The sequence below is a fragment of the Artibeus jamaicensis genome, unplaced genomic scaffold (genome assembly GCF_021234435.1).
Source record: "Artibeus jamaicensis isolate MK-2021 breed Jamaican fruit bat unplaced genomic scaffold, CSHL_Jam_final contig_387, whole genome shotgun sequence".
In the NCBI taxonomy this organism is placed as follows: Eukaryota; Metazoa; Chordata; class Mammalia; order Chiroptera; family Phyllostomidae; genus Artibeus; species Artibeus jamaicensis.
In genome coordinates this window covers 6,327,455-6,471,633 of record NW_026521812.1, presented here as the reverse complement: position 1 = coordinate 6,471,633, position 144,179 = coordinate 6,327,455, and the positions used below count along the sequence as shown (strand labels likewise).

General features: G+C 40.1%; 2 protein-coding genes and 1 pseudogene across 2 annotated transcripts; all 3 read left to right on the top strand.

Annotated features, from left to right (window-relative positions):
- Positions 1-31,533: 31,533 nt before the first annotated feature.
- On the top strand, positions 31,534-31,961 carry LOC119051233 (mediator of RNA polymerase II transcription subunit 21-like; annotated as a pseudogene).
- A 23,667-nt stretch (positions 31,962-55,628) lies between these two features.
- On the top strand, positions 55,629-57,812 carry LOC119051229 (uncharacterized). Its single transcript, XM_053664883.1, has 3 exons — positions 55,629-55,747; positions 56,841-57,207; positions 57,555-57,812. The coding sequence occupies exons 1-3, from the start codon at positions 55,629-55,631 to the stop codon at positions 57,771-57,773; spliced, it is 705 nt and encodes a 234-aa protein (XP_053520858.1). The 3' UTR covers positions 57,774-57,812.
- A 10-nt stretch (positions 57,813-57,822) lies between these two features.
- TMEM200A (transmembrane protein 200A) lies at positions 57,823-128,102 on the top strand. Its single transcript, XM_037147916.2, has 2 exons — positions 57,823-58,050; positions 125,804-128,102. Exon 2 carries the CDS (start codon positions 125,820-125,822, stop codon positions 127,293-127,295), a length of 1,476 nt encoding a protein of 491 aa, XP_037003811.2. The 5' UTR covers positions 57,823-58,050; positions 125,804-125,819; the 3' UTR covers positions 127,296-128,102.
- The last annotated feature ends 16,077 nt before the right edge of the window (positions 128,103-144,179 follow it).

Genomic DNA, 144,179 nt, shown 5'->3' with positions numbered 1-144,179 from the left:
AGAAAGAAAGAAAGAAAGAAAGAAAGAAAGAAAGAAAGAAAGAAAGAAAGAAAGAAAGAAGGAAAGAAAGGAAGGAAGGAAGGAAGGAAGGAAGAAAGAAAGAAAGAAAGAGAAAGAGAGAGAAAACAAGGAAGAGAGAAAGAAATGTACTTACTGGTGTAGCAAGAAGATGAGAAACCTGGAAGAAAAGAGAATTTTTTGAGAATTCAAACCCCAAATTTGTATTTCATGTAGGGTTAGGCTTCAAAAGAATACCCCTTATAAAGCCTGGAAATCTTGAAGGAAAGAAGTTTTCATAAAAATTGGACCCAACAAGGTGATAACTTTTGGGCATCTGTAAGAAATAAATGCTAAACTGCCGTACAAAGGCAAACCTCAACCCAGGCTATAGAGAAACAGTTTACATGAGCAAAAGTCAGTAGATATCACAATGAGGAAGACCGGAATTCCAAGAATTTCTGCTCCTGGAACACTATGGAACCTATTGAAACAGGAGATGGTCAGGAGTGAGGAAGCTCCAGAGGAGCCCCAGGACTGAGACAAGGGAGATGGATACAGAGCAGAGACCCTGTTCTAAGACTGGTTGTCCTTGCTTCTCAGAAAAGCGTTGAATCATGATGAATCATAGTGAATCATGAATGCACCCGAGCAGAAGATGCTACATGACCCCTGCTTCACTGTAATAGCATTATAATAAATTCGAATTGTGAGTCCCTGCTCACCCTGGTGGGCAATCAAGGAAAATCATGGGAGACTGCATACATGTTAGCTTAAACATAATATAACTATACCTACATGCACACATATAGCCAGGAAATATCCGCCCTATAAAAATAGAATCCTTCCAGCCACTGAGGGTCGGTCTCTGCTCGGAGTTGGCCTGCTCCTCTCTTCTGTGGAGTGCACTCTGGCTTAATAAATCTGCTCTCTCTCTCTGCTCTAAACTCTGTGTGCTCCGTTCATTCCTTGTTCATGATCAGCAAGAACCCGGTTCTGTGCCCTCCTGTGACACTGGAAGTTTGTTCAAAATGAATAAAGCATTCAGGGTGGAATTTAAATGACAGAAAAATAACCAGGCCCTATGAAAAATTATACATTTGAAATAGATTTTTAGAAATAAAATGCCAATGGGTATGCTAAAGAGAAAATAAGATACAACTAAAGAAAAAAATGAGAAATAGAGAGTTAGATTGGAAAGTTAGATTACCAGAATATGGCACTAAGAGATAAAAAATTTCAAAACAGAAAGGAGAAATTAATAAATATGGAGATTAGAAGGAGAATATCAGTCTGGTGGGAGCTGGAGAAGGAAGTGATTGAGAGAAAAAGAGAGAAACCGTATTTGTTGATGCAATGACTGAAAATTTTCCAGAATTTGGTGAAAGATATAAATCCTTAAAGAAACACTATGAGTCATGGTGTTTTCAGGCTAAATTAAACAAGTCACACCTAGAATATTATTATAAAACTATAGAAAGCTAAGAACAAAGAGAAGAAATGAAAGCAACCCAAGAGAAAATGTCAATTACCTAAAAAGAAACAAAAATGCTGCTGCCACAAACTTCCAAGACTGAGAATGGAGGCTAAAGGGCAATGCCATCTTTTACTGTCCTTCTTCAAAATTATTTGAGAAAGTGACTGTTCATCTAGAGGAAATTAGTCAAAATGTCATTTGCAGAGGGGGGTTTAATGATACATTTTTAGACCAAATTCAGAGGATTTACCCTTTGCACATGCATGATGAATAAGAGCCTTTTATTCAGGCTCTTATGTAATTAAGATGTAAAAAAGATGTAATTAAGGAAACAGCCTGAAAGAAATACAAACCTCAAGTAACAATTTATACTTTTTATAAAAAAATTACTAAGTATGTGGCTCTATAAATATAAAGAAGCATTTCTTATAGAATGAAAACATGCTCCATTTCAATGGTTATTAATTTGGATAATATAAAAACAAGATGTAATAATACTCTAAATACCTACCACATTTATAAGAAAAGGGGATAATTATTATCTAGAAGAATTATTGATTAATTTTAGTCCATTTCCTCAGGTATATATGTTAAGAATTTTAGCACTCATTTAATTCACTCATATATAAATAGATTATATAACAGCTAATTAATTAGATGATAAATGGAAATAAAGATACCTTTGCTAATACTATAGAAGGCAGAGAAACATAATAACATTTTAAGAAAAAGCAAAAAAGGAGAGAGATAAATCCAAAAATTTCAGCAATTACAAGAAATGTCAATAGACAATTTTCTCTAGCTGAAGAACAGAGGCCATAAATTGAGTTTTAAATACCCAATAAAATTCCTTTTGTATGGAACATAAATATAATAATTTTATGTAAAGAAGTGATTAAAAGTAGACCAGGCAAATAATCATAAATAAGCTAGTGTAGCTATATTAATATGAAAAAATAGTCTTTGAGAGGAAAAGCATTAGTAAGGATAAAATGGTTAGTCATTCCACATTGATATGAGATTCAATTCACAACTAAATAATAACATTTCAAGTTGATAAGACTCGAACAACATAGAGCATTTTACAAAATGAGAATGACAAATAGACAAATCCACAATTAAATTAGGAAGTAAATGCTCCTTATTCAATAATAGTAGATCAGGCAGACATGTCAAAATTATTTATTTGCAACTCTGTAATAGCAAAATGTAGAGGACATACATTAGATATTAGCATTCAATCGTTGAAAATGGACTAGAGTTCATGGATAACATGGACAGTTCTCAAAAACATGATGCAATTTATGATAAAAAACACTTAGCAAAGTGGGAATAGAGGGAGCATTCCTCAACATAATAAAGGCCATATATGAGAGACCTATAGCCAACATCATACTAAATGGGCAAAACTAAAAGCTTTTCCACTAAGATCAGGAACAAAGTTGTCCACTTTCACCACTTCTATTCAATATAGTATTGGAAGTTTTGGCCACAGTGATCAGACATGAAAAGGAAATAAAAGGCATCCAAATCAGAAAGGAGGAAACAAAACTGTCACTGTTTGCAGATGACATGATAGTGTACATAGAAAATCCTATAGACTTGGTAAGAAAACCGCTCGTCCTAATAAATAAATTTGACAAAACAGTGGGATACAAAGTCAATATCCAGAAATCAAAGGCATTTATGTATACCAACATTGAAACAGCAGAAGCAGAAATCAAGGGAAAAAAAACCATTCGATATAGAAAAAAAACCCCAAAACCCTAGGAATAAATCTAACCAAAAAGGTAACAGACCTATATTCAGAAAACTATACAACACTGAAGAAAGAAATCAAGGGAGACACAAACAAATGGAAACATATACCACATACATAGATTGAAAGAATTAACATCGTCAAAATGTCCATATTGCCCAAAGCAATGTACAGATTCAATGCAATACCTATTAAAACACCAATGGCATATTTCACAGACATAGAACAAACACTTCAAAAATTTATATGGAACCATAAATGACCCCGAATAGCAGCTGCAATTTTAAGAAAGAAGGGCAAAGTAGGAGGGATCACAATACCTGATACCAAACTGTATTACAAGGCCACTGTAACTAAAACAGCCTGGTACTGGTATAAAAACAGGCACATGGACCAATGGAACAGAACAGAGAGCCCAGAAATTAACCCAAGTCTCTACAGTCAATTAATATTTGACAAAGGGGGCAGCAACATAAAATATAGTAAAGATAGCCACTTCAACAAATGATGTTGGGAGAACTGGACAGCTATGTGCAAAAAAAAAAAAAAGAAGAAACTTGAACGCCAACTTGCACTATACACCAAAATAAATTCAAGGTGGATAAAAGACTTAAATATAAATCATGACACCATTGAAGTCCTAGAGAAGAACATAGGTAGGAAAATCTCAGATATTTCATGCAGCAACATTTTTACTGATATATCTCCTAGAACAAGGGACATAAAGAAAAGAATAAACAAATGGGATCTCATCAAGATAAAAAGCTTCTGCACAGCTAAAGCTTTTTAAAATAAAAAGAGAACCAACCATATGGGAAAACATATTTGCCAATGATACCTCAGATAAGGATTTAATCTCCAAAATATATAAAGAACTTACACGACTCCACTCTAAGACAAGCAACCCAATTTAAAAAATGGGCAAAGGACCTGAAATTTCTCCAAGTAGGACATACAGAGGATCCAGAGACACATGAAAAGATGCTCAGTGGCTAGCTATTGAGCTATTGAGCATATGGCTAGCTATTAGAGAGATGCAAATTAAAACTACAATGAGATACCACTTCACACCAGTCAGAATGGCCATCATGAACCAATAAACAACAAGTGTTGGAGAGGATGTGGAGAAAAGGGAACCCTAGTTCACTGTTGGTGGGATTGCAGACTGCTACAATCACTATGGGAAACAGTATGGAATTTTCTCAGAAAACTAAAAATGGATCTGCCTTTGACCCAGCAATTTCACTGCTAGGATTATATCCTAAGAACCCTGAAACACCAATCCAAAAGAACCTATGCACCCCAATGTTCATAGCAGCACAATTTACAATAGCCAAGTGCTGGAAGCAACCTAGGTGCCCATCAGTAAATGAATGGATCCAAAAACTATGGTACATTTACACAATGGAATTCTATGCAACAGAAAGAAAGAAGGAGCTTCTACCCTTTGTGACAACATAGATGGAACTGGAAAACATTATGCTAAGCGAAATGAGCCAGGCAGTGAAAGACAAATACCATATGATCTCACCTTTAACAGGAACCTAAACAACAAAACAAACAAACAAAATATAACCAAAGACACTGAAATAGAGAACAGGCTGACAGTGAACAGAGGGGAGAGGGGAGGGAATTTCAGGGGAAACGGGATAGTGTTTACAGGAACAAATATAAAGAACACATGGACAAAAACTAGGTGGGGTGGAAAGGGGAGGGAGGTGGGGAGGGATGGGTGGGTGGGCTGGAATGGGAGTAAAAGAAAACTGTACTTGAGCAACAATTAATATAAAATTTAAAAAATAATCAAAATCTTTTCAGAAAATGTTAAAAAAACGTGACACAAAATGATAAAAGAAAGTTTCAAGATTTATGTACATAGTGCTGCCAAGTAGAGACATGAATTGGATATATGAACATGGAGCTTGGAAATGAGATTTAGGCTGAAATATGGAGCTGGCCGTTGTCTGCACATTATTTTCGTAAAGCAGGAGAATGCCTAAAGTCATCAAGGAGATGAGGTCAGGAAGAAAGCCCTTAGTGAGCTGGGGTTCTCCAGCACTTACAGAGACAACTGAGGGAAAGGGAATCAAGCAAATAAATCCAGAAAGTCAGCCTCACAGATAAGGTAAACAGAAAGACAAAGAAGGAAGGCTTTCTTGTTGCTTGTCCCAACTGCTTCCTGCTTTGAAAGTGATCATGTGAGGTGAGACGATGCCCAAAGCTCCAGGAGCCATTTGGAAGCATGGGGGAGGAAGCGAGCTCAAGGATGAAAGGCCAACATGCTGAGGATGGTGGAATAGGAGGGAGAGGACTTGATATCATGGAGTCACTCGACTCAGGTGGAAACTCACTGCTTCTCCTATGTTGTTATATGGGATAAATATCTGTTTTGTACAGTCGCTACTAACTATAGTTCCCCCTGTTTGAGGCCAAACACATCTCATTCTATCCTAGTGGCAATTTAACAAGTCCATCTTTTTCTGGGTAAGGGAAGAAATGGATTAGGCTGCTCACTGGGGTTGCAAAGATGACTAAGACAGGTCCCTGGCCCAGGAGATTGCAGCCTAGGAGAGAGGGATTTACATTTAAAGTGGCGAGAAGCTGGGCCTTAAAGCTTTTAGTCACGGATCTAAAATAATAAGGGCAGTGTTTTAGGAACATTAGTCTGGGGTCGTAATAAAAATGATTGAACACCTTGTGTGCATATAGCTGTCTGTATAATAGATTTTATTTCATTCAAACCTCATAACAAGCCAATAAGAAAGGCAGTGTCTGTATTTTATGGATGAGAAAGCTGCAGCCTATGGAATTTAAATCATGCCCTCAAGATCAGACAGCAAGAAGATTAAAGCCAGAGTTGTTCACCTCCACAGGCCAGGCTCTTACCCACCTATTTTCATGCTACACTGTCCCTCCTGTGCCACCTGCTGCCTTTGTCCTCATTTCATCATTCACTGGGGATGGCCAGGAGGGAGGAAGAGTGGGAGTCAAGGAGACAAAGTAAAGGACAGCAGCAGGCGTGGGAAGGAAAAGGAAAGAATCAAGATGACAGGCATTTGCAAGAGGAGTAGTGAGCCTTAGTGATAGACAGACGTGGGATGGAGGCTACTGAAGCAGCACCAGAATATTAAAGGTCTTGACTGGTTCCCTTGTTTTTGGAAGAAGACTTAGTATTTATTGCTTCCCTTCTTTCACCTTTTCCTTAACACATAATCTAGCCTCTGCCTCAACTATTTTTTTGAAACTGTTCTCTATGCATTCACCTTTGGCCTATTAATTAAAAATATATACATATATATTTCTTCTTTTTAGTTTTTCTATTTTCCTTGACCCCGCTTTCCTTTCTTTAAAATTTCTCCCTCATATGCCACTCCAAACTGAATTTATCCCTGGACAAACTCATTGTCTGTTTTAAAAATCTCTCCCTTCCTCCATCTTTTTCCAGAATTATTTGTGGATGTCTCATTTCTCTTTCCACTTGGCTCCAATTCTTTTCTTCTGGCTGCTAAACAAGCTCTTGGGCATGTCTTTTATTACTATGATCTTTATCAAAGTTTTGTCTAAGCCTAGCAATCTTCTGAACAGACCCAGCCCCTTTGACGTCCCATCTCTATACCTCTTTGCTTGCAACTAACACCTCTTTGCTTATAACTACCACGTGGCATTGTGTGTGCACTTATTTCATCAACACATGCCTTGTTTAAGGAGTACTTTTTTATTTTTCAATAGTCTCCATAGTGCTTAACATTCTTACATCTAGTAGACTCTTCATTCTTTTATTTCTTCATTCATTCAACAAACATATGAATGGCAGGCATAGAAAAAAAAAGCAAAAGAATAAATAACTGTAAAAGTACAAAGTAGAGATTTTAAGGGGTAGGCTCACACAGTTGTGGAATTGTGGGGGCTGGAAAGTCTGAAACTCACAGGGCGGGTGTCAGGTTGGAAATTCTGATGAGATTTGATGTTCTAGCGTTGAGTCAGGAGGCAGAATTACTTCCTCATTTGGGGACTTAAGTCTCTTTTCTTAAGGCCTTCAACTTCAATTAGACAAGGCTCACTGTGCTGTGGAAGGGAATCTATTTTTACTCAAAGCCTACTGATTTAAATGCTAATTGCTTCTTTACAATGCTTTCAGAGCAACATGAAGACTGGTGTTTGTCAAAAACTGGATACTTTAGATTAGCCAAATTGACATACAAGATTCATCACCACAGGACGGAAGCCAGAGAACCAGATAAATTTAGAGGAGAGGAGAGTCAACATTTCCAATTGGGAAATGCAGAGGATGTACCAATGTGACTGGAGAGGGAGTTCCCATCACATGGCTTCTGTTTCTCTGTGAGGTAGGGGAGATTTTCCAGGATAGGGGAAGAGATGGAAGGTTTGAAGACTGTAGATAATATTTGTAAAATTCACTGAACAGAGAGGGAAAAGGAGTTGCCAAGTGAAACAGGGCCCAAATAACATGCAGAGCTAAGGGCTGCTTATCACACTCTTATGAGCCTTACAGTCTCCTTGATAAATACTCATTGCACAGGTACTTCACTTAAGTTCATATCTTTACAAGAGTTTACACAGTAATAATCTGCACTTTCTGCTGGCAAACACCCCTCTTCAGTCAACCGATAAAAACCCTACTATAATCTCTTACTCTGGCTATTAGCCCTAAGTAATGTCAAAGGTTGTCTGCTCACTTGAAGATGCAATTATTGTTTGCCTGCGTAACACTATGCATATAATAAGTATTAAAATGTAAAGTGATACACAGGTGACATGCTGTATCAGCTTAAGGAGAAAAATATGACTGTCAAGGAGAAAAATCTGAGCTTTTTGGGGACTACTTTAAATGCTAGAAGTACTTTATAGGCTTCCAGCACAGACCCATTGCTCTGTGACTTGATATTAACCCACTCCATCTGCCCTCTTTCAGAGGACAAGCTTGCACACTGTGCAATAGCCCTCCAAATAAATATGAGCAAACAAATGAAGATGTTGATTCCTTGATTCTATTTCCACATCTTCACCTCTTTGCATATCATGCCTCAGAAAGTGGCTAGGTGGCAGAAATTATCTAAAGCTTTTGATTCAGTGTCCTTCTCTTGCTGTGTTTGTTTGAATTATTTGATGAATGTACTCATTGCTTGAGAGCTAGTATAAGGTAGAAGATGTATTTTTAAACCATGGAGTTAGAAAATCTAGGTAGATGGTGGCAAATTCAAATCTCTACAAAAATACATCTGCTGTAACCAAAGATAACATCTGCTGGCAGATCTTACATTCTTTGTCTTACATTTAGTTCAGGCTTCATTACTTACCAGTGCTGTGATTTAGATAAATAATCCAACCTCTTGTGGCTTCATTTTCTTTATCTGTAACATATTAATAAGACTTCTGTTTCTTGGGGCATAAGGTTATAATGGGGACTAGATTAAATAATGTTCTATGACAGAACAGGTCATACCAACATACGGGAAGATTCTCCATTAAGGTTCTCCATAAAAACACAACAAATAGGATGCATACCTATCCACATACAATTCTATGGGAGAGATTTCTTTTAAGGAATTGGCTCATGCAGTTATGAGGGCTGATAACTCTGAAACCTGTAGGGCAGGCAGCAGCCTGGAAATTGAAGGAAGAGCTGGTGCTGCGGCCTTAAGTCCCATCCCCGCAGGCAGGCTTTCTGTGTTGCTGTCTGGAGGTAGAATTGCTTTTCCTTGGGAAAACCTCAGTCTCTGATGTTAAGGCCCACCCACACCATGGCAGGTAATCTGCTTTGCTCAGAGTCTACTGATACAAATGTTATTCATATATAAAAAATACCTTCACAGCAGCATGAAGACTGAAGCTTGACCAAACAACTGTGTATGTGAAATAACCTAGCCAGCTGACACATAAAATTAACCATCACACTATAGCATCGTGATGAATACTTGGCTCTTGAGTTAAGCTGACTAATTTTAACTTTGCCTTTTGGGAGCTGAGCGCCCTTGAACGAATATTGCACCTTGTCTGTGATTCAGTGTTCTCACCTGTTAAAGCATTTTGTGGAGTTGTTACAAAATTATATGATACATGTAATATGTTCAGAATAGGGTTAACACAGTAAACATGCAGAGATTATGCTTATTATTATTAAATATACATAATTATTATCATGGCTTTAAAATCTGGAAATATGATATACATTTTTTTAATGGAAAAAGTTTTTATTTTTTAGTTCTTTTGTTTCTCCTTCCCCTCAGGTTTAGGGACAAATATAGTAACCAGTTATTCTGGATGCCACACTTTCAGTATTCTGCCCCAAGATCACCATTAATACATTCTGTTTTTCCGAACTTTCATTTTGATATTTGGTTCACAGAATATTCATGCACAAATATGGAAGATGATTAACCTTTTAAAGATGGTAGTGAAAAGCTTCACTATTCAGGTTTATTCCTTAGTTTAATAAAAAACCAGCAAATATAAGTCAGCCATCTGTCAGCTAAAAACCCTTGCTGCTTCATAGGCAGTACCTTGGTGATGGGTTCTTAATATCATGCAGAATTATTCATTATCTTTTCCACTATGAGGGGTTGTAGTTTATTTACTTTTCTGCATCTGAACATACCATCATCATCTAAATCAGTTTGTTGATTTTATTGCTAATACTCGTGTGTTTTACCATTTCCAACTTTTATTGGTTTTTCAGAGTTACTTAATTAACTGCGGGCTTCCCTTCAGTCACATAAGTGTATATTTAATAAGTTCCCATTCCAGCAGAGTAATTGTGGGCGGGCAGGTCTGAGGGTTCTTCCTATGTCTCTACAGCATATCTTTTTAACTAAAAAATAAGTCAGTCTAGAAAAAGAAAATAGAAATTAAAAAGGAATTGAAATTCTACAAAGTCAGTTAGGTGATCTTTATTATTAGAGCAGATCTAAAACCTAGTCTGCTTTTGAGACAAAATGTTAACACGGATTTATCAAGCTGTGAGTAAGTAGGAAGTAAATTTTGTTGCGCTCACAGAGAGGAGATGAAGAGCCGGCTACCCAGCAGGCTCTCTCCGGTTGGCAGAGAGCAGCCAGGGCCACTCCGACCCAGGGCCCCGATCTTAGCATTTTACATCTAGAAGCTTAACTTCAGCAGGTCCTTTAACGACCTGGTTCTCAGGAACAACTTGGAAGAATGAAACTCCTGAACGATAGTTGTATAATTCAGAATGTTGGTTGGTTCATTTACACTGAAGGCTGTTTCTATCTAAAGATTAATCCTGAGATACTGCCCCACCATGAAATTCCTAAAAACCCTAATTAGTATTTAAAGTTTTGTTTAGAGAGCCCTCAGTTATGGTCAAGGAAGCTGGACAGCTGAATCTATGCTGGAGGAGCAATTAGGTTTTATGTTACAGGCCAACTCTAGTACTCGGGGTGCCTGGTTCAAAAGTATTTTGAGATGGCAGTTTAGGCCAGTAAAAGAAAGAATGCTATGGTTGAATAACAGCATTCTGACAGCTGTCCAAATTTCCGGCAGGAGTCGAGCATGTCATGTATCTGCCAACTTTCATCAAAGTTATTAAAAAAAAACCTCACTGTTATTCTTGGCCCTAAATGTATTGCACTCCAGTCACTTCACTCTGGTCATTAAAATACAGATGTCTCCAGATACATTGCTCGTTTCCTATAGACAAAGGTTGAAAAAAATAGTACCCAACTAATTACCCTTTCACAGATAACCATAGGGCCATAGTTTTCTGGCAGGTGACACTATTCTTAAGTGGGATATAGTTTTCTTTACTTTACAGTCCTCAGAATAACCCAGGATGTGGTGTTACCATGTTCTCCATAAACAACACTTCAAAAAACTGTCCCCCAAAAATATATGCGTGATACATGTTATTGACATGTTATTAATGTAATGACGACTGACTCTGTTTTTATTGTCAGAGAATATCTGGGCTGTGACGACAAGTTTACTTTATGCGAAACCCTTTTTCTAGTGCTTCATACTACCAGAGACCTCAGAGTCTGTCTCTGAAGTTTCTGGATTTTTCTAGCTAAGGATTGGATTTGTTTTCCACAATTCTTATTTAAGTGGGCAAAAAGAGAAACCCACAGCTCAGGCTTTGTGCATAGAAGGCTTATAGCAGTGGGAGCCGAGATTGGTTGGCCTCAAGAGTGACCAGAGCGGGGGCAGACAGCCTCCCGGGTCACCTTATGTCGAGGGGTCACCCTTGTCCTGCAAAGAACACAGATTTCACTGTGGAGACATTTCTTCCAGAGCAGCACTGGAGACTGAGGGACATGGTTTGAACATCTGGTAAGCAAGTTACTACTGATTTTTAAGAGCAGAGAGTTTCATATTTGTTTAAGAAAACTGCTTACTCAAGAGAATTTTTTGTATTTCAATTGAGATTAGCCTAAGGATGTCATGTAACACATATACTAGACTTCAAAAGGCTTTAAACAATCTACACAACTCTGAAAAATTACCTCACAGAGATTTAAATAAGCTTCTCTTCAGGGTATTTCCAACTAATTTATCTAAGAAAAATTTTACCCCGAAATGTATATATTTTAGAAAGTGTATATATTTTAGAAAGAATTCTACTTAGTATCCAGTTATTAGTGTTTATCTTAATTAATATGATGCTCTTTAAACTCTTCAGAAAGAAGGATAGCGATCCATTTCATTCTTGCATTCTATTCAACTTCATACTGTATTAATCATCATTATTGTTTATTAATGTTTCTAATTCCAAAGATTTATTTTTGTTTTTCCAATAATTTGTTTTTTAAAGTGAGTGTTAGGATGATCTCAAAATTATATAACTCACTGATCTTTTATTCTGAAGAATTTTGTACACTGTTGGAATTGTCCCAGGTGTCCCCAAGTCCTACACTTTCAAGATCAATTTTTTCCTCAATATCCAACAACCACAGTCCAATGATTCATGTAGAATTTCTGCAGGTAGTTCATTTCCTGTTATTAGAATTTCTTCCTGTAATGTGTTTGAATGCCAGGAATGTTTAACTTTCCATAAATCCTTCTCGTTATTGTGTACCATGTTTGTATGAGTTAAAATATTTTCAGCTTCAAAAACCGTGAAATCTGAATCAAATGGACCTACAGAAAAAAAAAAGAAACGTATTGAGTCACATCAGAGCAGCTCCAGGGGTGAGGTAAGCCTCAGAGTCGGTTATTCGATGGGGAGGATCGGGTTCTTCCCGTCTTTCCTCACCACTTGCACTGGATTAATTTCATCCCGAATTTCCTGTGTGGACATAGGATGGTTCACAGAGGCAGCCAGAAAAACAGATCTATTTGCAAGTCTAGGGAGAAGGAGATTGACTTTTTATAACTTTCTCTTAAGACCCAAGACTCTTCTATCACAGAAAACTCTAAAAAACTCCTCTCTGTATACTCACTGGTGTAAACTATCTGAGGCATTTCCACCAAGACCCTCCTGCAAGGGAGATGGAATTAGCATAATTGGCCCATATTAATCAGTAATTCCTCTCCCTTCCAACAGCCCCTGCCTCAGATAGGGTGGAAACTGGGTATTGGGCAGCCAATCATTCCATAACATGCTGCTGTGGGCTTTCCTACTGGTCGCCCCTTACTGCGCTATACCTTTATCTTCAGGGTTAAGTTACTCTTCTCTCTGCTTGGCTCTAGCCTAGACAAAACAGCACGCTTAATTATTCCCCACACAGGCATGTCAATGAAGATGTTGGGAGACTACAACTTGGGCAATAAAATTTAATACTGACCAGCACACATCACTGTTCCTGGAGGTGATCCTCAGTGCCTTCCGTGGGGGACCCTGCTGGACATGCTGTCTTTAGTACCTTCCCTGCCTCCATCATCCAGGGCAGCGTGTCTCCTCCAACTAGGGGTCCTCTTCCCTTTGGATTTCTTCCCCAGAGTCAGAGGTCACAACCTGTATCAGAGTGAAAGATAGGCACCTTCACACCGCATGTGGCCAATGACCTCCAAATCAATATTCCTAGCTGGATCTCTCTGTGGCGTTCTGAGCTAAGGCAACCAGTGTATATTTCCATGGAGCCCCAATCCCCATTTCGCTGTCTAACAGACAAATTTAACAGGACTGACAGGGAACTCTTTTTTTCAGGTAAACGCAAATTTATTCTTTAATTTTTTATTGTATTTTTCCATTACCATTTATACCTCTCCCCGCTGCAGACACCACTCTGTTGTCCATGTCCATGAGTCCATTTTCCCTTTTGCTCCATCCCTCCACTTCCTAACTCCCCTCCCCAGTAGCTGTCAGCCTGCTCTCCATCTATGAGTCTGTCTCCATTTTGCTTGTTAGTTCGGTTTGCTCATTATTTTTCACATGAGTGGAATCATATGGTATTTGTCTTTCTCTGACTGGCTTATTTTACTTAGCATAATGTTCTCCAGGCCCATCCATGCTGTCACAAAGAGTAAAATTTTCTTCTTTTTTATGGCCAAGTAATATTCCATTGTGTAAATGTCCCACAGTTGTTTTATCCACTCATCTATTGATGGACACTTGGACTGCTTCCATATCTTGATGATTGTAAATAATGCTGCAATGAACGTAGGGGTGCTTATATGCTTTTGAATTAGTGTTTTGGGTTTCTTTGTATGTAGTCCCAGAAGTGGAATTGTTGGGTCAAAAGGCAAATTCATTTTTAATTTTTTGAGGTATCTCCATACTGCTTTCCACAGTAGCTGCACCAGTCTGCATTCACACTAATAGTGCAAAAGGATTGCCTTTTCTTTACATCCTCAACAGCACTTGTAGTGTGTTTATTTATTGATGATAGCCATTCTGACAGGACCAAAAATTATCTCTTGATTCCTCCTCAACTCTAAACATTTCTTCCCCCAAGTCTTCTCCATAAATAGAAACAATGTGTTTATTTATAAAACTCCATTTACTCATCTGATCAAGCCATACACTTTGAAATCAAATAAGAACTTTTTCTATTTCTTCAAAACACACAACCTGTCAGCAAGTTCTGTTGGCCACAGGTGCAGAAGTAAATCTGGAATGTGTCTACTTCTCTTTTCTCCACTGCTACTCTATCATCCTAAAATTCCATCACTTTCCGCCCAACTTGCCTCTTCACTCCTCTCCAGTTTTCACTTAAACCTATTCAATTTACTGGGCAAACAGTGGCCTTCTGAACTTTAAAACTATATGTAAAATCTTGTACTTCTCTCTTGCATATATCCAGACTTTAATTCTTATTATTTACATATGTTGCAAGTGTATTCTCCAAGTTTCTCTCTGTTTTTTCATTCTTTAGAAATGTTTGATTTAACAAAAGTGTTTAATTTTAAAGCAGTTGAATATATCAATCTTTTTCTTTAAAGTTTGTCATCTCTGTTTTTCTTTAGTAAATTCTAACTCTAGTGTCTATACATATTTCTCCTGAATTATTTAGTGTTTTCCATTTTAAAGTAAAAATTTTAAACCTCCTGGGATGGATTTTTTTGTATCATGTGAAGTACATTTTAATTTTCTTTTTTTCCAATGTGGCCAAGCAATTTTTCTGTCAGTATTACTGAGTACACCCTCATTTCTTCAGTGATCTGAAATGCCAGGTTTGTTCATAAATCAAGTTTCCATAATATGTGGATTAGCTTGCGGGCCAAATTCCTTATTTCTATGTTAATATCACAATTATATCATAACTAGTAAGCTTCATAACTTTTTACTGCTGTTAGAGCAAAACTCCCTGATGTATTCTTTTGCTTTTTAATAATTTTGGCTCTTTTGAGGACTATGATTTTTCAGTGTATAAAGTCGCCTGGCCAAGTTTTACACACACAAAAATAATCATGCTGAAGTTTTAATTAGAATTCTATTTGACTTAAAGTTAATGAGATTGAAGTTGATATATACATTTTATTATATTGAATCTTTCCAGGAATATGGTAAATTGCTCTATTAATTTAGGTATTTAAAATAACTTCCCCCAAATTTTATAATTTTTCTATAAAGTGCTTGTACATCTTTATGAGGTTTATATTGGTTGTCATTATAAAAAGTAAAGTTGTATTATCTATTTGTTGCTGATGTAAAGAAATAAAATTTATTTATTTATATCAAATTTTTTCTGAGAAGGTCTGCTAAAATTTTATTAATCCTAATAATTTTTCTGTAGGTTTTTTGGGTTTTCTGTGTAGATAACCAACTATATTATCTATGACATCTAAATAATTACTGTAATCACTCTTAATTTTCAGCACTCTATTCTTTTACCTCCTATTTGTTATTGCTTGTTTCCCCGGCTATTATCTTCAGAAAAATGCTGAATAGAAATTATAATAGTGAAAATCACTGTATTTTTTTTCTTGATTTTAGAGAGAATATAACATTTCAACACTAAGAAAAATGAAAGTTATAAGGTTTTTGTAGAGTTCCTTTATCGGATTATGGATATTGCCTTCTATTCCTAGACAGATTAGAAATTTAATCATTAATGGATAGTAAATTATGTTAAATGTTTTTCCTGAATCTATAAAAATGATTATATAATTTTTCTCTTTTTAAATATTATTGGTGTATAATGTGTTGATCGATTTACCAATATTCAATCGCCCTAGAAATTTTGGAATAAATACAACTTGGTAATCAAATATTATATTTTTAATGCTTTGTTAGGTTGATTTGCTAATATTTTTGGGACTTTTTCACTTACCCCAAAAACACTTAATTTTTCCTCAAAGTACATTTGGATGATTTAAGAACCAAATAAATCACTATCCGAGTACAAAACTATAGGACTATTAGAGAAAGTGCTGGAAGAAGAAACTTAATTTAGGAACTTAAATTTGCTACGAAGTTGTAAGAAGGGAAAACTGGTTACCCGATGAAGATAAAAGAACGCTAAAGAAGCAAATGTAAAAAGAGCCTTAGCCCGCACCTAAGCCCGCGGTGCTTCCGAGGCTGCTGCGGTCTGAAGGACAGAGACCGAGCCATTACCCGGCTCTCTCCCGCACAGGTGGTGGGCGGCCCCCGCCCACTTGAAGCAGACGGTGCTGGACGAGCTGCCAGAATGAGAAATATCATTTTTCCATTCTTTTCATTTTTCAATTGCCTGTCAGAGTTTCCCATTAGCAGAAACTAGCGCGGAGCAGGAGGACAAAGGAGACTGGGAAATACGGTTTGCAGGCTTCCAGCCCCAAAGGTGTAGAAAAAAATACAAAGGAGAAGGGCAGAGGAGAGGGAGAACTTTACCCGCCTCAGGTGCGAAGATTTATACTAACCTCATCAGAAAATGGGCCAGGGAACGTTCTTCTTTCTTCTATTTTCTGGGAGAGTTTATGAACATGGAACTCTGTGTTCCTTGACTATTTGGTAGAACCAGCTGACAAATCATCTGGGCCTGCTGTTTTCTATTTGTAAAAAATTTAAACTATTGATCAAAGTTTTACTATAGATTAACTACCGAGGTTCTATTTCTATAGTGTGATAAAGGGTATCAGTGGTATAGCTCTTGTTCTGACTTATTTTCTATCTTGCTCTGTCTCTTAACTTAAAAAAAATATTTCAACCTATTTTCCCCTGTGTTTTTTGTGCTTGTGACTACCCTTTTATGTCTCTAAAATATTCTGTAATATTTGTGGATTCACCAAGCTCAGATTTAATACAGATATCTAAACGTTCACGTACACTGGGAAAGGAGGCACTCATTCGATGCGAGAAACCGTGGGTGGGGTGGATACAGCCGTGCGCTGGGCTGGCTTCGCGCTCAGGTTGTGCAGTTGCGCAGCAGCCCGGCTTGGAAGCACCCACTCTTGGACGGTTGCTTTTCTTTTCTTTCACACCTTTGAAATTCTTAATGATTTTTGAAAAAGGGGCTCCCGTTTAAATTTTTCATTGGGCCCTGAAAATTATATACCCGATCTGATTGTACTGAAGGATAGGTTTGGAATTAAACTTTTAAAAAAAGTAATTGCTAAAAAGTATTCATTTGCTGTGAAAAAAAATGTTGAGGGTTTATGAAAAATAGAATTCAAATATTCTGTAAGAGAGGAATTAGACTATTGATTTAGGGAATGCAGGTTTAAAATTTAATAAAGGAGAAATGAGCTTAATATTTACCTAGATTGTTCCACAAACTGAGGGAGAAACAGAAAATTTACTTTTGAAGCTTGAGTGACTGTAATCTTCAGTATATTTTTTACAAGATTTACAGAAATAATTGATGTTAACTGGGTGCCAATGACTAAGTCCACATATTAGAAGTTTTAAATTACTCTGGTTACAAAATGTGGTAAACCAGTACTTAATTAATTTGGTCGTTCTAATCAGTTTTTATGTGAGTAAATAGATACTTCTCTAAAGAGCTTATCATTGGTCAAATATCAGAGATGTAGTTGTTTTAGAACTACAGATTTGTAGAAAGCCACCTTCCACATTTCCAGTGGAAACCTGGGCTTTCATAATGTCTTTTGACATTGACCTTAAGTGGTTGCCCATGATGAGGCAGGGGAGTCCCTTTTCACAGGTGTCCCAAGGGTCTCCTCTCCGATGTTTTAAGTGTGAGTGTTTAGAGAACATAAAAGATCTAATGGGGTTATATATGATGAATTCCTGGGAGGGTTTTTTTTGTTGTTGTTATATTCTGCTCCACACTTGGCCCCTCTGAAGAAACAAGGTTTGGTTTGGATTTTGCTTTGTTTGCTTGGGTTTGCTTGGCTTAGCTCTGTGTTAGTCTTGATCAAACCAGAAACAGGAGCACATGACCACAGATTTGGCAGGGAATCTCTCTCAGAAAGTCAAGGTACATTCTTGAAGATTTTAGGTTTTTAGATGTCTTTAAATCCTGCAGAAGACTAAGATACCCTCACTCCATCTCAACCTGTATGATTTGGCAAGTTTAAAGTTTCATGGTACTTTACATTCTTTTTTTTTTTGGTAGGAAAGGTGGTCTTGGGGAGAAATGTCATCTGTAAAACAACCTGGAAAGGTTCCAAGACCCCAGTTTTGATGGTGTCTGATGAGCCTTTATAGAAGATACAGGTGGAAACATTTGGGGGCTGCTGGGTAAGTTCTAGTTAATTAGATTGACTCCAGAACAAAAGAATGAGAAAGATGGCCTCAAATCGAGGCAAAGATTCTTCTGAGAAATGAAGTTACTCCGATATAGAAGCAGATCAAGGTGCTAAAAATGCCTAAATACTGATTCACAGTGGGCATTTGACTTAGCTCCCTGAAAAGATATCCCGATGTACTTGGGAGAAAGATTTACAAAGCCACCTTTTAGGTGAAAAAAATATAATATTAATATTAGGATAGCCAACATTTATTGAGAGAATAATATGAGACATGCCATTTTTTATATAATTCTTAATTCTTTTAATAACTAATGAAATAGATACAAATGTTATCTTTATTTTAACAATAAAAATTATAGGTTTAGAGAGTTTAAATAACTTTACAATGTTAGTGAGCTACAGAATTAGGACATTCTTATCCCTGGTGTTGTGACTTGGTTACTATTTCAACAGTCTTTTTACATAATTTTTACCTTAATGGGAAAAAGCCTTTTCCAAGTTCACTGAGGTAGGGTCAGAGAACTTCAAACAATGTGGTCATTAATGGGAAGATGAATCCAGAGTAGGAGAGTACTTGATGTCATGCCCAGCATGTTGTACACAGTCAGAATATGTTATTTCTTATGGTGTGGGAAACTAGAAAGCAAGGAGTAAAACCTTAGGTGTTATTAAGTCCTAAAATTAACATATGTAACTCAGTTCTGGCTTGTGTATGACTTTCAGAAAGTTTTACTTTCCTTCTCTGCAGAATGGACAACATAATATTCTCTAGTTTGTACAACTGTTTTGGTAATCAGATAAGAAGATGCTGGTGTTGGCGCTATGCTGACACACAAAAAGATGCTCAAGAAATGGCAACTATGGTTGTTGAATTGCATTAGAAGCTACAGACCAAGCAAATCAGACCAAGAGGCACAGTGACATTCTCTAAAGTAGCTAAGCCATAACTCACATGGCCACCAAGCAGTGGAATTGAACAAGAGCAGCAAGAGGCCTAAAAGTCACTGCGAGGGAGACTTGTGGGATTTGGGGCACCAAGTATTGTGTGGAGAAGGAAGTCGGAATCCAGACCATTCCCACTGCTGGTGCGTTTGCTAATTGAGGTTGTGGATAGTCTTTCTTTAAGCCCTTAAGTAGGGAAGTGAAAGTTCCCTACTTAACTCCTTTTTAATTTTTATTTTATTTATTTATTTTTAGAGAGGGGAAGGAAGGGAGAAAGAGAAAGAGAAACATCAGTGTGTTGTTGCCTCTCATGTGACCCCCGCTGGGGACCTGGCCCACGACCCAGGCATGTGCCCTGACTGGGAATTGAACCTGTGACCCTTTGGTTCACAGCCCCCGCTCAATCCACTGAGCTACACCAGCTAGGCTCCTCTTTAATTTGTAATTGTACACTTCAGCCTTCCCAGTTTTCTCCTTCTAGCTCAGAAATCAATCACCTAATAATATCAAATGAAAGAAAAAAACCTTTCTCCAATTTACAAAATTGCAGGTAATTCTGTTACTCAGTTAAGATGATACCTTTTTCTGAGCATAACCTCCTGTCTTAATTAAAACCCTACGTGGGCTCTGGATACATAGCAAAATTAGAGATGAAAAGTGTAGCCATGGTTTCACTATTCTTGTATTAGAAAATAATATTCTTCCCGAATGTTTTGACATGCATACCCATTTCAGTCACAGAATCAGTGTCAGTTGTTTCAAAGACTGTAAAATGTCATCAACACAATTGCCTCCATAACTCTATAAATATTGCAATTATCTGTAATGGGAATATAACCTAATAAAACCTATATTGTCTTTTGAGAATAATCCATGGACAGAATTTGCATTAACAGAAATACTTTACATATTTTATTTTATCATTGACCAGAGGAATCATTTGCTCTCCAAGGTTAATTATCTCTGTCTTCTAAAAATACTTGCTATTAAAAATATTTAAATTCTTTTTGTTTAAAAAGCAAGGCACGGCATACCATATTATAACAATTTTAATACATTGTGCATATATATAATTCTGGTTATGAGCTAGGGAACACAATTTCCTTGAACATTATAGTTTTTCTACTCCATTTTAGTGCCAAAATTTTTACTAGCAATAAATAATGTACTTTTACTGAATTCAAAATTATAGTAAATGTGCCCTGTGCAGATAATTGAACACCTGTAAATTTCCAAGCCCTATAATTGTAGATTGCATATCTCAGAGGCTTAAGAAATCTAATTTACATTGCAAAAATAGTGAGCTGAAGACTGATTGCAAATGTATATGTATTAACATAGTCACTAATTTTTCTACTGCGTTGTATACATACATCTTAGTGTAAGGCATTTAATTACCACAGCAATATGTTGTATTTAGCAGGCTCAGACACTTAGAAAAATAAACTAAAACATAGCTAATATTCTTTCCCTGGGATTGGGAAGGCAGAGCCCGTCACTGCAGACCCCAGTCACTGCAGACCCCAGTGCTCGGTACTAGCGGGTGGTACTCTGGGTGTACACCCAGGCCCGGAGATGCTGGGAGGGGTGAGGAGAGACTGAAGCTCAGCCAGGGGGCCCTTCTGAAGGACCACCCTTCCTCTCCAAATCCGGTAGCTATGGGGAGGGAAAGCTGTATTTAAATGCAGTTTTAGAAAACTCATAAAATATGCAAACAAAATCAACCGCCTCCCCATTTCTTAATTTTCTCTACTTTTAAAAGTGATGGTAGAATGAATTCTATTTAATTGAATTTGAATCAATTTCAAATTTGAATCCTTATTTTATGATTTGAATTCATCTTTTTTATACTTGAGTCCTTTCTGCTGTGACTATTAATTTTATTCATCCAGCTACCATAACAGTGGTTTATTGATATGGCCAGAATCACAACGTATTGGAGCTAGAAGGAACTGAGACCTGGGGAAGCTGCGTGCCCTGCGGAGGCTGAAGCGCCAGGGCTTCGTCATCCCGCCCACCATCCTGTCCGGGGCGTGGCTACAGGCATTCCCTGCTACTACGTGAGCACAGAGCAGTATTCAGACGCTTTTTAAAGGAGTGAGGGGGATCTTCCAGGAGCTGGCCACTCTACTCTTAAATTGGCGGCAACTTGGAGCAAGAGGAACACCTAAGGTGTTGAAATAAAATCTGTGGCAACATCTATGGGATTGTTTTCTTTTAGCATCTATCCTGATTCATCTCTTAGGTCCTGCTCTGGGAATATCCCTTTGAGGGGAGATCAAATATACTTAAAAGGAAATGCTTTGATGAATTCACATTCCTTATCCTAAGATCTGTGTTCAGTCACAGACTGGCTGGGCTGACTCAGTTTACGGGGCATCCAGCCCCAGGTCATTTTTCTCCTCTAACCATGACTGGGCGTTTGTAAGAGGCCTGCAGCCAAGGAAACTGTGGGTAGTGGAGGGGATTATTTTTTTCACTTATTTTTGGGAGCTGACTTGCCATACACTTCTCTGTTTGCATCAACCAGTTCCTTCCGTATGTATAATTGTATAAAGCATTTAGGATAGGATTTATCCTGCTTCATTGTCAACTGAGGCATCAACAAAATAGATGCTAGATATCAAAATGACTGAGGCAAATATTCATGTGCAGAATTTGCTGAAAAAATATTTGACGACTATTTTAAATTCTCTAACAACTTCTTTTGTAGAAGGGTTGGGAGCAGAAAAGTTGAGAAATTTTTTCAGAGAGCTGTTATACTACTGTGAGTGGCCCCATTTCTACCCAAAACAGAGGGAGGAGGGGGAGCTGACCTCCAACCCTCACTCGGTGAGTGAGGAGACCACCCAGAGTGCTTGGGGTGGTTCCAGAGTCAACCTGGGCAAGTTTAAGAGGCCTGTGCAGCAGAATGGAGCTGGCTGCACTGAGATCACCTAGAACACCCGAGTTTATCAGGACAAATGCTATGTAAGGCTTTTCTGTGGCCAGGTGACAGGCATGTTGGAAAGAGAGGAGGAGCAGCCCAAACTGCCCGTCTGGAGCAGTTTACAATCCTGTCTGTGGAAAGAAGGGGAAAGGTTATCAAGGACCATATATAAAGGACCCACGGACTTAGCCAAAAGTGGGTAGGATTGAGGGTGGGGGTGGGGCCGGGGAAAAGTGGGGGTGGGAAAATGGAAACAATTGTACTTGAACAACAGTAAAAATAAAAAATAGAAAAGGAGCTTCTGAAGGATAGCATATCTTACTTGGACAAACAGAGAACCAAGAATCAAGGGCAGAGTGGTAAACAGGGGAATAGATTCTGTCCCCAAGCACGAGAAGGGCCTTTGATGAACCCAAAGAGGTGCCCAGTGAGGAAGAAGCCCTCTTGGTAACTCTGACAAGCCCTTCCTCTCACCTCCTGGATCTGTGGGACTACAACACAGTCATCAATGATGGCAGAAGCAGAGTAAGAAAAAGAGAAGCCACAGCTAGCAAACACCTCTCTCCAATGAACAGGTTCTTATGTTGTAGCTGAAAGAGGGGGAAGGTGAGCTTCACCTCAAATAAATATGGAAGTGTCGATGGATATATCAGGCTGGGCATTTTTAGTGTATAAATTGAGACTGTATTTTGTAACTTTAAGTGATGGTGGACTGTTCTGCTACTTTAAGACTGAGAAGTCGTGAAACGGCCATAGGTTTTACCCCAACACTGGGGAAGACAACTTTTATTGAACAAATGTGAAGTGATACTGGGGAACAAAATAGAAAGTATTGCATGGATTCCTGAGTCATACATTTTACCATACAGTTGCAAAGTGCTCTTTCCTTGTCAGGGAAGACCTTCCTGTCTCTGAGTTTGGTGGCCCCTCACCCAGGGCTGGGATCTGTCATTTGAGCCACATGTGAGTCCAGGATCAACCCGGTGCTTAGGCTGATGGGGAAGTAGCTTTACTCCACTCGCCCCGGGACTAAGTGTCAAGTTATTCTTAGTGTCATTTGGGCCTTAATTTCAAGTCCCTTGTTCTGATTCTGTGCTTTGATTTTTGAAACTCACCTTATTTTTTTGAGATATGATTGCCTAAAAACAAAAGGCCTTTCAAAGTGAGAAGCAACAAGGATTTATCTGAAATCAATTGCCATAGCCATTCAGGGCGCACTGATCCACACAGAAGCCGGAGTCGTGTTCTGATCAAGAAATGAAGGGAGCGGTGTTGATGAGACCGGGAATGGTTTGTGAAACAGTGTTGCCCTCCGCCCAGTCCAAAAGTTAGTCTGCCCTTTTTAACCTCCCAAGGGTGTGAGACACAGTATGTGCAAGGCAGTTCCTCTGGCCTGTCAGTTCTGGTTCCATTTTAAAGGGGCTCTGTTTGTATTATTTGACAGTTTCCCCCTTTTGATTAGGATCTTTCCTTGAAAGCATCCCCAATAAGTCATTAGAAAACAGCACCATCCTTTGTTAAAAGTGTCATTGGCCACATGCTGTCTGGTGCCTCATTAGGGGTATGTTGTGCCATTGTGGGTTCCTCGTCAAGGGAAGGCTCATTCCTGCCTGCTGTGTCTTGTCTCATGTAGCAGGGAAAGTGGTTTGCTTTTTCTATAGAAGCCTTAGGTCACAGTTGAGCCACAAGAGCCCCAGAACAGAAGAAAGCTTTACTGACATGTTTCTTCAACATCCTCAGTCTCTTGAGATTTCTCACAGGAGGTCTGATAGGCCTTAGTGATCATCTCAAAACATTGAGTAACCATGATCCCAGTGATGCCCTTATAACATGGAGTTGGGCAAAACTGGTAAAGATTTGTAACAGCTAAGATTTTTGTAATAACAAATAGTCCAATTTGAAGAATAGATCTGAACTAGAAGTCAATACCTGAAGGCAGTCAGCTGAAGATATTAAAGAACTATGAACTATCAGTTCAAATACTTAAACTTAAGTATTTGACATGTGTCCAAATTTTATCTAGATCTATATATTACTGGGGGTGTATTACCCCCAAACAATAAGAGGTATTAACAACAAAGCCAACCCCACCTTGCTTAGCTAGGAGATGGCCAAGTGCAATTCTATCATCTGATAGAACTTGTGCGAGGAAATTTAAGGGGTGGGTTTAGCCTGGGATGAGGATGCTGAGGTGGTAGCAGGCTTTTGCCTGAGGGATCGCCAGCTCTCAGCACCTGAAGGACTTCTCTCCTGGGTTGCACTTTCCTCCAAGCAGAGGCTTACTGGCAGTTCTTAAACTACAGCTGCATCAGAATCACTTGGAGGATCTGTTAAAACAGAAGGCTGAGCCTTATTACCCCCTTCTCTTAAAGTTTGTGATTCAGTAGGTCTCAAGAGAGACTATGAGGAATTTTTCTTCTAACAAGTTCTCAGGTGATGCAGAGGTTGTTGGGCTTGGACAACACTTTGAACATTGCTACCTTAGCGCGGAGTTTCTCAAACTCAGCACTAGTGACTTTTTGTGCCACATAATTCTTTGCTGTGCAGGGCTGGCCTGTGCATTTGGAGGATGCTTAATAACATTGCCTCTACCCAATAGATGCCAGTACCAGACACGTCTCTAGGCATTGCCAAGGGTCCACTAGGGGCCAAATCGCTGGACTGAGAACCACTGGCTACTTTAAGGTGTTTTTCCATCTCCTGCCTAAGAAATAAGGACCCAGCTGCAGGCAAGCTAGGAGGCAATGAAGGCCTTGAGAGTCTTGCTATTCAGTTAAAAGGTTCTATGCCATTTTCTTACCTGCAGTACTGCCTTTCTCCAATATTATCTCATTCTCCATTGCAAGTTGTAAATTTCTGGAAAGTTAAATCACTTCAATAGACTTAGAGGGAATCTGGAGATTGAACTGACCCTCCCATAAACTTGCAACCTGTCCTCCAGTTTGCTCTGAAGTTCTGCTTTCGGAAATATCTATTGTCTCTCAGATTGGAGTCTTTCCGAGGTTCAGCAGAGCTGCGCAGTTTTGTCTCTGGCAAGTGCCATTTTCTCTGATCTGCTAAATCATTTACTATTCTCCCAAGTGCTTTACTGAGTCCAAAGTTTTGTTTATATCTTTCATCTGCTTTTACCTGTTCTCCCATTCTCTTCGTTTTTGTAGAATAATGCCTTTTTATGCAATTATTTTTATTTTGGAGTATTACAGAGGAGCAACATAAATATGTGTATTTAATCTAGCTGTGTATAACCAGAATTTCCAGCAGTTTTGTTTTGTTTTTTTCATGAGATTTTGGTAAGAGAGAGGGTGGAACTAGCATAAACATATGTGAGTTGGGGACGTGTTATTAATGATTTTGGTTAATGATGAAGAAAAGAATTAAAAAAAATACAGGATACGTTCTTTTCGCCCTGGCTGGTGTAGCTCAGTGGATTGAGTGCGAGCCTGCGAACTCAGGGATTGTGGTTCAATTCCCAGTCAGGGCACATGCCTGGGTTGCAGGCCAGTTCCCAGCAGGGGGCGCACGAGAGGCAACCATACATTGACGTTTCTCTCCCTCTCTCCTTCCCTTCCCCTCTAAATATAAATGAATAAAATCTTTTCAAAAAGTTATTTAAAAATTATAAATTTTTTCATATTTAAGTTTTTTCTGAAGCCCTGATTGTTATATTTTGTTATCATCTGTTCAATAAAAACACTTGAAGTGAAAAATACATCCTGTAAGAGACTCAAATGAAGAAACCCTAAAGCAGATGTCTTTGAGAAAAATTATATTTATTAAAACTTTCTATAAATTTCAAAGTTATATTTATAGAATGCTGGGTTATGATTTCTCACTAAAATGTAAAGAAAACAAGTCCTAAATTTGTCCATTAAGTCAAAGCTATACATTCTTACAGCAGTCTTGCCCTTGACTTTGAAACTCTGGCTCTAGTCCAAGCAGCTTTCAAGTGAGTTTAAAGTCCCCTGAAGAATTTAGAGATTTTTGTTTGTTTATTGTTATTAACAGCCTAGTCGGTGGAATCACTTGGCTGTTTCTCCCAAGTACTAATAATCTGAAATCTGAAAGCAATCTCAAGGTGTTATTTAAGCATTAGTCATATTTGTTCATGCGTAACTCCTCTTGTGGCTTCTGGGGATCAGGTGGGATTTGGCCCAAAGAAGTTAACAAAGAGGATATTGAGTGCAAATTCAATCATTAACGAAATGATAGGTGGAAAAAATTTCACAGGTAAACATCTGACTCTAGAAATACTGTGAGATCACTCAGAAGTATATCTCTCTCAGTAGGGAAATTATAAAACCATCACAGCTGACATGTGCCATGTGAATAAACCCTCGACCTGGCCTCTGAGTCCCTTGGAGCACTCTGCAGGTGCGGCTAGCTACCTGAAGCACAACCCCTCCGGGAACTTCTAGGAAAGGTCAGTGCTTTTTGAATACTAGCATTTTAAAGATGTCTGGTTAGCACATATTTATCAAATACAAATTAATATTTCCATGGCGTTATGATTTATTTGAATCCCAGTATCTGGACAGACCACAAGTTTCCTACTAAAACTGTATAGAATATTGTGCTTTTAAGCTAACCAGTGTTGAGTAAAAGTATGCTGCTCTCGTCCTGGTTTTTCACATCAGCTGACTTTTACAAAGGCATGTTGTGTAACCTGGGTGGGCTAAGGTGGAAAGTCAACAAGAAATGTGGGAGGGGACAGAAGTGGTCATAGCCATCCTATATAGTGTGTCAGAACATGCATTCATTTGTTCATTTATGTATAAATATGTATTAGAAGAATATGTGGAATATATGTTCTCTATAAATTATAACTGAATATAATATATAAATTGAATATAATTATATGCAGGGTGAACAAAAGTAGGTTTACAGTTGTGAGTACCTAAAACATGGAGCTTATTCTTCTGTTATTATTTGCTCTTGTATTATATATTTTTCCATATGAACAACTGTAAACCTACTTTTGCTCAACCCTGTCTATGAAAAAGAAGCCCAGTGCAGATGTGGTACAGGGTGTCAATGAAAACTTGAATGGAGAAGGTATACATGGGACTAATTGTCGTAAGGGCCAGTAAAGTATGGTTTTATAATCATTAGATGACACCTTTAGAGATTTAATTATAACCTCAGATATAAATCATCTGGCTTCTCTGAGACAACATTTTTTCCAGCTGTTGAATGAAGATAATATCTGTCCAAACTCTCTGAGGATTTATTGAGATAATATGTGTGAATTCACTTCACAAGCTATGCATTATATGCATGTAAATTTTTGACAAGAATAGAATCATAGACAAATAGAACTGATAATGTTTGTAAAGAGTGTCCATTCAGGAAAGCAACTTCTCTCTTTACTCCTTCTATTTCTTTTTTGATTGTATTTCAAATTTGTCCAACCATTATGAAATCATATCTATTAAAACTGGGAACTGTATTTTTAGTATGAGAGCATTTTGAAAATAAGTTTAGATTATTTAAAATAGCAACCGACCATGTGACTGGGACTCTGGGGACTTTGGCCCCCCGAACGTGTGTGTATGTGCTAAGGAGTGAGTTCCTGGGAACATCCACATCGCTCATCACATTCACAGCGATGGGGAACATGAGATATTAGAGAAGAGGAAAGGGGGAGAAAAAAATGTCAGAGTACATTGTAAAGAAGAGCAAGTGACTACAGGTTGTTTGTGCCCCTCCAGAGCAACTGAGAAAATGTCTTGGGTTTAGAGGTAAAAGAGGTTAACATTTTAAAATAATAATATATGCACTGAGGACTTATATCCAGGCCCTGTGAGCTTTCATTCATGCTACCTCACAACCATCTCATCAGGTATGAAAAGACGCAAAGTCCCTTTTAGGAATTGCTTAGTCCCAAGTGTCCTCTATTAAGGTGTATATATCAAAGGCAGATTTTTGCATTCTAAATTTTTACAGTTTTAGAAAGATAAGCTTATGCCTTTACCACACATTATACAAAACACCCAAAATGTGCTGAGAGAAGACCTCATAATCTTAATGGGATAAATAAAAGTTTTAAAGAGCCTCCCTTTAGTTCATTCCACATAGGCCAGATTTTTATGATGTTTGGAATTGAAGCTAAGAGATTGTAAATTTGTAATATTATCATCCCCATTTAATAAATGAGAAAATGGCTTCAGGAAGCTAGTTCATTGCCCTGGTTTGCACAGCGAGTGGGTAACAGTGCAGACTGTACATCCAAGCCTTCTGACTCCTGGTCTATGATATTTTAAGGCGATGCAGATGCACTAATGGGAAACCCTAAGACACACCGTGGGGTTTCACTTCACAGCTACCACCGGCCATATGCCTTACTGCTCTGATGGTCTCTATGGGTTGTCATTTTCCCCAGCTGCTAGATGACAAGGGAGTGGGCAAAGGAGGACAGTGGCACAGTCCAATCCCTTCTCGGAATCTTGAAATGTTGGTGGGAAGACTGACTGTCCGGATTTAGATAAATTGGTAGCATGCCCATGAGCACCTTTCCAAGAAGAGTCAGGGACAGCTCCATAAACATTCATAAAAGTATATTTGGAAGACCTACTATGTATTAGGTACGATTCTAGGCACTGGCAATGTAATATAGCCTATGAAAGCCTTTACCATAGTAATAATACAAGTAACCAAATAATTAGAATACATTTTAACAACATGTTTGACACCTTTACATAGAAGTTGAACAAAAGTCCAGGTTACAAGGCAGATTCTCCTTAGCTAATATTCTCATATATATATGAGACTATTGGTATATATATACCAATTCAAGGGGAGAAGGCTTTCACAGGAAACCAGAAGAATGAGAAATTCCCTACACTACTGTGTTCCTTTTTCTCTGTGATGAGGCAACCAAGGTATTAATTCGTCATGCACTCAAAATGCTTGGAAAGAAGCAATACGTAGGGAAGAAAACACTCCTGTCCAGAGGGGCCACAGGGCAGAGTGAGGATCACTGATAGGAGGTCATCAGGGAGGGTTCAACAGAGCCTTCAGCAAGGCAAGTCTGGAGAGGGAAGTCGGAGTGGACTAGGCCAGGGGAGAGAGGAGGAGATTCACAGCAGGCTGGCCCGAGCTGAACCGGGGGCAGGGGACAAAGGCTGGGCTCGCCTGGTATCTGAGTCACAGCATCAAGAACCAGAAGTAGGCTCAAAGAAAGGCCGACTCCCGTGATGTTTGTTTTCTTCCCAAGGCCAGAGACATCACGGCTGTGAAAAGCAGAAGGAACACAGGACAGAATGGAAGACGACTCCATGAAACTGTGACTACAGTGAACATAACTGGAAAGTATTCATTCAAAACACACCATGGGATAAATGATTTTGTGAACAAGTTGGAAACCTAACAATCACTCATAATATCATTTATATATTAAAATGAATTGTGGATTCCAAGCAACAAATGTAAAAGCAGATATCCCTAAAAATAGAAATTTTGCAAAACTGTGGGCTGAAGATATTTGAATTACAATTTCTTTTTTTCTTTTGATTTAATCTTTATTGTATTATTTCCATTACTATTTACCCCCTTATACCTCCTCCCCCCAGCAATCACCACACTATTGTCCAAGTCCCTGGGTCCTTTTTCTTTTTTACTAAATCTCTCCACTCCTTAACTTCCCCCATCCCACTAGCTGTCATCTGCTCTCCATCTATGAGTTTGTCTCTGTTTTGCTTGTTAGCTCAGTTTATTCATTAGATTCCACATATGGGTGAAATCTTATGGTATTTGTCTTCCTTTGGGTTATTTCACTTGCCATAATGTTCTCCAGGTCCATCCACCCTGTTGCAAAGAGTAAAGTTTTCTTCCTTTTTATGGCCAAGTAGAATTCTATTGTATAAATTCCCCATAGTCATTTTATCCATTCATCTATTGATGGACATTTGGACTGTTTCCATATCTTGACGATTGTAAATAATGCTGCAATGAACATAGGGGTGCTTATGTTCTTTCAAATTAGGGTTTTCAGTTCCTTTGGCTATATTCCCAGAACTGGGATCACTAGGTCAGAAGGCAGATCCATTTTTAGTTTTTCGAGGTATCCCCATACTGCTTTCCACAGTCTATGTACCAGTCTGCATTCCCACCAACAGTGCAATAGGGTTCCTTCCCCTTTCTCTATATCCTCACCAGCATTAGTTGTTTGCTGATTTATTGATAATAGGACATACAGATGGCCAACAGACATATGAAAAGATGCTCAACATCACTAGTCATCAGAGAAATGCAAATTAAAACCACACTGAGATACCATCTCACACCTGTCAGAAAGGCTTGAATTACAATTTCTGTCACTCATGGAGGCTGCTGCTAAAGTCCACTAGGTGGCAGTGTGGTCGTGATTTCCTGGTAAACAGAAAAGAGGGTTGAATCTCGAATTAACAGGTTTTATTTTATTTTATTTTTTTCTCTGACATTTAGAAGTTTACAGTAGAAAATATTTGTGAAATAATAGCTGGCAAGCCAAACAATGACTATTGTGTGAAAAACCATTGACATATAAAATAAAACTTTTATAAGTAAGTAGTTAATGAATCATTTTATAAAAGTCAAAACAGCAAAAATGTCTGCTATGTTCCTCACTGATTCTTCTGATAGATGAAAGACATATCCAAAATATAGACAGGAGAACGAATAGGACAATCAATACCTCTTTTCCGACCCTTCCAAAACCCGGCTCGTTAGTTGTACCTAGCAGGCTCTCTCTGTTCCCAGGCTTCTCTTCTTTCTTGCCATCGAATCCACGGTCCCCTTTTCCTTTTGAAATGTTCTTAAGACAAATCCCTGACGAGTCGCCTCATGTAACTTTCACACTCTCTTCATTTGCCTTTCTTTGAAATTATGTGTAGAAACACCCTAACATTTTGCCGTTTAAAATTTCTCCGTTCTTTCTTACTCTGACAACACAACTTACTAGCTGTGTGATATTAGATAAGTTACTTAACTCCTCTGTACTACATTTTCTTTATCTGTAAAATGGGATGACAGTAGGACTAGCCTCTTAGGGTTACTGCAGGGTTTGCCTGAGTTAGCATAAGACCAGTGCTCCAGCTGGTCTTTGTGGGGCACAGGGTAAACACCACATAATAGTTTGCTCAGCAACCAGAGTGTAAGGGAAAGGGTAAGAAACTGTGCATTCTGGTTCCTTCACTTCTATTAGTGCCTTGTTAGTGCTGGGTGTGGAGCACATGCTCATTAAAATTTTAAATTAATGAATAAATACATGAATGGCTAAAGTATGATAGAGCACATGAGATGCATAAAGGGTGCTTTAAATACAATATGATATTTAACATTTGGAACATTTATGAACATATTGTTTTGCATGATTAATAAACAGGACATTTTGATGAGAGAAACATGGCAGATCTGCCCATGCAGCAGCAGGACATGGTGATCTCACCTGCAGAGCAGTTTTGGTTCATTCCATTGGAGTGTTGCAGCAACAGGGTGCTCCTGCCTCTTTTAGTAATATTCAGGCAGCAGTTCACAGATCAGCCAGCTAATCCTACAGCAGAATATGCCCACTTTTTTACAGCACTGATTGCAAAAACAGCAAAAAACATTGATGCTCAGATAGATTCCTAGCCAAGTGAAGAAGCTACAGCTGCTTTATAGGGTCCTAGCTCGTATCAGCTAGAAGAAGAAACCCACCACGCTGGATACACCTGGGCGATGTTGTTTATCGAGGGGATATGGAAAACACACAAAGCATACTTGCTGATATTGTGCAGTCACGGCTGAAGACAAGAGGTCGTACCCACAGCCAGTCTCTCCCAGACTCATAGTACCCGTACACACCATGTGGCTGAGAAAGAAACAATTTCGGTGTCACTAAGAATTCTGAATCAGATTTAGATGTAAGCCTTACAAACAGTTATAGAAACACTGAGCACTATAACACGTGCTATCTTTTTAGCTATTTTTAATAGTCTTCTATTTTCACTCTCAAAAATTAGCTTGTAAATTGCTATTGAACCAGGTTTATACCATCATTTTTTATTATCTGAATGAAATTGAGGCATCTATTGCAATAATGGTTATAATATAGTTAAATAAAAGTACTGTAAAATAGAATGTTTTATATAAATAAATCTCTAAAACTTTTAAAAATTTTATATTGATCAGATATTCTTAAACATTGAAGTAATAGTTAAGAACAGTTAGTTGAATCCCAAAATATTGATTTAGAGTAGTATACCTACTTAATTAGAAATTACCTTTGAGATCATTAACTTTCTTGCTTTCAGACCAGAAGCCAGGCCATTAAATTCAAGGATTATTTATTTTCTTTTTAAACTTACTGTTGCCACATTTTGGCAAAAGCCATTAGTATGATAAGTATGTTAAGTGTGGTTGATTTGGCTGTTAAAAATGTATGTGAGGAATACTCTTGACATTTTGTATTTTTGTATGGTTGTATCAATTTACACAATAATTTTTGGAACTGGCCTCTTTACTATCAAAATATAAACTTTTATTTTTAGAGCTGTACTTAGCCTTTTTCGCATTATGAGGCACTTTCTAAATGATCTGTATCAATTTACTGTGTACTTTCTTCCCCCTGGAAATGGTTTGTCTTCTTTTGAAGAAAGTATGCTAATACTCTCCTTCTTCCACCATAGCATAATGTTCTCCAGGTTCATCCGTAGTGTCTGTCACAAAGGGTAAAATTTTCTTCCTTTTTCCCTGGCTGGTGTGGCTTAGTGCATTGAGCACCGGCCTGAGAACCAAAAAGTTGCCAGTTTGATTCCCAGTCAGAGCAAATGCCTGGGTTGCCAGCCAGCAGCTTATCCCTTTTGTTCTCCTTCCCTTCTCCTCTCTCTAAAGACAAATAAATAAAATCTTTTAATTTTTTCTTCTTTTTTATGGCTAAGTGATATTTCATTGTGTAAATGCCCCATAGTTTTATCCACTCACCTACTGATGGACACTTGGGCTGCTTCCACGTCTTGGCAATTGTAAATAACGCTGCGATGAACATAGGGGTGCTTATGTTCTTTCAAAGTGTTTTGAAAGACAAATACCGTATGATTTTACTCATATGTGCAATCTAGTGAACAAAGTGAACTAACAATGAAAATGGGGACATACTCACAGATTGAGAGCAGGATGACAGCTATGGTGGGGGAGGTTAGGGGTGGAAAGATTGAGCAAAAAGGAGAAAGAACTCATGGACATGGTGGGCATGGACAGCAGAGTGGTGATTGCTGGGGGGCATATTAGGAGACTAAATGGTAAAGGGAAAAAATACAATAATCATCAATTAAAAAAATACTCTTTACCGGAAAAATTAGGCTTGGAGGAAGACAAATTGATCTTTCATATATATGGAGTAAATTTCTAAACTCAAAGGGTCTGAACATCCCTGGAAATAGCTGGAACTAAAATAACAGAAATCATTTTGGGGAGGGAATTTCTTGGAACAGAGAAAATGTTACTGAACACACAAGATCGCGGAGGCGCAGTCACCGGCCCGGGCTCGGCGCAGCCCACGCACAAGGGATCAGCCTGCTCTCCTGTCGCTCTGGGCCGTTGCCTCGCAGGCTCGCCAAGATGTCGGGGGCTTGCTTTTATGTTTTAAATCATAATCTTGGCCTTTTAAAGTAAACTACCTTTTTATTGCCATCAATACCAGTGCAACCTTCCATGAAATACTGCAGGTGCGATTCGGCCCGGAAAGTTGTACGTACTCACAAACAAGAGCTGTACCCAGCAGACTTTTAGTTGAACAGAAACCTCATTGCTATTCACTTAGGATTTACATATTTCTCGGTACTTTTGGCACAGTTCGGTGCTGAGATCATTTTTTTAATGTCATGATGTAAGGGCCTCTGATGCAGTGTGTTCATCACCGAGCTCGTTGTTGTCCTCTCCGCTTTCCCAGCGTTACTGCTCTCAGAGAACAGACGTCTATCCAGTTGCCCATCCAACTTCCATTTATCAGACACCTAATTGTGGACTTCAGCAGTTGCCGTGGGGGCAGGGACTTGCTCTATAAATTCTAGGGTATCCCGGTCCCTGGTGCTCAATAAATATTTGAGGAATAAATGAATGACAAATAATAATTATCTAATCTACATCCTCCTCTCCACTTTTGCTTTTGAGTCTAGTTTCATGACTCACCATGGTCTTACCTGGCTATAGTAACAGATTCCAATTTGGGCCCTTTGACTCTTTCATTTCTCACTGCACCTGCCTTTAAATCTGGCCTCACTGTTCTTAACCTCTGACCTTATACTTTACGCTTAAACAGTATTGATCTGGTTACAGCTCCTGGCATATATAATTTGATTTCTTGCCTCCATGGCTTTACCCATGATGCTTCTCTCTCTAGAAAGACCGGTTGTTTGTCTTTAATTGCAAACTCCAGCTCCTTCTCAGTGCTCAGTCAGGGTGACACATGTCCCAGTAAGTCTTTTCTGCAGTTCCGGGTTGTATTAAACACCTCTCTTCTTTTGTCCTGTTGTACCCTGTGCATCCCAACTGAATTCATATGTCATGTTTTATTTCACAGTTCTTCAGCCTGGCTTCCTTCTACGCTCCCGCTGGGTAGAACGTCTTTCTTAGGCATTATAATAATGGCACACAAAAGGCAGGCCATAAATATTTGTTCATTTCACATGTGGATCCTTGTATTTTTCTTTTTGTGAAATGAACACACAGGAATTTAATATTGTCTACAATTATAAATGTATCTAACATGTCTAAAAGAAATGAGAAATTCATGGACAACAAAACAGACGACTCTTTAAAAAAAATGAAGCTAGTAAAAATAGCCATTAGATTTGTGTGTCAAAAAGTTATCACATAAAAACTGGGTAGTCAAGTGGGCAAAAAGCCCAGTGAAGACTTATTAAATTGACAGCTGGTATTCATAATCTGCAATGGAACTGACAGTGATATTAATAGCCACATATTGCGAGTTATGTATCAGGTACTATACTAAATGTTAAGTACTTTTAACATTTGGTCATTTTAATTCTCAAAAGAATTTATAAGATGAAAATGATTAGAATGCCCATATTATGATTGACGAAACACATGTGGAGAGGTAAATAAAGAAAATAAGGGAGAAGTTAAGGGAGAAGTGAATGAAAAAAAATCAAAAGTTAAATATTCTCAAATCAACAGGGAACATGAACCAGACCATTACTGTACAATCCTAGAAATGGGTTTAAGTGTTGACCCACCCAGGAGGCTGTCACACTGTGTGAAGGGGCTGTCACACAGTGTCACACAGCTCCTGTCAGTCCCTGCCCTGTCTTCCACATGCTCTGAGTTTTCCCCAGAAACTGAGGTCTAAAATCCAACTCCACAACTCTGCTGCTCTACCCGGAAGATGTGGTGTGTGTCCCTGGAAGTAAACGCCCATGCCAGTTGACCGCTAGCCTGTCCTCACTTGGTACTGCTAGTCCCTATTGTGTGATGGGACTTGTGCCTCAATTCTGATGAGGGTGGAGTCTGCACCCTGGGCTCCGACTGCAGCCACATACCTGCCCAGCCCCTGCTGAGGCTTGCTTCCGGGTGAGATTAACTCTGTCTCCTAGTTAAAGGCGTGGGCTGGGGTTCTACTCCAATCCCAAATTCTCTCGTCTCTCACTTTACATGACGTGACAGAGTATGTCCTCTTTTAGGAGTTATTTGTGACCAGACTTGGACATCAAGGTGAAGTGGTCCTAGAATGATTAGGGGCCAATCATACCAGGTGGGCAAAATAGTAAGAGCAAAGAGCTACAGGTAGGAAAAGCTTAGTATGATCAAGAAATAGAAAACAAAACACCACCAAACAGGGAAGAGTGGTTGGGGGTGGGGGTGCAGAGATGGTCAGGAATGGCTCAGAGGGCCTTGCTAGTAACGGAAGTGATGTGATATAAATTGTGCTGAAAAGTATCTCTGACTGTGATGTGGAGGGTGGCTTATGAGGATGTAAAATGAAAGCAAGAGACCAGTTTAGCTCCTGCTACTGCAGGGGCTAAAACGAAATATGATGATGTTCGGCTTAGGACGAGAGAGGTAGTAATAGAGTTGAGTTGATAGGCTTGGGGTATTTTTTAGGGTGCAGAATTTGTCAGAACCTGAGAATTTGGATATGAAGGTAGAAGGAGAAAAGAGTAAAGTATGGTTCTTCAGCCTCTGTTTTGAGTGACTGAGGTTGTAGAAGGTGGTGCTAATTGCTGAGAAGGAAAAAACCAGATAGAGAACCATCTGGAGCAAAGGGAAAGCAGAACTCATATTTTAGACATGTTCAGTTGGACAGATACATGAATCTGAAGCAAAAGTGGAGAGGTCAGATGTGGAGTTACATATCTGGGAGTCATCAGAAACAGATACTATTAAATCTGAGATGATGATTGTTTAGGGAAGGATTACAGAGAAAAATGGGGCCTAAAAAGATCCCTGGGCAGTTTGACATGTAGGATTAGCCAGAGAAATGGTCAGGAGAGGGCACTGAAGAAGGTGCCTGTTGAGGTGGTTGGAAATGAAATTGATATGAGTGGTTTCCATGGAGACAGGGAGCTGAGTGCGCCAAGGGGAAACTAGGAGATGAGGAAATGGAGGCTGTGAGGATAGACAGGACTTTAGAAGGAAGTTTGGCTGAGAAGAAAAAAAAATTAGCTTAGGGGGACCTGAGGTCATGGGAGGCTGTTTGAGGTTGTTTTATCAGGAGTTGAGATACTAGAGTGTTCTTGGGGCTTGAAATGGGGGAAGCATTTGGTGTGCCTAAGGAGACAGAATTCCAACACTGCTATAGGTTTCCCATTGTAGCAGAAGAGAGGGGAGAAATAAAGGTCAGATGCAAGCAGTTTGGGAGATTTAGTGATTGGAACACAATCGTTGTGCTGACTTCCTCAATGTCCAAGGGTGCCCCAGTTTGCGTGTGTGCACAGGCGTGCGTGCGTGTTGTAAGGAGGTGGCAGGTTTGAGGAGAGATGAGAAGGGGCGAAACAGCCTTCTGGTAGAGTGGGAAAACAAACCTGGTGGAGACTGGTATTAGAACTATCACCCGGGCCTTGCTAGAGGTTTGCAGCTTTCAAAATCCTGTCATGCAGGTTTGCTACAGGCAAAAGAGTATGTGTCATGCATGTGTAAGTTATGAAGTATGCACAATAAAGGGAAGCCTCATGCTCCTACCCCTACTTAAGATCTAGACTTTAGAACTTGGTAATTCGCTCCTGACCTTGTGAGCTCCTCTCTGATCCTACTGCTCTGCCTCCTTCCAGAAGTAACCAAGATTCTGAAATGAGTGTTGTAACTAAGTATGAACTAGCAGCATGGTGCATCTTCACTCCTTCCTACATGATCATTACATGGCTGACGACTAGCAATATATTGATGAACGAACTTGGATCAGTTAGCAGTTCTAATGCAAGCTGAGTAGCACTGAATATAGAATGTTGAGTAGCTTATAGTTAATTCCTTTAAAATTAAACCATAAAAAGGGTGGCTTATGAGACATTATTAAAAAGAGAAAAGGAAGAAAGATTTAAATAAAACTTCCCCATGCACTCAGCTTACGTCTGAGTCACATTTAATATCATAGAGCAGGTGTGATTCCGGCTGTAAACTCTTGTGGCAGAAAAATATCACATTTATATATTATTTTAAATTCACATAAAATCTGCCCTAAGCACTCATATTGTCAGGCAAGTGAGAAATCCAGTATTAGTTTTTAAGACTGCACGAGAATCAGATGTGGGACTGACTAATTGAGGGAAGATTGTCTCATCCTTGGTTCACCGAAGTCATCTGTTCTCATGCTTTTCAGCCCATGCCTTCTCTGCTGTCCTGCCACAAGGACACTGCAAACCTTTTGCTGAAGACCCAGCCTCCATACAACCAGAGGACAGCGAGAGCACTCTGCAGAGCTTCTGCCTCTCCAGGGCTCTGTCCCGAACCTCTGCTTGGGTTCCTGCACACAGAACTCCTTTCTTTTCCTTTTCTGTTGAAATCTTTCCACATCCCTCTGTTGACTTCAAAAGTACTGTTTTTTTCTTTCCTCTTCCTCTGAAACACTTATCACAGTTCAGGCCTTTACAAAAACTAAGAAAATCATCTGATTTCACATGGCTCCTGTGTTCCATTCTGCCGCAAATATTCTTCGAGTCAGAGAGCATAGCCCTGCCTACTGCTGGAAATTGGCAGTGGGAGGAGGTGGGGGGAGGGAAGCACATTTAAACGAATGACTGTCTCAGTGAATAATCCTAGGACATTTCTGCATGAGGCATGGGCATGTTATTTAAAAAAATATTTTAGAAAGAAAAGAAACAGAAAAAAGAGAAAGACTGTGGCCTTCATGGCATTGGAATTTAATCTTGTGTGGTTCTCTACTGAGAAAATGTGGTTGCCCCATCTAGTTCACCTCCTTCCTTTTATGTGTGAAAAAACTGAGTTCCAGAGGCAATACGGTGTAGCAAACCACAAAGGCTCTGCAATGAGCAGAACCAATTGCAACATTGTTCACAACAGCCAAAATACAGAAACAACCTATGTGGCGCATGTCAGTGGTAAAGAAGATGTGGTGTACACATATGTACATGCTAAATGGAATATTATTTAGCTACAAGAAAAAGAAGGGACTCCTGTGGTTTGCAACAACATGCATGAAACTTGAGGGTACTGTGCTAAGTGAGATAAACCAGACAGAGCAAAATACTGTCTGATCTCTATTATATGTGGAATCTAAAAAATCCAAACTCATAATAACAGAATAAAACAGTGCTTACTAGGGGCTGGGGGTGGGACTAGGAGAGATGTTGTTTAAGAGTATGAAGTTGCAACTAGTAGACAAATGCACAGTATAGTGAATACAGACAATATTGTGTTATAATAATTAAATTTGCTAAGAGACTTAAAAATGATAACTATGTGACATGGTAGAGGTGCTAATTATCATTACAATGGCAATCATATTACTATATACAATTGTATCGAATCAACACATTGTATAACTTTATCTACACAATGTTATATACGTTAAATATATTTCAATTTAAAAAAAGAACTATGTTACCCTACCAATTCTATTACTTTTTAGTTCATTGAGCTTGAGCAAGTTATACAGTCTTTCTGAGATTCAACGTCATCCCTAAAATGGGGATCATTCTATTTACCTTCCAGGGTGGATGGAAGATTTAAAGAGCTTACATGCATCCCTGACATCCTACCCAGAGACTGGTACACAGAAGATATTCAACCATGCTAGTCCCTTTCCCCTCGCTCAAAACCGTATGTGCAATGTATGGCAGATCCAGAGCGAACGCCCAGGGCTCCCTGCTCCCATTGGCGTTCTTCGCACAGTGCACCATCAGTGCGGTTACCTGAGAAAGGCAGTGAAAAATGGACAACCAGGCCGTGTTAACAGTACACAGATCTGTTACCAGCAGACAGGAGGTATGCATGCCCAGTGTGAAAAGGGCAACATATGATTTACCAATAATGCTTTTCATTTAAAAGGCTTATAGTATTTGCATAAACACTTGACAACATCAATCACCTTTGTCTCTGAGCTGCAGGGGACTGGCCGGGGCCAGACAGGCTCCCAGCTGCTGTTTTTCTCAAGTTGGCTTTCCTCATCCCAAAGACAAGCCAAATGGTCAGCAGGCAGTTGATTAGCAGTGTTTGTCATGCTCCAGGGTGAACAGAAATGAGGCCAAGGTTGTGAGTTCTCTCCCACTATGGCAGGTACATGTCCTAAAGAGAGCACAACATGCCAAAGCCAATGAGTCTGGCCCTGATCGTGTCCATTGGAAATGTGACCTGTCCCCAGAACAAACACATCAAAGAATTTCACAGCTCAGCCTAAGACAATCACTACCAAGGAGACAATCCCACTAGTGAATCTTCCGGGTAAGTGAAGAACTGTGCACTCATTCTTATTACATGTTACAGACTTAAGCAAAACAGATACACATTCATTAATTCATTTATTCACTTACCCAACATTATCAAACCTGGCTGGGGTTTTGTGAACCATCATTGTTAAACACATAACCTGTGTTAGTAGATTCCTGGGCCTCAGCAATTAAAATGAAGGCTAATATTAATACAATGTTTTAAGGACTTCACATAAATTATCTCTTTAGTGATCAAAAAACACCTATGAGATATTTTCTAAAACCCCTGCTTTACAGATGAGGAATGAAGGTCAGATCGCTAGGGGAACACACAGCATTAGAGCTGGGATTTGAATGCTGATTTCTTTGTGTTTAATTACTGTATAATGCTGCCTTTAAGGGCTCCAACCTAGTTCATGGGGTTATGTGTAGCAAATTTACATCCTAACACAGAAAGGAGGAATACTAATGAGCATGAAGAGGATATACTGGGTGAGTGGAAGTAATATCTTTGATAACTGATTTTGTACTTGTGCATTTCCCATAAATACAATAGGCATTTCATAGTGATTTCTATTCAGAAATGATGGAAAAATTCATCATATTTTCCTACATGCTGCAAAGTAGTAGTCTTGTGGGAACACATATTATAACATAGGAATTTTCTACCTGAAGCCGGAATAATCAATCTTGCTATAGTAGGTAAAGTGTTCTATAAGTGGTCAAAATGCAAGTGTATTCCCTCCTAAACTGGAAAACTCATCTAAAATGCTGATCATTGTCGAGTTAGAGTAGCACCAAAAATTTTAGCTGTTCACATGAATAATTGGGAGACACTCACCACCACTGTTCCTCACATCTGCTCATTGTGCCCACATACCTGACAGAAAGCTCTTCGATGATTCTTTGCATCTCTGTGCCTGAAGGGCACAATACTTGCTATAAATTGTGACCCTTTGAGGGGGAGGTGGTGCTTCCTTGTACTCATGTCAAAATCTGGATGTGTAATGTGCTCTTCTTCAAATCCCAACCCCTCCATGCATGATGTGGAATTCGCACCTTGCTGGACAACCCTCTGATGCACTTTGCACAGGCCTGGTTTCCAGCCACTCCACACGTGAGAAAATGTTTATATTCATGGAGGGCTTATAAAAAGTGTTATGGCTCACAATAAAGTCCTGAATGTAAGTCATCATCAGACTTGACCATCATATGCTTAACACCACCAGCAAAGACTAAGAATCCTGAAGCAAACCTGGCATTGGGGCTTGTTGACCCTCAGTGCATCCAACATTCACCACCTGCTGCTGCACGGAGGACACTCGGGCACCTAAATCCACAATTACACTTTCTCCTCTACAGACCCTGCTTTCAAAAACCAGGACGGCTAAGAATTCATTCCCACTGTTACCTTCTTCAGCTAGCGCTTGGGTGTAGAAGGAAGAACATCGGTAGTCTGTATATCAGGTTACCAGCCCTGAGACAATATAAGATGTTGGCCTTTACAACTCAAATATTCTACATAAATTTCTAAGTCTATTTCTCTCAGTTAATATTGTTAACTTTATCCTTCTAATGTAGCCCCTCAAAAGCCAATGGACTCATACAAAATAATATTGAATATAAGCTACAATTGAAAAAAAAGTCAGGGGACTCTTAATGTCATAAAAGTTCCCCTATAGGACACACTATATGATATGCAGAGAGGATATTTTGTAAACATAATCTCATCTTTCAGTAAACTTTTTGAGGGTGAGAAACATGACTTATACCTCAACATATACCCAATCTATAATGCATAGATAGTCACACAATATGTGCTCAGTAACACACACTAGTTTTCTATTGCTGCCAAAACAAATTACCCAACCCTTAGTTTAAACAACGTGAATTTATCATTTTGTAATTCTGGAAGTGTAGAGTTCAAAATGAGTCTCACTCTACAGCTGAAATCAAGATGGCAATGGGGTTAGTTCTCTGGGTGTTCTTGCCTTGTCCAGCCTTCTTTGGCTTGTGGTCCCTTCCTCCATCTTCAAAGTCAGCAGAGGGACTTCTTCAAATTTCTATCTGACTCTGACTCTCCCACCTCCATCCTTCACCTATAAGAATGCTGGCAATTACGCTGGGCACACCTAAATAGTCTCCCCATCTCAGGACCAGCAAGCTTGATGGCATCCACAACCTTAATTCCCATTGCCACAGAATGTAACATATTCACAATTTCTGGGGAGTAGGGCATGGACATCTTTGGGGAATCATTATTATGCCTACTACAAATACTAATTAAGGAAAAATAAAAAGAGTTAAGGTGAAGTTATTGTGGATTTACACAATCATCTTTTTAATTCTGCAAAAAAATGTTGGAAACTCTGAAAAAAGAAAACACTAGATCTGATTTAATTCAATATTATGATCATATTGATACTTATATAATTTTGAGACATTTTCCATAACACTTTAGTGTAAGGTTTCCTCTATTGTAGCCAGCAATCTGGAATGCTGTATGACAAAGGTCGAAGTCATGCTGCTTCAAATTGTGTTTCAGTCTCTTTCTGTGCCTTTTTTTTCTGATGATGTTTAATTTCCCTGGTGCAATTGGGTCTCTGGAAAACATGTGCCATCTTGAATGAAATCTGTTTGGAAGCAAAGAGAGATGCTTGAGGCATTAAAGGATTTCTAATACCATTTGGGTCACACAAAGTTTTAGGGGCCTGCAGTGATTGCGTCTTACTGACATTAAATTCCACAAACTCTCAGTGGTAGTGTACATTTGTGTATTGTTTGACAGTTTGCTGGAAAGAAAGGAGAGCTAAGTCATAATAACCAATATGGTCTGTCACTCCACCTTGCTTTAACACCACACACGAATCAGAATTCTTCAGCTTACCGACAACTTAGACTATTCTACGAACTGTTCTGTTCTATGAACTATTCTATTCTAATAGACTATTCTACGAGCAATGCAAGATGGTCAAACATTAGTGACTCTTAGAATAAAGATGCAATAGGAATGCTCATTCTTATTTTTTGTTTTTAATTCCTGTTTTAGTTTTGTTTGTTGTTTTCTCTCACTTGAGAACCTACTAAGGTTTGTTGTCTGAGAAATAAAATGAGACCAGGCATCACTTGCTTCAAAATTAATAAGGCCCACTCTAGTAGTTGGAGCACAGTCTGGCTGAAAAATTCCAATAACATTTAAATTAGAGACAGGTATATTAGAGAAGGCATTCTGGGGCAGTAGGCTCTGTGGCCCATGTGATAGGGTTGCATCTTTAGTGAGAACTTTGTGCTGGCGAGGAGTAACTTTCATCTGCCAGCGAGGGAAGATTTGGGCAGCATCTTGGAACTGGTGCCCTGGGAGAGGTGTGCATGGCAGCCCTTCTGTGTTTGACAACTCGCTGCTCTTGTAGCAAGTTGTTGAGCCCATTGAAACATGTACTTTGGGAAACTTTCAGGAAACGGTTCATGAAAGGATGACAATTCACCGTGTTTTCTCTGCTTTCTCCAGGCCTGCTGATGGGCTAATACATTAAAATGTGCAATTATGTGCTTTCCACACCCAAACGCCTTTGTAAATCAGCTCAGTACATGTCAAATATTCATAAACTATTCATGCTTGTTATTCTAGCAGTGAACTAAACTCGGAAGGGAAATACAGGCTTACTGTACAGCTATAACAGAGGCCTGTCTCTTGGCCATAACATAGAACATTGACTTGTCTTTTCAGTGGGGGTTCTTGACCTCGGGTCACAGGTGACTGCATGGTCCAGATGGAGGTCGGGATGACAGGGCTTCTCTGTAACCTCAGGAAAAACTGTGGGTGCGGCTGCACCTTCTGTTTCTGGAATGAGGAGCCCTAACCTTCACCAGATCCTCCCACAACACTATCTAATTATTTAATATATCTAACTATTTATTATATCTAATAAATAATAGCAAAGAAAATAAAATGGTTAGAGACCAGAGATTTAGAATTTTTTAAAACAAGATGCTGCTTATAAACCTCAGGAAAAAAATTGTTTGGAATCATAACGAGCTGATTTTGGCTATCATGCATAAACTAAGAAGCAGCTTTGGAAAATTAATATGAAAGCATAAAAATGTAATTGCTAAGCAACCTGTGCATTAGGCATAATTTTCAATTAATTTTAGCTAAGAATTGGGTTATTAATTTTAATATCTTACAATTATATTTAGAATTAATTAAAGTTAATTGCTTGTTTTAGGGGCTCTGCAACCATAGTGTTTTTTGTTCTTTCAAGGAATTCTTTTAAAAAATATGAAACACCATCTCATTTTGACAAAATCCCATAACAATTGCAAATGTACACATCTTTCTCTTTAATCACAGCTTAAAAATGTGAAAATCTAATGTTAAAAAAAGATTTAACCCAATTAACTATTTAACCCAATAGTTAATTATATATTAAGTTTTATATGTAACTCAGTATTATAATTGATTTTAACTGTTCTTCACTTACATTAAGAAGCTTTCTTAAAATATTGCAGCAACAACTATTATCAAAATTTCTATTAAATTATCAAAAGCTTTGTCTATAAAGAAAAGAAAATGTTCCATGCTTTGATAAGCAGCGTAGCTGTTGCACCCAGAAAATTCAGACCATATCAAGGCGGTCTCACTTCAAAACTACTAGTAACAAAACTTGACTTTTTTAGAATGGAGACAAGTAAGTAATTTTATAAAACTTCTGAAAAAAGACCTAATTTTTAAGAAATGACAATAAAATGTAATTACTTCTGGGATTAATTTTTATGGATTTTTATCTACTTTTCTTGAATTTGGTATAAAAGGCAATTTCAGGCATGCTCTCAGAATTTAAAAAAATAACCTTTTAACTTAGAAAAGACTTTGTTTAACTGAAAATTCGGATAGTCCCCCTGCCGTCCCTCCAGGTGACCCCAAATCTCCACACCTGGGAATCTGAAGCAAACTGCCCATTTTATAGGTCATGACCAGGAGAATGAAAATGTTTGCTAGTCGCACAGGATTTTACCAGAAACTTCTGTGTACGGGCAAAGAAATGACTAAATAATAAAAGGCGTGTCATGGGGCTTGGGGGACGGGGTGAAAAAGGTGAAGGGGCTAAGCAAAAAGACAACAACTCATAGACAACATACTAGTGGTTGTCAAAGGGAAAGGGGGATGGGGAGAGGTAGGAGAGGGTAGAGGGGGTGAAGTGGTGATGGAAGGAGACTTGGCCTGGCGTGGTGAGCACAGAAGGCGCTAAACAGATGAGGTACTATAGACTTGTACACCTGGGACCTCTAGAATTTAACTGGACAATGTCACCTCAATACATTCCATAAAAATAAAATAAATAAGAAGCACAGTAAGAGGCAGGTTTCTGTAATATTTAGCAAAACTAAACGTGTTCTCTAGCCCCAGTTCTCTGGTATTGTTCTGATTTAGAGATTGTCCACATTTTCCTCTCCTCAGAGGTAGGGTTGACTCGCTATGGGAAGCGCTCAGTCCCCAGTGTAGGAGCTTTGCCGGTTGGAGGCTCACGATACTGAGGGAAATGGCAGGAGAGAAAGTGCAGGTGCAAAAGGAACTCACTGACAGAAATATGGCATCTCTTCTCCCCTCCTAGGTCCACTGAGAGCAGGTCCTGAGGGACTCCCTAAAGCACAGGGGGCAAAGACAAGGCCCACAGGCCGAATCCAGCCCTCCACCTTGTTTTATCTTGTCCGGCACCTTGTTTCTACCCGGAGGCAGTGCCAAGCTCTCGCTTAACTGTTAAAAGAGTAGTTACGTTTATACAGTCCTAAAATTACATTCAGCCCTTTGAAGGCAACCGCTAGGCTGATGTGGCCCCCGGTGAACATGAGTTTGACACCCCTGCCCTAAAGCAACGAACAATGCTCAGGAAGGAACATATTTCTGGCTTTTGTTTTTCTTCTCTTATTAACCACTTATTTGTCTTATTATAGAGTGACAAGTATTTATTGTAGAAAATTGGCCAAACTCATGCTTAATCAACTTAGTAAGAACAATGATCAATTCAATTATTTTTCCTCCCAGTGTTTGTCTCACATGTATATCTCTATAAATTTGTCCTCTGAGAAAATCCTGGAACCTAACTGAGAATCCAACTTTATTCTCTTTACATATTATGCTTACATATTTCTTTAGCCATGCTTACTTCTGACTTACCCTCACCCTGATGGACAATCCTTCCCTATTGTCATCAACGCTTCCCCCATTCCGTGTCCCCCTCTGTACACATTCTCATGGAAGGAAGGAAAGTAGGAAGGGAGGAGGGAGGAGACAGAGGGAGGGACTTAGGGAGAGAGATTGATTTTTTGAACGAGGAAACTTGCCTTCTGCCATTTGAGGACACTGGCCACCACATTGCCCACTCACCCTCTCCGTCACCTCTCTCAGAATTTACCTACAACTTGTTTATAACCGAAAAACAGAATGATATACAGATAAGGGAAAGGGGTGCTTCAATGACCTAAAACTGCTCTTTGAATAAATTTCTGTCAAATTGATGTCAGTTGGCTCTAAACCTCTTAAGGTAGGACAATGATCATATGGCCCAGTAGTTAATAAACACTTAATAATGAGCACTGGATTGAGTTGAATTTAGTTTTTTCTTTCTCTCGTTTCTTTTTTGTTGGTGTGGAGGTGGGAGGTGGAGGAAGAAGTCTGAAGACAACATCAGGTGCGCACACGGAGGCGCAGGTGGGAAGCCCAGGCCTCACTGAGGGAGAGAAATTTGAAAAAGGAGGCTGGGGATGAAAACAAGTTTCAAAATCTCACTGTTTCTTTTTTTCAGTCAGACAGAAATGAGCAGATGCCTTCCCTGTGAGATGCAGAAGCAGCGACTGGGCTTCTCCTGCCCATGAGGGTGTTGCTCACCCTGCAGGAGCGCTTTGGACCAAAGAGAGGCACTGCGCCAGTCCAGACAGAACTGTGTTCATGTTGGTCAGTGAGAATCCCGAGGCTAAGACAAGCTTTTGGCAAAATTATGACTGAGACTGGTGTGGGGCAGGTGAGGATAGGGAGGATGGAGAGCACCAAAATCTCCAGAAGCACCCCCTACACACATCCCCCCCCAAGACAGCAGCATTCAGGACACTTGTATAGTCCATAGATTAAAATGGACTTTCAGAAACCAAACCCCAGTTTCTACCTTTGCAGGATACAACGTAAAATGATGTCATTTGCAATCATCTTTCAGGAACAAATTAGGGTGTCAGCTGTGATGCCCTGTCCCTCCTTTTGTCCAGATTTTAGAACCCTGAAATACATTACAAAATAAAATCAATTACCCAAAGTGACGCTTGACTACTTATGTCAGTCACCTCACATGCTATTTTAAACACAACAAAGGGGTAAAGAAAGATAAGGAAACAAGGCCAGAAAAGAGATCGAAATAGCCATCCCACAAGCCTGAGACTCATGGAGGAACACACAATCCCCTCACACAAATGTGCTCACAGGCTGTCAGTTCTCTCTCAGATATCAGTTCCCCTGCAAAGTATGGTATTCCAACGCTATCCTTCCCTGGGTGATAGGGGATTAAACTGCTTAGGAAAAGCCCAGGAACCTACGTTTAGACTCTGACCTCCTCATCAGTCAGTCAGGCGTAGATTTCCCCGATAGGTTGCATTGCAGAACTCTGCACCCTGCACTCCATCAACTGCAGATGGGCATTTCTGCAAAGAGAATGCAGCCCACATTGGTGTGCCTCCTTTTCTAAACTTGGATGATGTGCACAGGATTCTGGCCCAAGTTTTCCTGGTTTGCCCAAGTGCTTTCAAAGACATCGAAAAACTGTGGAAAGACATAAACTCTTCTCAGTAGAGAAAGCTTGTCATCACTTGATATTGTTAATGTTGATGAATTCCACATTTGAAAAGAGAAATGTTGAGCTCACCAGGCAGTGAAAGGAGACTCCTTCGATGGGACAGCCCAAGCACCTGTCCCTAGTAGGACAGATGATATGACAGATGTGCAGAAAGGAGTAGCATGAGCCAGAGGGGTCGGAAGCAAGTGGACAACAGCAGAAGGGCCATGAGAAGCATGGCAACTTCAGCCTGGTGGCCCTTAGAAAATATCTCATACAAGGTATGGAGCAGCATGGGGCGCTGAATATTTGGAGAAACCACAAAAGATTTATGCCAGTTGAGTTTCTGCTATGTCTTCTTCACTCCAGGCTTCCCCCATCTATCCCATCTTTCTTACCACAGGCTCCCAGAGATGCAGTCTATTTCTGTTCTTTGTTGTTCAGCTTCTATTATTGTTTGAAAATCTTCCTAAATTCTCAGAGTCTTGGTGATGTAAAATCAGGTTGTGTAAAATGTAGATCACTTCACTGTCTTACAATCTGCACTGATTTCCCATCATACCTAGAATGAAAACTTGGCCCTGGCTCCTCCTTCTTACAGGCCCTGGAAGTCTGGGCCCCTGGCTCCTCCTTCTCACTCATCATTTACCACCCACCCTCTTTCATCTCTTCTACCATACTGGCCTTTGGGCTGGTACCAAAACATGCCCAGAATGTTCTACCTCAGTCTTTGTGCATTTGCTCTTCCCTCAGCCTGCTCTGCCCCCACTGTAGATATTCCCACATACCCTCCCTGCCTCATCTCATTGAATTATCTGCTCAAACATCAGTTCCTACAGAGGACTACGCTGGCACCCCTGCAGATCCACACCCAACCCCAGAATCACACTCTAGCTCCTTTCCCTGCTTTGTTTTATCACAGCACTTATCATTTCCTGGCACATATTTTGCATGTAATGATTTCCTCCCCCTTTGGGATCCAAGTCATTAAAGGTGGTGATGTGGAGAACAGGGCCTGCCACTAGTAGTAGGAACTCATAAAATGTATTGAATAAAGGAATGAATAGTGTTATCACAAGTTTATAGTTTCTGATCTTCTAGAAGATGGTACCAGAGACCTCAACAGCCTTCCTCATCTTCTTTTTTCCTCCTGAGGATGGAGTTCATCAGTATGTGCTTGGCCCTCAATCCTTTGTCTTTTCCTCTATCTTGTAGGTTCATTTCCTCTGGGGGAACTACTCACCTGTCAAAACTATAGGGAAGAGATAAGAGGATAATCAAGGTACCCACTGGTGCGCAGTAATTAACATGATTGACTCATCTCAGTGTTGATGAGCTTCTCATTTTTCAAGTGATTTATACTTTCATCAAAATATTCCTTTTGTTGAGGAAGACAGCCTTTTACCTTTGTATTTACTATGCCATGATCTGGAGCCATAGGTCAAATCATTAGACAGGAATGCAGAGCTTCTTTGATATATTGTGTTTTGTCTTTAAAAATCCATGTGATTTTCAAAATTCTCTCACAGGTCATCTTTTCATTTTAATACAAAAACTCCTCCCTCAGTCATCCAGCAATATTGCTGATTCCACATTAGTATAATGTCCCACACTAATCTCTTGATTTGCCCAGGGCCAATGAGCTGTACTCTTACTGTGACCATCTTCCAGAAGATAGTATTTTGCACAGGAAAGTATTAGGCAGCAGGGTAAGAGATCTGAATTCTTCCCTTAGCCCTGACATTTATCAGGGGCCAGATCTTGGGCAAGCTGAACTCTCTGAACTCCGACATTCTAATTTGTATCTTCTTTCTCAAAGTTAAAAAAAAGAAATTTCAGATCCTCTATAGAGCAATTGATCATGTTGTGAAAGAACACCTGCTTTCACACTGTAGACTTTTACAAAACACTATAAAAGGGCATAATTCATGAGTATGCTTGGCCGTGAAAGCACCATTCTCCAATTTTTTTTTTTGTTTGCATGTCAAGAGTTTTGTTTAAGTAATTATTGAGGAAGTTGACAGGAAGAAAAAAATTAATTTAACATGAGTTTTAGAAACAGAGATTTATCTTAGTTGGAAAAGAAATGCTAAATTAGTGATATGGTTGTAGTGTATATGTCAAGTTTGGAGAAAAGCTCTAAAAATATGGTGAACTTCCTAAATCTGTCATTTATCAGTAAGATCCATCCTGTTGCTAGGTCTATAATTATAGATGAGAGAAAGGTGTTAATGGTTGTAATTGTTGTTATTTTAAAAATGTTCATTATAAAAGTGATACAATGTCACTATAAAACATTAAAAAACAAAATAGTATAAAATAAAAATTAAAAGAATTTCCTCACTAATTTCATCCTCTAATGGTAACCTCTGTTAATACTTTGGTACCTATACTTTCATGCCTTAGAACCCCATACACAGATGTACTTTTTAACAAAGATGGGTTCACACTATACAAGGTAGTCTACAACTTCTTTTCTCACTTAACAGTGTCTCTTTGACATTTGCCCATATCACTGGACATAGATCTTTTCTGTTTAATGTAGCATAATGTTCCACTGTATTAACACAACATAATTTAGTTATTCTCCTATTGTCGAGCACAAAAGTGATTTCCAGTTTTCCCCGAAAGACAGCTTAGATTTTGAGAACCACACTTTGACACCAGACTGCATATGCTCATAAACCCACTTACTAGTTTATGTAAGTTACTTAATCTCTCTAGTTTTCAGTTGTTTCAGCTGTAAAATGGGGGGCTATTGGTACTTTAGATTATTGTGAAGAATTTATGGATAAAAATGCTTAGAAAAGTGCTAGTAAGTATCATGTGAAGTTCTGCTATGATATTTTTGTTACTGAAATGTAGTTCTGCTATATTTTTGTAGCAGTATGAACAATAGTGCAATCCATTGCTCTTGTGTGTACCTGAATTTTAACTCTTGAATGAATCTGATGTTTCTGAGGGCACAGAATTAGGCTGTGGTGAACACAGCCAATGAACTCTTAGACTTCATTTCTCATTTAGCAGAAATAGAACAAATGGAAAAGACAGTGTATTGCTCTGCTCATTAAACACTAGGGCTAGAAACTGTACATAAAGATGCTTATTTTATGAATTTCTTTGTTTTCACATGAATTGTGGTATTTCTGTCATTTGATTCACTTTCAAGATTACATTAAAATGGTATGTAGGGGTTCGTTTTGCACCTGAAGTATGACAAATGTGCAAATTTTTTGGCCATCCATAAGTAAAACAAAATAGCTAAGGTAAATGATTAGGACTCTATGGAATTGATTTGAAAATACGGAATTGTCTAACTTTACCATTTGTTTGGGTATCATGATTGATTTTAGAGAGAGAGAAAGAAAGAGGGGGGAGACAGAGAGAGGTGAGAGAGAAACATTGATTGGTTGCCTCCTGTATGTGCCTAACTGGTGACTGAACCTACAACCTAGGTACGTTCCCCAGCCAGGAATTGAGTCTGCAACCTTTCAGTGCATTAGACAATACTCCAACCAACTGAGTCACATGGCCAGGGCAAACCTAAACTCTTAACCTGGAAGGCAAGGCCTTAGGTGAGCTGGTCCTCACCTCTCTCTCCAATCTCCTTTTTAAAGCTTCTACTTCCACACTCTCCCTGTGCTGGCTTTACCTACACTCTTCTGAATGTACCACTATTCTTTCATCTGAAAATCATGTGCACACACACACACACACACACTTCTCTCTCTCTCTTTGAATTCCATTTGCTCACCTTTTTGAAGCCTCCTTGTTTTTCAAGGAAGATCTTGCATCTCCATGTTTTTGAAATCCCCTTTGAACTATAGATCCCTAAAGACTTTTAATGATACCTACTTAAGATCAGCATTTTGTTCTCCTATCAGGGCGAACATATAACTTTTCATACTCTAGTTATATGCTTATAAAAGTACCAAACACTCCAGACCACAGTAAATATGAGGCAAAGGGCTCTGACTCTCTCACTTTTATGTGGCCTGAAGTGAATACAATCCAATATATTATGTGAGTGCTTTCTGAATTAATGAATGAGCATTCTAAAATTGAAGTTCTTCCCTTATTTTTACCATAAGACTATTTCCTTAGGTGTGAAGATGTGGTAAGGTTGGGGAAATGCAAATACTTCTAGCGATATGCAAAAATCCCTCAAACAATCACCTAGAGGCTTTAAATCAGCCTACTATGGGTCATATTTTATGAGTGTCCAATGAGCACTGAACTAGGAATAAGGAGATCTGTATTCTCCTCATGGCCTTAGCACTCGGTAGTTATATGATCCTGAGACAGGCACTTAACTCATGTACATAAAAAAAATGAGGGAGGTGAAAGAAATGACATATATGAGATTTTAAGATTATTTCCAGGAACTTATAAAACTGAATGTAGTACTTGAAAGAAAATTTGACTTATTCAAGTTCATTATAACTCATTCCCTTAAAGAAACAAATGTTTCCAGAGCAAACGTGCTGTAATGAGCAATGATTCTAGTGTCAACTCTGGCCAGATAGCTGAGTTGGTTGGAGCATCGATCTGATAAGCCAGGTTTGCAGGTTCAATCCCCAGTCAGGGCACATATAAGAATCAGCCAATGAATGACTAAATAAGTGGAACAGAAAATCGATATTTCTCTCTCTCCCCCCTTTTTCTGTCTCTCTCTCCCTACTTCTCTTTCTCTAAAATCAATATAAATTTCACCATGGCTTTAAATAAATGCATTAAATGACTGTTGTAATAGAACAGATGATCAAATTTGATGTTCCTTTTGAAAAATGAAGGTATCAGTTTTCATCATCTTCTAAAATAAATATGTGGAATAGTATTGCCAGGGCCCCTCAATAGCACAACTTAAACTGTATTATATTCTACCAACATTGTGGTTTAATTAGGGTCTATACCTAAGTATAAATAACTATTGTTTACAAAGTCAGCTGTACATGGGTATAGATTTCTCTTGGTAGTAGAATTAAAGCATGCATTCAGATATTTATAAACATTTTACAGTTCAAAATACCAAGTCACCTATATAAATATTTTACAGTTCAAAATACAAGTCACCTAATTCTAACTTAATAAAAAAAAGATCTAATACAATTTTAAAGAAAGGCCTTATCTTTTTGTACTTCAGAACACCAAACTGAAAGATTTGGTGGATTTAAGGTTTTATTGTGTTAATTAATTTAATGTGAATGTACTATTGACTAGATTGAGCATATAATTGGAGATCAAATTCTTTTAAGTGTTAGGTTGAGAGGGCCCTTCTCCTTGGTAGAGGATGTTAACACTCACACAGTGGTTGAGAGATATATTCAACATCTGCTATGTGTCAGGTTAGGTGCTTTACAAATACTGTCTTATTATCACTGGATCCATAAACAGCATTGCATTATAAAGGTGTATACTAATATTGACATTTATGAATGAGGACAATGAAGCTCAGAGTGGTCAGTACAAGTTGAAATTTTACCCTAGTTGTTTGATTCAAAGGCTATGTTCTCTTAACAGCGCACTGACACCAGCAAATTAAATGTAGCTAAAAAGGCAGCATTGGGCCTGTGCCTCCAGAGGGAGCTGGTATGAGGGGTGATGTAAGCAGAGCACCAGAAAGGTGCAGGGCAACATGAACTGCATCCTAGTGCAGTACTTCTCAAATTTTAACAAGCAGATAAGTCATATGAGGATGCCGTTGATTGCAGAGTGTGGTACAGGTCTAGGCCGAGGTCTGAGATCCTGCTATTCTAACAACTCCCCAGTGATGGCAATGTTGCCCATCCAGGGACCACGAGTCTACTAATCAAGAGCTAAAGCCAGTGACCAATTCAGCACCACGGACAGCGGACCAGGTACGCTGTCACCATCACCTTCTCTGACATTTCTTTCAAATTTCTTAATATCTTCTGCTGCTGGATTACGGTAACAAAACACACAGATAACATTTTTTAAAGTTACTTCGTGAATTTCTATCAGCCCTCTGGTGACCTCCCCCCCCATTCATATAGGTACAAATCTGTCCTGAGAAGAGAACTGGGGCTTCAGAAAGTGTGCCCCTTTTGTATTTTTAAAACGTATGTTGCCAGTGCTCCTAGGGTAAAAAAAAATTAATCAAGTTTATTATCAAGTAAGGAAGTTAATACAGAATTCATAAAATATTTAAGTAATATTACCAGCCTCAATATTATAAAATATTTACTTGAGAGGGGTAGCACTCTTACACATTTGATGAACAGAAATTAGCAACAAATTTTTGCTGCTAAATCTACTGAACTATTAGTCAATTGTATATGATAAGAGAGAAAAATTTAAACTATGTCAAAGTGCTAATCAAAGACAGAGTAAAAAGTGATTTTAATATTTTAAAATGTGTTTCCGCTCCCTTTTCCTTTCAGTGTATTTGTTCCACCAAATTCTGTATTATAAGGATAGAATCAGACAGATCACTTTCCTTGATTGACATTGTTTTCATTTATACCCTGCTTTGAAACAGCAACTATGGCTGCCAGCAGCAATACCCCTGGGACTTTAAGACTATCAATCTATTTCACAGCTGGAGCAAAATAATTCAGATAACAGTTTGGAAAACAATTCAACTTCTTTTCCTTTGAAGATATTTTTGTTTTCTGGTTGAGGACTGCCTTCTCAAGTCTGGACATACGATGGGCTACACTTATGGCAAAATAAAATGGGTATAATTTCATGTAAGTTTTCTAATAAGCCCTTCCTTAACTGTGTTACACAATCTACTTGAGAATACTTACTGTTTTTCATTCCACTGTATGTTCAAAATTAATACATTAAAATTTTATGTAAACCCATTAGGTTTACATTTGTATTGTACCAAGAGTGAAAGTGTTGATCTTCCTATTTCAACATTTTTCTCAAATTAATTCTTGATTCCAGAGGAAGAGCCTTCCGTTTTGTTTTTACTATGTAACTAGAATTAAAACAAGTGTGTGTGTGTCTAACTGCATGTTAAGGAGCTATGTCACTGGTAAAGAGTCTTACATGTATTATTTCATTCAATTTGCACAAAAGTACCTTGCAATGGTACTTAGTTCTGACTTAAGGGATGGAAGAAATAATGTTTGAAATCCCTTTGTAAGTAGCTAATTGAGCCTGAATCACAGGGAGGACTGCTCTCTTCCACTATGCACTCTTGTAAGATGGGCTTGTTCTAATGGAAATTTACACATCTCAGAAGGATACGCAAAAAGTATTATGTGTGAAGTACAGTGCAGCTTGATGGTAAGAGGTCCCATCTATTACTTTAAAAGTGGGTATGGAGCTAAATTCAAATTTTATTGCTGGTACGGTATAGTCACTGGGATTTTCTCAGTTGAGGAGATACCAGCCATTAGCAGAGATTAAGTAATTTCCCTGAGTTTGTCTTCAACACCAGGGAAGAATTTATAACTAATATTTCAGGAGTTGCTAGGTCTACTCAATTGTAGATAATCCTCTATTTAGAAGACATGTTACCCTAGTCTTTTCTGAGACTGAGAGTCATTATTTTTAAAATAAATGTAAATAATTCCCTTTTGGTTGTCTTATGTATGTAGTTCATCTTTCTGCTACTTGGGCTGAGTCATTGAAATTTAACTAATGGCTGAGTCATTGAAATTTAAAGTTAATTTAATTTAACATAGTTAAATTTGAGGAATCATCAATATCTGTGGCCACTAGCATGTGCTAACTCTTTAATCAGTCTCCCTTTGAGGAAAGCTCAGTTATTCAATGTCTAAGATGGTTAGATGACCATTTTTAAATTTCACTGCTTGTCTTAGATAAGATGTCTTGCTTAATGATTTCTAAGGACAATCTGAGCCTGTTCCTCATTCCCTGGGAAGCTAGTGACCATAACCTGGAGGTATCCACTACCAGGAGCTTTGTAGAAAAGGTGGCTTCAAGGTATTGCTTTATAAAATGTACAGGTTGCAACTAGAAGCAAGGCCCAGTAGAATCACACACCTTTGATGAGGTGCCTGGACGAATGTGTAAGAGAACCTAACAGAGTGAGCAGGTGGTTGTGGGCTAAAATGTGCTATATGCAGGTAAAAATAAAACTACAGATGCTTTATAGCCATGACTCATTCTCCACATCCTCCCAACCCCTTTAGTTAGTTTTTTTTTTTAAATTTTGATTGTGAACTTTTTACTAAAAGTGCCAAATCTCCAAATACTGGTAGTCAAGATAGAAAGATTGTACCACAAGCAATCAAATTCTACAGCCTCTTACCTGATTTCCAAGATTTTTTTTTTAATGTGGAAAGTTTTGCATGGAATTCTCCTACCCCCTCTCTCCCTTCCCCACTCACACATTTTCTACCTCCAGAAACAAACTCCTCTTGAAAAGGGAGTTCGGCAGACCACACATTGAAATGCACCATGCACCACAATGATACACTTGCCTTCTAATCTAGCGATTGTCAACTTTTTCCACCTCGTGACACATAAACTAATTACTAAAATTCTGTGACAAAAAAATTGATTCATCTACACCAGATGGCTATCATGTTGGCTGTTGTCATTTTTTGAAATCTGACAGTCTAAGGGAAAAGAAGTCAGCGTGCCTGACTAAAGAGTCAGGTATCACATGTCTTAAATTCTTATGGCACATCAGTTGAAAACCGCTGTTCTAGTCCGTCACCTAAAATACATCCAGGAGACACACGGGCTCACCCCACTCCCAAGAGCTGGGAGCTGGGAGCCCTTGTGCTCTGACGTGCTCTGGGCTGTGGTTGGAATAGCAGGTATTCCAGTTTTACACGAAACTTTATTTGCTGAATTGACTTGCTATCATCACTTCTGCCTCTGCCCACTTGGAGGTAACTGTCATATTGGTTTACCTTGTGAACAAGGCACAGCCTCCACTCACTGAATGGTGTCGGGAGGGAGGAGTAGTATTTCTCGTTGGCTTTGATGTTTGGAGTTGAACCTCAGCACTGTTCTTCGTGGCTTTCCACGATCCACTTCATCCTCCTCGTCCCTGTCGCTTTCCCAGAGCCCCTTTCCGGCCAGACCCGTGGTTTACCAGTCGGACGCTCCAGAGCGCCGTGGACAGTGCGGGCGTGTGCGGTGTCGCTCGGAGCCGGTGTGGCTCCGCTCGCGCAGCGCCCGCGCAGCCCGCCAGGGGGACCCCGGCCCGCCCGGCGGCGTCTGATGAGAAAAGAGTCCGAGGGGCGTGGAGCCGAGGCGCCGGCTCCAGGAAACGCGGATTCGGCAGGGACTCTGCTACTGCCCTGCAGACCGGGGGTCCGGATCTCCGGCTCCGCGAGCCGGGTTCCACCCCAGAGAGCCCGCGCCCTGCCGTGGGTGTGTCCCTTTCCATCCTCCGGCCTTCCAGGCCCGAGAAGACCTCCTGCAAGCGGGTATTTTGTTTCCCAATACAGGTCTGGTCTGGGTGACCCTCGCTCTGCAAGTGCAACTTTGCGGCTGGGCGCAGGTCTGGGGGTGGGGGTCCCGGAGTGGGGAAGATCAGATCGCGTCTGCACGGGTCACTGGGAGGCGGGACCGAGAGTGGAGGCGGTAGGGCCGGGGGAGTTCCCCGGGGTCGTGGGCGGTTGGGAGATTGGCTGCGGGCGGCTGTCGTGCGGCTACGCTCCTGGAAGCCAGCCTCGAACCCGCACCCAGCCCCCCATCTGCCTCGTAGGTACTTAGGGCGGGAGGTTTCGCTGGGGTACGTCTGGAGCCGAGCGGAAAACTTTTCCCTTCCCAGTCCCAAGGTCTCTTTTGTCTTTCTTGGCGGTGGCGACGCCTGAGCTGTGATTCCCTGACCCCGGCCCCGCGCGCCCCGCCTGCTGACCACCGAGGGCCGGAGCGCGGGGATTCCTTGCGCCCTATGGCTGCGGCCAGTGGGCCCCCGACTGGTGGGGGTCACAGGCAGTCGCGCGCCCTCCCCTCGGAGGCCGACGCCGATCCGAAGGTGCGGGAGTAGGGGCGTCCCTGTCCCCCCTCCACGGTCCTGCACCCGTCGCCACCCTCCCCCCCTCCTGACTCATCCGCCCCCGGTGGCCGCGCGGCATCGCTGCCCGAGCCCCGCCGAGATGGGGAGGAAGACGGAGGCTGCCGGCGGCTGCCGAGATTTCTGCTGACGCCCCCGACCCCAACGCCGCCTCCTCCGCTCGTCTCCGGTGGCGCCAGACGTCCCATCAGCTCTTGGGGTGAGAGCCCGGAGAAGCGACTGTACCTCCAAGTCCCCGTGCTCAGGACAGGTGAGGGGGAAGGAAAGGGTGCTGTCGGCGTGGGGAGATGGGTGGGCAACCCCTGCGGCCGAAACGAGGCTTACCTTCACCGCCCCCTTCCCCCTGCTTCAGCTTCCAGAGTTAGGGTACACAGTCTCCTGAAGTTTGGGAAATAAACTAAGTCCACCATCCTCAGTTCTGGACTCCCGGTCCCTGAGCGCAGGACCAGCGGTGCGGAGCAGCCTCCGAGATCCCGGAGCCCTGGCTGGGTTTCTCTAAGCTGCACCCTCCTTTGTTTCTGTTCCAGAGTCAGCATTCTCTGTAAAGATGTTCACGGCGTTCATTTATAGTAGTTCTTGGCAGGAGCAAAATGTGTTCAGGGGCTCCCGAAGCATCATCTGTATGTGGTAGTAACTAGATAGGCAAAATGGAGAGGCGAAGCAATTATTTGCCAAATTCAGCGTTACTTTTCTTCCTATACAGTCTGTCCTTAAGAGAAAGGGCTGAGGGTTTGCAAGATTTGCCTCATTAATCATTCTTTTGCTCTAATTAATTGTTCAAGCCAGCATTTTATATTGTGTGATTGTAAGCTCTCTACTGTGTATTTTCTGCCCTTAGGTTTACATTGAAAATTGTGTGTGTATGTATTTGTGACAAAAGCAATTCATTGTTCAGTGCCAGGCATTGATAATGTCAGAAAGTCATATGCTTCACATCTATGTAATTTACTGATTGTGGTCAACCCCGGTACACCATAGTCTGGTGTACGTGAGAAGTAAGTACCCTGAACTAGTGTCTCTTACCTACCTTGCTTTTTCTTCCAAAGACCTTCAGAAGTAGTGTGGACAATTGTGTATATTGAAAACATTTCAAGAGTCAACAGCTGTTCTTACTTTTTCAGTAAGAATATTAAACTCTTGGTTTTGCAGTCAAACCAAGGTCTAAGGTACAGTAAAAGCTGTTGACTTTGATGGTTTGTCATGCTTTGCATTGCAGTAATACTTATTACATAAAATGACCTTCAGTTTATTATTTGGCTATTGATACTAGAATATATAACCATTTTGCAAAAAGTAGGCTAAATTTTGAAACTTCTTAGTCTCACGCTATCCTTCTGCTACGTGCTTTCATTCTTTTCAAACAGCTTACGTGAAGAGAAAGTGTCCTTTTAAACAAAATATTTCCACTCTGTGGAAATATAGTTAAAAGCTTTAGCAATTTAATGTTATGGTGGGGTTTTTTTTGTACTCTTAAAAATATATTCTGAGGTGTTAGGAATGACTTTCTCTAAGGAAGTCCTAAATAGAGAGCCCATAACTGTGAGATGATTTAGCCGTAGTGTGTAACCCTGGTTATACATAGCTCGGTGTCCCAGGCTGGGGAAGCTCAGTGACAGACAGTTGTCGCGTGGGCCTGTTCTGTGTGCAGTTTCCAGGCAGTCGGCACAGGCAGGTTTTACCTGTCGCTTCTGTGGCAGGTCCAGGTAAATGCGCGTAGTAGTATCCCAAAGACACCCATAATCGGAACAGGTTCTGAAGGGAAGGTCGTTGTGAAGAAGGGTGGCCGTACTTGTTATTTTAACTCAGAGACACTTTTGGTGAAGATTTTGAGTGCATGAAGAGTTAGATTGTGGTAGCTGGACTGGTGTGCTTTCCACATTTTGACAACAGCTCATTGGGCAGAGAAAAGCAACTACCGATGTGTAGGGGGAGTAAGTCTGAATTGTTTGTTTAAATGTTCTCATTCTCACAGTGACTCTTCTCCTAATGGAAAAGAAATTCGTCTTTACCTAAGGGAAACAGGGAGGAAGAAAGATAAAAGCAGATGTCACTTTTTATATTTCTTAAACTAAATAAGTAGAAGACAAAATATGTCCTCATGGCAATGCATATTGCTTTTCTAGTAGAAAGTAGAGTTTAAAAGAGGAGGTAGTTTAAAAATAAATTTCATTTAATTTTACTCTCCTTAAATGGGAGACAGCATGGGAAGTCTTCATCAACAGAAACACAATTGGAATAGGAACTTGTGTAGGCATGAAAGAGGCAAATCTGCAGTGAGATGGCCCATTAATTTTGTTGAAGAGTATATGAATTGCAGTTTTATCAGGTGTGTCCATTTTCAGGTCTGTTTTGTCTGCAAAGGTGTGACATGTACCCAAGCACCGAGAAAGCTCAAAGGAACACTTGTAGGGTCATGCTCCCTTCTGCAAGGCAAGGTAGCTGCTGCTCCTATGGGAGCTTATGGGCTGCTGAAGAGGGGATGGGAAAACGTGCCCCTGGTCATTAAGGGTCTGGGGTGGTCCTTGAGCATTAGGGGTTGCCAAAGGCATTGGAAAGGGAATTGGAAAAACCAAGTTGTCATCCTGACAAAGCCACTGATCATATGACCCTGAGTACATCCCTTCGGCATTTCTGAGACTTTGCCATCATTGACAGATCAAAGCTTTTGGAATATGACCTTTCCAAAGCTTTTGGACTGTGATCTTTCCATCCTCTTTTTTTTCCAAATTCTTTTTTTAAAGATGGGAAGGAGGGAAGGAGAGAGGGAGAGCAATATCAATGTATATTTGTCTCTCACGAATCCCCTGCTGGAAACTGGCCTGCAACCCAGGCATGCGCCCTCGGAATTGAACTGCGATGTTTTGGTTCGCAGGCCCGAGCTCAATCCACTGAGCTACCCTAGCCAGGGCTCATCCTCTTTTTAAAAACACTGCCTGACAGTCCTAGAGGCACTAAGGAAAGGGAGAAATCTGAATTGAATGGAGAGGTGTTGGTGCCTAGTAGAGTTTGGGTTGGGGACAACCCTGGGTATGGGTATTGTGATGACAACAGGAGGTAAGGAGATCTGACCTGGGGCATCTGACCAGCATTGATTGTCTGTGTTCACAATGCTCAGTCAAGTAAATACCAGCCTTCACTTGGTCCTTGATGTTTTTTAGTGAATTTTCACAAGTAATGGCAAATGATTTTCACCACAACCCAAGAAGCAATTAGAGCGGAAAGGTGATGAAACCAGGACTAATGCTGCAAAGTAGCTTGGAGGTGCAGGCTCCGTTGCCTTTCTGCAGGATTTGTAGAGATAAGAGAAGCTAAATAGGACATGCTTTGGATATCTTGTGGAAATGGGAGAGAGCAATAAGCTTGGTTGAGATTGTAGTGGAGGTTCAAACTTCTGAGTAAAAATTTAGGTTGCATTCTGGAAGGGAAGGGTCTCCAGTTATGAAATAGAGACTTGAAACATCTTGAGTTCTGATCGTTGTTGAAGTTTAGTCTGATGACTCCTGTCTGTGCTTCTTCTCAACTCCCCTCCCTCTCCTTCCCCAGCAGGAATTCTGGGGATTTGATTATTATTACAGAGTCATTGATAAGACTCTTCCAAGAGCTTTTAGAGCAACTGGTAAAAGGAAACCCTCATATAAAGGTGTGGATTCTTGGGCCATTGTGCTGTGAATTAATGGGATATGTTCCAGTAGCAGGTTGTGCTTTGAAAACTTTGTTGCCAGAGGTGAAATTACACAGAAGTCGCAGAAATTACACAGCAAGGTGAAAAGATGTGGAACTGTACATTCCTTCCTGCAGTGCCCTCTTCATCTGCTCAAAGCATTAAGTATATCAAGGGGGACAAGCCCCCCCTCTGTGTTCCTGTGGAAGGGGTTGGTCGGACTTCATCTGGTTATACATACGACGGTTAACTAGGTTAGGCAAAGAGGAAGATTTATTGACTCACGTGCCTGGAAAGTCCAAAGGTGGACTTTGCTTCAGTCATCACTGAATGCCAGAGACACACAGTTCTGTCAGTGTTCTTTCTCTCTCTCCCTGCTTCTCAGCTCCTCTTCTGGGTGAGTTTCATTCTGAGGCCCTTTTCCATGTGCCAGGAAAGATGATTGTCAGTGGTTCCAAGCCTGCATTTCTGAGTGTTAGATCCATAAGAAAGAAGAGGTCCTGTTGCTTCTAGTTCCCATGTATAGAGATCTCCTAGAAGGACTTGGATTGGCTCTGCTTCGATGTCATTAAATGAGTCTTTATGTCTATCAGAGAGGGGCATCATGATAGCCTTAGACTGGACTGTGTGCCCAGAACTGTGTGCATGGGATGCTAGTGGTAGAGTGGGGGTGGCTGTTAGGGGCACCATGACGGACAGTTAGGTCCACTCACATGCAGGTGTGGTTCTCCTAAGCTAACGATGCGGTCAGTCGAAAACAACAGTCTACGGCTGTTAAAGAGAGTTGCCCATCCTTATTTGGGACAGTCACCTGCACTGTGATATCAAGTTTGCGCAGGGAGACAACTCAAATACCATGCGAATTCCAGAAACGGGACCCTTCTCTCAGCTAAGGCAAAGCCTGGTGATGAAATAATGCCCCTTGTGTCTTGACGTTGCCAAAAGAACTGTAGTTCATAGAATAGTATTGAATGAAGAGCTTGCCATTTATCTGTATCTATGTACTTTTAGCAAACACTTTGTGCCTTATCTCCAGCCTAGGAATTTCATTTCCGGAAGCCCTGGTCACCTAGAGATCATGAGATTGGAGATTACTACTTTAAGCATTATAGATCAATGAAAGTTTGAGCAGGGAAGTGAAGCAATGAACACAGAACTGCTTATATAAATTCATTGGGTTTGTGGGAGATTGGACAGAGGGGAAGCAGCAGGCTCAGGTTAAAGTTATCACTTAGGTGCATAAGGGAATAGGTCCCAAATTAGAATACTGGTATATGTGGACAACATTGCGAAAGTCTGGTGGGGTTGTATGACAGGATGAAGGAGCATCTGTATTAACAGGAGCATTTTTGTGATGAGCTGGATCAAGAAGGACTAGGCTAAGTGGATGGGCTGGGCCAGTGGGTGAAATGGATGTGTATTATGGGTAGGTTCATGGCAACCAGACTATGTAGAAAGGATGTCTGTGGTCACTGGAAGTCCTAGGGACAAAACCTTTATATGTGTAGCTTTGACTCTTATTGAAGACCTACATAATAGACTAGGTCCCATGTTATTTCCATTATATTAAACCTCATAATAGTCCTCTGAGGTGAGAAGACTGAAAGTCAGGGAGTAAATAACTTTCTCAAGGTTATGTGGTCATTAAGTGGTGGAGCTGAGATTCACATCCTGGAAGTCTGAAAGATAAAGCTGTGCTTTAAGACCCTGTGCAACATTACCTCTCGTGCTGAAGGACAGAATATGGGGTAGCGGGCCAGATTGAGGGACAGGTGCAATGCTGTGCCTTCTAATAGGCAACCAGAGTGCCAGAAGTTCAGTTCAGACAGAGAGGGTGGAATGGAGATTTTGAGGGTGAACGTGCAGAGCAGCCATGCTCGGAGGCAAACTGGACAGGAATGCCAGGTAAAAATAGATGCTTGGTGTGGGGTTCGGGAGGTAGCAAGGAAAGTGGGTAGGAGTGGTTAGTTCAGTAGAACAACTAGGGCTTAATTGTTGATCTGAGAACAAGAACTCTACCATCTGCTCTGACGTCAAAAATTCATCCTACTATAATCCACTAAGAATATGGAATGGGCGACTGACCCTTCTTGGGGAGACTGGGTTCTATTAGCAGTCAATATTATTAAGGAAAAAATAGCTAGCAATTGTAGAGTATCTTTCATGTACCTTAGATACACGGTCTCACTAAATCTTCGTAAGAGTCCTGGGAGGGGAAATATTAGGGTGTTTTTTTAAAACCCAGGAAATAGTGGGGGCTTAGAGAGGTTAAGTTGCTTGCTCAGGCTTCTGGAGCTAGACCAGAAGATAACGGAGCAGTCATGGATACCCATCTCAGTCTGAATCTAGATCTCTGGGATCCCTGGGTCTTCAGGGGGTCATCCCAGTCCTCGCAGGGCAAGGTCAGTTTCAAATTGGGCCATAGAAGTACGGAAGGCAGGAAGGGCATATGTTTGTACAGGGAGACCATGAACTAACTTTCAGACATCCAGATATGATACACGGTGAGAGCAGGTGATCTGAAGACAATTGTCTGGCAGGGTTATATCCAACATTGGCAGAAAACCTAATAATCTGGTACATTTTTCCCCCCTCAATACAGGATCTCTGTCACTATGTAGGATCCATACATCAGCAAGTCCGATTTGTGGATGACTTAATTTTAGTTGCTGATTTCAGTTGAAAAGCAGGAACCTCTCCCAGCTGCCATGGCCTGGATTTGCCTTTATATGTACAGGCACACACGATAAATAAGAAATAGAGAGGGAGAAAGAGAAAGAGAGTGAGGGAGAAGGAGAAAGAGAAGCACTAACACACACTGAATGTGTCACAAAGGTCTAAATGAAACTATTTACTAGTGGAACATCATCATATCATTCCCCAACAAATGTAAGGTCAAATCTGTATCTGCTTAGATGTATGACTGGAGGTAGGTCTTCCCTATGTGTAGTGGACTGTGTTTGTATGTGATAAAAGGAAGGGGAAGGAGAAGATATGTGAAAAACTGTATTTGAGACTTTTGTGAGAACTCATGGCCTATTTGGGGAGGTACGCAACCATGCATGAGAGTTTTAAAACAACACAATGAAATAATAAGATTTTTAGAGTTGGAAGGATCCTTTAGAGAGTAATCAAGATTATAGTACTAGCTAGCATTATGAAATACAAACATAATAGTAGCAGCTGAATATAAGTGTTATGGAGACTAAAAGAAATGGAGCCATCTGAAACCTGGAAGGTTTCCAGGAGGAGGAGTTTCGTTCTGTTGAACATGCATGGGCGGAGAGGTGGAAGGAGAGCATTCCAGGTAGGACTAAGAACTTGGCCTTGGCAACAGTGTGCTTATTGGGGTGGGGGGGAGGGCGTGGTTAAGGGAAATAAATGGTAATGAAAAAAATGCAATAAAATAAATTGAAAAAAAAAACCTTACCAGTGCTCTTCAGCCCGATTCCACCAGGAAATTACATGTAGTAAAACAGGGTTTGCTACTCATTGTGGTGAGTGAGAATATACCCTATAGAGAAAAGTGGGGCATCTCAGTAAGAGGGTGTTAGAAATTAGTTATTATGGGATTTGGGCTGTGTTAAGTGCTTTGGGAGAGAGATTAAAGAAGCAGGGCTTTGCTCTGGATTGGAGCAGGGATAATCCTATGATTTTGTTTCTTACTAAATCTTACCTAGAAGGAGGCAAGGCCAGAGAAGCTAACACTATAACTGGCAAAGAAGCATCAGGCTCTCAGTAGCCGGATTAGGGGGATATTGGTCATTTTTGGGTTGGACAGTGTTCGCGTTTTTGTTCGTGTTCAGATATGAGTACTTGGTGGTCTTGCTTCTGTCCTGATCCCTAGTGGTCACGAAGTGTCCTTGTCCAGTGCGGCTGTTCTGTGGTGCCATTTCTATCTAACAGGAGGACATCAGGGCATAGCTGTGGGTTCCAGGCCAGCTCCTAGGTGTCAGGAGCTACCCTGCTCTTTCATAAACTGGCAATGATACTCTAAAGTATATTATATTCCATGCGCCAACCAAGATTTCCATTATAATAGGATTCTGTTGAAGTGACTTCTTAGATAACACTAGATAGTACTATAAACTTTATTACTCTCTAAAGATCCAACTCTAAAAATCATATTATTCCATTGTGTTGTTTTAAAAGTCTCATGCATGGTTGTTTACCCCTCTACTCTAATAACTTATTTAATAGCATTTATTAAATGGCCACCATTTACCTCTGTATTCGATTCTGGGGATGACAGCGATCTCAGGAATCTCATAATCTACTGGAAGAGCCAGATATAAACCAAATGATCACAATACATTGAAATAAAGCTGGTAGAGATAATAGAATAGGTAAAGAATGCCATGGTCTCTTGGAATAAAAGTAATGCTGAGCAGGAGCAGGCTCCTTTGCAAATAATGAGCTAATCACAGAGGTGCTAATAGGTTGGCAGCTGCTGTTTCTTTTTAAATTTTTTAAAAATATATTTTATTGATTATGCTATTACAGTTTTCCTATTTCCCCCCTTCATTTCCCTCCACCCTGCACACCCCCTCCCACCCACATTCCCCCCCTTTAGTTCATGTCCATGGGTCATAAGTTCTTTAGCTTCTATATTTCCTATATTATTCTTGCCCTCCCCCTGTCTATTTTCTACCCACTGTCTATCCTACTTATTCTCTGTACCTTTCCTCCTCTCTTTTCCTCCCACTCCCCTGTTGCTAATCCTCCATGTGATCTCCATTTCTGTGGTTCTGTTCCTGTTCTAGTTGTTTGCTTTTGTTTTAGGTATGGTTGTTTATAACTGAGTTTGCTGTCTTTTTACTGTTCATATTTTTATCTTCTTTTTCTTATGTAAGTCCCTTTAACATTTCATATAATAAGGGCTTGGTGATGATGAACTCCTTGAATTTGATATTATCTGAGAATCGCTTTATCTGCTCTTCTATTCTAAATGAAAGCTTTACTGGATAGAGCAATCTTGGATATAGGTCCTTGCCTTTCATGACTTGGAATAGTTCTTTCCAGCCCCTTCTTGCCTGTAAGGTGTCTTTTGAGAAATCATCTGACAGCCTGATGGGAATCCCTTTGTAGGTGACTGTCCCCTTATCTCTTGCTGCTTCTAGAATTCTCTCCTTCATTTTAATCTTGGCTAATGTAATTATGATGTGCCTTGGTGTGTTCCTTCTTAGGTCCAACTTCTTTGGGACTCTCTGAGCTTCCTGGACTTCCTGGAAGTCTATTTTCTTTGCCAGATTGGGGAAGTTCTCCTTAATTATTTGTTCAAATAACTTTTCTACTTCTTCCTCTTTCTTTTTCCCTTCTGGTATCCCTATGATTCAGATGTTGGAACATTTAAAGATGTCCCGGAGGTTCCTAAGCTTCTCCTCATTTTTTTGAATTCTTTTTTCTTCATTCTTTTCTGTTAGTTTGTTTCTTTCTTCCCTCCAGTCCACTGGATTGATTTGAGTCCCAGTTTTCTTTCCAATGCTACTGGTTCCTTGTGCATTTTCCTTCATTTCATTTAGTGCAGCCTTCATTTTTCCTCTAATTTGCAACCAAAATCAACCAATTCTGTGAGCATCCTCATTACCAGTGCTTTGAACTGTGCACCTGATAGGTTGGCTATCTTTTGGCTCTGGGGCTTTGATCTGTTCTTCTGTTTGGGCGTCTTTTTTTTTTTTTTGGTCTTGTGAAGCCTGTTATGTGTTAGGGGCGGAGCCTTAGGTGTTCACCAGGGAGGGACAACCCAATCTCTGGGTTGTGATGCTGTATGTGGGGGTGAGGTCCGAGAGGGAACAGTGGTGCTTGCTCCACTCTCCCTCAGATTTCAGTATCTTCTGCCACTTCCCACAAGCAAACTGGGCCCTTCTAGTGCTGATTCCTGGGTGGGTGAGCTTGTGTACCTCCTAGGACCCTGTGGGTCTCTCCAACAAACTCTCTTGTGAGGCTGGGAGTGCTGTTCCTTTTTGAGAATCAGCACCTTTGGGCTGAAATTCAGAGTGAATAAAAAAAATCTCAATACTAATTTTGGCATAGGAGAGGCACAGATTTTCACTCAGTGAGCGTACATGTGCAAGTATTTGTAATATTGTAGAGTTAGCATTTCTGAAGTGATTTTATTATTTCTAGTCATGAAAGCAATACATGCTCCCAATAAAAACTTTGGAAAATATATTAAGTATAAAAAAATCAAGGAGAATATTTGCCTATAATCCCATGACCCAAAGGCAACCATAGCATTTTGGCATTTTTCTTCCCTCTTATTTTTAATGAATTTTTCCATAGTCAATAACATATTATACCCAACTCTGTTTGTTTAACTCATGTCCTAAATATTTTCCAACTTCCAGGCAACCTTTATTAATGTCTGAATAATATTTGATTGTATGGGGACACCATAATTTATTAGTCATTCCTTTAAAATTGGACCTTCAGGCTGTTTCCAAATATCTGTTATTATAAATGGCACTTTGATGGACTCTGTACAGATTTCAGATTACTTCTGTAATGAGCAAGATCCATGGAAGGGTAATTCCTGGGTCAAAGGTAATGAGTGTGTTAAGATACTTGATGGCTCAATGCAAAACTGGTTTGAAGAATAGGGGAACTTACGATTAACAGTACACAGAAATGCCCCCTCACTATGCACTAGGGGTTTATTTATTTATTTTTTAAATTTTATTTAGGTATTTTTCAAGTACAGTTTTTTTGTCTATTTCTCCCATCCCAGCCTCCCCCGCCCCCTGCTCCCCACCTCCCTCCCATTTCCACCCCCCTTAGTTCTCGTCCCTGTGTCCTTCCTATTTGTTCCTCCAAATCCCTCCCCCTTTTTCCCCTTAACTTCCCTTCCCTCTCCCCTCTGGTCGCTGTCCTTATTTTTTAAATTAAAAAAAAAAAACTACCACATCATGGCTGGGTAGCTAGGTTGGTTGGAGTATAGTCCTGCACACCAAAGAGGTTACAAGTTCGATTCACAATCGAACTCTCTTCACAGGCTCTCTGAAAATCAGTGAACATGCCATGGCTGGTGTGGCTCAGTGGATGGAGCACAGGCCTGTGAACCAAAGGGTTCAATTCCCAGTCAGGGCACACGCCTGGGTTGTGGGCCACATCTGTGGTGGGGGTTGCATGAGAGGCAACTACACATTGATGGTTCTCTTCATCTCTTTCTGTTCCCTCCCCTTCTCTCTAAATATTAAATAAATTAAATCTTTAAAAAATCAATAAACATGTCCTAAGGTGAGGATTTTTTTAAGCTATCACTTCAAAACAAGTAATAATTTAGGTTCTTAACAGATTTTGTTCCTTTGTTACCAAAAATTGTCTTTTAGAATGTATACTGGTAAAAGATTGTGATGAACCACTCAATTAAAAAAATTATTTACAAGTGTTCTCGACTATGCAGATGGGGCATAGGACGGAGAGAAGATCAGCGTGAGTTTTAGAGCCAGTAATACGCCCATCCTGAGCGGACACTCGGCCGAGCGCAGTGCCGAGAACCTGCGAAGGACTTGTGCTGGACTTTCACATTTGAATTAAATATCGTTAAGTATAAAAAAAATGATGCAGAACAAGAGCCCTGCTTTGTGGAGCCAGCTCTCTGCTGACCCCAGTCTGCAGCTGGGCAGCCAGATCCTTGCAGTCACGGAAAGCTGGAATTGCTGTGTGCCTGGTCCCTATGCTGGCCCACCAGCCGTGACCCCAGTAAGGGCAGACCCGTGTCTGCTTTATTCCTGCACGTGTCCCCAGAGGGTCCCCCAGGACCAGGCTGTGTCAGTAGGCAGAACGTGAGTGAGATATGCTCTGATATGCCACGTGAAAACACTTGGGATTTCCCACCTCCCTCCCCTGACCCCTCTGGGGGACCTCATCCTTCAGTCACTGATTCCCTCCCCACACGACGAAGATCTTGAACTTGGAACGTGCTGATTGCCCTCCCTTTTCCAAAGAAGAGCCACCACCTCATAGCATCTCATTTTCACAGTGATGAACTTTGACTCCTTCCACAAGCTGGAGGAACTTGAATGTCATTTAAACCGCGGAAGAGTTTTGTTGTGGTGTAAGAACACTGCTTGAGACTGAAGGGAACTAGTAAACTTGCTGCAGCAGTCAATGTGGGGTGGATGTTGGGTGCCAGTTTCAGTTTTTCCACAACTGCTATTTTCCTACAAAAGTAATTCACAATTAAAATGGAAATAAATTTGGTTTTCTTTGAAAAGTTGAAGGAGAATATTAGGCCATTATAACTCCATTTTCTTTTATGGACCTCAGTCGGTAATTTTGAACAAAATGATTTTCATTCATTTGTTCACCAAATCATTATTTTGTGAGAGTCTCTCAATAGTTGCTATTAAATGACACTAATTAACCGTAAGACGTGGGGCCCATCTCACATACTGATAATATAGAAAACCATGTAGAAAAGCATGACCTATCCATTATTTGATTTCTAATAAGACATGTAAAATCTCCCATAACATGCATGAAATAGAAAACGCAAGCCCTGTGGGAAGTTCACTAATTAATAATTGATTTAATCCATGTTCAGTGCCTGCAGCTCGAAGCAGGGTGGGGAGCCAGACAAAGGTGGTGGTGCGCCTACGTTCCAGTCGGGAAGGACGGGCAGTGAGGAGTGAGTGCGTTTTGGACGGTGGGAAGGGCTATGAAGGGAGTGAAAGAATTTGATGAGGCAGACCCCCTGGGCTCCTCCAGGCAGCTGGTTGGGGAGGGGCTATCTGCCTTTGAGGCATTTGCACTAAGGCCTTTAAAATAGTAAGGAGCCAGCCTTGCCTGTTTGCGTGGGAAGGGGGTGGGCTTAATTCCCAGTTGCTGTGGGAAGCCAATAGCAGGCTTTTCTTTTGGATCATGGTGGGTGAGGTCATTATTAGACAAGGAGTCCAGGTTAGGGATGGAAAGTAGTGCATCCTTCCCTGTGATGATGGAATGGGGGTGGGAGCAGAAGCAATATTCGCGTTCGTAACTCCCTGTGTGGTTATGCTCAAAATGTGCCGTGTGTCACATGTCACCAGAGTCATTCCATAAACGGTGCATCCACCTTCAAAGGTTTTTTTAATATAAATAAAAATATGAAATAGTATTGTAAATACTGTCCTCTCGGTAGCATGTGAACACCTTAGTCCACTGCAAAGTTTTTTGTTATGTGAAGCATATATTTTTACTTTTTTAAAAAAGATTTTATTTATTTATTTTTAGAGAGGGGAATGGAGGGAGTAGGTGAGGCAGAGAAACATCAGTGTGTGGTTGCCTCTCGCCTGCCCCTCACTGGGGACCTGGCCCGCAACCCAGGCACATGCCCTAACTGGGAATCGAACTGGTGACCCCTTGATTCGCAGGCTGGCACTCAAGCCACTGAGCCACACCAGCCAGGGGAAACATATATTTTTGAATTGTATATTGTATACATTCAGTAAATGTTTGTTGAACTAATTATATCGAGTCTTCTATAATATCAAGAAAAAGTCACTCTAGCATATAAAATCACATTTAAACATAGTATTTTAATGAAAAGACCAAATAATTTTTTTGAAAAAAATTTACATAAAATGTTAACTGTATTCTGATATTAATAATATTTTCAGATTATATTCAAAGTGTTAAAACTTAAAATATTGAAAATTAAAATACACAGCTATAATTATTTTTCTGTTTCCTCCCATCCCCTACCCCCTCAATGTAAATTAACGCTGGAAAATCCACCGTTAGATAAAGGTTTCATTATCATCAGTCTTATGACACTTTACTTGGCATATGTGGAAATTCTTTATTTATTTTGTGGGTCTCCCAACCTTTGAATTGACCTCTATTCAGGAATCTTCTGCCAACATCTGCAGGGTTAGAGCAAGGCTGAGAGTTTTGGAACAAGGTACTGCATGAGCCTCCCTGACTCTGAGTTTAGGGAAATCGTGGATTAATTCACAAGAGCTTTACATTCAGAATTTGGTTAAGTGATTTCTAAGAGACATTACAAAAGGAAGAAAAAGATGAAAAAGACAGCACATGCCATCCATCTCCAGGTAACAAGGCCACCTGTGTCCTCGTTCTCACTTCTACTAGGGATTCCCTGCTCTCCTGCCCCAACTACCAGAGGCTCATCGTTCATTTGGCAGGTCTTGGGGGACTCAGCCCCACCTGCCATGCCATGAGCCCAGCCCTCCCCTCTTCAGCCTCCTGGGAGGAATGGGCCTGGAGGGCTATCTCGGAGCTCTCCTGCTCTCTTGTCCAGGGACCCAAGCTCCTCCTTCCAGCCTTCTCCTTGGCCTTCATTCACTCCTGCAGCATTAGATGGGAAGAATCTCAGTCCTACTTCCTTTTTCATTTCTTGTAGAGCATCACTCATTCATTCATTCCACAAATATTTTCTGAGTACCTACTATGTAGTATTTTAGGCACTAGATATACGTGTATAACAGGAAACAAAGCAAAGTTTCTCTCCTTATAATAAACTTTGTTTCTATCTGAAGTTTCTTTATATTCCATTTGGAGGAGACAGACAATACACATATTAATTTTTTGTGGCAAACAATAATAAGAAAAACAAAGCAGGGCTCAGGGACAGAGAACAAATGGGATGGGAACTAGTGGGGCATAGTCGCAGAAGCCCCTCTGATAAGGTTTGACATTGAACAGAGATGTGAATGAAGGGAGGGTAGGAGTCATTAAATGCCTGGGGAGCAGAGTATCCGGCAGCAGAAACAGGAAGTGCAAAGGCCTGGAGGAATCAGCAGGTGAAGTAGGAGTTGGCTTGGAATGTCTGAATAGCAAAGCTGATTCAAATAAAGCAAGGGGATCATAGAGAACTTCGGACTTTATTCTGAGGAACAGGGGAAAAATCTGCTGGGATCCCAACCGACAGTGAGAGCTTTGCCGGGCTGCATCCTCAAGGTCATTACTAGTCTCAGGAGGAAACAGGCAGTGAGTGGAGGCCTGTGCGTCTGCATTCATCACCTGCTCGATGGGCCCGAACTCTAATTCAGGGTTCTCAGCAGCCGTGTAATCAAATAAAAGTGACATTGATATAGACCTTGAAACAAGCATAGCCCAGAGAATTCCAAAGCCAATGGGAGTTGTTTTACTTTGGGCGTGAGCAAAATTTTGTTGTGAGTTTCAACAGCGTGCATTCCCAGATTCAGAGCGTGAGAGCTGACAAGAGGCTTTTTTCTCCAGCAGTGAGAAATAGGAGGCCCAGGAGGCAGTTTGCTTTTTCTAAAGCCCATTTACCAGATACTAAATGCAGGTACAGGATTAAAATCAGGCTTTTCACTGCCTGATCTTGGCCCTTGAATAATGGCGGTGACACACATCTGTTAAGGAAAAGAAAACCTGGGAAATTTGGGCTGAAATCAGCTACTAATAAGAACCAGGGCTGCCGGGGTCAACGACCTGGTGTGTTTCCAGAAAACCTCCTTAAACATCAGCATTCTTTTGGTCAGAAGATACTCGTGGAGAACTTTCTGTGGTGTGGGCACTGGATGTGTGTGATGCTGGGGAAAATGCTGTGAATGGGTTGGAGAGGGAGCTTGTACTCTGGCAAACACAATTACATCATGAGTAATGGGTGTAATTAGTGCCACGAAGGCATACAGGTTGCTGAGAGAGAGGGTTGTGAGTCATAGGGTTAGTGAATACTTCCCCAGGAAATGTAAGATGAGATCAGAAACCGGAGGGGCTTGTCTGGAGCAGATGCAAGCCAGAGAGAAAAATCCATGCAGGCAGGTTGAGGAGGGAAAGAGTTTGGTTTGTGTGAGGAGCAGAAAGAAAGCCCTGTTATTGGATCCTAGTGAGCAGGGGAGAGAGGACAGGTTATAAGCTGGGCAACGGTCCACCATGTAGTGCGGTGAGCAAAATGGGGAAGGTTTGATACTTCGTCCAAAGTGCAGGCTTTGGAAAAAACAGGAAGGCTATGAACTTACCTACATTCACACAGAACTCCAGCAGTTTCGTGGTGAAGGAGTTGGAGGAGGCAAGAATTTCTGCATGAGAGAAGAGAAAACAGGGCTTTGGCTTGGGTGGCGGCACTGAAGATGGAGAGGAGAGGTTTATAAAGCAGCATCAGCGGACACTGGTAACTGATAGCACGTGGGAAATGGTGGTTCAGGACACACTTGCTCATTTTAGCACGAGCAAGTTCGTGGATGGTGGAAGACTATACTCAGGTTGCGTTCATGAGTTCAGGTTTGGACATGTTACATCAGAGATGCCTGTCAGACATCCCAAGGCAAAGAGGGAGTAGACATTTTGACAGATGGGTCTGGAGCTCAGATGAGAAATTTGGAATGGAGACATAAATTTGAAAGTTGTGACCATGGAGTTGGTAATAAAGCTGGGAGAGAACTGAGACTGAGCAGAGAAGGTGACTTAGGCGCGTGCTTCGGGGGTTTTTGTGGGCGGTTACAGAAGCATGTGGGGACGCAGCAGCCCTGGAAATGGGAGGGGAGCCAGGGGTGGGGTGTCATCTGTGGAGGGTGTACATGACATTAGCAGTGAAGTCTGGCACATGCTCCTCAGTGAGTCCTGTCCAAAAATTGGGTTCCATTTCTTTCTCTAGTTCCATCCACTGGGGAGACTCTGATGTTGTATATAGCCTTCCAACTTTTGGGTGCAATGAGATTAGAAACTAGCTGAAAAAAATTTTTTATTTCATGTCATAGTTGTTGATACTGCATAAGGACAGACTAGACACACCAGTCAAACCGTCACACACACACAAATAATAATAGAATAGCACATCTGAAGGTCAGTTGTAGCCTGCTGATTACTAATCTACTTTTACTATCAATTCTATTGCTGCCTTCCGATTTAGTAGGTCTTTGTATATTTTAAAGCATTTAAATATACTTTAAAAAGAGACATAGTTGATAAATAACACTATGTTAGTTTCAGATGTACAACATGGTGATTTGTATATTTGTATATTGCAAAATGTGATTTGTATATTGCAAAATGATTACCCCGATTTGTATATTGCAAAATGATTACCCCGATAAATCCAATTAACATCTGTCACCAGAACAGTTAATTTTTTTTGTAATGGGAACTGCTAAGATCTACTGTCTTACCAACTTTCAACTGTACAGTACAGTATTGTTAACTATGTCACCGCCGCACTCTACATAATGTCCCTGGGGGTTGTCTTATACATTCATTTTAGAGCAATACTAGTCACATATCAACATTGTGACAGATGTTTTTAAAAACCACAAATAGAGTTTCAGGCTGTTTGCTTTTCCTGGACACTGCAAGGGAAGTATGTAATTTAAAAGGAGAGTGCTTGAGCAGCTATCAGAAGACTCAGAGGATTACCCTGGCTCTGATCATAAAGTGCATTTTAGCTCATTAAAATCGCAGAGAAAAACACCTGTTATCGAGGGTGGTAGGTGATGGCAGCCCCGGAGGGAGAATTGCATCTCTGTTTCTCTTTCTCTGCAGAGAGAGATGCGCTGGAGAGCTGCTGGGAGTACGTGGAACTAATGTGCAGAATAGACAGTCATTCTCACGTGAAGTATTGTCAAAGGAGAGGCGATTAACTGCATTCACTTTACATTTTCTCTATTCTTATGGTTTAGCCTTTTACTTTTCTATAGTTTCTTATTATATTTAATCATTAAGATTCAGAGATAACTTTAGTTATCAAAAGAAGTTATCAGAGTACGTAATAGTGCTTATTATGGCCATAGGACTTTCTCAAGTCACGATTGAAAAGTGTGGAGTAAAAGCTGCCCTGGACTCTCAGCCCTCTGGGAGCTAGCACCGTGCTCACCAGAGCCCGCTGCCCTCACCGTCTGGCTGAAGTGGCTCTTTTTCAAAGACATTTTAAAACATGTAGAGTCAACGTTTGATTCTCTGGGCTATTTATGATTTAAGTGAGATTTTGTTTGACAAAGAGTCCCATTACTGGGGATAGTTTAAAAATCACTGGAGAATTTGAGCTTTACCACCTAAGAGCTACGTGAGCCTGGTCATGTTACTTAACCCTGCTGGGCTCACTGGTCCATAGTGGAGATGATCTAATCACCTTAGAAGGGTCATTGAGGGTTGCAAAAGGTCATGTCAGTGAGGGATTGGCACAGTGTGTGGCACTAACTGGACACTGCCCAGTGTGTTCACTTTTCTCCAGCTCCCTCCTCTCTTTCACCCCCACCAGGGTGCCCTTTGCACCCATGCTCAGTGTGAAACAGCTGGTATCTCTGCCTGTTACTTATGCCAAAATCCTTGCTCGGGGAAGCACTCATCATTTTTCTAGACCCACCTCCATTGCCCCTCTTCTGTCCAGTTCTCTCCTGCCTCTCCTGGGAGAGTTGGTCGTACGTACCTCCCAGCACTTTCTCAGTGCTTTGCCCGTGCCAGCAGCTAAGCCTGATGTGCTGAGAGTGATTCGTGTAGCTTCTGTCTCATTCTGGTACCAGGAATGTAAGTAGGAAAAGTGGACCTAACATCTCCCTTGGAACAACAGCAAAAAGAGTTGAATGGAGGTCGGAGGGAGGGTTTTCTGTTGTCGTTTTCCATTAGCAGTGTCACCGCTGGCAGGGTTGCAAGGATGGAGCCCACTCCAGCTCTATGATGCGCCCTTGAGCAGTCGCCTCGGGACACCTGTGGATGGGGGTCTGGAGAAGGGCTGCAGCTCTCCGGGAAGTAACCCTTCTCCACCCGCCCAGGGAAATTTTCTCCTTGTCTTTTTGGGGAAGGGGCAAGGCAGCTGCACTAAGCAGGAACCTGTCTGCTGATACGTCTGCCAAGTTTCTCTCACTACATTTCTTCTGTCGAGTCATTCTTCTGTGGCCAGGCTATCCAAGGCACCTGCTCTGGCTTCCTCGTGACTCCAGACCAGACGCAAACTCTCTCGCCTGATGAATTGTGTGAGCTTTTTACGGTTAGGTGTGGGCTCTGCCTTGTTCAGGACTCCTGTCAGTGGTTACTGAATTGTTGAATTAAATTGAATTAGGGCAGCAGCTCTGAAGGGTTCATTAGGCACCTGTAGCACCGGGTACAGTAGAGTCACCTTGGCTGCAACCGCGGTCTTATCAAGCAAGGATCTTAACTAGTTCAGAGGAAGCGCCGCCCTGACCAGAATGAGGCAGCCAGGTCAGCACTCCAACACACAGCCAGATGGGGAGGATTAAATGGCAGTAGATAACCCAGTTCTTTTTTTGGCCTTATCCATTTTGATGTGTTGTAACATCCATGAAGCCGTTCTAATAAAATTTAAAGTTGAATGCTTGAATGCCTGGCGGTGGCAAATACCCTGGTTCCCATAACTCATAACTCAGCCCTTTCTCTAGATATTGCCTTCCAGGTCTCTCTGAACACGCTGATCAATGAATTCTAAGCTGTCATGCTCAAAACCCACTGTCTCCATTTTTTGCAAAAATTTTAGCGTTTTAGTAAATCATATTTGGTAGGTATAGAAGTAAAAAGGAATATCAAAAAGTGGTGAATATTGTCTTCAGAATGAGTACAGAGGTTTTTTTCCTTTTTACATTTTTTTCTGATTAATTATGACAATTATTAAAACTTTGAAGGCCAATGAACCCAAAGAATAATTTACTTAAATCATATGAAAAAATCCCTTTCTTAAGTGCTTTCTTAATATTGTAAGTTGGTTTTATCCTTATTTCATATAAAATAAGTTTCCCCTTTATGCATGTGTTTTTTAGTTTACTATAAGCATTTGTTCTGGTACTGACGTTTTTGTAAGCATGCCTCTCTAAAGGATGCGTGGTGTTCTGTTACCTGTGTTTTTAAATGACAGGTTTTAATGAATAAAATGAATGTTGATCCTTGTGACATTTAGAATTGTCCTTTGCAGTTTCCTTGATTTAGGAAAGAAAAGCATGTTTTTCGAATGTGTCGTTGGATATTTTGGGCTTTTCTATCAATTCGAAGTGATGATCAAATCCCATTGCAGTTAAAGTTGTCAGAGGGCAGAGAACTCTCCCGTAGACTTTTTGGACAATTTGTTTCTTCTTTTTAGAAGTTTTGTGGTGTCAGACAGTTTGGGATTATTTTTCTTTTTCTTCAAATATTACACAAGTTTACATTTGGAGTACATTTATTTATTACCTCTTTGCAAAAGGATTTGTCTCTAGCACAGTGGTGGAGAGAAACACAAGAGACCATTCAGTCGTTTTTAATTCAATCTTTTGGATGTAAGTGTGGAAGGAAGTAGTGAGAAAAAAAGTTGTCTAGAAAGGAAATTCGCTTGGTTAACATTATGTGCCCCGCATGTACGATACTTCTGGAGCATTACTAATCATGGAGAGTACATATAACACTTCACAGTTCTTTCGTCATGGAGCCGCCGCAAGGCCTGAGGGTGCCAGGACTCCGGCCTGGGATCGAGTACCTGCAGGTGAGTGAGTGACAGGGAGGAAGGACATCAGGGCTCTGGGGGCCTGATTGTCACCTGGAAGGTGGCTCTTCATGGTCATTTTCATAATCTGTTCTTCCAGTGGTCTAACAGAGTTCCTCTACATTCTACAGAGTTTATTGTCTGGGATTTGTCAGGTCATTTTTGTTGTTGTTGTGGCTAACCCTATTAAGTAAGGCCATTATCTGCTTTTGCCAATACAAAGTTCCTCCAATAAATTCTTTTAATGCACAATAAAGATAAGTCCCTGCCCTGGTAAAACATTCACTGTAAAAGTCAGTTCATAAATCATTTTGTAGAGGCTGTTTAACAAGGTTGTTCATCCAAACATCCCAGAGGCAGTGTCCTTATTGAGAAGGCATTGTCTAAAGAAAAAATTAATTTCTTTGCAGTTCTGTAATTTTATAATGACATCATGTTCTGCTTGGAGTAAAAGGAGGTTTATAACCTTTAACCAGCCATCTTTCGTACCCTTTTCCATTTTCAAAACCTTTTCTAAGAGCCTGAGCATCAACCAACTCATAATGCTGTGTAATCTCACGTATTATAAATAAACCACAGGAAGAATTTTCTGAGGATTTTTTATAGGTGACCTTTTTTTGCCCTTTGACCATGTTTTGAGAAGCAAATGAAACTCCCCCTTTTCTGAAATCATATTGATTTTTGGGGGGAAATTGTTTACATATTTGTGAGGGGAAGGCTCTTAAACTTGAGTTGTCTGAAATTTTCCTGTGTTCTGTATTTCATTTGTGTGTATGTGTCTGGGTTTATACAACAACTGACATGCAGTGGTTGCTAAAAATATCTAAAGTATTAAAGGCTTTCTGGTTTCCGTTCTCTGAGGTCATCCCAGCCCCGTCTCTGAAAGGTAGATGATGTCTAACGCAGTCTGACGAGAGCTGAAACAGGGACGGATCCTGTTCTCTGTACTCAGGGGAGGGGCAAGTGACATTCATGCGGTGGCATTTGCCTGTTCGGAAGTCTCTGCTGAAAGGGTGGCAGCTGTGTGTGCGTGCGGCAGAACCAGAAGCTGCTCTGGACTGAAATCTGCCCGTCATAGCAACTGAGGGCTGCCTAATAGTGTACCTTTTACTGTCTGCTTTTAAGAGTTCCTGAAGGAAACCATGTTACTGTCAGCCATAAAGACGGCTCATGGGAATGGATGGTCTTTTCAGACCAGTGGCGAGAATCTGAGAAGCCCAGGGAGGACTTCTTAGCTCTTCTTTACCTGAGATGTCATTTCAGCCTCCCTGCCCCTGGTGGAGGCTGTGTCGCCCAATCGCTATCCCCTTTGCAACATTAAGGAAACCGTCTATGTTTAAAAGCTACTCCAGGTGATTAACACTGAAAGACTTTTTCACATGCACCACACAGGAAAAAAAAAAGAAAAAAAAAGTATTCAAAATATAATCTCAATGGATAGGACCTTGGAACATATTCTAATATAGCAAATTTGCTCAGCATTACAATGCTGTTGTTTTAAAACTGTGTTAAAAGGCAGTAGTTTCATTTCTTCAGCAGCAGCTGAGGAGGCCAGGTCCCTGCAGGCCTCCCCAGACTCCCTCACAGGAAACTGTTTCTAAACCTTCCCATTGTGGCGGAGGTGGGCACATAGCTTATTCTAAAGTGAGTGGGTGGAAGAGGGCTTTTTCTTTAATTATTAGTTCTAAGAGGAACTGACCTCTCAGACTCTGTCTGGCTCTATTACTTCGTGACTGAATGTCTCAGGTGAACGTGGTAGTTGCAAGACACCCTTGAAGAGAGAGAATGAGGGTTCACCTGTCTGCAACTGTGCCCCAGACCTCTTGTGTTTATAGTAAAACTAATATTAACGACATTAAAGATCTTTGTAAAAATTGCCATAAATTCCTTTGTAGCAGAACCCATGCTTTTGTTCGAACAGGGTTTTGAAAAGGTTAGGCAACCCTGGATTTTATGGACCCGAACACCCGATTTCTCAAGTTTGTTTACAGTTATTTGAGCCAAGGGGACTTAACTCTGGGGAGGGAATTCTGGACCAAAGTCAATGCACAGTTTCCACATCTGGAATAGTCATACAGGAAGCTCTCTGGCAAATGCACTTGAGAAAAGATAGGTTTAAACTTTCTGTTTACATTGGTTTCGAGCCCTGCCCAATGTCTGTTTTTTTTTTTTGGAAGCTTTTAAAGTCCTGTTTGTTTTTTGAGAAGGAAGGGAAGAATATGTAAAATCTGAGGGTAGCTATTCTAATGTTGTAGAGAGTTGGGGATACACAGTGAGTTCCTGCTTCTCAAAATTACTCTCTTTTCACAGGCGGAAGTTTTCATGATGAGTAGTATGAGAGCCAAAGCGAGGATGGCAAGTACCACTCAGGAAAGAGCAGAGCAAAATTTTACACTTCGTTAGCTTTATCCTGCTGTACACTAGTGGAGGTCCTTTGGAGATTATTGTATCCACTCCAGTAATCCACATACCATGGGGGAAGTGAAGGAGGTGAAGTTTTAGGTGAATGATGAGGCTTGATTAAGAAGCTAGAAAATGTGAAAGGAATATTCTGGAAATGAGAAGGCTTGTATTAATGTTTTTCAAATTTAAGAATTAAATCTCCCCCTTTAAAGAAAAATAAGTCTAAAAGGAAATTTGCTTAAACTACAATATTAAGAAATTAGTTATGTATAGATACTTCCTAAGTTGATAGCTTCCAAAATGAATGTTCAAGAGAGGTATTATATTTGTCCTCAGAGAAAATGGGACCTATTCCCCTGGTGTGACAACTTGTTGCATAGGTAAGTTCTGTTTTTGTTGATGTTCTATGTGCATTCTTGCTTATATATGTTTTCACACGTATAACATTTCATAATCTAAATTTATACATCCCTATTTCTTCTATTTCTGATAAGGTGATTGACTCTTTTAGTGAGTGACATAATTAGATAATCATGCTTTCTCAATCTGAATACCAGAAACAATGGCTATTAATTTTATATTTGTAAATATTTGATTTTTAAAATAATTATGTTATTTAAAAATTACATGCATCACTTGTTTATAAACACTAAAATTACCAAGACTGGAAAAAGAAAGCATTTGAATATCCTTACTTACCACATAATTATCACAGTTTCTGTGAATTATATCAACTAAAATGCATTGCATATAGTAGGTACGTAATAAATCTGATAATGGATTGGGACTTCCCAGCAAGGAGCAGATGTCCACTAAGATCAGCTGTCGGCTCATGGCCTGGTAGAGTCCTCCCGGAGTCAGTGCCGAGATTTGTGAGGTTGCGCTGACCTTCCAAGGCAGCCTTGAGTGTTTGATTCCTCTGCCCCAGTCTTTGTCGGTTTTCCTTCATTGTAGCAGGACTTCTGCTCACTGTTTACCGTCTGGCCCATGTAATTCTTTGTTGTGGGAGGCTGTTCCCTGCAGTGTAGGATGTCTAGCCACATCTGTAGCCTCTGGATGTATTACTAGATGTCAGTAACAGATGTGTTACTAGATGTCAGTGACACTCCTACTCAAGTTGTAACAATGAAAAGTGTCAACAGACATAACCTCTTGTAGATTAGGAACAAAGTTACCCTCATTTGGGAACCACTGTTCACAGTGGTCTTCCAGCATTTGCACTTTGCCATGTACTAATCAGTTTGCCCGTGCCCCTTCCACACCAGCCAGCCAGCCCCTGGAGGGTGACACTGTCTTTGGGCCAGAGCTCCCACACGTGGTAGGAGTGCAAGAAATACAGAAAGATGAAAAGGAACAGATACTTAACTAATCAGTTCTCGGGTTTATGTTGGTTCATCATATAGAGTGGATTTTTGTTTTCTTCTGGACCAAAAGGGTAAGGACTTGCCATAACCTCAGGTCTTTTTTCTGAGATCATTAATGTCACCACATTCTCAGACTTTTCTCTCCCACCATGTCCTGATCATTGACAGAATTATGCAGTGGGCTCACTCCAAGTAGAGGGTCATCTGGGCTTGGCTACCTGAGACTTCAGGCTTCAAGGTCCAGGCAGGTACGAAAGACACCTCTCTCTCTTCCTTTGTCAAAACCTGTAAATGCCTTCTGCATTCAGGTTCCAACTACCACCCGTGCCCTGAAGATCCCCAAATATGTGTGTCTGGCATAGGACCGTCCTACTAATTCCAGAATCATGCTTTCTAGCCCCATAGCAGACCTCCTCCTGTATAGTTTGTAATCCTAGACACAGACGCCCCGTGTGTGTAAAGCTGAACTCGTCCTTGCCCTTCTTTTGCTCCTTTTAAACTTCCTTTGGGATTCTTTATCCCAGAGACTGGTGCAGGGCTCCGGAGTCAGTCTTCTATTGCCACGTGATGACTCATTATTACCATGCAGATTATTTCCTTATTGCCTCTTCATCTGTCGAATGGATACTAGCCTCCCAGGGTGGTTGTGAGGATTAAATAAGAAAATGTATGTAAATTACTTATATGATGCATGTAAATTACTTGGAAAAATGTCCTGCTTAACAAACGGTAGATGTTGTTAATTGTCCAAAACTTGCTTTAGCTGACCATCTGACAGCCGTCTCTTACTCCATCTCTCACCAGTCACCTGTTCCCACACTACAAAACCTTACGCTTTGTTAGCCTCACCTCCCATTGCAGTTCCACCTGGCCCATCTTTCCATTTCGAGTGCCATGGCTTCAATGTAGGCCTGGCCTACATTGGTACAGTAGCCTTTTGACCAGCCTTTCTTGCTTCCAGTTTCGCCTTCAGTCTATGTGTGCATTGTCTTGCTGTCTGGGTGGAGGTATTTCTTAGCGTCACCTGTCACCTTTGTAATGATGGTCAGCCTCTCAAGCGTGGGGTGGATGGCCCTTTGTGACCTGCCTGCTGCTTACCTTTCAGTCTCACCACCGATGTTTCCCAACATGCTTTAGCAATCTAATCCCATGCTTTCATGCCTTTGTACCGGCTGTTTCCTCTTCCTTGCTTTTCTTCTCTTTTCTCTGCTGGGTAAACATCTATTCATCTCTAAGACAAAGCTCCCTCATCTCTTGGCCACCCTTCACTGAAGTCGTGGCCCACTTTATGCTGACACTCGGTGTGTATGCATCTTCCAGCATGTAACCTGTATGGCTTTTGTTTCTTCATCGTGCCCCTCACTAAACTGTGAATTTTTTACATTGAATTTACTTCGGTTTCTATACTGAGTAGTTCATTTCTTAGCACGTACTAGGGGTATTTAATAACTATTCCTTGTTAAATAAAGCTAGGATTTCAGGAGATTGAGTGAAGCAGAATAGACTGACAAAATTGTAGGAACAAAACTGAATTGGAATAAGTTGACAGAATACCCAGCAGTTCTGGCTGTTAAGGCTTGTTGCCTCCTTTTAAATTGTCCCTGACTTTAAGGAACTTGACTTCATAAGGGAGAAAGACCAGAGGAAAAACAAATCGATTCGCACAATAGAGGGCTATTTAAAAAGGTATGAACCTAGGATCGCGGCATTAGAGGCGAAGTAATTTTTCAACAAGTGGAGCCATGCTGTTGCTCCGGGTCCAGGAACGATCAGCTCAGACATCAAAGGCAGGTATGCAGTGGCGTATGTTTCACATCAGTTTCAAATCTCCAGTGGCTGTAACAGCTGCACCTCCAGGGCTGGATCAGAGGCCATGTTTAGCAGACCAGACTGTCTTGGAATCACATGCCCTAAACCACAAAAGGTGCTCGTGTTTTGTCATTTTCCACCTGAGCATTATTAGATTGGTTTGCAGCCAAAGGCAATAGTCTTAAGAGTTCTTTTTCCAGAAAGATTGTTTTCAGGCATTTCATGTAAAGCAGGGAAACATGCGGTCCACTTTCTCAGCACTCAGCGATGTCCATATCAGCTAGCGATCTGCTAACCATTTGAACCTCCGATTTTTGCAAAGGAGCCACATTGGTCTCTCTGCTCCAGGAAACATGTTTTGACATTGAATACGTGCTTTCATAAATTACATTTGAAAAATCCCCAGCTGCTCTGTAGCTTTTGGAATCTCTCTTCTGAGAAAGGACTTCCTTTCTTGCTTTTACAAATTGATTAGCACCCATTGCTCTGAAATTAGAATCATAAATGAACTTTCATCCCCATTATGTATACACTGCAATGTTGTTGAGGTGAAATAGCAATGAACCACATCCCTCGTTGTTGTTAGTGATTTGGTCAACTGCATTTGTGAACTGGTTGTTAGAATTTGAAGTCAGTATTCGCCTTTTCTCAAACATCTTACACCAGCCTCAGAGGATTTGGCTCTTGACCACTCTGTATCCAAGGAGGAAAAATACCCTTCCACGCGCCCCAGGATGGAGTCTGCGAGCCTGAGACTGCTTAAAGAAAAGTGCTGAACTCATACCCAAGCAAGACTTTTGATCAAGGCCAGGTACACTTCTTCTGTTTGACACCTGTCATATTGAAATTCCCTACAGGAAGGAATGGTACTTACTTCTGCCAGCAGGTTCCTGCAGGAACTGGAATGCCTCCCTGTAAATACGCAGAGCTGCAGGGGTAGGAGAGCTTTCTGTTCTCCCCGTGCTGCTTCGGCTTCTGGCACAGGTCTGCGGATCGGCAGGGGCGCCCCGCCTCTGCACAGTCTGCTTTGGGGAGTGGGGGATTCCTCCGATTTCCAATTACCAGTTTCTTTACATGTGGGAGGACGTTTTTTTGGCACAGTTTATCCTTTTCTCTTGATGTCTGGCAGATGCTGCCCTGCCTAATTTATTTTTTGGCATCCTTGATGCATTTGTTAAGATGTCAATGGTATGTACAAAGCATTGGGGTGAAGGTTGAATTTACATCCTGGAGTTTCTAGTGGGTCTGAGGTATTAGAAGCTTTTCTTCAGAATAGTGGTCACAGTGCTAAGTAGAGGGAAGTGGATGTGATTTACTTCTTTTCTTGCAAAAGTCTCCAGACCCTTTAGTGAAGAGTGAATCACGGAATCGCAAATTTGTAAGCAGGTTGGGATCTGAAAGTTTGTGTCATCTGTTGCCTTCATTTCCCAGCTGAAGAAATTGAGGCCAGGAACACTTAAGGGGCTTGCCCAAGGCCACCTAGCTGGCCAGTGCCGGACCCTGCACCAGAATTCTGGTCCCTCTTAGCCCTGTATTATTCTCACTGTATCACAATGTTTTGAAAGTAGTGGGCATTCAATAAATTCCTTTAGGTGTATCAAATATCTATCTTCACAGATCTTTCTGCACATAAGATGGAAAAAAAAGAACCTCTCCCTCTTCCCATTCAAAAAAATTCCTGTAGCTTCACAGCCATGCTGGATGTACTGGCTCTGATTCTTGCAGCTGGATTGAATTGACTGGAAAAGGAGCCACTTCCGTAGCTTTCCCCCTTTCAAGTGGTTGGGGCCCTTGGTTGAAATGTCAGCCCGTTGAAACATGGCAAATTCCATCTGTAATTTTGGAGGCTGTGGGAAAGCAGTTCCAATCACGTGCCCCGGACGGTCTGTTCTGTTATATTATCTGAAATAGTAATAGCAGATTTGTGAAGGCATACTCAAGAAGAACATCACATGAATTATTTCTTTAGAGGGGATGCTTATATAAACAACTAATTTGAGTGAAAGTTGCTCAGAAAATATTTCAGGTTCTAGTTGAGAATTTTAAGTGCTCTATAATTTTTTAAAAGTTCTTATAAACTTGATATTAGGAAGTGATTTTTTTTTAGAAAACAAAAGGTTAATAATAATTTAAGCTTCTGTTCATAACAATTGTTTTTATTTTTTAACTTTTTCAATTCCAGCTGACATTCAGTACAACACTAGTTTTCAGGTTTTGCAGCAGAGTGGTTAGACATTTATGTAACTTATGAAGTGATTCCCCCTGGTAACTGTGGTCCCCACCTGGCACCGTACTCGGTTACTACAATATTATTGGCTATATTTCCTATGCTGTTCTTTGTGTCTCCATGACTATTTAGTGACTGCCAATTTGTACTTTTCAGTCCCGTCTCCTTTTTCATCCAGCTCCTTAACTCCCTCCATCTGGCAACCATCACTTTGTTCTCTGTGTTTATGAGTCTGTTTCTGTTTTGTCAAAGGAATTGCTTTTAAATTCACTGGTCATATGGAAGTTTTGTTGGTAATGATGATAAAACGGGCGCACCACACACTTCTTGACTGTATTGTGTTACGTATCCAAGAAGTTAATTCAGGCTGCATCAGAGTCTGGTTGAATTTACAGCAAATGCTGTGCATAACAGCAGATAAATGCTGGTGGTCATAAGAGTGTGGTCACTGAAGATAAGAATTGTTTTTTGACAGCAATTCTAAAACAGGCAGAAATATCAAGCTTGTGATGGTGCCGTTAAAGACTAAAGCTTCACTCTTCAACATCCCATTTTCCTGGAGTAAATGGGAAGATGACAAGAAGGGATATTTGGTGTTGCAATCATATTCAAAGAAAATGATCAGATCTACTTTACTTATGAGCTTGTGTGCAAAATCAGTATAGTTTAATTATTTGGCTTAAAAATATCTATTCAAGTTTTTAAAAATTTCTCCTCTCAGACTTTTTTGGCTCATGTTTCTGACATTTGTGCACATAGGGCCAGCAGTGTCTTGCACACAGTAGGTGCTCTGCAGACACTAGCAGGTGGCAATGTGGGAGATGAAAACATTTAAAAATCTTCTGCAACATTTAATTATGTACTTTTTGTTTAATTAATTTTTATGGAAATTTTGAGAAATTCCTCAGGCTTACTTTGAAATTTTTTTAAATATATTTTATTAGTTATGCCGTTACACTTGTTCTATTTCCCCCCTTCATTCTCTTCCATCCTGCATACCCTCTCTCCCACCATTCCCCCCCTTTAGTTTAGGACCACGTGTCTCAAGTTCTTTAGATTCTATATTTCCCATACTATTCTTGCCCTCCCCCTATCTATTTTCTACCTACCGTCTATGCTACTTATTTTCTGTACCTTCTCCCCCCCTTCTCCTTCTCCCACTCCCCTGTTGCTAACCCTCCATGTAATCTTCATTTCTATGGTTCTGCTCCTGATCTAGCTGTCCTCTTAGTTTGCTTTTGTTTTAGGTGTGGTTCTTAATAATTGTGAGTTTGCTGTCCTTTCACTGTTCATCTTTTTTATCTTCTTTTTCTTAGATAAGTCCCTTTAACATTTCATAGAATAAGGGCTTGGTGATGATGAAATCCTTGAATTTGATTTTATCTGAGAAGCACTTTATCTGTCCTTCCATTCTAAGTGAAAGCTTTGCTGGATAGACCAATCTTAGATGTAGGTCTTTGGTTTTCATGACTTGGAATACTTCTTTCCAGCCCCTTCTTGCCTGGAAGGTCTCTTTTGAGAAATCCGCTGACAGTCTGATGGGAACTCCTTTGTAGGTGACTGTCCCCTTATCTCTTGCTGCTTCTAAGATTCTCTCCTTCATTTTAATCTTGGCTAATGTAATTATGATGTGCCTTGGTGTGTTCCTTCTTAGGTCCAACTTCTTTGGGACTCTTTGAGCTTCCTGGATTTCCTGGGAGTCTATTTCCTTTGCCAGATTGGAGAAGTTCTCCTTTATTATTTGTTCAAATAAGTTTTCCACTGGTGGCTGTTCCTCTTCCCCTCCTGGTACCCCTATAATTCTGATGTTGGAACGTTTAAAGATGTCCTGGAGGTTCCTAAGCCTCTCCTCATTTCTTTGAATTCTTGTTTCTTCATTCTTTTCTGTTTGGTCATTTTTTTCCTCTTTCTGGTCCACTGCATTGATTTGAATCCCATTTTCCTTTCCATTAGTACTGATTTCCTGTGCATTTTCCTTCATTTCAATTAGTTTAGCCTTCATATGTTCCTCTAATTTGTGACAAAAATCAACCAGTTCTGTGAGCATCCTGATCGCCAGTGTTTTGAACTGTGCATCTGAAAGTTTAGCTATTTCTTCATCACTTAGATTTATGGGCTCTGGGGCTCTAAGTTGTTCTTGAGCCATGTTTTAATCTGTTCACACCTGTTAGTACGAGGAGCGGAGCCTTAATTGTTCACCAGGGCCAGGCCACCCAGGTGGCTGGTTTGTGATGCTGTATGTGGGGGCAGGGTCAGAGAGGGACAATGGCAGTTCCCTCTGCTGCTTCCCACCGCTGGGGCCTGCGCGGTCAGTCTCACCACCGATAGCTCCTTCACCAGTTTATCTGCGTGCAAATGTGTGACCACGATCAGCCCTCAGTGGGTCCAGCACCTTGCGCCCTCAGTGGGTCCGCTGGCTACTTTATACCTGGGATCCGCCCACGGCTGCTGGTGCACCTGGGTCGCGTCCCCTGGTCGGTCCGGTGGATCTTTTCTGCCAGACCCTGCTCCGCTGCTGGCTCTGTTCTTACCAGTTTGGCTGAAGGGTTAGTTGTCAGACTTCCGTGTAGTTCAATTTTCTGTGGTTTGGCTGCATTTTTGTTGCTAAAACCTTGTTGTTTTTAAACTTGTTTGTGTGAGAAGGTGCAGTGCTTCCACCTATGCCTCCATCTTGGCTGAAGTCTGGAACATCTTACTTTGGAATTTTTTTGAGCTAAGAATATTATAAACTGGTGATGTAAAAGTTGTAAAGAATCAGATTTCTCAAGAGAAAATGAGTGAATTGGTTTTTGTGATTGTTATTGTTATTGGCTTTATAAAAATATTTGCTTTTCTTTTAAAAAAACAAGTCATAATTTATCAAAGTGTAAAGAAGTAAATAAAAGTTGGCAGTAAGTTCTCATTCCAGAGAAATTGTCTGTATTTTGTGCATAGTCTTCCTGACTTAAAAAATCCTGTAAAATATATACACATTTGATATACGCATACACACTGATGTACTTAATGTATTTAACAAAAAGGGAATCATTTTATACCTGTTTTTAAATTCCCATGGAAAATGGGAATAGGGTGATTAAAAATGGTAACAAGTTTTAAAAACTCAGGAGACTTAAGTGAAAGAAGTATAAAACCCATGATCACCTTTTCTATTTATGTATTGTTAGGGATTTATTAACTCGTTAGGATATACCATGGAACTTTTTATTATATTTATGGGAGTTATTTGGGCATCTATTAAATTTTAAAGAAGCTTGAGTTTTGTATTTGTTATTCAATAAACCTGTATTGATTACCTGCTATGTTCCAGAAAATAATTTGTGGGTGATATTTTGGCTTATTAGGTTGATCCCTGTGAAATTGCTGATGTTTGACCTTTTTTTCCCTGCAGAATCAACAGTTTTATCTGGTTCCACCTAATACCAACTCAGCTTCATCCTTCTCCCCTCTTGCCTCCTTTCTCCTTCACTCCCAGTTGCTAGGAGGGAGGAGGCTTGCAAAGTTTATTCATCTACCTCAAGATTCAGTCATTTACTTTCTCCTCTAAAATTTGATTTCATCCAGTATTCCTATCTTTTTTTATGTTTGGTACTTTCCCTTTCTCTTTAGCTCTTGTCCTTCAGCGTATATAACATAGCTAAGATTTTTCAAAGTGTATATAACTGATTGTGAAAAACACTGCAGATGCAAAAAATATATATGTGTGTGCAGTTTAAGCAACTCATAATGAGCTCAAGAAGTTTTTATAAATCCTGTATTTAAAATTTACTTAATTTTACAGAAAATTGATAGAAAGTTTATTAAAAGTACGCATGTGAGACGCTAGCTGGTGTGGCTCAGTGCATTGAGCTCTGGCCTGCAAATCAAAGGGTCATCAGTTCAGTTCCCAGTCAGGGCACATGCTTGAGTTGCAGGCCAGGTCCCCAGTAAAGGGCACATGACAGGCAACCACACATTAATGTTTTTCTCCCTCTCTTTCTCCTTCCCTTCCCCTCTCTAAAAATGAATAAATAAAATCTTTTAAAAAGTACATATGTTAGATGAAGCTAAATACCCTACCTGTTACAAATGTTATTTATATAATATCTTCTTAATGTACTGTTAAAATATTACCCATTGCATTTGTCAGCTTGTATATAAGAGCCGTTCTTCATCCCTTCTCTGTCCTCCTATATCACTTTCACTATAATTTTTGCATCTTGGTCCTGCTGACCACTCTCCATCTTCTGAATCTGCGATAGAAATTTCTGTCTCCAATTCCTCACGTGTCACTACATTACTGATCACTGATGATTGATTTGAACTCCATTGATGACTGTGACAAAACATTCCTGAGAATTTTTTATAATTAATTTTTGATAACATTAGATCACAGATTTCCTTTCCAGGTGTTCAGAGTATCTGACCAAAGATGATACCACTTCATACCAAGTGAATTCTAGATACTTCAAAGATGAATTCTTCTTTGTTATTGTTATTATTTTTATAACTAGCCTCAAGAAATAGCTCTCTCTCTTTTTTTAACTTCAAGAAAATGTTTTCCTGCTCATTTACATTGGATAGTCAGAGTGTTATTTGGAAGAAGCAAATTGTGTATTTAAAAATTACAGAATTTTGAGTAAGAAATGCATACTCCTTATAACTTGTATTTTTAAGTGAAAAAGCATAGATCATTCTATCATTTTTGAGTGAATTCTTATATGAGAAACTTTGAAGAATGGCTCTTACCATGTACATCCACCACTGCTGCAGTTGGTTTTAGTTTTTTTTCTTTCCTTTTGGTTTTTTTCCTTTTCAGTGAAAAAGGAAAGAGGCTGTTTATTTAAACGTTATTCTGATTTAGAATAATGGCAGATTTCTGCTGTTGAGTCCCACTCCCTTTAAAAATACCCCCAAACACATAGTCCTGCCTCCCTTTGCCAACCCAGGCCAGCTTCAGAATACACCACTCAGGTACCACCTTTCAGGAAAGCAGGAGTCTGCAGATCAGCATTCCCGGCCACAGTTAATCTCCAAGCATCTCTCACGATTCCGGGCGCCCACACAGGTCCCCGCAGCTCCATCAGCTCTGCCACTGCCTTCCCTCCTCAGACCTCCTCACCTTGCCCACCAAGTGGCCCCATTTCTTCTTACAGTCCACTCTCCGTTAGCTGACTTGGTGTCACGGTGGCAGTCACTCTAACTGAGAATGAGGAATTATGTGCATGTATGACCATGTCAGCAGTCACAGCAGTCACTCCCCTCTGGCAGGTGGATTGCTGGGTGATGCTGGAGAAAGAGGCACTGGTCTGCGGATTAGTGCCATCACACGGTCTGTCTCCAGCCCGTCGAACTGGCAGCCTGGCTCAGCAGCTCTCTGTGCGCCTCTGATCCTCTCCCAGGCTTCTCACGCCACCCTCCCGGTCTCCTCGCCTGCTGAATCCTGATCCAGACAACAGACCCTCAGCAGGTAACACCTCACTGGACTGTTGCATCTCCGTGGAAGGGATGGGCCCGTGTTTGGTTCCAACTCACAATATTAGCAGTTGTGTCTCCTTCAAGAGAATGCATGCTTATCTTCATCCTTCTGTCGTTCCCTTACTTCCGGAACAGACAACCCTCTTCTCCACCATTAATTCTTCCACCTCAGGAACCCACAATCCTTTTCTTCCAGGACCTGGCTCCCTCAGTTCTCCCTGTCATTCCATAGTTTTTGATTCTAACTTTTGCCTTGGCTTCATTAGTGTATTGCCAAGTGGTCTCTATCTTTATATTTGATTTAAAAAACTACCTACAACATACCACATGGGTTAAAGGGAAATACAAATTATTCAGCAGTTTAGAAAACAATGGCATAACAAACACTACCCAGCTTAAACCTGGGCCCTTTACAGTATATCTGAAGGTATTATGTGCTCTAATCCCTCCTCCCTTCCCCAAACACTATCCTGAATATTATGGATATTCATAATCCTGTGGTATGAATATCACAGGATACACACCCTGAATATTATGGATATCCTGAATATTATTCATATCCTGAATATTCAGGATTCATATTCTGCAGATTATGGATATTCATAATCCATATTCATCAACTCATCCTGTAGTTCTTTATAGTTTGATCTGTCGTGTTTGTATCCCTTAAAAATCTTTTTTTGAGTGTCACATGTATTTAACATCATAATATAAATTGTCTTCTGAAACTAGTTCTTTTTAAAAAAAGATTTTGTTTGTTTTTAGAAGAAAGGGAGGGGAGGGAGAAAGAGAGGGAGAGAAACACTGATGTGAGAGAGAAACCCTGATTGGTAAGAAACGTTGACTGGTTGCCTGTCATTTGTGCCTTGGCTGGGGACCTAGTCGCCAACCCAGACGTGTGCCCTGACTGGGAATTGAACCAGTGACTAGTGACCCTTCCTTTTGTGGGACAGTGCCTGACCAAGACACACCAGTCAGAGCTGAGACTGACTTTTTCAATCATGGTTATGTTGGTCAAATTCTTCTCTGTTAACATGTGTTACAGTAGTTTCCTCTTACCTGATTACCATTTTTTAGGTGCACTGTTGTAGACTTTGGACCTGATCTGGCACATAATGTCCTATATTACAAACAAAATAACTTCTCAACTGTTATTCCCTGAAAAGAGTTTATTTTGTTTCACATTGTCAGCCTTGTTACCAGAATGGAAAGTCTTCTGTATTAATTGGACACCGAGTCCCCCTCTCCTTAAATGTCTGTAACTAACGCCCGTTCCTCTTTCCTTCAGGACTAAAGTCTCAGAGGAGTTCGTGGTGCTGACTCTGTGTCTTAGCCCCCCATCCAGGCTTGTTTGCCCTCTTGATGGTCGGCCTCTCCGTGATTTTTAAAACTTTCTTTTCTGGTTTTCTTGACAAGGCTTTTAACAGGCTGGGTTTTTCTTCTTCTGCTAAATGTTAAACATAAGCTTCAAAGGGTTTATACTCTGGTTTTCTTGGTTTTGAGCACACTGTACCTGATGTTAATGTACCATTCCTTTTATATTCATATGGGTACAGTGAAGACTATACAATGTCAAAACTCCTGGAATTATAATTGTATTCTGACAATCTCGTGATGCCCTGATTATCAAGTCTCTGTGGTTCAGGGAGTGGGAGGAGAAACTTGATCTTGCATCTGAAAATGCTTAAATGAATTTTAAGTTCCTTCTGAATAACAGTGATAGAAACAAAATTAATTGAAAAAATTTAACAATGTTTCCTTTTATTCAGGGATTCAATTCACCTTGGATGTGGTTCAGGCATCAAGTTTGTGAAATATCACAATTACTTGGCAGTGGGATCAATAAGTTCTTTTCATTTGGGCAAAGCTTTTACTGTAGTGGGATTGGTGATGTACAGGAGATATATTTTGTCCATATTTGCAAAGTTTAGCAAAGAGAATTGAAATAATGATCTAAGTAAGTCAAATCTAAAACCTTTTTTCCTCAGTTATCTCTATTAAAATGATTATCCAAATAATGTAGCATTGATTATCCATGTTGCTTTATACCTATACACATGAAGATAAACTTCATTTTGACAACATCATAAATGCCTGCTATGTTTGAAACACTGATTGGTGCTGCGAGAAACTCAGAGATGAGTAGGAGATACAGCCCTTATGTTGTCTCCAATCTAGAGGGAAAAAAACCAAGTAGACACATTGTTTATACAGCAGATCAGTCTGTAAATGGCATTTAAGGAACAGAAAAGGTATAAAAGGCTCATGTGAAAAGGGAGCTGGACTGTCCCGGATTTTGAAATTTATTCTCTTTGAAGGAGGTGTAAGAGACTACATCTCAGACCTACTCTCAGAATTTTTTATTCTCTATTTTTATTTTTATATAATGACTCTAATGATGTTATTTACATACCACGTGTGCCTGACACTTGTGACGGATGCAGGTCATTCATCAGACCTGTTTTGCCTGCTCACGGTGCTCCACTGCAGCGTGTGGGCGTACAAAGGTTAGTAAGATGTGGTTGGGAAGTTCTGAGAGTGAGGAGGCAAATGTGGGAACTGTATTCCCAACGTACAACAACAAGTGCCCCGCTGCGCACAGTGCTGTAACGGCACAAAGCCGAGAGGTGTGAGCTCTGATCAGGTAGAGCAGAGAGCACAGGCTTCAGGGCCCAATGGGACTCTTGAAGAAGGAATGGAAACTTACCAGAGGGACACAAAGGAGAGCATTCCAGCTTTTCCGTGCACCTCTCGAGGAGTTTTCTCCAACCGTACCTGGGGCCGAAGAAAATGTATGATGAACCTTCCCAGACTCCGTGAATAGTTCTGCAGGTCCTTCTGTCTTCACCTTCTGCCACGTTCTGCTTCTTACCTACTTTCCATGAATGGATTTGGCAGGTGTTGTGGCTTAGACCGAGTGGGGAGAATCAGGCACAAGCAAAGAAGGGAGCTTGTGAAAAGCCAGGGAGGCAGACAGGACGTGAGGCATGTGGGGAGCATGAGTAAATATGTGTGGCTTGAGCATAGGTAGGGCGTTTATGGAAGAGAGGTCAGAAATGGGGTTGGTCAGTAAAGCACAGTCCATATACCTGCTTTGCCGAGGAGTTTGGGGGTTATTATGTAGGTAGTGGGCAGGGGGTGAGTTTGAAAGGCCTTTGAGTAGCAGAGTGACATGAAGAGTTGTGTGGTCCGTGCATGCTGTTTAGCTAGTCTTATCATTTCTGCATTAGAGCCACAATGAGGTGTGCCGCTCCTGTCTCTCTTCCTAAGGGGACCTGATGCAGTAATTGGCCAACAGCTGGCAGGTGCCACGTCTTCTGATCCACTACAGCATTCGCACGGGGCCACACTGTCTGTGGGCTGCTCCCAGACAAGGACTGAGCAAGGCTGGGTCCGTGGAGGGGCTGCTGCTGCCCAGTGCAGAAGTCATCTAGCAGGCAGGCTTGGGTTGAGTTTGGGCTGCAGAGAGGACATCAGAGCTTCGAACATCGTGAGGCTCCTCCTACTCGGTTCTTCTTTCTCCCTTTGCATTCACGGCTGCCAAGAGTTTACAGTGAGCTGAAATAAGCTTCCTCTGCCTGTTTTTGCACCCTGCCCCCTTTACCCATCACAGGTGTCTCCCCCAGTAACCTTTTATATTTCTAATTCTGTCCTGACATCTGTTTCCCATAGAACATGGAGTGACACATGGTGCCTTAAAGTCTATTTTTAAATTTTAGTATATATTTAAATGGTTATTTATGCTTTATGATCTAGCATCCTTTCCTTTACATGAAATAAAACAGTTTTATGAAGTCAGTGGTAATCTTAAATAAATTAATTCAGATCGGATTGGACCTCTGGGCATACCAAGCTTCTTCGCACAAGTTTATCATTTCAACGACCTGGGACCCGACAGGCTTCTGAGGCCGAGTGTAGAACTGCCAGCCTTGCTTAGTTCTACTTAAGTTCACATCGTGGCAGGATTGGCTCAAGCTCAAAGACTTGATGGACAGGAAATGCTTCAGACAGATACGATTTTCCCCTGTCATTCTTATAAAGTATTTTGATATCTCATGACTAGCAGGTGGTTAGGTAAAAAAGGAAGATAATTCTGCATCTTAAAAGTCTGTGACTTACAATTCAGGGCGACAGGATTAATTATAGCCAAGTGCCATGTGACGTTTAAGGCAGTTTTTCTCCATGGAATATTGTGCCTTACGTATGAAAGGCACTTCTCTCTCTCTTTTTAATAAAAATTCACCGTGTAAGTAAAAACAGTTAATCATGTTCCTGAAGTAGGTTGTAATCTCCAAACATCAGAAAAGTTTGGAAGTTAATTTTTAGTTTTTAGAAGGTCTATCATATTTATTGCAGTTTATATATAATATGGCTAATAGCAGTATTGTATACTACATTTATTTAAAATACAATGCTAGGTTGAGTATCATGTTTTTGAACTAAGACCAATGTGTTTGAGGTAAGCTGTGAAGTCGAGCCTTATCTAATCTGCTGGGCAGACCTCTGGGTATCCCTGTGACTGGGGCCCCTTTGTGAATTCTCCATGAATGGGAGTTCCCTGTGTGGTCCAGGATTTAAGGAGAGGTTGAGGACCAACCTCATGGTTTTGGCCTCACTGCTTTGCTTTCTTTCGTCTTACACATTAGAATCTGTTCCATAGGAGACAACTAAATGGCTGACAAAAGCACAAAATCTGGGGAGTGAGAAAATGTTAGATGCCTTTATCATTAACTTTTACATTAAAAAAAATTTCTTAACTCCAAATGACATAATTGTGAAGGGAACACATAATTTAAAGAGAACACATAGTAATTGCTTATATGAGAAAAGAACCACGTAAAGAAAAATAGCTTGTTTCCGTGAAGTTGTTTACTAGTGCTAGGAAGTCTGTTTGGTGAGAGATCTCCTGTGCTACCGCAGTTTTACAGTACTGGTTACTGTGTCCAACTGAGATGTTGCTCTTGTCCAGTTTAAACAAGGCTAAATGATAATCAGTGAACATGACAAAAATGATCACTTCAAAGCCCAAGTGAAATGTTAAAAAACTTATATGTTAATTCTGATTAAGATCTCATGTGGGTGGCATGACCTTCTTATTTAATTAAGAAAGAGCTTTCAGTGCTGTTGAGGTGCCAGGGAAACCGCAGTGGGTGTGCTCTCGTCTACAATGAGGGGCTGCCTGTGCCAGGGGAGAGTTTTGGAGAATCAATATGGCACCTCAGTCGACACTGGAGATTGGTTGCAAGCCAGTAATTGACTATGCTGGGAAGAATGGATGGGGCATTAAGGCAAATCGATGCCATTTTTTAACTGTTTATTTTTAAAACTCACACTTATAGTGATTTTGCAAACCTTGGTTAGCACACAAACCTTGTTTTCCCTAAACCATTTGAAAATAACTTGTTGGCATGATATCCTCATTTTCAAGTACTTGAGTGCGCATTTCTTACACCCAAAGACATTCCCTACAAACTACAACATAAGTGCCAAGTTCAGAACATTATCATTGGTACATGACTACCATCTAATCCTCAGACCCCACTGGAGTTTTTCAAGCTGCTTCACTAATGTTTTCTGTAATAAAAGGATGTAGATCAGAATCAGGTGTTGGCATCGGTGACCATCTTCAGTCCCCTTCAGTCTGCTATGTTTCCTTTGTGTCTTCTGGACTTGCATGATCTTGGAAAGCCGGTTATTGTAGAATGTCTCTCAATGTGGTTTTGTCTGCTGCTGCCTCCTTGTTTCAGATTTGGCAGGCGTTTCTCAGAGGTGGTTTTTGGGGAGGAGAATAATTTTTCCTCTGCCTTCTTTGGTTTGGTGTTTGGAGGCCAGCCAATTAAACTGACAAAAGACAGATTAGCAAGAGGAAAGAAAAATATTTAATTATGTATACATAGGAGTTCCCAAAGAAATGGGACTCAGAGAGCCACCCATTACTTGTGGCTTACATTACCATCTTAATGGGACATGGGAGGGCAGAGGAGCGCTTCTGGGAGAAGGAATGACTTCTTAGAAGTGAAATGGGGTGAGGGGCACTTACAGATGATTAACACATGGTGTTTTTGGAAAGATGAGTGGGCCCTTAGAGAATACATGGGAGATATGATAGTTTTGTGACAGTATCTTAAAGAGGAGATTGGAATTGTTGCCCTGGATGGTATTTATGATGAATTTATCTGGGTTCTTTTGGGAGGTTCTGCTTTTAGGCAAATAAGGGACTTCAGGAACTCAAAAGCCTTTGGCTGAAAACAACTTTTAGGCCCCACCGGCTTATTCTGGACCCCACTCTGGACCCCACTACGGTGCTGTATCTCTCTGTGTCAGTTAGTGCCCGAAGTCAGGTCTTCTCATGGTGACAATGGTCACTTTGGTCACCTCATTCAGGGGTGTCTGCCACTGTCAAGTTGAACATTGGTTTCCATTTTTAATTAATGAATACTTTGTGAGGGGATACTTTGAATTTATGCAAGTATCTCATTCTCCTTAAATTTTCAACTTATTTGTTAGTTTATATTATTATTGCCTTGTGGTTTAATGGGTCATAATCTGTTCCTATCACTTATTTTGTTGTTCAGTTGTCACCTATTTGTCCAGTGGCAGAGACTTCAAGCTGGCTTCTATGTCCTTTGATATACCTCCATTATTCTTTGAGCATTTCCTTGCTTTTTGGAGGGGGGGCACACATTGTTCTGACATCACCTTATACTTTCCCTGCCTTAGCTCTAAAATTAGCCTTTTCTCCCAGATGCCCTGATTCCTTCTAGTGGAGAATGGTATTTAGAAACCAAGATCTGGAAGACAGATGTGTTCATTGCTATCAGGGTGCTGCTGCTGCTCAAGAAACCTGCTCAGCCCATAACCAGCCTCTCATCACTGCTGCCCTCATCCCACCCCACGGAGACTCCCTCCTTAGTGTTAGTGCCCTGATTCCCTGCGCTGGGCCACTGTGCAACAGCATTCCTTCCTCATGCTGCTAGGATGTCAATGCCCATGTCAGGCCGCCTTGTCCCTTCCACAGGAGTCCTGTCTCACTTTGCTCAGGCTCTGACACGCTGTGCCTGCCATAGTCCCACATGGAAGTATCTCTTGCTCTGCTTGGGCTCTGAGGCTGTGCCTGGGCATCCCCAGCCCCTCCTGTGGGGATGCCTTCTTTGCTCTGCCCGGATTTTGACACCCTGGTTGAGGACTGCCACCCTTCTGAGTGAACATCTTCCTCATGCTGGCCAATTTCTGACATCCCGTTCTCGACCACCATGCCTCTCCCACTCCTGTGTGGCTTTCTACCTTGCTCAGTCCCACCAAATGGCTTTAGGAATGAATTATTCATGAAGGGGAATTGGACTTGATGAAAATGTTGATATAGAAGTTACCAAGTAATTTTCCTAACTCGAAAGGTCTATGGTTGTATTTTTCCACCAAGATTGTGTAACATATAATTGGAGAAAAATGATTGCTTAAGTCTTCTCATGCCAATTTATTTTTTAAGATATATTTTTAATGTGAAGATATGTATTTTAATAAGGCCATATTTATAGCATGTCTTCTCCAAAATAGACATGTGCTCTAATTACTTAGGAGTAAGTTGTCTGCAGAGGGTTTTGTGTCTAAATAAATCTATGATGAAAACTTTAGAATCAAGTACCAGCAAGTCCTCATTTATATTCCATCACATCTATGATCCTTTAAATCAAACAAAGGGTCAAAGGCACTTCCCATTATACACATGGGGATGTGTACTCATGACTGCAGATTTATATTTCCAGCCCAGATCTTGGCCCTGGACTTGCTTACAAAGTGCTGTACTTTGGACTGCCCTTGTTACTGAGATGCTTGTGAAATATCAAAATGGACATGTCAAGTAGGCATCCCCTGGGCTTCATGCTCATGTAGCCAATGCCTCTGTGACATCTTCATTTTGATGTCTCACAGGCTGCTCAAACTGAGCATGCTCACGCCTGAACTCTTGATTTCCAGCACCACTGTCCCCACACAGATTTCCTTCTCAGTTTTCCCTATCCCAGTGAATGAATGGCACAACCATTCTCCAAGCCAGAACTCTGTAAATGTCCTTGATTCTCCTCTTTGTCTCTTATGTAGAGTAGGTCAGTGCAGTCTGTGGTCTTTTCTGTCCTCAGCACCTCCTGTCCCAGCCCTTATCCAACCCACCATCATCTCTCACCTGGGCTCCTTCCTTCATTCCTGTCATCTTGTGATTCATTATCCTCACAACTGCCAAAGTGATGTCTGCATGTCAGATTATGTTGTTGACCTGCCTATACACACTTCATTGCCCTACAGTTCCTATGTACAGCCACGTGAGCAGTCCCTGTCCATCCCCCCAGTCCCACCTGTTCACCCTTCACTATACCCTGAGCACTTGGCCTTCTTTCTACTGCTGGAACATACCAACATTTTACTACTGGAAACCTTTTGAACATCATCCATCTAGAATATCACAGACTTTCTTATTCCAAATAGAACCTTTATCATCACACTAGAACCTAATGCTTACTGATGACTATGATTTGAGGACCATTTTCTGTTCTTTTACAATGTTATTTATTTTGTACTTGAAGGAGAATTTCAATAGCAATTAGAATGAAATAGTTGTTAAACTCAATTCACTATTAAGAAAACAATAAGAAAGAGTATGCTTCTGACTGCTTCTAAAATAAATGTCTTAATAAAAATCAATGTAATTATAACATTTAAAATATAAAAAGTAAAAAAAGCAACAGTGTTTATAAAATATTCAGTATATGAAGCAATACGAAATCTGAAATAAAATGGAATTCAAAGTATTATTGTTATCAAATTATTACTAGTTTAATTTTCACATAACTCATTTCAGTAAAGATGATACATTTTTATTAATGGTTTTTGTAAATACTTTAATAATTCCTTATACGTACATAACAGTTCAGTGTACAAAAATGTCATTCTTGAATTTCCAATGTCATGAGTACAGAGAAGTGACTTGTGTAGCATCTCTTGGCAGACTCTGCTTGGATTCATAAGTATTGTTTGAGAATATGCTGCGCATGAAGCCCTATGCTAGGAATTTGTGAACAAAAATATTTTCTTAGAGCTCATGATCTAATGGAAGAAACACATAACAAATAAATACAAAGAGGGTTGGAGGGATATTTTTCTCTTGCTCATACGTGGTGTTTTTCTGGAGCCAGGAATATACTGAACTTCCAAATCAACCTCTGGAAATGAAATACAAAGGAAAAAGTGAGTCAGAGACTCTTGGCATATTAACTCATAGGAGATAAATTACTTGAGGCAACACACACGATTTTTATTGTTCTATAGGTCATTTGTCCACTATCCCTTCATCCAGAAGAGAATTCATTAGCATGGAAGGACTTGGAAATTTAGCCTCTAAGGAAGCAGGAGAAAGTGGGGAAGAGAGCCAGGAGGTAGGGACCATGACAGATGGAAAAAACCGAGGTTTGGCCCAAAGGGGAAGGTTTTTTTTTCTCCCACTAAGTGCGTAATAAGGTGCCCGGGCAGGAAGATGAGCAGAAGAGAGGAAGGGCACCTCTCCCACCTACAGTTTGCTATGCACCCTGTAGACTTTAAAAGGGAACATTGGAACCTGGACAGAGGAATTGTTCAATAGGTTCTCCTCAACGCTGTGGGCTTGACTTGCCAACAGCACGCTTTGTTATTAATGAAGTGAACCATTCTTTGGTGAAGAAATGAGCTCTCTATAATTTAAAGAGAGCTACTCATCAGAAGTTAGGAAAAAGAAAAAGTCTCCATAACATGACAGATCCTTAAATTTTGAGAGGACATTGAGACTTCCTTGAGTCCCACATTCACAGTTTACTAAATTACAAAAATCTGCCCACCCTTCCTCTGTTTATGAGATCTGCTTTTCTCTACTTAAGTGTCATTGGATGCCTCCTTCTCTGATACCCACAAGACAATTCCTGAGGGCGTCTCAAGTTGTATCATTATGTAAAAACAAACAACAACAAAAAACCCAACTGCCATCTGATATGTAAAGATTCAAGGACATGAAGATCAAGTTTGAATTGTTCATCATTTTATCTCTAGCACCCAGCAAGGTGCCTTAGACATAGCAAATGCTCAGTCACTATTTTTTAGGTGGATAAGAGTGAATAAATGAATTGAATGCGTGAATGAATGAAAGACTGGTATGAGGATTACTCAAATGCTTACTTTTGGTGTTGAGTTACTACGACAGTTGGAGTTCAAAGAAACCAAATAATGAAATTTTGAGCACAAATGGGTGGTACTTTTTAAAAGCTTGTTTGAAAGTATCATCAACAGTTTTGTCTACTCATAATTAGTGGATTTGGTGATGTATAGATATGTATAGAAAGAGTCTTTAAGGTGAAAAAATTTAAATATTTTGGTAAGCTCTGAACTAGAAGAAAAGGGTTTTTTTATGTGAATGTGTATCTAGAAAAAAATTTTCTTCTTGTATTCATATGACCACATAATCTAAACAGCTCTTTACATAAAGGTTAATCCAACATACAACTTTATACTCACTGGAAATTTGCAGACCTAGTAAGAATGCAGTGAAACCAGGAAGTAGACATGCACTGAAAACATAAACAGAAAAATGAAGTTAAATAGATATCATAAAGCCCCCAAAATATGTATACCCAAAGTCTTCATTCCAACTTTGCTCATTCTCAGTTTGCACACAGTATCAATAAGTGTATTCACTTGGCTGTCTTATTTCTAAGGCCAACCCCCCAAGCAAGGGCTGGAAGGGAAAGTTGTTGTAGTAACCACCTTCCCAATGGCAGCACTGGTTGTCAGCAGTGTCATCTTGCCCTCCTCCTGACTTTCTTAGACCCCTACTTTTCATGGACAGCTCTAATCATCTTTGCCTACTGGCACATTATGCCTTTAAAAAGTCATTTCCCATTCTTGATCTTGAACTTCTTAAGAAAGCACCCTGATTTTCACCGGTTTTCAGTGTATTGCACAAAACCATGTCCTAGCTGATATTCAAATCAAAACAAAGCAAAACAACTCTGACTCATCAAGACAAAATTAAATCATGTTTAATATTGTTTGAGAAGCCTGGAATGAAATATTGCATTTTAGAAATGTTTCCTTCTGTAATAATGAAAGCAAAAATTATCTTTGAGGAATCAGCTAATGAATCTTCTTTGGCTCCTGAAGCCAAAGGACCAGGCATTAAATGATAATACATTTACCTGGTGACACTGTTCCTTTTTGTTTTACTAAGTCATTTTTTATCCTCTCGAGCTCTCGGTTACTTTATATATAACATTGGAACAATAATAGCACCTACATGTGTCAATCAGAATATGTGCCATAACAGTCCCAGATCCCAGTGATTTAAAATAACAAAATGTATTTCTTGTTCACACATGTCCATTGTGGGTTGACCCAAAGCCCTTCCACCTCAGCATTATATGAGAACGTAGGGTGATTGATTTTTTAGTATCTGGAAGTCATCATGTCAAGGGGAAAGAATCAATGCAAATCACATGTAGCTTCTCAAAGATTTTTGCTGAGAAGGGACACACATCTCTTCACTCACATTTCAGTGATCAAAACAATCTACCTACTTCATGCACTCAGGAAAATACAGCCCAACAGTTGGTCTATGGCCTGGAAGGAGAACAGGCCATATGTTGATAAAAAGCCCTAATGAGCACCACCTGGTCCCAATCGGATTGTCAGGAGGCTTCTAGTCAAGATGGAGGTGTAGTTAAACATAGCTCACCTCTTTGCACAACCACAGCAAAAATTATAACTAGACTACAAGACAAATATCACTCAGAATTGTCAGAAAATTGAGCTGTTTGGAAGTCTGACAATGAAGGAGTTAAAGAAGTCACATTCATCCATATGGATAGGAGGGGTGGAATGCAGAATAAGCAGTCCCACGCCCACATGTGGTGAATAAAAATTGGGAGGGATACCTCAGGAATGATGATCCCAACCCCACAGCAGACCACCCAGCCCAGGGTTCCAGTGCCAGGAAGCTGAATCCCCACAACTTCTGGCTGTAAAAACTAGTAGGTGTTGGGGTGGCAGAAGAAACTGTGGGATTCTCAGGAGTCTTCTCTTACAGGGCCCACAATGGACTTAGGACTTACACTCACTGCCTCTGGCCTTTAGCACTGGGGCAGCAGCTGGCAGTGGCCATTGTCCCCTTTCTGAGCCCTTCCCCACACAGAGCCACAGAACTGCAACACCATATTGAAGACTCCATCAACCTGGTTCATACCAGGTTGAAGGTTACACTAAGTGAAATAAAGTGGAGTGGATGCAACTGAGAATCAAATCAGTGATTTGGAACATAAGGAAGAAAAAATTCAATTAGAATACAAGAAGAAAAATGAATTCCCCCTCCCTATAAAAAGGGACAGGCTAAGGAACCTCTGGGACAGCTTCAGATATACCAATATTTGAATCACAGGGGTGCCAGAAGGAGAAGAGGAAGAGCAAGAAATTGAAAACTTATTTGAAAAAAATAAAGAAAACTTCCTTAATTTGGCAAAGGAAATGGACATACAAGTCAAGGAAGCACAGAGAATCCCAAACAAGGTGGACACAAAGAGGACCGCACCAAGAAACATCATAATTAAAGTGCCAAAGGTTAAAGATAAACAGAGGATCTTAAAAGCAGCAAGAGAAAAGCAGAGAGTTACCTACAAAGGAGTTCCCATAAGACTGTCAGCCAATTTCTCAAAAGAAACTTTGCAGGCAGAAAGTATTCAGAGTGATGAAAAGCAAGAGCCTGTACCCTCAATAACTCTACCCAGTAAAGGTATCACTTAGAGTTGAAGGGCTGATAAAGTGCTTCCCAGACAAGGTAAAACTAAAGGAGTTCCTCATCAAGCCATTATCATATAAAATGTTAAAAGGACTTATTTAAGAGAAAGAAGAAGATCAAAACAATTAAAATGACAATCCACAGCTATCAAAGATGGAATTAAAAAAAACTAAGCAAAGAGGCAGAACAGAAACCTAGATACAGAGATCATTTGGAGGGTTATCAGTTGGGAGGGGGCAGAGGAAGAATGGGGGAAAGGTACAGGGGTTAAGAAGTTCAAACCGGCTTGGCTGGTGTAGCTCAGTGGATTGAGCATGGGCCTGTGAACCAAAAGATTGTGGTTCGATTCCCCATCAGGGCACATGTCTGGGTTTCAGGCCAGTTCCCAGCAGGGGCCAGTTCCCAGCAGGGGATGCACCAGAAGCACCCATACAATGATATTTCTCTCCTTCTCTCCTTCCCTTCCCTTCTAAAGATAAATAAATGAAATTTATTTTTAAAAAGTTCAAATTGGTAGGTACAAAATAGAGGGATGTTAAGAAAAGTATAGGAAATGGACTAGCCAAAGAATTTATATGCCTGACCCATGGACAAGAACTTAGGGGGGATTTCCAAAGAGAATGGGTGCTACTGGGTGGGTGGAGAGGGCAATGGGGGAAGAATTGGGACAACTCTAATAGCATAACAAATAAAATATATTAAAAGAAAAGGATTGTCAGGAAGATTAAGTTAGTGACTTAAAACACTAAGCCCAAAGCTTGGCACCTTACAAGAACTAGGTAAATATTAGGGATAGTTATGACTTACATGGGTTACAAACTTTATTAATAACGATGACTTGAAACTTATTTCAGCTTGCTGCATGCTGTGTCCCTTAAGAAAGTGAAACACCTGAAATAAACCTGTCTGAAAAAATGTGGGGCTGCAGAATTTCAGGACCTTGTGTGACGGAAATGTCTCAGTGTGCTCCACAGACGTGGCATAATGTCATGGGTATGTCATGGCATAATGGGTAACAGTGGCCAGTTACTCTTTTCTACCCAGATGGGAAATTTGTGATTTATCAACTGCTGAAGAACAAAGAGGATTGGAATGCTGCCTTGCATTTTATGGAGCCACTTCCATCATTTTGGAGTGTCCCACCTTGTTTCTGCACATTCCGTGGCACCGTGTTAAGCTACAAAACACACAGACCTGCTTAAGGTTCACAAATTCTTCCAGGTTGATGGGAACCAGGTCAGATTGTAGTTAAAACATGTTAGGCATAAACAGAACCTTTTGGTTTTAGAGTCCTGTAGATGGTGACCCCTCATGAAGCAAGAAGCCTCGCTGGTCCTACCAGCACAGCTGGATGGCATGTCTCCAGCCAGATTTCTCTAACGTCATTCCCTTTCTCTGCCTGGCTTATTTCACTCAGCATAATGTTCTCCAGGTCCATCTGTGCTGTCCCAAAGGGTGAAATTCACTTCTTTTTTATGGTTGAGTAGTATTCCATTGTGTAAAGCTCCCACAGTTGTTTTATCTACTCATCTACTGTCGGACACCTGGGCTGCTTCCAGATCTTGGGTATTGCAAATAGTGTTGCAGTGAACACGAAGGTGCTTATAGTCTTTCAAGTTAGTATTTTGGGGTATCTTTGGATAAATTCCCAGAAGTATAATAAGGGAATAAGGCACTGGGTCATGAGGCAGTTTAATTTTTAATTTTCTGAGGTAACTCCATACTGCTTTCCACAGGGGTTCCACCTACTCATGTGTGGGATCTAATGAGCACACTGAACTAACAAGTAGAATATCAACACACTCATAGAGTGTGACAGGGTGACAGCTCTGGGGGTGGGTAGAGTTGGGGGCAGAGGAATTGAAAAAGGACTCATGGACATGGACATAGTGTGGTGATTGCAAGGGGGGAGGGAGAAGGGAGAGGTAGTTCAGGGTGTAAGGGAAAAATACAATAAAGAATTAACTATTTTTATTTATTTATTTTTTATTAATTGTCTATATTGTTGCTCATTTTTCAAGAACTTTTGTTTCCTGCTCAATATTTATTTATTTATTTATTTTTAAGATTTTTATTTATTTATCTTCAGAGGGGAAGGGAAGGAGAGAGGGAGAGAAACATCAATGTATGGTTGCCTTGTGCATCTCCTGCTGGGAACTGGCCTGCAGGGAACAGGTCTGCAACCCAGGCATGTGCCCTGACTGGGAATCGAACCGCGATTGTCTGGTTCGCAGGCCCGCGCTCAATCCACTGAGCTACACCAGCCAGGGCTAAAATTAACTATTTTTAAAAACCAAAATAAGTTTCCCTTCCCCACCTCATTTCACCCCTGAAAAAGAGTCCTGCTTTAGAAGAAATACAGTCAATATTTCCATCCTCCTGTTTCATCTGAGCCGAGGCTGGGTCTGTTGAGGACACTCTTGCATCTCAGTGGCCCTCAGACTTGAGCAGGCCTCAGAATGACCTTGAGGGCTTGTTTAAACAGAAGTGTGGGCTCACCCCCCATTTCTGATTGCACAGGTGGCAGTGGGCCCATGAGCTTGAATTTCCAGGAAGCTCCCGTGTTATACCAACGTTGCCACATTTTGAGCAGCACTGCTCTAGCTACATGAACTCTCTCGGTACCCCGTCCTCCCCTCATTCCTAGACTTCGGTATTCTTTTTTGTCTGGTACTTAGTCTGTCATGTTACTTTTGAACTGTTGGAATGATCCTATTTCTCTCCTTTTATGATATCACAATACTAGTGTTCCCCTTTATGTATCTGCCAAAATGTTTTGATTGTTATGGATCATGAACTCCTGTGCATTGGAACTGTCTTGTCCCTGAAGGCCTCATAGAGAAAGGGGAGGGAGCGCCTGCCCAGCACTTCTGAAAGCTCTGGTTTCAGTGAGTGTAAAACACTACACACAATGAACGCACAGAGTAAGATGGTTTTCTCATAGCAGAGACATTTGGACCTTGTGACCAACTATTTAAAAAATTTATGATTGTTTTGTTATACTCTTAGTAAATATCTAGCTGGTTAGCTGGTTAGCCTTTTTGAAATCATTTAAAAAATATTTACTTTAGCTCTATTGGTGAGAGATAAAATTAGGGTGTCTGCAATTTTTCACAAGGAATTTTATCATTTAGTTGACTTATTTGAACTATAAATTCATAAGAACAAAGTAATTTGACTTTTGAAAATAAAGGCATACATTAGCCTAAAGAAAAATCCAAAATTTAAGCTATCTTCTATTTGCAATGTTTATTAATAGACAAGCAAGTAAAATTTCTATTCAGTTGGACCATGGAGTGAGCTCTTTTCAAATGGCTTATCAGGATGTTTTCTTTATGTATATTTTTTCTCAATGTACCTTCAGTTAACAGTCATTGGTGTGGTTCAGTCTGTGGGAGACTGTGGACACCTCCCAGTATTCATTCATGTGCCTCTTGGTATTCATTCTCCAGCTCTTTGTTTATGTGGCAAAATATATTTTTTAAACAGAATTGCTTACCCAACTATGTTTTTTATATTCAATTAACTTATTTTTTGAACATTTCTTCCTGTCAGTAAATGATTTTCTACATTTTTAAGTGACTACATAGTATTATTTTACTTGAATGTACCATAAGTAGTTGATCACATCACTGTGTTTATATCATTGAAAGAAGTACAGGTTGTCAGATTATCCTTTGGAAACACAAAGAAAACTTTTATATAAACATTGCTAAAAATAAAAAAGTGTTTGCTGATATTTCCTCAGTTTACATTTCTCATATGATACATTAGAGGGAAAATGAAATCTTTAAACTGATTGGGTTTTGAAGCATTATCAATCAATTTAGGGTGATAGGAGTAATTTTTTAATATCCTCTTACTTTTGGAGACAGATGACCAAATCTGTAGCTTTACCAAAACTTAGGATCCAAAGTGCTATGATACTTAGGAAACTAAGTTGAGTATCTCCACTGTTAACCTGCTTTTGTGCACATTTGATTTTTTTAAAGATTTTTTAAATTTATTTGTCTTAAGAGGGGAAGGGAAGGAGAGAGGGAGAGAAACATCAATGTATGGTTGCCTTTCATGTGTCCCCTGCTGGGAACTGGCCTGCAGGGAACCAGCCTGCAACCCAGGCATGTGCCCTGACTGAGAATCGAACCAGGATACTCTGGTTCGCAGGCCCGTGCTCAATCCACTGAGCTACACCAGCCAGAGCCTGATTTTTATTTTATCTGTGCATTGGTGGTGTGGTTTGGGGGTTTGTTTTTTATTATTTCTCACACACAGTCTTACTCGTTTTTATAGAAGTGGTTTCTTATAAAGGTTGGAAGTTGAACTCATTTTGTCCTACCTAGCAATTTCAAGTTATTGAGGGCACAGCACTATGCTGTACAGTTCAGAGATGCATTTGATTTCTTTTCTTAAACGGCATACTTTGTTCTTATTTCAATAACATTTTTCTCACTGCATTCTAAATTCATGATCACAAGCTCTTCTCTCTCACCCTCACCTGCTTGTTTTCTCTCAACATTTCCAATGTGCCCCCACTGTCTCTATTCCTGTTTCTGATAATGTACAGGACGATGAAGGGGAAATTACATATTCTTTAATTTGAAACATCGTTCTAATTCCTGGTTGTGTGGCATTGAGCGAATTACTTACCTTCTCCTAGCCTCAGTGAAATGGTATAAATTTTTCTCTATTAAAGAATTTTACTAAAGATTAAACATGATTATATGAGGGGGGCCCAAAACAGGAATTAATTTTTTTTAAATTGTGTATTTATTCTTATATATTTAAACTTCAGTCACCTTCAAAGTACTCTCCATTTGACACAATACACCTATCAAGACTTTCTGCTGCTCAAAACAATTTTCAAACTCACCGATTTTGATGCCTTGTATTGCTTCTGTTGTTTTTTGTTTTACTTTTTCCACATCAGTAACAACCTTTCAGGACTTTTTTTTTTATCCAGAGAGACAAAAGAAGGCACTCAGGGTGAGAGCAGATGAATAGGGAGGGTGGCATAGGGGGGCTCATGTCATTTTTGATCCAAAACTGCTGAACACTCAGTGTGGTGTGGGCTGGTGCACTGGTAAATCACCCATCATGAAATGGGCAAGTGCTTTGAAAAAACCTTCGGAAATCACTGAAGCTGAACGCAGCCTCCCACAACAGCGCCAGCCAGCACACTGATATGGGTGGGTCCTGGACCACCCACCTCGTGGGGGAAGCCTGTACTACAGGGGGCCTCCCACAAGGAAATTATGGTTTTTTTGTGTCCCCCATTGTATAAATCTTCTTAAAAATATTAAAACACACTTCTGATTTTTCATTCTTTCTTTTTAGTTTTCATACTTCCCCCCAAAGTCTCTAAATAAATAATTTAAACCTCTTGGCAGTTCTCTTGGAAAAGATTCAAAATAAAACTTTTTTCTTTTCTTCTGGAATTCATCATTATTACAAAGTCACCATTTAACTAATATTTACTTTGATATCAGAAGGTCGTAAACTTTAGTCAAATTTATTCCATTGAAATCTGAACAAATCCTAAAATGACCTTTGAAGCAAGGACATAGTCCTCAATTATTTTATGAGAAGGAATCACTGTTGGAGGTTATCACAGGTTCAGCAGGCAGGGCTGGGTAGGGGCAGCTGTGATCGGGACCAGTGTCTCCATCAAGTAAGATAAGGACTTCCCCACTGAATTCAGTCTCTGCTTGGGGACTGTAGATGCAAAGTTACGTTTCTTGGTTAGGTCTTAACCCCCAATCGGTCTGAATTCATGTGAGTCTGTTTATGCTGTACTTGTGACGAATCTTCCCTCTGTTTCCTGGGAGCTCCTCTCCACTTCTCTGCTTTTCTTCTTCCCTGCTTTGAAGATAGCTCTAGGATACCTTCTCTATGAAATCTCTTCTGCCCATCCCTACTCCTACCCCTAACCCCTTAGATCACTGTCACCTTCTGACCTGCTCACCCCGTGAATACTTCCATTGTTGTGCAGAAGGCTTCCCAGTACCAGCTTGTCTCCCTGCTTCAATGCACTCAGCCCGGTAAGTTCACAGAGGATGTTGGATTCACATTGGAGCTCTGGTACACATTTGGTGTTCAACCAGTATCAGTTGAACGCAGACATAAATGTTAAACATCACAGGCATGGATTCCTCCGATAAAGGAGCATAGAAGGTTTAAATGATGATAAGTGATGATCAGGATTAAAAACAGCACAAGCAGAGCTAAATGAGATGAGAGAAATTCTCTGGTTTTCAAAGTGAACTAGAAATTTGAATCAATTATCATCCTCCTTCTGGAGGAGTTAGGAATGTGATTTAATTTATTTAATTACTTGAGTTCATTATCTTATGCAGATTTAAGAAAAAGAAGAGTGTTCATCATTCAAAAAGTAATGTAACAATAATCCAGACACCCTATAAGTAAATGGTTTAAAGTAAAGGATACTGAAGCCTGAAAAAGCTGAGGAATTACTTCAATTCTGTACATGATTTTCATTTTGATGATACAGCCAGTTCAGAAGAAATGTAGTTGCTACAGAAGTTGTATAACAAGAACTTGGGTTGGAAGGCCTATAAAACAGTCATGTACAAGTTACCTACCTTCTTGGACTCTGAGCTCATCCGAATATGGGGGATGTTGATATGTACTTCTCAGAGTTGTTTAGAGGATTTATTGAGCCAATATATGAATAAACCAACAATGTCTAATTAATCTCCAAAAGGCTACAAATAAAATTTTTGGTTTAGCATATAATTCTAGCAAATACAAAAAATCTTAGAAAATTATAGTAAATTATATTTCTGGATCTGATATCACTAAAGATCAAAAATATTAACAAATGCCAAGTAGTTGTTTATAAGGCACACATATATCAAAACCAGTATAAGCCTACTAGTATTAGATTTCGATGCAAACAAAATCAAGATTGAAGGCTTTTCCAAAACTCAGATTGAAGTCACATGAATTTATAGGACAGCTCAGTCTTGGCATAAACTCGTCTTACATAGGCCCCAGGAGTGTTGATGCCTTGAAGAAAAGCTCAGTATAAATACCTTCTATAGGTCTATAGAAGGTCTATAGAAAGTCTATATAGACCTTCTATAGAAGGTCTATAAATACCTTCTGTAGGTTCAGATTAAGCAGGGAAATGGCATGCATAGGGTAGCTGCTGAGCCCAAGGGTCTGCCTCCTTCCCATCACGCCACCTGCACCTGCCATGGGCCCTGCACACTAAGGATGAAACAGGGTAAACAGAGGGGGCAGAACAGAGATGTAATTCCTGGACATGAAAGCCAATAAGATTCCTTCTTGCTCTGTCATCCTTTTGAGAAGATGAATGTGCCTCAGGTTAAGTGGAGGGCCCCTTTCCTGAGCCCCAGATTGGTTTTTCTCTCGGAATGAAGTTGGAGATTTCTGTCCAGCCTCTCCTTCTTTATGAGAAGAATAATTCTGGAGCTGCAGAATATTCTCAGAAAGAAGCTCATTTCCATAAGTGAGTCAAGTTGTAAGGTGAGAGTCACTGAGGGTCATCAGTGAGGACAGAATTAGGGAGAAAGCCAGCCAGCCACTCCTCCTGTGAAGGCCAGGAGGGAGCTGTTTGGCAGAGGGACCCAGGACAGTTGAAGCTCATCAATCCTGATGAAGGATTTGCTTTACAATGCACAGCATTATCCTGGAGCATGTTCTAGATACAAATTTCTTACAGGCAGGTACCAATTCTTAATTCATCTGGCATGTTACCTTATACCCAATAAATGTGGATATTTCCCGGGAAGGCAGAATTGTTTTCTGTGCTTCAGGATTATGATGTATCATAAGCAAGTCTTTTTTTCTCCTGAATTTCCGATTTAGTCTAGTTAGTGATTTTGGCCATTTGCTCTTTTCTCATGCTTTTTTCTTTCTTTTTTTTTTTTTTTGGATGTTCATGGCAGCTTTATTTTTTTAAATAAATTTTATTTAGTTATTTTTCAAGTACATTTTTTTAATCTATTTCTCCCATCCCAGCCCCCCCCCCCGCCCCGTCTCCCCCCTCCCTCCCATTTCCCCCCCAGTCCTCATCCCTGTGTCTTTCATACTTGTTCCTCAAAATCCCTCCCCCTTTTTCCCCTTAAATTCCCTTCCCTCTCCCCTCTGGTCACTGCGCACTTGTTCTCTATTTCAGTGTCTTTGTTTTTATTCTGTTTGCTTGTTTGTTTTATACTTTAGCTTCCTGTCAAAGGTGAGATCATATGGTATTTGTCTTTCAATGCCTGGCCTATTTCACTCAGCATAATGCTCTCCAGTTCCATCCATGTTGTTGCAAAGGGTAGTAGCTCCTTCTTTCTTTCTGCTGCATAGAATTCCATTGTGTATATGTACCACAATTTTTTGATCCATTCATTTACTGATGGGCACCTAGGTTGCTTCCAATTCTTGGCTATTGTAAATTGTGCTGCTATGAACATTGTGGTGCATAGGTTCTTTGAACTTGATGTTTTAGGGTTCTTGGGGTATAATCCTAGCAGTGGAATTGCTGGGTCAAAAGGCAGGTCAATTTTTATTTTTCTGAGAAAATTCCATACTGTTTTCCATAATGGTTGTACCACTCTGCAGTCTTTTCTCATGTTTTTAAATGAGTCAGCCCCCCTACTTGCCCAAATATGTATCAGGTAGGTTTGCCTTTCACTCTGATTTTCCAAAGTACAGCATCCTCTTTTTGGTCTGTATTTCATTAGCATTCCAAAGTGGAAATTAAATAAAAACAATGCATGCTCCTTGCAAGAAGGCGAATAGTGTGGTAACACGTAAAGTGGGAGGCATGTTACCTGTTGCCCATGGTGTCACTCTTCAACCAGAAGCTCTGGTACTGGCGATGTCGCCATACACGTCCCCTCAGTGCATAGTCAGATAGTGTTCTGTATGGTTGACATAGACAGGACTTTTCTCCTTATTGCTGTTCTCAAATCTACAAAACAGGATGTGAAAACTTTTCCTTAGTGTCACGTATTAATCCTTTTAAATATCTGTATCATATTCCATTATATAGATGTAGCATAATTGATTTGGCCAACCTTCTAAATCAACCTTCCATCAATGTGCATTAAGTTGTTTTCAGGGGGTTGCCATCACTGTAGCATGAAATGTATACTTTTATGTGTGTCTACAAGTATTTTTCAGAAGGTTTTATTGACTTATTTTTAGAGAGAGGGGAAGGGAGAGAGAAAGAGAGGGAAGGAACCATTGATATGTAAGAGATATATCTATCAGTTGCCCTTTGCACACCCCCATCTGGGGTCCTGGCCCACCACCCGGAAATCTGCCCCCTCTGGGAATCAAGCCAGTGACCTTTCAGTTCGAAGGCCAGCAGTCAGTCTACTGAGCCACACCAGCCAGGGCTTTATGTCTACGAGTATTTTTAAAGGCATTCTTAGATGTGAAATGGGGGTGATGGGTATTTAAACTTTTAGATGTCTTCCCCAAATGATGTGTTTTTTGGACTATAAGACACACTCCCACCAAATTTGGGTGGAAATGGGGGTACGTCTTATAGTCCAAATGTAGCTTATCCAGCTCACTGTGTGGGGGTGGCCTATTATTTATGTTATTAAATATTTTACCACATTTTTTTCTTCAAAAATTTTTTCCTATTTTTCTCTAAAACCTAGGTGTATCTATGGTCTGGTACATCTTACAGTCTGAAAAATTCGGTAAATTTTAAAAAGCTCCAATTTGTCCTCTCATTGCTGGCATATTAGAGTTTGTTTCCTTATACTCCAACAATAATGGGCATAATCAATCCCTCTTTTTTCATTTTTGTCCATTAGCGAAGTTATATTTTAACTTTTGAAATTACTTTAGCTTGTACTTCTTTGCTTACTGTTAAGCTATGAGTACTCTTTCCACTTGTTAACAGGACAGTTGTTTGTTTCCTTCTGTGAATTGGCTATTAACATCTTTGGTCCATTTTTGTCTTGGATTGCTGTCTCTCAAAGGACATAGCCATGAAGCAAATCATTACAAAGTGTAACAGCTATTTGAAGCTAAAAATATCCCAGGCATGACCCAGAAATACCCTCCCCGAGTAGAGAGTGGTAACCTGCACTTGGTGTTTGGAGGCGTGGCTTCATCGTCTTTTGTTAGGCTAGTCTCCCCTTGAAACCATTTTTTATACTAAGCATTCCTTCCTTTCTTTTTAATATTCCTGATGTCTTATGCAGCATATCATTCTTCTGAACTTTCCCCCTTCAGATAATTTATATAGAGTCAGGACTTGGTAGATAATTCAGTAATCCTAGCAATCCCAGGAGACAATTCCTGTCCTTATATAAATGTTTCTTAAAAAGAGATGGAAAGAAGTAAGGACCTTATAGAAAGTGCATGGTCCAGCAGAAGTAACACCTGATTGAGTGTGGTTGGTAGGGTAATAATATGGGTGTAACAAATTATAATTTTAATTTGACCATTTCACCTCAAATGTCATGTGGTGAGCTTGAGTGGGATATTGTGATGTTACAGAATTACATGCTTATGATTTTGTAATAAAAGATTTTGTAATAAAAAGGGGTGTTATTTTTGCTGGGCCCTGTATATAAGAGTTACCTATCATTTTAGATAGTTAATGTTTTCAATAATTATCCGTAATTTTCTCCACCCATACAGATTGCTTCTCTTCCTCCTCTTCCTTTTCTGCTCTTTGCCCTTCTCCTGCTCCTTCCTTTCACTTCCCCCATCTTCTGCTCCAGGATTTGAATCCATTAATTTTGTTTCCTGGAATTCCAGGTAAAAACTCTAAATAAAGTAGGCATTGATTGGTACTTTTACAGTAGGCAAGCACACTATATTTAGGAGAGAGGAAAGGATGTCCTTGTCATCCCTGTTGTTTATGTGTTTACCTTTGTTCTCCAGGTAATAAGTGATAACAGTTGGAAAATAGCAATTGTAGATTTAATGTTGGGGAAGGGAATATTACTCCATCTGAACGATATAGTTGTATTTCTAGGTCACCTAAGAGAATGAACTGAAAACTTTTTGTAAAACATTGATCAAGTTCAGTAAAGTAGCTAGTACAGAATTAATGCACAAAAATCAGGCCTCCCTACATCCAAACAGCAAGCACCTGAAAGTAGAAATGATAGTGGAAGAAAAAATACTGATATGCAATGGAAACCCAGTGGTACACTACCCAGGAAACAAACAATAAGAAATAAGAAAGACCTTATCTTAAAAACTCACATAAAAGAACATATTTTGGATAAAATCTAAATATCAATGATATAACAATGGTATAACAATGTCAATTCTCCCTGTGTTTATGTAGAGATTTAGCATTATCCCGATAAAAATACTAACAAGATATTAATCAATCAAATTTTAAAGTTCACAGGCCACATAAAATATGTAAGGATAGATTAAAAACTTATGACAAAGGAAAATGAGAACAGTATAATCTTATCAGATATTCAAATATGTATTACAGTATGAATAGTAATTCATTCCGTTTAGTTCTGGCAAATTAATAGATTAATGGAACAGAATGGTAAGGCTTTTATAATACATCATCTGTATATAGTAACCCCTGAAGTCAAACCTCCTTCTTTCACCATTTACCCCCTTTACCCTCTTTTACCTCCCCCTGCCCCTCTTTCCCGCTGGTAATCACCATACTGTTGTCTGTGTCGATGAGGTTTTTTCTCCCTTAATCCATTCACCATTTTCACAGCGTCCCCTGAACCAGTTTGCTCTGACAGCTGTCAAGTCTCTTTTCTGAACCTATGAGTCTTTCTAGTTTTAACCAATGTCACCACAATAGTTTCAATCAAAGTGAAAAGAAATGGTAAGTCTTAATATTGACCCAAATGCATGAGATCTGGTATATAATACAAATATATGAAATTAATATGTAATGAAAGTATCACATACCAAAAAAGGACATATTGATTACCTATAAACATATTAGATTCTAGCCTCAATTCTTATACAAAAACAAATTCCAGATACATCAAAAAATCAGAATGTAAGAGAATTAGACCATAAAATTATTGGGATAACTAATGGAATTTTTAACAACATAAACTTAGACTGTAAAAGGTCTTTCTAGTGGTTATACAAAGACATCAATCAACATACTGGTACAGTTAACCACATACAATTGAGTTTTTCTTTTTGATTAAAGATACAATCAAGAGTAGTAAAAATATAAATCAAATATGTTTTCCAGGCATATCACCCCTACAGAGCAGAGTCCTTCAATATGGAAAGTGCTTTTATAAATCAATTCTATACAAACCAAATGAGGAAAACATCTCCCCCTTCTTTGGAAATAGTTGCAAGAAATTCTAAACTGTGGGAAGGGGGCCACAGGGGAAGCACTGGTGGAGAGACTTAGTGCTTCATTTTGTTCTTTGGGGGTTTTACTGTGAGCAGTGGTCGTTTCCAAGATGAAGAGAGAGGAGACAGACACGCTGACTAATGTGCTTTTTTAAATTGGAAGTCTGAAAATGTGTTTTCCTCAGTTCCCCTTGCTGCCACTAACAGGTTCAAGTAGGGGAACAGAGGAAAGAAGATGAAAATTGAAATAGTTGCATGTGTTCCACAGCCTCCCTTCCTGGAGTTCCTCCAAAGGACCTGTAGAATATGTCCCTCAAATGCTAAAGGACTTTTTGATTTTCCAGGCTTCCTAGACTCATTCTTGTGCATGGTGAGGAGTTTGGTCTTACCATTCCTCATGAGGCCTTCCCTTCCTTACACTTCTTTCTACCTTCTTTAGGGGCAATCCTGCTCAGATTTTACTTAAGAAAAAAAAAGTCAAATTATCCAGTGGAAATAATATAGTTCAAACTATCTCCTAATGTTTTTCTAGGGTTTTAAAAATGCTAATGATAGCTTTGAGCTACCATGGGTTGGAAAATTTAAAGTAAATTTGATGTGTGTAACTGTGGATTAAAAGATGACACAGCTCAATTGTAATTTAGATGGTGTTCTTGCTCTGGTGAGAGATGATTCCTTATTTGCAGTACAGAAGAAAGAGCTTTTGCATCCTTAACAGTATTAGCACAACTGGCTAACCTGCACAAGTGCTAGGCTTATACAAAATGATAGAAGGTGGCACAACTGGAATTGAAACTTACCGCTGCCCTCCATGGTCCTAGAGGGCTGTTGGCAGTGTGCGGGATTTTTCCAGGCATTTAAGATCACTGGAAAAATATTAATAGCTATTCCAATCTCATTTTCCAATGTTGTCTCCACCAACATGGTCATCAGACCTCTAAATGAAGTTCCTGCACGTGTTCTGCAGAGGTGGGAGCTGTATAAAAGTCTAATCTGTGATTTTAAATGCTGCAGCTCTTTAACTGGGGACATCTCAGCTAATTTCCAGCATCTAGTAAATATGTGACTCTTTAGGGAAAGCTTCTTTACACCAATTTCAAGTTGACTTCTTGCCAGGAAAGGCATTTGAAAGGGAGTGTGACAATCACTGTAAGAGCTTGTCCAGATTTAAAGAATTGGGGTACAGGGCATGAAGCATATTTCTACTTTGGGGAAAATAGGCTTCTAATTTCTTCTGCTCCTGCAGACAGCGTCTCCCACTGGGTCTCAGCAGGGTTTTTTCTAATGGCTCATTATGGATCCCTTATTTGGCCTCCCAGAGACTTTTTGTGTTCTGTGGAGTTTATAGAGAGCAATTGTTCCATGTCATTGTTACACAGCTTATAATTGGTTTGGGCCCATATTTTATAGTTTGTCAGGGTGGCAGGTTTGGAAGGCATCAGGAACAAAGAACACACACAGGATAGATTTCCAAGTGTATTCTCTACTCCTAGCATTTTCTGCATGCTGAGGAAGTACTTGGCCAAAAAGTGATATTTTATATTTAATGGCTTAACTAACATTCTGCTAATTGTTAAAAAATGTTCGACTTCCTTTTAACCCCAGCGTTCATTTGAATGTAGAACTATACTGAGTATTAGGAAACCATTATCTCCAAAACAGACCAGCAAGGGCCTTCAGAATGTTCCTAAAACCATAGCTTAAAGTTACTTTCATAAAATTAACATTTTGTGCATTTTTGCTTTGGCATTTGCTCTATTCCCCATATCCCTAATCTCCAGATATCTCTTGGTTTTCAGTCTTTTCTATGTCCAAGTATCCTAATGGAAGGAGAATGGTACTCACAGAATTGATCAGATTACTGATGCATTTGATTCAATGGCATCATTAAAATGAGTAAAAACATCAGATGAACTGCTTTGGGATTTTACCTTTTTTTTGCTATTATTTTTGTTACAAGTCTTTCAATCTGAAGAAATGGGATTAATTAAAAGGAAAGGCATACTTTATTTTTTCCTGTAATATAGTTCCCACCTGTCTCTCTCTTACATAAATTCTTTTTTGCAACTACCAGATTTTCATGCTCTGCCACTAAAGTACACAGACTCCACTTAGATAGAGTTTGACTCTAAATCCCAGTACAAACTTGAAGTCATAATTTCCTTTCCATATGCAATGAGCCATCATTAATTATTTAACTTAATATATTAAAATATATTCTTGGTTTGCCTCACTGAGTGATGAAAGCATTAATACTGAGCAATAAGAGTTAATAAAGAGCTTGTTTATTGAGAAATTACTATAATTGACACTGTAAAAACTTTCTATATATTACTTAATTTTGTCCTTAAACAGACCTTAAAATCAGGCATAGCTGATGTCACCAGTGCAGACCTCAGTTCCCAGACACTGCGCTGTGATTGGCATTCATTATTTCCTTCTCTTTACCATGGCCCCAGAGGTACTGTTCCTGTCCTCATTGTTCAGATGAGGAAACTGAGGCGCCAAGAGGTTGAGTCATTTGTTCTAGCAGGGCTGTGAAGTGGCGTATGCTGTGTACTGTGTATTAAAGAGGGCTTTGCCATCTTACATGGAGAAGAACTGAGACAGGAAGAGTTTAAAGCAACTTGGCCCAAGTGGCATGGTTATCGAATGATGAAGCAGAAATGGAACCCTTGTTTCTTTGATTCCAAAGTCCATGTACGAAAAGTTTATGCTACACTTTAGAAAATGATTCCTATTCTGGCTTATCTTTTAAATATTAATATGATTGAAGTTTTAGTCTCCATAGACATTTTCTCTTTGAACTCTGGTAAAGAAATAGGCTAGAAATTCTGTTTTAAAAGTTTAAAATCATTCTATAGGGAAGAAAGTTCTCAAGCTGTTCTAGCTCGAACAGAAAATATTTCCATCTGTCACATTTGTGGATACCACATGGAGGTTTTTATATAATGTTTTTGTTTGGTCCTGAAGGCATAGATGAATTTTTACTTCCATTTGGCAGGCCTCACATTCTGGCAAATTTTAAAACTTTGAGATAAAAATTAAAATTCAGCCCTGGCTGCTGTGGCTCAATGGGTTGAATGCCGGCCTGCAAACCAAAGGGTTGCTGGTTTGATTCCCAAACCAGCACGCCTGGTTTAGGCATCCTTTAGGACACGTGCCTGGGTTCCGGGCCAGGTCCCTGGTAGGGAGCACATGAGAAGCAGCTACAATTTAATGTTTCTCTCCCTCTCTTTCTTCCTCCCTTCCCCTCTGTATAAAAATAAATAAAAATATTAAAAAAGAAAAAGAATAAAATTTAAATGTATGAGTAAAACAATGTTGAGTATATTTAAAATAATTGGCCCTGGCTGGTGTAGCTCAGTGGATTGAGCATGGGCCTGCGAACCAGACGATCGCGGTTCGATTCTCAGTCAGGGCACATGCCTGGGTTGCAGACCAGTTCCCTGCAGGCCAATTCCCAGCAGGGGACGCATGAAAGGCAACCATACATTGATGTTTCTCTCCCTCTCTCCTTCCCTTCCCCTCTAAAGATAAATAAAATATTTTAAAAAAATAATAATTGGCATACTTCAATTGAGAAGATAAAGGGAAACCATAAGACAAGGACCCTGGTGAAAGAATCAGAGACAAGGATGAATTAGAATCTGTCTGGACGGCAAACTGCCATTGGTGGACCAAGCCTTTAAGCTTGCTGCTTCTTGGAAGCCTCCCCTGAGACCTCCAGAGAGTGCAGAAGAAGGCTCTTCAGTGTTCCCCTACCTCTGTCGTAACCATGAGCTCATTTCCTTTTAAATGACACTTTGATTGCTTTTCCATTGGACTCCAGATTGCTTGAGGTCAGAGTGTCCCTAGTGTCTAGCATATTTCAATGATATTTAAGCCAGTTCACAGTCAACAGATAAACTTTCTGAGTGTTTATTACATTCCAGGCACTTTGTGAGACATTGGGATAACACAGAAAACAAAGAGGATTATTTCACCAAAAATGAACATTGCAGTGAAGCCTGAAAAAAAATGAATCCCAGTCCTGTTCTTCCTGATAATTCATTATTGGAACTTAGACCACATTCCTCATCTGTAAGTGGCTAAAAGGAATATCTGATTCAAAAACTTCTAAAGTCTGTCAACACTGCAAGCCTATTTACTTATCATTAACTTAGATATAAGTGTGTGAATGCATCTGGAACCATAGCTGATGCATGAGTAGGTTTTCAGTGTGGTCAGAAGAGAACCTACATGTACAAGAATAAACTTCCACAAGAATGTGAATACTAAAAATGGTATAAATCATTGCCACGAAATACAAAGTCCAGAATAGCTTAAGTGTGTAAAAATGGTCAAGGACAACAACATACAGCCTTAAAAATTATCAGAGCAAGAATAGGGGAGACTAAGCCTGACAATGAGATGGGGTGATATAATGTTAACACATGACATACAAGGCAGAAATCTCATTCAAGAAGAGAGCTTCTGACTGAAAGGGTAGAATAAACATGGTCCAGAGGGAAGAAGAGCCCATGGTAGGTATGCAGACTAACAGAACGCTTGAATGAGTGGAGGGGTCTGCATCTGCATTGAGGAAGGTAACAAGTGAGATTGAATTTCTGCTGATGATTTTTGAGTACTGAGATTGAATTTCTGCTGATGATTTTTGAGTACTGTGATAAGATGGCAGAGGCCTGGAGATAGCCCTGGTCTGCACAGTGAAGAAAAAGGGGTGTTGTGCAAATTTTAAGCTGGCGATCTTGAGAGCTCTTGCTAGCAAAATTATGGCTGTTTTGTGAACACTGGAAATGAAAATAGAATGATTAATATGTAGCCAAGAGTTAACCAAAAAATTTTTGTTTGTTTTTTGGTTGTCAGCAGAATATCTATCTATCTATCTATCTATCTATCTATCTATCTATCTATCTATCTATCTATCTTTTCATTTGGCTTTCGGTAAAATCATAAAAATCATGAGAATAAGGAAACCAATTGTGGCTGACCTTTTAGCTAGGCTTATTAATAACTAGTCAAATGAACTCTGCAAAAAGGTAGTAGCTGATCATTATAATCTTGGGGTCAGGAGACATACTTTGAGCCCTATATCTACTGTACTACCAAACATAAGTTTTCCCTAATTACCTGAATGAATATTCACCCAAACTAACAATGTCTCCCTAGAAGGAGGTCTCTACTGGAATGCCACAGGGCTTTCTTCATCTACATTTTAGGTGAAGCTTTGAATTCAGAGACTGGTCAGCAAAAGCTGTACCCAAGTTAACAAAGTAAAATCGACTGTAGGCAAATTTTTCGTTTGGCTCTTTGAGGAAATGTCTCTGCCCAGCCCTGTCAAGGATGGGTGAGAGCAGAGAGGAGGTCTTCGGTGGGGTTGGTCTCTCCTGAGCCTGCCTCTGCACACATACCGAAGGGGATCTGGACAGGGGTGCGAGGTCCTGGCCCTCTGTAGGACGGTGGTCCTTTACCCTCCTCTCCACCTGGTGGCCTTTCCCATGTGTGAATTTGAGAAATTGTGATTTGAGAAATGATACTTCATTGGCCCATGGTCACAGTTTTAAAGGCAAAGAGCATTCTCTAAGGTCTAGTGTTCTGACGGGAAGAGGAATCAATAGAAGTAAAACTGACAGGGAAAGAGGATCTCAGTGAAGGCAAACTTGGAGGCCCATCTCTGTTTCAAATTCTATGAGAGCCTGCCCGAGCCGTTACCTAAACTCTCTTAGCTCCAGTTTTCTCATCTGCAAAATAGGCCTTGTAGAGATTATAGCCACTTCCAGAATTGTGAGAATAAATATGACCTCATACCTGCAGCACTTAGTACGATGCCTGACCCTAAGGAGTGCATGTTTGTATGTTATAGCATTACTATTATGGTTATTGTTAAAACTTAAAAGCCCTCCACACTGCTGCCTCCACCCCATCCCATGAAGTGATGAATGTGTAGGATGTGGCTTTGCAGCATAAACTGAGAAGTAGATTTCGGCTGCTTTGCTTCCATGGAGCAGTCTGGACCAGGTGGGCTCTGTAGCAGCAGATGCAGAGGCCTGTGCCTGTAGTCCCTCCAGGGTGCACAGTCTCACTAGGCTTCAAACTGCAAAACTGCCCTTAGCATCCCCACGCTCTTTCCCAATATCAGACCTGCACGGTTGTGTTCATCTACAAATTGAGATTGATGTTCCTAAGGTAACGGCAGCAGTGCTTGTATCTTACTCCAACTCTGTTGCATGTGAGTGTAAAATCAAGCATGTAGGCGTGACACGTCCTAATTTCCAGGTCCTGGCCCTCCTTCCCCTTCTGTCTTTACCTGGTTTCCTCCCCCAGTGCTGATCTGTGTGTGAAGGCAGGCCGGAGCTCTGTTATCCAGCTTTTCTTCTCTTTACCTTACCTGAAAGGCGGTTTACTTGATTTTTAAATGCTACAGTGGAGCTGCCTGCCTGAAGGCTTTTGCCAAGGCCCCCCTAATTGAAATTTTCATTGTAGGGGTCGTCCCATTGTTTCCAGTGGATATGACAGCTCCTTCATTAGGGTCTAAGCTTTTCAAGCAGCAGCTGAGTTTGCACACCTTGGCTTTCCGCTCAGAGCTGGGTCCCTGAGTCACAATGGAGGCCCACAGTGTCGAACTGCCCCCAGTGGAATTAAAGGAGGACAAGGGCTCCCAGCCCAAGTTTGCTGATCCAGGGATCAGGGTGGCCTCCAGAGCTCACCAGGGCCGGCTGGCCGGAGAAGCTGTGTGGTGCTTTGATTTCTCCCAATTCGATTCTTTATTTCTAAACTCCTCCAGGAGTCTTTTCTCCTTTCATTTTTAAAATAAATTGTCATACTCTTAAACTGCCCTTGCTATTTCTTGTCCTATTTAACCCACTTTGCTTACTCACAAAGAAACTCAATCCCTCATGACTCTTTTCCACCTTCTTAGTCCTATCTGTCCTTCAAAATATATGTTTTTTTTTCTGCCCCCTTTTCTGTATTAGCCTCAGGAATAGAAAACGGCACAGCTTGCAGTAATTGTTGTACCAAGTGGAGGAGGACTAAGAGTCTGCAATGGATGGTAATTCACGGTGGTTGTTTTTAAACCAGGCGAAGGCCTTTTGCCTTTGTTTTCATTCGATTTGGAAGGATTTCAGAGTAAACCCTATCCTGCCATATGGGAATAACTGAGTGAGGTGCCTGCTCTCTAATAAGCACTTTTCCCAAACACTTAAAACTGTTTTTTTATATAAGAAAACATAAGCTGACACTAAGTTCTGTTTTGGGCAAGGTTTGGGGGAAGTTTAAAACTGTAATATATGTACTTTGATAAATTCTATAGACTAGAGCTATGGGTTACAATGTAGTTTGTTCTTTGATCATTAAACTCTTTAGTCCCAGTTTAACTCCAGGGAAGGCTGGATCTACTCACCAGCTCGTTCAGCTAAAAGGGTAGGTACCATCCCAAGGGGAGGCTGTTTTTTTAACACAATTCAGAAATCGTAAGTAGAAATTGAAAAGGAGAGCTCGACTTTGCAAGACTTGTTGCTGTGAAGAAACCCTCTCGGATATTCACCAGAGACGTTGTGGGTCTTAAAAATATCTTCTATTTCCTACCAGTCAGATGTGGCAGCTTGAGAATTTCTCATTACAAATAAAGACAAATATTTTACCAGCTCACAAAATGTTGCTTTCTTGTTTTGGTATGGTTTCTGTTTTCATTGATGGTTTTAACTAGGAAATTTAGTATACTGATGTGATGGTCATTCAGCAAATCTCAGGAGAAGAATTACTCCCGTATTGGACACTGTAGTGAATACGTCTTGAGCAGTGGCCATGCAAAAGGTACTTTAGTGAATGTTTCTGGTGATAAAGATATGAACTAAAGTTGATGTTTGGCTACAAGATATGGAAGAGTGCCATAGAAAACTTGCCAAAATGCTCCGAGGAATGAGAGATCTCATGGATTTGCAGAGTCAGTCCGAGAAGAAGGGAAGTGGGATAAGATTTTTGATGACTAGGCCAGACGCCAATATGTGAAATTGGGGAGGAGGGGTGAGAGGGTTCTTGATGGATGAAGCATTATTAACAAAGTCTCTGGAACAGTGTAATGTGGATTATAGGTGGGTTTTAGTTTTACGTAAACAAAAGGGTGCAGTCAGAAATAGAGCTAAATTCCATAGGTTCGAAATGCCAGATTAAACTTCGGTAGGTAGTGGAGAATATTTTATCCATTATTCCACTCTTTAAACAACTTCAGAGCTGTGTTTTAGATAAATCAATCCAACTTCAGCGAGTAAGCTTGATTGTGCAGGGAGAGAAATTGAAGTTTGGAGGAGCAGATGGGAGGTTATTACAGTGGTTTAGTAAGAGTTAGTAAGAGCTGCTGGGGCTAGGGAGAGTAGGTTGGAATGGAGGGTAGAGTTGAGTCATGTAGTTAACATTTCTGGGATTAGAACCTGGTTGGAAGACGAGAGGAATAAGAAAGAGTGGGGTTTAAAAAGGCTATGAAGAGTCAAGCCTGAGAACACCACCATTAAAAAAGTTAAGAAGTACCCTGGCTGGTGTGGCTCGGTGGATTGAGTGCTGGTCTGCGAACCAAAGGGTTGCTGGTTCGATTCCCAGGCAGGGCACATGCTTGAATTGTGGGCCAGGTCCCCAGTTGGGAGCCCACAAGACCACACATTGATGTTTCTGTCCCTCTTTCTCCCTCCTTTCCCCTCTCTCTAAAAATAAATTTTTTAAAAAAAAAGTGAAGCAGTGCTGGTAGAAAGTTAAGTTCAGCTTTACTACTGGTGCTTGAATGTATGCACATCTCTCACTGGAGAGCTGGAAATGTGAAATTGAAACTCAGGCTATGATTTGAAATATAGACTTGGGGGTCATTAGCATAAAGGAAATGGTAGAAGGTGTAGGAGTGGATATGAATGCCAAGAGAGTGTATAAAGAGAAGATGGCCAAGGACAGGACCCTCAGGGGATGATGGTCTACTTTTAGATGAGGAATGATGAGCCAAAATGGAAACAATGAGGTCAGGGAAGAGCCAGAAGACTTAGAATCATTAAAGACTGGGCAGGAGTTTCAGGAAAGGAGGGGACAGTAATATGTATGGAAATAGAGATGTAAGGAAGATGAGAATTGAGAAATTAAAGGTGGGAGTTTATGAGTTCATGGGTGACGTTCACAAGAGTGGTCTTAGAAATGGGAGCTGCTGGAATGTATTTTCCTTTTAAGTCTGGAGTTTGTTTGGGGCTGTTGGGTGTTTTGGATTTTCCCACTTCTTTAAAATAACACAGATAAGGAGGGTAGAGTGTGTGGTGGTGGTGATGGGACGGGGTAGAAGGTCTTGTGATCATGACCAGGGGACAATTGTATATAAAAAGTAGTGAAATTAGTTAAGTAAAATAGACCTTGAACTTGCATTTCATTAATAATAGAGACACTAATTCAGCCAAAAGAAGTCCTCAGGATTTTATATTAGTCAGTAAATAAACCTTCTGCCCAAACTATGTCAATTAAAAAACTATTCTTCTGTCCCATTTCATTATATGGAATGACAACATCAATATATAAACAATTGTTGAATTTATGAGCCTTCCCCAAAACATATTTAGAATATCATCTTTCTTCTTTCCTTCCAGAAAAAAAGACTGAGCTATGATAGCGACTGGTGGAGTGATAACTGGCCTGGCTGCCTTGAAAAGGCAAGACTCGGCCAGATCACAGCATCACGTCAACCTCAGCCCATCGCCTGCTGCCCAAGAGAAGAAACCAGTCAGGCGTCGACCTCAGGCTGATGTTGTGGTTGTTCGAGGCAAAATCCGGCTTTATTCCCCCTCTGGTTTCTTCCTCATTTTAGGAGTGCTTATTTCCATTATAGGAATTGCGATGGCAGTTCTTGGATATTGGCCCCAAAAAGAACATTTTATTGACACTGAGACCACGTTGTCAACAAACGAAACTCAGGTCATTCGGAACCAAAGTGGTGTGGTGGTTCGCTTCTTTGAGCAGCATTTACATTCTGATAAGATGAAAATGCTTGGTCCTTTCACAATGGGGATTGGCATTTTCATTTTCATTTGTGCTAATGCCATTCTTCATGAGAACCGTGACAAAGAAACCAAAATCATACACATGAGAGACATCTATTCCACAGTCATTGACATCCACACACTAAGAATCAAGGAGCAGAAGCATATGAATGGCATGTACTCTGGTGTGATAGGAGAAACAGATGTTAAACAGAATGGGAGCTCCTGTGCATCGAGACTGGCAGCAAACACCATTGCCTCTTTCTCAGGTCTTAGGAGCAGTTTTCGGATGGACAGCTCTGTTGAAGAGGATGAGCTTGTGCCAAATGAAAATAAGAGTCTGGGGCATCTTATGCCGCCTTTGCTGTCTGACAGCTCTGTCTCTGTCTTTGGCATCTACCCACCTCCTTCCAAGACAACTGAGGATAAGACCAGCTGCTCTAAGAAATGTGAAACCAAGTCAATTGTATCATCATCCATCAGTGCTTTCACATTGCCTGTGATCAAACTTAATAACTGTGTTATTGATGAGCCCAGTATAGATAACATCACGGAGGATGCTGAGAACCTCAAAAGTAGGTCAAGGAATTCGTCCATGGATTCCCTTGTGGTCCCTTTGCCCAACACCAGTGAGTGCTTCCAGCCCATCAGCATGGCACTGCCGAGGAATAATTCCATCGGAGAGTCATTGTCTAGTCAATACAAGTCCACTGTGGCCCTTGGACCTGGGGCTGGACAGCTGTTGTCTCCCGGGGCTGCTAGAAGACAGTTTGGGTCCAACACATCCTTGCAAGTACTGTCATCACATTCAAAATCCCTAGACTTAGACCGAGGTCGCTCCACCCTAACTGTTCACGCAGAACAACGGAAACATCCAAGTTGGCCTCGGTTGGATCGAAGCAACAGCAAAGGATACGTGAAACTCGAGAACAAAGAGGACCCAATGGAGAGGTTGCTTGTGCCCCAAGCTGCAATCAGGAAAGACTTTACCAATAAGGAGAAGCTTCTTATGATTTCAAGATCTCACAATAATTTGAGTTTTGAACATGATGAGTTTTTGAGTAACAACCTAAAGAGGGGAACTTCTGAAACAAGATTTTAATGTTTTGAAATATATCATTTTACAACACTATATATTTTAAAACTATTTTCAGCAGTGTGTCCTTGTTAAAGCATTGTTTATAAACATTTTTAATCAAATGGTTTGTAGTATATTAGACCTGGCTGCTTAATTCTGTAATGGAGATAGTTGTATGCTTGGGTTACAAGATGCGGTACTCTATATTATCACATATGATTTTATTTTTTCCATTCATTTGAAAGCATGATCTCTTTTATTAATATGAATACAAAATACTTCCACTCGAATTAAAGCTCATTTCCTTTACTTTTAATTTTCTCATTGATAATCATATTCATAGAATGAAGTGTCCACTTTTGAAAAGGTATACCAGGAACCAAAGTGTGGACTAGGAGTACCAAATTCAGGCCCAAGCCATCATATTTTTTTATGAATGAGTAGGAGTGCAAATCTTAGGTGTGCTTTTCTGAATAATTTTTTTTGTATAGAATTGGTTAGATTATTTAAAAGAAAAAAGATCTAGCTTCTGTGTGGGGCTAAATAATATGAATTGGTTGAATTGTCTGTGAGCTACTTGATATGAATTGGTTAAGTTGGTAGCTAGATATTTTTTAACATCAGTACTATGTAGTAATATTTTATCAAGGAGCCATATATTCAAGAGTTATGGCTGAGAATGCAAGATATTCCTTGGGGTAAGAAATCAAATTCTATCAGCTATTACTCTAAATATCCAGAATCAAAATTTCTTTGCAACTCACTTAAAAAATGAATGGACTAATTAAGTTTTTGAAATGCTACTTTAAAATAGTAATAATATACATGAAGAAAGTGTTGACTAATGAATTAAAATACATTGTATGCTAGTTAATGCTAGTCTCAGTTCCTTTTGCTAGTCATCTCTATCGTCATCCAATATCCACTCATTCTCACATTCATATTTCCCCCCACTATTTTTTAGATCCTGTGTTTTGGGAAATAATCCGCTAACCTTGACATTTCTTTTTATCTTCACATATCACTAGCTTGGCAATTTGAGAAAATTCAGTCCCTGATAAATTGCCTTGAAATTGACCTTGTGCTGGAAAGCCTGGTGATGACTCCAGTGACTTTCTTATGATATAATACATTTTAGGGATTGTGGTTCTCAGTTATTGAAGATAGTAAATATTAAAGTGGGTGTTTCCATCAAAAATTTTCCATGTTTGCCATTAAAGTAACATAATTTTAAGAATCGTTTAATGGAATACTTAGGGAACTTTACAGGTTTTTCTCAACACCTAAACATTTCTGAACATCAGTATTGCATTTGCTGTGGAAGAAGAGAAGGAAGATATATTTCTGATTGTAGGTTGCCACAGTTCCACCTTGTGTTGGCATCATGAAATTGAGGCACAGTGTTACTTATTAGACCATCAAGCCTGTGTATGGTAATAGAGTGGGCTCAATATTTTACCATAAAACATTTAATAAATTTCTTAATAAAAATTTGTGTTCTCCATACATTTGCTGTAATTTTTAAGTAAAATGTAAATTTCTGTTTAAAGTATTGTTTTTAAAATTTTCAGACATGTTCTCCAGAAGGTTGTTAATACTCTAGTGCATGTATTGGGTGCTGTGACTTTTTTATTTTGCTTCTGTCAGATTAGAGAGGCAGGTTCCTTCACCTATTTAATTAAGCTATTTTCATATTCTGTTCTCTTGATGTGACGGTTAATTTTATGTGTCATCTTCACTGGGCTAAGGGACGCCTACATCTCCAGGGGATTTACAGGAGAGATTAGCATTGAATCCGTGTGCTCACCAATTCCGGTGAATATCATCAAATCTATTGAGAGACTGAATGGAACAAAAAGGCAGAGGAAAAGGCAAATTTGTGCCTGAGCGGGGACATCCATCTTGCCCTTGGACCTGAGTGTACACACTTGACTCCTCTTGTTCTCAGGCCTTCAGGTTTGAACCTGAAGGAACTACATTGCCTTCTTTCCTGGGCCTCGATCTTGCAGAAGGCAGATTGTGGGACTTCTTGGCCTCCACCGTCACGTGAGCCAGTCCTTTTTTATGGTAATCTCCCTGTATATATCTATCTCCTATTGGATCAATTTCTCTGGAGAACCCAGACTAATACACTTAGGAGCATTTTCACTTAAAATTTCATTGACTCTCAGAAAAATAACCAGATATATAATAGTATCTAGCAAAAGTCAGTGATACAGATTTAAAAACAATGGCTCTCAACACCCCTGAGGTGACAAATGACTAAAGTCATGCAATTTGCTCAGTTTATGCCTGAAAGAGCTCTAACAATGTGAAGAGGATTAAACAGCATGGGTCTTAGAGGATGCAGATAAAAGAATTGGGGCTGACAGCAATGGTTCTTGTTCAGCCCCTCTCCCTCAGAAAACCTGTTTTATATTTACCAAACAAATCAACTTTATTAAGTGATAACTAACTTTCCTCATTTTAAATTAATCAAAGATACATTCTGTAATTAAACCTTCAGATGAACACGAGCTAATTGATGCCACTGTATTGGGATTTTAATTAGACTATTTCTGCATTTCCCTTAGGCTTTTTAAATATTGACAATTATTCAGAAACTCCATTTCTTCTTGTGGGAAACCTCAGGAATCTGGGTCAGGGGCCAGCTGCTGCCAGGGTAAAGAGATTCTAAGGCTTGTGGCCTGTCTTGGGGTCTGTCGGTTTGCCAAGGCTGCCATAACAAAATACCACAGACTGAGTGGCTTAAGCAATAGAAATTCATTTTTTCACAGGTTTGGGGGTTAGATGTCCAAGATCAAGGTGTTTGGTTTCTCCTGAGGCCTCTCTCTTTGGCTTGCAGATGGCTATCTTCTGTCCGTATCCTCATGTGGCCTTCCCTTTGTGCATGAATATCTCTGGCATTTCTTTCCTTATAAGGACACCAGCCATGTGGGATTAGGGCCCCATTTTTTAGGCTTCTTTTCACCTTAATCACTATTGTCAAATGCTGCACTCATCTCCAAATATAGTTACATTCTGAAGTACAGGAGGTTAGGACTTCAACAGAGGTATTTGGGAGTTTACAATTCAGTTCCTAACATGAGGTGTGCTCTTGAGAAGTGGGAGAGTCGAATGAGTGCTCTTAGTGCGCAGGTGCCCTAAGTGAGGTCACAATATGCCCCCAGTGACTTCACCCCTTCCCTCCATGCAGCCTTGAGTAAATCCCTTAACCTCCTAGTATTAATTGATTCAATTTCAATTGATTTCTCAATTTCAAGCCCTTAGATTCCTCCACTGTGAAATGAGATGAGTAAGAACAGAGACTGTAAAGTCCCACCTCCAAAGGTGCAGGGTTCCCAGTGCCCTGAATGAAGATCTCTCTTGCCTGTCTCCATCTCTGTGGCAGTTTGCTTATCAGGTCAGGGCCAGGAGCAGCGGTAGAGAACACTGCTTCGATTTATGGATGTTGGAGCCAGAGGACCAGGATTTGCACCTGGCTCTTCCACTTTCTGGTCATGTGGCCTTGGGCACTGACCCAACAGAGGTGCCGAGAACCACTGAGACAAGATCACTGGGTGGTCTTGTACATTAAATGAGTTGATGCTCGTAGAGGGTCTAGGAGGGTGTCTGAGTTGGCATAGAGTGAGCATTCATCATGTATGTGTGCTATTACCATCTGAAAGTGATACTTAAGGGCTTTCAAACCTTTACATTGTCCTCATTCCAACCCCACGTATATCCCCTATGGTAGGGTGAAAAAAGGCCCCTAAAAATGTCCATGCCCACAATCCCCAGAACTGTGAATGCTACCTCATATGGCAAGATGGAATTACAACTCTAAATTAAAGATATTGAGATGGGGAAAATTTTCCTGGATTATTTAGGTAGAACCAATGAAATCATAGAGTCCTTATAATTAGGGAGCAAAGGAAGATTTGACTACAGAGAAGATGACATGACTAAAGCAGAGAGAATGGATGATTCTAACTAAGATGCTGGCTGTGAAAACAGAGGAAGGAGCCAAGAAATGCAAGGGACAAAGGTCTAGTGACGAGGAAGTGCATTTTGCCCTCAGAGCCTCTACTGGAACCAGACCTGCCAACACCTTGACCTTAGCCCAGTGAAACTGATTTTGAACTTCTGGCCTCCAGAGTTATAAGTGAATAAATAAGTGAATAAATACTTTAAACCCACTAAATTTGTGTAATTTTTGAACAGCAGCCATAAGGAACCAATACATTCCTCCAAACCAAACGAGCTTTTACAGAGCAGTGAGCCAGCTGTCTGCTGACTGGTAAGCAAGGTGAATGGTAACTACACCAGATGAAGGCAAGTGGCCCAATCCAGGATGTGTGGTTCACTTTAGATTAACTTTAGCATTAGTAATCTTAATGTAAGCATAGTAATTTAGAGCTTCTTTGAAGCGGTAAATACTGATTTTGATAGATAATAAAAATATAAAGACCACAGTTGGTTTTTAGACCATCAGATGTTAAGGCTTTCAGGCTCAAAAGAATGTTTCTGTTATATAATTCTAGAAAACCTAGTAGTAATGTAAGTAAAAAAAACATTTTTAGCATGACTTTGTATCAAAATGGATGTTATGCTAACATTTAATACTTGCTAGATAAAGGTAAGTTTTTAGTTGTTTCCTCAGTTCAAATTTAACCTATTTTAATCCTTACTGAAACATACCATGAATGATTAAAAGAAGCAAAATCTTGGATTGGCCAAAAAAGTCATTTGTTTCTTCAGTAAGATGGCTTACTGAAGATGGTTTAAAAATGTTCAAAATCTGATGAATAAATATGGCTTTATTAGGACTGGTAAAGAGAAAAATATCTAAGTTTCAGGCAGAAAATATAGGTTGAAATTTTCATCACATCTTAGGAGTGTGTGGGAGGGGTACCTGGGGATGATCTGTACCAGGCACTGACATTTGAGATGGCACAGCATATGGAATGGGAATCTTCATATTTATTTTATGCATCGGTGCCTGTGTTTTGATGTATATCAGGTAGGTATGTAACTGCCATGAAAATTGTGCCATTATTATGTCCTTCTGAGCCATTATATTCTCTTTGAACATGATCTATGAAACTAAAATGAGTCATTTACATCCATATTTGATAAACCACATGTACTGGAAGGAAGGCAGGAAGAGGAGGAGGAGGGAAGGAGGAAGTGTGGGTTAGGGGGATATGGGGGAGAGTGGCGTGTTTTCTCTGATTATTGAAAACTCACGCACGACAAAGGCATTCTTTTTGTGCATTATTTTGGGATAAAACTAAGCTTATAATTTTTAATCCCTGAAGCAGTGGAAAAATATTCTTAGTTGATTTTAAAATACATTAACAGTGTTTATTATTCAGTTTATTTGAGTCAGTCACCCTAAGGGTTAGTGAATTAATTAGGAATTTAAGGTTGTCAACCAATGAGTCATCAACAACTCAAAAGCTTTTCAGAGTTTATTTTTAAAAAATGAAGTCACTTTTTTGCACTCATTTCCTGTGTTCATTAGATATATATTTTTCCCTAAAGCATCTCAAACTTCCAAATGTGTTAACTTCTGTTATCATTTACAATATTCATAACCTGAGAAACATTAAGTTGAGAAATGTCTTTCAAAGTCTCTTGCATTTTATGAGTTCATTATTATATTTTATTACTGTTTCAGAACTTTAAAAGGATCAAATAAAATATATATGAGTAAAAAATATGAACATTTAGAACTTAGGTCATATTCAATATGGGCTACAATTATTTATCCCTTAAACATGCTCATTATCATATAACAGATAGGAACATTTTTTAATGAATACTCTAAAACATATTCTCTCTGACATGTGAACACTACCTTGTGTTTAATACTGGCTAGCGAGATGTTTGGCACCTTACAAAGTAAATTTAATATAAGCCATTCTTTTTTTACCCTGGAATTCTGGCAATGACAGACACTAAGAAATTCTGATACAAAATTATTTGATGTTTATAAAATTACACCATAGGAGTCTAGTCTTAGGCATATAGCCTGCTCTCAAATATTTAGTATTTAATCTGTGTATCATTCAGACTCTTCTCTTTCAACTTCTCTTCTTCATTTATATATCTCATTATTTACTTTTGTTCACATGACTTTATGGTTATGTTCTCTGCTTGATGAGTTAAAGGCAAAGTAAAATTCAGTATTGACCATTCTGCAATGTAATGGTAATACTGCCGTGAGCTCATAATGGAAGGAGAGTCTCTATGATGTGGAGTATTTCTAACTATATACTTTATATGAGTTATCTTTATTCTCTCATTCTTGTTGTCGTAGTCAATCAAGAGTTAACTCTTGGTCAGAACAAAGGTTATTGCCAATTCAGGTAAGTCAATGAATTGTTTATATATTGGAAAGTTCGGGAAACTCTGGAATTGATTTTAATATATTCTTTGTATACTCCCTTGTCAATACTTCTTTTTCTAAACTTCAGACTCTATTCATCAACATGCCTCAGAGTATCACCTTGCTGGTACACATTGGCCTCCCAATGCATATTTATACAATTAATTTACTTTCTAGTTCATGGTGGAAAAGATAGTCTATATTTTATTGCCCTACATTTATGGGTCAGTTTGCAAAGTACTCTGTGATAACAAAGGAAGAACATGTGCAGCTGGTTATAAAAATTTAGGTTTTATTGGACTGTAAGGCATATACTGGCTCATCAACCAATTGCAGGAAGGGAAAGGAAGAATTAAGCCAGTGGTACTTTTGGTTATTTGATCTTAGAATGAACAAGAAAAATAATTTCAAAAGATGTGTATATCCTTTAAAAACTTAAAAAAACAAAAAAGCTATTTCTGAAATGCAGAAGAAATTTGGTAATTATAGCCTTTCTGAAAATTAACTTTATACTTTTTCCCCATATGTTTGCCTTTTAACATTAAGGCCCAAGTCCTATTTGAAATAAAGCTGATATTCCTTTTTGTCAGTGAAACAATTATCCATAAGTCAAAATAATTACTTTCAGTTACTGCATCTTGGGAATCTCAGGTTATAGTCCCTTTACGAAGATGTTGTGATTGGTATAGCACATCTTGTTCATTCTCTAGTCTCCCAGGAAGCCCGACATTACCTGAGCATGCAAATTACTTTCATTTCCTAGATGTAAACCCAAAATAGGAACTTGCTCTTAATTAACTTTTATATATATGAGCTAACAGCAGATACCAAAAGAATGAGAAAATAGATATTCAAGATGCAAATATTCATTCTTCCAAGTTAAGAAAATTAATCCTGACATTATTAATTTTATTAAATGGGTGAAGCAATAGATTGTTTAAAAAGACTATAAAACACCTTACAGATTCATACAACTTCTGTTCATGGCACTAGGAACCAACTACAAGAACTGCACTCCTTGACACCTTAAAGGAATGAATGTATCAGGGAAGAGAATATTTCTCCTAGGGTGAAATATTTTAAGGTAGACTTTGGAGGATCTGTGTACATCAGAGAAATATTTTAAGGACACTCTTGTTGAGGGAAATTGCAGCCAAGGTTAAGATAGAATCAAGGGAAAAGTAAAGCCCGCTGGCTATGTGGCTGTCTGGAGTATCAAGTGATACTGAATTGATGAAGAACCAAAGACACACTGGAAAGAAACTTGGGGCTTCAGAATAGCAGTAACTTTAAAAGCCAGGCCAAGGAGCTGGGTCTCAGGTTGCTGGTGAGACTTCCTGAGCATAATGGAAATACATCGGGAGAGGTTTTCTAGGAATATAAACCTGGGGGTGGTTTGCAGAGTGGATTGGGGAATATTGGAGGCCAGGAGAAAAAGAATACTTGGACCTGGATCAAACCAGCAACAAGGAAAAGGGGGAAATGTCTGATTCCCAGTCATCATCTGACCTAATTCATCAGCTGTCTGCTTGTCTCTCTCTTATCCTTGGTTTCCAGAACATGGGTATTTTCCCTGCTTTGCTAGTCTTGTCCGCTCAGTCTCCATTGCTGACTTCACGTTGGAGAGCTCTGGGGCTCGGTCCTTGCTTTTCCTTTCTCCCATGTCTACCCTCACTTGGTGATGTAACAGCTTTTATTTTATTTTACATTTTATTTATAAAGTGCTCCTGCAACTTGACAAGAAGAAGATAAGTGATCTAACAAAACTTTGCAAATTTCATATGAACACTTCATAAAAGAAGATACAAAATGGCTAATAATCACCTTAAAAAATGTTCACCATCAATAGTCACCAAGGAACTGCATATCAAAACCACAGTGGGATAGCAGTCACACCCCTTAGAATAGCAATAATAAAAAAGACAGAAGATTTAAAAAGTGTTTATGAGGATATGGAGTAATTGAAATTCTCATACACTAATATAAAAACATATCTATATCTATCTATCTATCTATCTATCTATCTATCTAATCTAATCTAATCAAACATCCCTCTTGTGGCCTATTTGAAGCTGCTTCTGTTTAAAAAAGAAGTTAAGTTATTTGATATACATCCATTGTCAATGTGACCTAAAAGAAATAAGAACATAGAATAGGAGCAGGAAGATAAAAAGTTTTTGTATTTTTCCATGACAAGTCAGAAACAGCAACTTTATTAGGTGGTCTCTCATTATTCATTGCAATCTTCGATTAAACATTTTTTTTTCTTGCACCCACCACCACCTGCTTTTGGCAACCACCCATCTGTTCTGTCTCTTTGAGATTGTTTTTTGTTTTGCTTTGTATTGTTTCTAGACTCCACGTGTAAGAGGGATCATGTAATATTTGTCTTTGTCTGACTTATTTCACTTAGCACAATGCCTGAGTTCCATGTTGTCACAAATGGCATGATTTCATTCTTTTTTATTGCTAAATATTCCATTCTATATGGCTTTTAAAACTATCTAATGCCCATGACTCCCAAACTTTTCCCTTTATTTTAGCCTCTTGTCTTTCCCACTTGGAAGTCTAATAGACAAGTGAACTTTAACATATAAGAAACTGAACTCTGATCATCCCTTAAACCTAATGAGTTTGTGGTGTACCTTTCTCCATCAATGGAAATTCCAATATTCTATCTGCTCAGCCCAAAACCTTACCATCGTCATTGACTCTAAACTTTTCTCACATCCCATATCCAATCTTTCAGCAAATGCGTTGGCTCTCTCTGACTTCAAAATATATGCGCAAGCCTCACATTTCTTACCACTTCCACTGATCCAGTCCATCACCTCTCACCTGGAATTCTTTTTTTTTTTTTTTTAAGATTTTATTTATTTTATCTTTAGAGGGGAAGGGAAGGAGAGAGGGAGAGAAACATCAATGTATGGTTGCCTTTCATGTGTCCCCTGCTGGGAACTGGCCTGCAGGGAACCGGCCTGCAACCCCGGTATGTGCCCTGACTGGGAATCGAACCTCGATTGTCTGGTTTGCAGGCCCGCGCTCAATCCACTGAGCTACACCAGCCAGGTCACCTGGAATTCTGAAACACCCACCTAACTCATCTTCTTCTGTCCTTGCTTTTGTGTAGTCTATTCTCAACGTGGCAACCAGGTTGATCATGTAACTTATCTCCTCAAGCCTTGCAATAGCTTCCCACTCCAGGCAAGGCCCCACGTAATCTGTCCCTTGTTACCACTCTAATCTCATCTACTACTCTCCCTGTTAACTCAGCTCTAGCCACTCATTTTTCCTGCTGTTCATTGAACAGGACAGTCTCCTGCCTTAAGGCTATCTACAGTGTGTCCCTTTTTGCCTCCAACATTATTTCTCCCGATAGCTATCCCTGCCATAGATCAACTGGCATGCCTTCTTCATTTCAGAGGCTGAGTTAGTATTTCTGGTTTACTCTTTTCTCGTAGTCTTTCCCTCTCCCAGTTTCCCAAGGCAGAGCTTGAACCTTGAATGTGGGTTCTGCCTCATTTGGACAATGATGCTACTTCTTACCAAAAGTATGTCTTTCAAAATAGACATGAAATATTCCCCATGATCCCACCCTAGGATACCCAGGATCTTTCAGTTTTAGAGAGCCAGGTGTACTCATCATTGAGTTAGGTGTTGCAAAAACAAAGCCAAGTGAGACATTGCTTGTCCTTTAAGCAGCACACAAAACTCAAAATAACAAAACGCCCCTTTCCTGCAGGGCCATACTCACTGTGCTATGACCTTTACCTCACGCCTCACTCTGGACACTAACCATTTATTCTAACTGGTCACTCCCCTGCCTCTCTGCCCTTTTCTAGCTCTGTAAAAGCACAGAACCCCCTGCTGACACTATGAGGGATGAGGAGGTGGAAACAATGGATTCAGAATGAAGAGGCTGGATGAGGCCAGGAAGACCAAAGGCAAACAGTTTTGAAAAGTCTGTTTCTGAGCTGATCCAGAAACTCAAAAATTATTGTTGTGTCACCTGTAATTGAATGGATTTGAATACATTCTCTTTCTTGCTTTTTCAGTGACAGGTCTTCTCCGAACTAAAATCGTTATTAAAAAAGAAAAAAGGAAACATCTTCCCAAACTTGAAAAACAGAGTGGCATATGTTTTTAACTGCTCTTGAAAAAAGACCCAAGTAAGTAGTACTTGACCCAGACTGGGGAAACCCTAAAGAAATTTTGAATATATGTCTGTTTATAGTTAAGCCTTCATTACTCACCTTTTCCTATCTCTACACATGTCTCTTTGGGAGCAACTTTTTCATCCCCTGAGCTCCCAAGAGGAAAAAATATAAAATGAACATTTGTGGCTATTAATTGATTGATTACACTTTAATTTAAAGCCTTTTATCTTTAACTGTGAAGTGGATATCTTTGTACTCTTTATAAGCAGGTGGGGCATGGGAAATTTATTCTTCTCTAGTCGCTACTCTTCTGAAAACTCCTTTCTCAAGAAGGGAAAACTAGGTCTGGCTTAGTTGCCAGAGAACTATTTTAGGAAATTCGAGAAATGAAGGAGTCTAAGTCCCGTATCTCCTGCTTTTTTTAGGACTTAGAACCTCTACCCTGGATCCTTTGCATTCCCTCCATATGAGCCCTTTCCCTCAACTCCTCCTGATCTCTTCTCTGCCTGAATTTGGATTTCATTCTGTCTTCTCATCCCCTAGCCTTATTTCCCATTCAACTTTCTAACACTCTGTTTAAAGTCTTCTGAGCATATACGCTTTATGGTTTTCATCACCGGTACAAAGTGACCTAAGCCATATGGGCACAAATAACTGTTAAGTATTTTTTATTGTTTATAATACTTACCAATACACACCAGTGTCTTAATTATTGGTGAATATTAAGTTAGTTTCTTATCTTGCTGCCCGATTATAATGAAGGCAAGTCTTCTACCTTATTCTGGGACAATAAAGACACTAATGCACAAGTAGGAGAAAATCTGTTTGTTCTATAAGCTTAATAAAGTCATAATTCTCCAAAAATTCATAGGTACCTATTACACTGTAGGGGAGGAAATAGTTTTCCTTGAACTTCTCTCAGCCCCTATATGGCTATAAAAATGAAACTGACAAAAGCAGATTAACAGGAGAAAAGCATACACATTTTATTAAATTTTTTGTGTACGTGATGTTTTCACATGAGAATGAAGACCTGAAGAAGTGGCCAGAGAAGGAAGGATTTATGCCTTAGAGAAAGAAACAACAAATTTGTGAAGAATTGGTGAGACGAAAGGGTTTGGGCCAGGAGTAGTAAGTGATGAGAAAGGAACAAGTTTTGTTTACACAGCCTTCTTAGCCCTAAATTTTCTCTGGTGACAAGGATGTCTGATTCCTCCTGGTACAGAGAGGGTAACTTTCACATGGTAAATTTATCTCCTGCTTTCAAGAAAGAAGGACAGTTGTGGGGGGGAAATCAGAGTGACATTCCTACTTCTGCCATTTTCTCAAACTTTCCAGTTTAAAATATTCAGTATACTAAGCAGCCATATTTTGGGGCAGCGTGTCCTGAACCCCATTAATACCTTGCATGACAGTTTCATTCAAGGGAGATGTGATAACAATCTAAAGTAGTGATACTCCAACATTTTGGGCTCAGGAATCCTTTGCAATTAAATTTTATTAAAGGCTCAGAAAAGGTTTTATTACATTTTATATCCATGGGTATTTACTTTATAGAAAAATAAACTTTTGTAGAAGAAACACACATCTCTAAACACACTAGCTACCAGAGCAATAATGGTTTTGTATAGCACATAGCCTCGGGACAGCTCCATCACACACTCCTGGGACAACAGGAGTGAGAAAAGCAAACACAGCCTTATTATTAGGAAAATAATTTTCATCTCATGAACCTCTTTCAAGTCTTGAGGGCCCCCAGAGGTCCCAGAAACATGCTTTCAGATTCACTGATCTAGAGTCAGGATTCAGTTATTCAAAAATTAGCAGATGCAGATAGAATTCTCTGACCCAATATCTGCATGTAGGACAATTTAGAAATAAAACCTCGGGCACCATCCCTAAGGATGAAAGACAAAGAATGAAATTAAAGGGATCCCAGGGCTTTTAAGTCAGTTCGTGTCAGTGTAGGGATAACACCGAAAGGTTTTTAGCCAATCTTCTTGTCGTGAACACCATGGATTTTACGGTGGAAGCCCATCTTTCACAGCCATTTTGCTTTTTAGAAAGCCACAGATTTTAGCAACACGAAGTCTTTTCTAATAACATCAAGCTAAGTAGCAAAGCTTCTGCTATTGCTGAGAGATTGAAAGAAGACCCTTGACTACCACCACCCGCCTCATTGTTCTAGAGAAGATCTCATATATACCATTTTACCTGTAAATGTTTCAACAGCCCTAATTTAATCAAAACACCACTATCACACCAAAAGTATTAGTTTTCAAATATGATTAAACATTTAGTATTAAAATTTCCCAATTGTCTGATAATTTTTTTCTGTTGGTTTATTTCTATCAAAATGCAAATAAAGCTCATACATTACAATTGGTTAACATGCCTCTTAAGTCTTTTAATATTTAGGTTCCTCTTCCACTGTTCCTTTCTTGAAATTGTTGTGCTGAAGAAACCAGACTATTTGTCCTTTATTATTTTCCACATTCCAGTTCAGCTCTTTGCATCTCTCTGGGGTTATTTCACAAGCTTCTCTTCCCCATATGTATTGTGTATGGTTTGTCTGATCAGTGAGGTTTTTTGGCAAGAGCATTTTGTAGATGCTATTGTGTCCTTTTCCTTGGATCTAAGGAGGTGCATGAAATCCATGGTCTCTTTTGTGGTGTTAAAATTGTTCAGTGGGCCATTGCAATAGACAGTATTGGAATGGAGAAGTAATCTTTACATAATTAAACCTCTGAGGCTTCTGGGATTTCCTGCTATGGAAGCCATGCTACTCCTCACTCTATATGCATCAACAGTGACATCACTTTTTCCAGAAGAAGAATTATGAATTGCAGGCACCAAAATAATCATCTTTAACAATATCAAGTTTTAATAGTATTTTCACAATGTAACACTCTTTACCTCCAAAACATAAGTATTTCTATTATTTTGTCTCCCTTTGATACTAAAATTTCTGACAGAGATAGGTGACTGGAACAGTCTGGTTGACAATGATTTTATTGTCTTTTAAAGCCAAGATGGCTTCATCTCCAGCCAACCGTGCCAAGTAACAAAGAAGTTTTTACTGCCTTAATGTTCTATTAAGAACTCTTTTGTTTAAGCAATAATAATTTCTTCCTGTCCAGTTTTAGACTTTTTTGATAACATCCATATTTGGTGGGTTAGCAATTCTCTCTCAAACAAGGCAGTCTCTGAAAAAGCCATGAACTTTGTGTCAAGGATTATAATAATGTAGAGTCACCAGATTCTCAAAGGATATGGATTCCTAGAAAAAGGAAAAAAATAATAAAAACGCTCACAAGTTTTCTTTTATGTGTTTCTCATCAAACCTTCCTTTCCTTTCTCTGAGTCATTCAACACCCTTTCCAATTGAGCGAATAAAAAGTTGTTTGGTAAATGAAAATTTAACTATTTACACTTTCTTCTTTAATGTAAGAGACTTCTTTACTCACAGAGAAAAAATAATTTGATAGTAATTCTTCAATGGTCTGTAAAAGAGGACTTTGCTTTATGTGTCATTATAAAAGTGTTAGCTGCTCTTTGTTTGATTGGGATTAATTTGGCCAGATGATGTGATTGCAACCTCCACTGTTAGCCCTGCTGCTGTTAATCATCGCCAAGGTGATCTCAGTTTCCGTGGCAACTGTAATATTTATGTTTGTACCACAGCACTGGCTGGTGGCTGATGGCGGCGTAATCCTGAAATGTTAAGCCTCATTTCTGATGTTAGAAAAGCAGCTCACCACTTCCAATCATTAATCTGTATTCAGACAACCAGATTACAAAGGTGTTCTTAGCCAACCTGTCCTTTGGCTCCAGGGTACGAGGCTTTAAGATCCAAAGGGATTTTGCTCCCCAAAAAAGCTCCTGGTTGCATCAAATATTTATTATAACTTCAAGCATACATAATGCATCACTATCATATTTATCTGGAAATAGACTGAGGAGGTCTAGGTATAACTCCCTCAAGGAAAAAGAAAATAGATATTAAGCATAACATTACATATTCTTCAGAACAGAGGTATCAATCAAGTTGAACTGAGATTGAATTACAGTTTCTGAATTTCATTAAAATTAATACAATTTTGGAGTGAACAGTAGATGAGGAAAAGTCTCTGATCTTTTCCGTATTTATCAGAGGTAATAAATACTGTACCAGATATCAAGGTTTTCCTAGAAAGAGTCCCAGGAACAATGGAAGAGAGTAGGCTGTCGTATACGAGGTGGATTCAAAGTTGGAAGAAAGTCTCTTTTGAAAGAAGGCAAAATGATAGGTTCTTGGTACCCTTGGGTTACCAGTGTTTGTATTCCTGTCACGTTCCTTGAGTTCTTTTCATCCTGTGTGTCTTTTAAAATATCCAGTCACCCCAATAGACTAACAAACTTGAAAGTATTAGCTCTCATAGGTTTTTTTAAGAAAATCGTGCCATGTAATCTTCTTCCATACTGCCTGTGCTCCCTTGCCAGGGATTGGAGTGGTGCTGTAGAATGGCACATTGTCCTCTTAGAAACCTGTTCTTGCCACCTCTGGAAAGGAGGCAGGACAAGGTGCGGAGGGTGCAGAGGGAAGGAAGTGTGAGGAGAGACTGAAGTCACTAGTGTTGTACTGGCCACTTAGTAGGCTCACACTGCTGTGGACAGTAGGAGTTTTAACTTGTCCTATAAGGAGGGCCAACCCAATTAGTGTAGTAGTGTTCATCGCTGGCGCCTGATGGTTGCAGAGGAGACGAGGTTTAGGGAAGATGAGCGCCCAGAAGGAGACATTTACACACTGTCTGCTCAGAGAATCCACTGCAAAAAGATGGAAGGTGAAACCTTATTTGTAGCCAAAGGGCACAGTTTAAAACAAAAAGTGTTCTCTTAGGTTGCCTACATCCCTGAACTTTTCCTACTATATTCCTTAAATTCAGAAACAGCAGGTATCTCCAGATATGAAAATGTGACCAAACAGAATGAATTCTATTTGAGTCCCTGTTATTTCCTCCAAAATGTGAACAATTAAGTTGTTCTACTTATTCTTTTTAATGCTTGCAATATAAATGGAGGTAGTGAGGAGGCAATGCAGAAAAACAAAACAAAACAAAACACTGCCAGACTGCCAGCATTGGACACGGTAACTAGGTCTGCTTCCCTGTCATGTTTTTAGACTCATATGGAAGAAAACCCCCAAAGAACCTCAGACTGATTTCAAGGTCCACTGTCATCATGATAAAAGGAATCACTTGAATTAGACATGAATGTAATTATCTCAGTTCTCTTGAAGAGAGCACTTTAGTTCTGAGGTAGCTATTCAGAAGGTGGACACTCCTCTGGGGAAGCCTTTAAAATAGACATGATTGATGTGATTCTTTAAAACTAAATGATTCTATGAAAGCAAGCTGTAGAGTCTGGGTTCCTGCTCTCTACTGGTGTATAAAATTTGGGTTTTCTGATGCCACTCCAGGAGTTTTGCCCTTGTGCGCATCTGTGTGTGTGTGTAAAATGAGCCCTTTTGGGTGGAAACAAAGGGAAATCTGCTTCCTTTACTTTTCTTCAACTTTGAGCATTTTCTTATTGTGCATTGGATATTTCTCTGCACAAAGACAAAACAGTAGCTGGAGTGGAGAATGTACCAAGTACAGGGCACAGTGGCCTTGGATTGAAAGCCTTGCTCTCTCCACGGCACTGCCTGCTGCATGGGGAAAACAGGTATCAAGTGCTTTACTCACAGCCGGTTCTCCCCGAAGGATAAATATAAGTGCAATAACTTGAGGCAAGTCCAAGAAAAGCCCCCGTTCACAGTGTTTCAGATTTGCAGGTTGCTTACAGGAAGACTTTGAGCAGAAAGAAGGAAAAGGAGGAGCAGGAGGTGGCCGCGTTCGCTGGGAGCTCTGGGCAGGCCTGCGGACAAGCGCTGGTCCTCTCGGGAGCACGTCCTACTGGAGGGGTGTGGTAGGTTTGGAAAACCAATTGTGGCTGAATTTTATGTTTAATTGGCATTTTCTATGGAACTGGAATTTGGGGGACCACAAGCAAATAAAATGTGCTAACAATTAGAAAAATACATGGTCATGGCCTCAGATCCTGCCTCAAGAGGCACTGTGTTTTCCAAACCAAATGAGAAGGGGGGAAAAAAGAAAGTAAAAGACGTCAAAGATGACTGAATCACAGAAGCACAGAGCAGACAAATACAAATAAATCCTGATGTTAATATACTTGATTGGGCATTAAGATTGTAGATCCATCAGAATAGCATGTCTGTCTGTCTGTCTCTCTGTCCTGCCCGTCCTCTCTCCCTCCCTTACTTCTGATTTAAATAAAGCAAGCTTGCTGTCCTCTGTTTCCTTCAGACACTTGGCTCTGAAGCCACCTTCCTTCCAACCC

Coding starts and splice junctions, on each gene's coding strand:
- TMEM200A (XM_037147916.2), top strand. CDS start 125,820: ATGATAGCGACTGGTGGAGTGATAACTGGCCTGGCTGCCTTGAAAAGG.
- LOC119051229 (XM_053664883.1), top strand. CDS start 55,629: ATGTCTTGCTTAATGATTTCTAAGGACAATCTGAGCCTGTTCCTCATT. Junction 55,748..56,840: donor GTAGAAAAGGTGGCTTCAAG/GTATTGCTTTAT, acceptor TCGCTTTCCCAG/AGCCCCTTTCCGGCCAGACC. Junction 57,208..57,554: donor AGAAGACCTCCTGCAAGCGG/GTATTTTGTTTC, acceptor TTCCCTTCCCAG/TCCCAAGGTCTCTTTTGTCT.